This window comes from Neolamprologus brichardi, chromosome 10, assembly GCF_056152115.1.
Source record: "Neolamprologus brichardi isolate AB-2024 chromosome 10, ASM5615211v1, whole genome shotgun sequence".
In the NCBI taxonomy this organism is placed as follows: domain Eukaryota; kingdom Metazoa; phylum Chordata; class Actinopteri; order Cichliformes; family Cichlidae; genus Neolamprologus; species Neolamprologus brichardi.
In genome coordinates this window covers 19,339,524-19,461,419 of record NC_142113.1, presented here as the reverse complement: position 1 = coordinate 19,461,419, position 121,896 = coordinate 19,339,524, and the positions used below count along the sequence as shown (strand labels likewise).

Here is a 121,896-nt window from a genome sequence, read left to right as displayed (position 1 = left end):
GTTCATAAGGTGACACCATCACAGTCTTTACAAGAGAGCCGATGCTCGATTTTACCACAAGGATAGAAACACAAATCAAAGGAAATGTTTATGTCTGCTGGGTCTGTAACCTGTAAACTTACATGCTAACAGTTACAACCTTTTTCTTTTTTTTCAGCTTTTTTTCTATCAAGTAGGGGGGGGGAGAAGCAGTTTGTAGTCTTCGGTGAATGCCTTCCTGTTTCTAATGCACACAAATAACACTAAGCAATGACAAAACTTGCATTTATTTTTAAAGAGGTTCAGAGAAGGAAATGCAATCTTCCATGTCCAGATAATGGTTGTAACAAAACTGAAGACTACTTTGAATTCATACCTATACATGAACTCTCATACTAATTATTCATGTTAATGCTAGCATGGAATACAGGAAAACTATATAGACTAGTAAATCCTCTGATAAAATCAAAATGCAATGCCTCCTGTGAGAGAAATGCTCCCCGATCAGTCCACACTACAACCAAAGAGAAATATCATTTAAGAAATGCAGGAAAACTATAATTACTTTCGTCAACGTTTTGTCCATTTGTGTGATTTACATAAATGTAATGATTCTATTATACTGATCTGTTACACATTCAAATAAACATTCGGGGACACTCACCCATACAAGTTATCAACATCATTCATATAAGAGTTAGCTGTGGGTTATTGCTTTGACAGGTTAATAGTAAGGATCATTAAATTTCAAACCAGAGGTGAAAACTGGAGAAAATGATTATTATAGTAAGAGCACAGGCCTTGTACAAAGTGGACCAACCAAAGGGTAATGAAAGCAAGTGGATTCTCCTTTTGCACTTATTAACATGTGTGATATAGATGTCAATAACTGATGTACAATGACTAATTTGTTATTGTGCCATTACGTTATTACTATTATTATATAGCTAATTAGTTATTGTACTATTTGTATTATTATGAGTTAACCCATAGTCATTCAAAAGAGAAATCCCTAATACCTGTAAGCATGTGTTCACTCTTTAATTGTTTGCACACAAAAATTCTTGAAATTTTTGGACAAACTTAGTGTACGCTTATGTCTTGAAGTAATAACAAACTGCATCTTTACTATGTTGTGCAGTTCTTGCCAAAGTGGATTTTAATATTAAATGAATTTGCCTTAAAACTGCCTCAACATAACTGATTCTCTCACATAAATATAGAAGTTGTTATTACCGCATACCTAGAATATCTGTAAAGAACTTTATAGAAGCATGGGCTCACCTAAATTAAACAAAAGAATACTGGAAAAAACGTTGCAGATGAGTCTCAATTTCTGCTGTGATATTTGGACAGTAGGTTCAGAATTTGTCATACACGACATGAAAGAATGGATCCATCCTGACTTCTATCTATTGTTCAGGCTTCTGCTGCAGGTTTGGTGTGGTGTGGGGGATGTTTTCTTGTCAGACTTTAGGTCCCTTACTACCAGCTGTGCATCACTCAATCGCCACAGCCTACCTGAGGATTGCTGCTGACCATGTCCATCTCTTTCTGATCAGTGCACTGTTCTTCTATCGCTGTTTTTAAGTATTTCAGGCTAGTTTATTGTACTTGACAATCAGTTCATTGTACTTAAACTGCCTCACTTCAGTAGAGGACCTTTAGGATGTGGTGGAACTGGAGATTCGCAACATGGATGTGCTGCCAATAGCAGCAACTGTATGATGCTATCTAGCAAGGTGGACCTAATAAAAAGTCTTGTAAGAGTATATCTCAAATGTCCATAGCCCTTTGTCTTCTTCATGTGATAATTTCCTTGCAATGTTTTTCTTCTTTTCTAAGTACCAAACTAATTCATGACTTTTTATTTTCCAACCCACTAATTCAGAATGTTCAAATACTCATTTTAAACTACTTACTTGTACCCAATTCCATTATGGCTTGGCCAATAAAGGAATTTAAAATTTGAATTTGAGTGGCAGTGCTACAAAGAGACGAGACTAAAAGGAGAGAAATCAGAAAAGGAGAAAATGAATTGCAAAGGAAGCTTTTGTAATAATGTTTATGCAGCGTGTTGGATTGCTAAAAGGAAATTGAATTGGGGGAGATAAAGAAGCAGTGCAGACATAAGTGAAAGAACGAGAGGGTGACTGATACAAGGAGGATTTTAATATGATAACCTATAACTGTTTCACAAACACACACTCCTCTGTCATGCCAATAAAGCACATCCTACAGAGAGAGAGGGAGAGAGGGAGAGAGAGAGATGTTCTGGGTTTCATCAGTCACATCTCGCTGTGGGAGGGGGATTGAAGCGGCTGCCTCGGAGCTCTCCGGTAACAGAGACAGTAGACGGCACTGACTCACGCTGACGATCCACGGACAGCACATTTTAGACTCTACCTGACCTGCAGTTGAAGATCCGACAGGAGGGCGATTATGAAGGCATAAGATAACTTTCCTCTGATTTTTTTGGGGGGGGAGGCTGTTTCACCATCTTTCCCGTAAATTCGGACATCAAATAAAGTCAGAATGTACATCAGTGATTTATAAACACCAGATGGCGGTGAGCTGAAAAATCACTAAAACACATCTGAGTGTGTTGGGACGGGACACGGTGTTATTCTTCTCCCCTCCTTGTCTTTTATTACACAGAACTTGTTTTCCACTGGTGGCGGACCTTCTAGGCTATTTTTGTCCTTAATTTTGTCAGACATTATCCGACCCCCTTCTTCTCCCTCCTCCACTACCGGCTCGTCCTCCTCCTCCCGTTCCTCCTCCAACCGTCTTCACTTGGTTTAAAAAAACAAAAAGAAAAGAAAAAGAAAGCCACCAAGGAGACACGACTACACTCTACCCGCCAGCGTTCAAAGGGAATCAAAACAATCTAATCAACATCAGCACAGGACTGGACCCTGACAAGGATGCTACTCCAGCACAGAGGCTACTAGACGGTCCAAACAGCCTTTGCCAACATGTTCAGGCCAGGTAAGGAAAGAGGGCTCCACTTGTTTTTGTTGCTGACGAGGATGTGGAGCGCGCGCAGTCGGTGTGTGCGAGCGATACATTTTTTGTTTGTTCTTTTGAGAAATTAATTTAGTTAAATTTGGGGCAAATTGAGTCACAGACGAGGCTCTCGGTGTTTCTCAAACTTCCCAGTCGTCTCTTATCCGCCGTGGTGGCCGCGACTGGGAAGCAGATTAAATATTTATTCACTTCATGTAAAAATTATTCTTAAAATAGCGAACCGCTGCCGCACTGCAGTTTGTAGAACCTGTCTGCACGAGGGTGGCTGGTGCTGTTGCTACGCGCGAGCGAGAAACGGGTAGAGAGCACGTGAGAGTGAAATTGAAAAAAGTTTACAATTTGACTGGTTTTCTACAAAAGTTTCCCCCGTTTTTTGTGTTAATCCGCGTGACAGAAGGAGGCGCTCAGTCCGTGTATTTCTACTCGTCGCTGAAGGGAGGGAGACGGTGGGTCTCCCCACGGGTTCCGCGGGCCCAGAGAGACTAAAAACAGGTGTAAAAGTGTCTCCCAGAGAATAGCTGTGCGCTGTTTACTCTGACACTCACACGCTTCCGTGTTACGGTGAGAAAAGGTATTAAGTTTTACCACGATGACCTTGCCTGCTCATGTGTCGATAAAGAAGAGCTCCATTTCCCTCCCGCCACCTCTTTCTCCGTGCGTGCACGCGCATTGACAATTAAAAATCACGACTGACAAATCCAGTGAAAAAAAAAGCAATTTCACAAATTCATATCCGGTATTAAACAACATACCAACCTTTCTGAAATTATTAAATAGTACTGTGATGCAAAGTGTACGGAAAGTACACGCACACTTACACACACACATTTTAAAAAAGAGTATTTGTGGTGTGGAGTGGTGACTCATCTGCCAATTGCCCCCCCAAACATGTATGCATGTTGGGCTCCGGTGAAAGACAGCTTGTCTGAGAACTGTTTGGAAATGAGTGCAGTCCGCGGCTGACTGAACCCCGAGAACATAATGGAAAAACATTCTTTAATAGAGACACTGGATGTCTGTCATTTGTCATTTCCATGCAGCTCAATGCAGAGCGGGGAAACAACACACATACATCCATGCACATCATAATCTATTAGCTCACTTGGTTGGCCTGAGTCAGGGCACAAGCTGGGCGATCTCCTCATTAAGGGTGAGACCTAATGGGCTTGACAGAGGGCTGATTAGTGCTGTCACTGTGTGTGTGTGTGTGTGTGAGAGAGACAGAGCACAAGAGAGAGGGAGAAAAGAGTTTGCTGGCTAGAGGGAGACAAGCTTTAATTTTAATCTTCCTGTAATTTCAGATGGATAGCATCCACCCACCCACCTACCCGCACACACAGCAAAAAACACACAGTGGTGATGGCTGATGCGCTGCTTTGTATCTCCTCCTACAAATATGTGACTGTCAGTCGCAATAATAAAATCCAGAGTAATTGTGCAGTCTGCCTGAGATACAGTTATCTTTGTCTGTCACCTTTACCCACAGTATCTCTCTGCAGTGGGATAAAACAAGAGCGAGAGAGTGAGGAGAAAGAGGATAAGTGTTTTTGTGTAATGAAAACTCCCTCTCTCTTTCTCTCCGTGTCTGTCTCTCATTCTTTCTCTCTGCTTGGCCAACCAGCTCCTGCTGCCAGCCTCAAACTGAGAGCGGCCTGGCAGGCTGATTGGCTACTAGCTTGCTGGTTTGGGTGGCTGCCGAAGCTTTGTTTCCCAGCGTGTTTGAAGCTGGATTTGTCTCCCTTACTTGACTTTGCCTCTGTTACCCAACTTGTCAATTTCCCTATTTATCTACATTTTCTTTCCTGCAGTAAGATGTATACAGGCACTGAACAAACCAAACCAAAACAAACCTTAAAATTAGTCACAAAAAGAATAATGGCCACTTAACAAAAAAGAGAAAAAAAGGCTTTGCTATGTTCTGCAAAAGTGCGGACCGGTTTTTATTGTCAGCTATTTAATGGATGCTCATGGCTTCTGAATAAAACAAACAATCAGGGAATTATTCATATATCAGATCACTGTAATAAAATAAAACCCCACAAACTGAAAGACCCTTTTCTCACACGCAGCTAGGAAATATGTTAAATTCTTACATTTTAGTGGGTACATTAGTTAACAGTTGGTATTTTAACTAAAACCTAAAATGATTGGTCAATTATCAGCTACAGATAATATTTTTTATCAGCTGATTCATCACATTTTGAAATTTAAACTATTTCAGAACCGGTGCTAATGTTGCTAACCAGTGCAGACTTGTTTGGATAACCATTTAGCAAATTCGAAGACATATTCTTTTTTGTTTTCCCTCTGAGAAAAATTGGATTAAAGCACATCGGATTAACCCTCTCAGGTTTAAGACATCATAGGCGGTAGACCTAACTCTGTATTTTCTGGAGAAAGGCAAATTCATTACTCTGGGAACTCTCGGGTTAGAGTTAGGGCTAGGATACTTGTAGATGATGACTTAGACCCCAAAGGGTTAAGTGTTTGTCCACCTAATAAGCAATTATACCCATAAAGCACAGGTAAGCCCATTCAATGTTTAGCACAGCTAAGCACAAGTAAGTACTTTAGGAAGCAATTTGTATCTCAAGTCCTGAATATCAGGGGGGCAGCCATATAATTTGGCACTAAAATGTTCACCAATTTGAAAACATTCTGTTGAAGAAAGAAACTTTCATGCTGTTTTCTTGAAAAACAAAACAAAAAAACAACCTGCCAAAATTTACAGTCAGTGAGCTGTAGAAGGAAATTCCTGCTGGTGGCTTAACTGGAGTGAGAAATACATATAAATGTTTAGTAGGTGTAGAGTATAGTTTGCCAAACAGTGCAGTGCTGTTTCAAGAATTTAGAAAAATTGTTGTTAGCCCATCAGAAGCTATTATTTTCTGTTAAATGAAACCTCTTTGCTGCACCTTGGTGCTAGCTATGCCATTATATCAGAAATCTTACAGCCCAAATCAATATTAGTAGAATTACACAACTCTCAAAACTGATTTGACATGACAATAAAATAAAAAATCCTTCATTAAAAATTAATTTGAAGTCACTGACCTGGTGTGGGCAGAAGATTTATTTAAAAGGCAGGATTAAACTTTGTTTAAGGGACACAGACTGAAATGGCCTCACGTTAAATACATTATGATGGCTTAGACATTTAAATAATGTTAGCCACTTCTAACGTTTGGTAATGCTAGCTTCCTCAAACAAAATGATACCGTGTAATTCAGGATAACATAAGAAGGAATTGGAAGGATTTCCCTATTGGTGTTGTTTGGGTAACCACTTAGCAAATCCTAAGACATATTATTTTCTTTATCCTTTGAGAAAAAATGGATTAAGCACATCTGATTAACTCTATGAGGGTTAAGACATCACTGGCAGTAGCCCTAACTCTGTATTTCTGGAGAAAGGCAAAATGATATCATTTGCATTATTTGCATTTTGGCTTTTGTGAATCAGTATAATCCATTGGTCATTTCCCTTAAATCCAAAGTACTTCCACATGCTTACTGACCTTCTTAGCAACGAGCTGCTGCAGCTGCACTAGCTGCACTAGCTGCCGTGTCAATCATGTAGTATTTACTGTCTTTGTGGGCAGTCTTCTTTTTCTAAATATGTGAGCATGGACAAAAACATGCCCACGTTGCCTACAGTACAAAAAACCAAACAAACAATACTGTTGTGTTCCTACTTGGTACCACGAAAAGATGAGAGGCTTGCATAAGTAACTATTAAAAGTACTTTCTTGGAAGTACCCAGTGATGTACAGACAACTATCAGTCATAGACAGAAAAAAAACTACAAACGTTCCCCAACAAATTTTCATGAGCATCTTCTTTTTATGATTTCTGTGCTGATTTATTCCCATTTTTTCCAAGTGCACATCAAACATAATGATATGATCGGCAAAGCTAAGTCTTCATCTGTGTGTAACATTACTCTGCGTGAGATTTAAATGAGTAATGGTTCAGAGGAGTAAACATGTCGATGCGCTCCTTTCACCTGACACAATATCTTTGCCTCACGTGCCTTCCTCAGTGGCCTTCTTCCTACGCAACTCTTGAAGACTAAAAGTTGCTGCCTGGATTGGATGGACAAGTTCAATCTATATGGAAGAGAGCGCGGTCGTGCAGCTCCTACTCGAGCTGTGACCTCCAGCCTTTAAAAACACGACACCGCGTCTTCCTTGCTTCTCATCACTTGCAATACGATTTCATCCTCTCACTTTTCGTCATCATTCCTGCCGTTGGATACACCCTGTGATCCAGAAAGAAAAAAATTTGCAGTATTTGAAATACTGAAATGTTCTGTGTTACTACATTCAGCCATGATAATCTATAACGAACGTCAGCTCTGTACTGAATTTCACTGATCAATACCAATATATGATGTTAAAATTGCAAGTCACTGTTCATACAGGCTATAGCCTCAGCCTCGCTCCAGGCTCTCTCTGGGCCCCAGTGTGAATAAAGCCCTCATCTGATTAACAGACTTTTTAGCAGCGTTATGAAATTTAAGTCGTTCCTGATTAAACCTCCGGTTTTTATTTGCATACTATACTACGGATTGCTGACCGTCATTTGTCACCTCCGAGCCTGCTTTCTCTTCGGATAAAGCACAGTATCATGAAGTACATCTGATGGCATTGTGACAAAAGACTAATGCCACATCCTTACTTTCCCTGTGAGATGACAGTTGCACTGGCACGCATACATTTTGCCTGCAGGCCACTGTCAAGTCTACAGTCACACAATTAGAAGCTGCTGTTGCCCGTTTGCTTTGTTATGCATGCGTGTGTGTGTGTGTTTTGTAGATGAGTGCTGTGGTAGATGATAATAACATATGGATTGGTGACAAAATGTTTATTCGGGTCGTGAAGCACCAAATGGTGGAGTAATTGAGAGCTGAGATTGATCCAAATTTGCTCTTGCTGCACCGACATCCTGAGGCAGCAGACAGATTTTACAGATTAGGACAATATAGGGAACATTGTGCTTTGTGCGGATTTTGTGGATATATTATATTAGAGAACTAAATCATCTTGGGATTTGATTACAGGAATGGAAGTCATATCATAATCAATTACATCCCTAATGCAAGCCACAGTGGAGAGCAGGATGAAACGCATCGCCACACACACCGCCACGCAGCGAGTGTCCATGTGATGGCTGTGCATATCAATGACCTTTGCACATCTTTGCACCGCTCCTCCTGCCTGATCTCAAGGTCACTCACGGACTCCTTTCTTTCTTCTGCTTTATCCTGAGCTCAGTGTGGTCCGCCTGCTGAATTCTATTTTATCATTATGTCTCGCCACAATTTTCTGGAACGTGCACGGCATTTACAATCGACGTGCCGCGTAGAAATGCGTAGAAATAATTACACGGGCTGGTGTTTTACAGCTCCGAGCTTCTAAAGTGGCAAACTCTCACAAACACAATGCAAAAAAAAAAAAAAAACAACCCACAAAAAACCTTTAATGAGCAGAAATTGTTTTGATGCTAAATAAACAAACACAGAGTGCTACAAATTATGCAGTACAGAGCATGAAATGGCATTTCACAATGGCCCTGTGGTGTTTTATTCCAACTTTCTTGCCAAGTAAAGCTTTATTACACATTTATTTTTATACCAAACATACCCCTTTTTGCATCTTCTGTATTTTTGACTGGGGTAAAGTGCAAGTTAAGACAGCTATAAGAAAGGAGCCATTTTTCTGCCTTAAAAAAACCCATAAGGCTGCCAAGCAGAATGAACAAAGCTGAAGTGGTTTATTCCTCAGTTCCCTCGAATTAGATTCATACTACTTCTTTAATTGGCAGTGCAGTGAAGTGGCTGCTGATTGTTGGTAAATACGGTGCACTAATTTGCTTATGGATCTCCACGGTTTACCTTGAGGGCTGGCGGCACACACAGCAGGAAGGTCCTGTGTGAATTAAGTGTCCAATCAAAGAAGACATTACTCCCTATCAGGAGTCCTGTGAAGGCCTCTGATTGCAGGTTCACTTAGCAACAGCTGGGGCTAGCTGTGCATTTACTGCATGTACTCTCTCTCTCTGTGAATATGTTTGTGTGTGAATGAGCATGCACATGGATGTGCCTGCATATCTGAGTGTGAGAACGTTTTCGGATGAAAGTGATGCAAATGCCAGTGATCACATAGTCAGAGGATGGTGCTCATACAGATTTTTAAGTGTGTTCGGGCCTCAGGAATCATTATTGTAAATGTCAGAGCTGATGCATGAGAGGGGAGTTATACTGTGCTGATGCGGCAGGGAGAACAGACACCACGTGAAAAGGAGTGGTTATCAGGAAAAAGAATTTACATGGGATACACACAGAGCGAACCAGTGGCAGGTAAAGGTAGTGGAGCTGATATGAGCTTACTGCGCGGATGTGTGCTACGGGTGTCACCCGCTTTGACAAAGTAACTTTGGTATTTTCTCGTCTTCAGAGGGAGAGACAGTTGGATGAAGCAGCCCTCTCCTTTTCTTACTGAAAGCGAATGAGACGTAGACATTTTGGAAACATTTGTGAGACATTTCTTTCTGAGACTGACATGAAAGGAAGGATGTACATCTCATGTCTGTGCATTAAGTACAGTGAAGGAGAACCTTGGCTTAGCAGTAAAGCTGGAAGCAGGGAGAAACATGAAGCTTGGCTCTGTTCAGAGATAAAGAAAAAAGTACACCAACCAAAATCTCTAAAGCTTACTAAATAACAGGTTGCATCTTGTTTGTTTATCTTGTGCACCAACAGAAATGTAAAAAAAAAAAAAGGGGGACTGTATGGGGAGTTGTGTGTGTGTGTCTGAGGTATTTCTTAACAAACAGCAGCTCATCCACCTGGCTTTAATGCAGGTTGTCAGATTTATGAGGACTGTTTTTGGCCCTATACAGGCGCAGTTATACAAAGTGTTCCAACTTATTCAGGAAGCAAGGCCAACAAACAGATCCATCATTTAACTCCCGCTAAAAAGTTGTTGTTTTTCTACATCTCATCAAGCATTTGTTATGCATTTGCAAACATACACTTGAACACATACAACTCTGAAAATTTAAGCCAACATAGAAGTGTCTTAACCCCAATCCTATCGACATTTTGAAATATATAGACTACCAACTGGGGACCCCAAGAATAATTTACTGTGAGAAGCATCCTAACCCAACCCAAACAAAAAACAATATCATTGTTATTATTTTTGCAAAGTTATAATTATTTGCACATTTTGTGAGATTCTATACTTTTCTTTGATACAACCTACAACTTTTAAGTTAAGCTAAAAGTTTACTGTATTTACCATACCTTTGCTCTGGTGTCACTTATTTTTCAGTAGTTTTAAACAAACACTATTTGTGTTAATTTTTTATGATGAATCCATTTTGACCCCAATATGAAAAACTCAAATAGACATAAATTCCTAGTATCATGAGATGTACTCTTTCCAGCTCTGCCCTGGGGCCTCCTCACGTCCTCCTCCTAGGACATGCCCAAAAGACCTCACCTAGGAGATGCCCAGGAGGCATCCTGGTCAGATTCCTGAAGCACCTCAGTGGCTTTCCTTTCTATGCAGAGGACTACTCTACTCTGAATCCCTCCCAAATGACCAAACTTTTCTATCTCACTACCTCTAAGGTAGAGTCCAGACAACCTTTAGAAGAAGCTAATTTCAGCTTGTATCCACAATGTCATTTTTTCAGTCATTACCCAGAGATCGTGACCTATGAACTGACAGATTGAGGGCCAGCTCTCTTGTCTGCAGAAGCAGTGTCTCTATCAATCTCCTGCTCCAATTGAAAAGAGGCCACTCCACTCTTTTTCAGCCGAGAACCATGGCCTCAGACTTAGAGGTGCTGATCCTTATCCCTCGATTAGCTCTCCCCTTAACCCTTGATAAAACTAATGGAATCACATCATCTACAAAAAGCAGATATGAGATCCTGAAACCATAAAACCGTCCACACCTGGGCTGCACCTAGAATTTCTGCCCATAAATGTTATTAAAAGAATGAGTATGAGTGGACCAGAAGCAGCTAAAGATAACTAAAGCTAAACAGACACAATAGGCAGCTATAGCACCCAAATTCTTTCATGCTGTGCTCAGGTCCTGTGACATCAGTGGGAGCTTTGCTCATTCCCAGGAGGGTCATTGCTGCTCAGATCAGGGCTTGTGACACTGCAGCATCATCATCTCTCTCAGGTACATCAGATCCAGCGACCTCTACAACGATGTCACACCTTCCAGTCTGGGAAGGTACCCATCAAGCTGATGAAGGCAGGGATGGCAACAGTTTTTCTTCTTTATGGCAAATATTAAGTGACCCAATCGTTGAATTTATTATTTTGTTCCTTTTACTGTGGTCCCCTGAGACTGCAAAAGTGTGACATCATTAGGAACAAATTGATAGACAAAGTAAAAAAAAATGGATTGCAGTATCTTTGCTGTTTCCAGGACTGCAGTCTTCTCGACAAAGATCTCGGATCTCGTTCCTGGGATCTGAACTTGAATAACATCCCACTCTTAATCCAAATGATGTCGGCCAACCTTTGCAGCTATAACAGCTCTGCTCTAATTCATCCCAAAGGTGCTCTATCAGGTTGAGTTCAGGACTCTATGAACGTCAGTGAAGTTCTTCCATGCCAAACTCACTCATCCATGTCTTTTTGGACCTTTTACTTTAATATTTCTCATAGTTGTATAGAAATCTATGAGAAATTTGAACCTATGATGCTTTACTGTTACCCACCTATGTCTTGACTAGTTTGAGGACTTTTTGAATGTGTAATGATGGTCATTACATAAATTGTGGGTTAGAGGAAAACAGACCATGAAGCAAGGTGTGTTTGGGAAATTGTTATGATTGACAAGTTGTACCACATGAGCACGCAATGTCCCTCAACCTCTTAGTCAGATCCATCCCTTAATCGTGATATCTGGTTTCAAAACAAAATAAACAAAACAATGGGCGATGTTTCGGTGACTGCATCTGTTTTTTACATATAGTTTATGGAAGCAGGAAGACAAATAGAAAACTTTAGAGGTAAAGCTTCCAGGCTTATCAAAAGTTAAGAAACAAACAATTCTTTAAGCTGAAGCCATAAACTTTCTCACAGTTTCCAACTAAGTGACTTCCTGCATTCGTTCACTGTTGCTGATGAATTAGTCAAAAAGTGCAAAATATGACAGCTGCATTATCAATACGAGTACACCACATAGTGTATTTCTGAACACACTGACATAAAATAAAAAATTTAAATCCTTTGTGTCTAACTCCCAGGCTGTATCTCCTCCATCCCTCCTCTCTCCCCTCAAATCTCCTCGCCTCCCATGTCTTCTCCTCTGTAGCTGGTTCACTCTGTACCTGTTGAATAATTGATAGCTGTTTTGGTTTCTGATAAGGCGTTTGGGGTCCACAGCTCTCAGCAGTATGGGCTTGCTGCTTTCCTCACGGTAGATCACACAGCTCAGTCCATCCTTTTACTCCCTCTCTCTTCCTCTTCTTCACTGCCTCCCTCTTTTTCCCCCCTCCTTGTCTTCTCTTATTCCCCGTCGCAGTTATTCTGATAACATGCTGGCGTGCATGTCGTAGCCAACAGCTCAAGTTCCAGGTTTTATTTTTGATAAGGCCTTGATATTCATCTTCTTCTGATTACAAAGGAGCATGTGAACATAAATAAATGTAATACTCGGGATATTACCATGGAAACAGAAGTAGTAGATCCAAAAAAATAAGTATAGGAAGGATAAGCTATTTAAAATATGCTTGCATGAAGCAGCTCACAGTGCAGCAGCCCTGCCATCATATGCTGGTTGTTGCATGGGATCCAAGGTACACCCTACTGTTTACAGAGGGTAGTCAAATTAACAGAAACACTCTTTGGAAAAGTTTCAACTTAGGTGGCTGATTCATCAAAGCAAGCACGGAAATGTGCGTAAAGCAGGCTTCATGCCCAGTGACAGAATTTAAGGACGTCTCCTATACTGTCAATCCCTCTTAGTTTCAAGATGACACTATAATTAGTAGTGTCCTGAGACTGTCCTTGTGAGTAAACAGTAGGTTTAGTTGTGTATTCATTTCCCTCAGGTCGTGTTCTCTGTTCATTTGAATGGGGCTGTGCAGTGGGGGTGCAAACGCAGAGGGCTCTGGCAAGAAAACGTTGCTCAGCATTTGCCAGAATACAAAACAATCCCACAAGGCCCAGCATAGGCCACCATTGCATCCACACAGGGAAGCATTGTGGTGTTGTCACACAGTCTGGTCACATGGCAAAGAAAAAGATAAGTGCCGAAATGCATTGTTGCTTTTGACAGTGAGAACATGTCACGGCTTCAGCACATATGTCTTTGATTCTCCTCCGTGGGGATGTGTCACCAAGGCGGTGATTCTGTATTTTAACCTAATCCACTGTCTTTATGTAAACCTCACCAAGAAGTTTTTTCTTTCTTTTATTTTTGGTGACATAACCTATGCAAACAGTCAGTGCAAACACAGCTCCACTTTTAACGTTATACCAGAGAAAGTGTAAAAACATCCTGGTCCAGGGTACAAAGTAGAGTATCTTGAGTGAATGATAGTAACTTGTGATGTTACCTCAGCCTTCTACCTCCTAATATGGAGTTTGCTGCTCAGCCAGTATGGAAAAACTGTAATTGATGTCCTTGAGCACAATGAAAAGACAACTTCTCGGTATTTCACAAACTGCTCTCAATTTTAAAGACAAGAGAAAACCTTGTAAAACGGGTCAAGGTCAAGGATGGTCAGCAAAGGATGTTTTCTTTTTTCAGTTTTCATGCAGAACATTTTTATTGTTAAGTCCTGGCAGACAAAAGGTGTTCTTTTTTTTAATAAGGTTAGTAAGCACAACCATAATTCAAACATAAGGTGCACTGTCGAATTTTGAGAAAATTAAAGGATTTTAAGTGTGCCTTATAGTGTGGAAAATACGTTTTACAGAAGAAAAGAATATATCGAGATATATGTCGTTACAACACGTGCTTCAAATTATACCGCGATATGGATTTTAGGCCCAGCCCTAATGCAAATAGATAAATACTCACTTGTAGCATGTTTTTAAACAATTAAAACTCCACTAGATTTACAGGAACCTGTTGACCAGCCACAACCCATATGACAAGATTGCCACAGGCTAAAGCACCAATATAGGGCTAAATTTTGCTGGCAGAGGCAGTTTTTACATCAGGAGCTGCTCAGTACATCTCATTTCTCAGACATAGTTTTGATTTGCAGACAGTGACATCAAGATAACAAACACTGGGAGCAGTGGAAATTTACGGTTGTTCTTAATTGTGCCATTGCTTAGTTCTTTTTGTGTTCAGCTGTGATACTCAGCCTGTGTCATACATTAAAAATTGTCATGTTTTGATTTCAAATTTAACAGTCTAATTTTTTTTTTTATGGTTAACATATGCTGCACATTGGACCTCATTCTGTATAATGTCGCTTCATGCTGAAGCAAAATCTTTTCCTTAATTTACTTCATAGTTGTTTTTCATACATTATTTATGTTGTTTTGTCTATACACCTAAAAACAAATCTCAGAGTGCATGCATATCCCAAAACATATTTAGCGCATTAATATGCATATACTGAAATTCTCTTGCGATTTTTCTTTCTTTTTACTTTTCCCCTTCTAAGCTCTCTGCTCTGGTCTGTCATCCCTGCTGATACAAGAGTGCAGAAAATGTTAAGTGGCTGTATTGGCTGTTACCCAGAATGTGAGGAATTGCAGAAGATGGGTTAAAGAGGGAGAAAAGTTAATCAAACCCAGGACAACAAGTCAATTCCTCTTGATTTACCACATCAATCTGTCCCACACACACACAGGCACGCACACAAACATGTGTGTGGCGGTAATTGCTCAGACGCTCGCCGACTTATAAGCTCTGTTTTACATCTTCTGCTTCTCTCTTTCTACTGCAGCATAGAAAGAGAGCAGCGGCAGCAGTAGCAAGTCTTACATAACTACATCACTGCATTAACGAGCCCATCTGCCTCTGACTGGTGCTTAGACTTACTGTTAGGGGGCTGTTTAAATGACACATTATGAATATATGTGAACAGACACCAGCGTGACCGCCTTAGCTGTCCTTTTAAGCAGACTGACCAGGTGAAAACAGGCTAAAGATGTCCAGCTTCCTCGACTGATTTTTTTTTTAATGAGCACAGTTTATTCCCGAAATGTTTTAACGGTTAGGGATGTAGGTTTCTGTAGTGCCCGACTGCCAGTTTAATGCAAATTTGAAATTATGATAGGAGGCAAAACCCAATCAGTGGTTGAATAGTCAAAAATAGCAACACATTTTACTAAATACCGAATGTTTTTGTTTTGTTTGTTTGTTTTAATTGCAGAAACCCGTGTCCTAGATTTGAACTCCATAGCAAAGTCCTCTACTCTCATCATACATATGCATACAAAGTCATTTACCAAGACACCCCCAGTGGTTTGTTGTGATCCATATGAGTAATGCTCAGTCCAAGTCTTGAATAAATTAGCCTTTAGGACAACAAGTAGTGAAAAGTCAAACGTGACTTCAGACGAGAAAGCCAGGAGCACACAAAGACACACATTTAATGGGTGAAATTAGACAAAATATTTTGTGGGAGTCTGTGTTTGACATGTACTTCAGAGTGACGGGAGGAAGTAAAGATGGAGTGATGTGAGAGAACAGGAGATGAGGGACGTGTGAGAAAGTGTTGTTTGTCGGCTGCCACAGCTTGTTTGTGTCTTCAGTCTGAGTCTCATTATAAAACTGAAGCATGGTGTTTGTACGTGTGTGTGTGTGTCACACTTAGTCTTACATAACAATCAGTTGCTCAGCTGGGGACACTGTACAGATAAATCCCAGGATGCCTTTTTATTGGACTGAGTGAGGAGGCCGTCTGGAACACAGCTAAAAAAAAAGTAATCAGTAGTCAACTTTTACAGAGCTGGAAAAGTCATAAATGTGCACTCACACTAATATTCAAGTAAATCGGCATCACTGCAGACATCGCTGCACGAACCTGCAGTCATTTTCATGACATTGCATTCATATTTTAGGCATCATTGGTGCTATTTTTCCAGAATGAGAATGTCAGATAGGCTTTTATACATTTTTTGTCTAGCAAGTTTTTTTCTTGACATATTGAATTCAGGTGTGAAATTTTCTTTTAGTAGGTGTATATTTATCATTTTTAATTAAATATATCTACTAAAGCACTACATGTCATTTGGACATTTTTAGCGCTCCCAACAAATCTGGATTCTATTTGTGGCCCTTTTTTTGGACTCCCAGGCCTTGGACTGCAGCTTGTTGTGTTTGCAGGACAAAATGACACAAATGCAGCACTCACAAGGAGGGCTTGAAGAACACAAAACTAGCCTTTAATAAGGTTGAGTGGAAAGGTTCGAATGCCAAACAGGCATGAAATGGCACAATCTAAAAGCAAAGTGTGTGGGGGTAACACAACAATGCTCAAACCAATCGAGATGACGATACAAGGGAAAGTACAACAAATGACAACAGATGATCAAAATAAAACTGGAGACAAGCAAGACCAGGATAAAGACTCAACAGCAAGATACAAGAAGTCAGAGAGGCTAGACTGAACCAAATATAAGCAACTGTAAACACTGAAGGCTAAACAGAGTGACTTATTATAAAAGTAAGGAAAACCTGGACTATAGCTAAGCTAAAGACTTTAAATGATGAACCTTAAGACCCATAACTGGACAGAGATATTAATAAACGTGAATTCAAAGTCCAAGAATGATAAACTCAGAGTCCATTTCCAATTCCTTGTTCTGCTTTGCAGTGGCACTGGAGTGGAGCATAGCAGCACATAAAGCAGCTCTACACCTGCTGCAGGATCTGGATAGAGCTGCTCTCCAGCTTGTAGTGGATCCAGAGCAGAACAAGGAGTATTATTGCCAGCTGCCGTCCAGAGGACTTTGAATCTGTTTGAGACATAAGCCTCACTGGAGAAGCAGCAAAATGATGGATGGCATTCTCTAAAATAGCATTCTCCTGGATGAATTAAAAAAAAATGTTACAATGAGTCACCAAATCAGAGTCACACTGGTTTGATTAAAGTAGAAGAAATATGTTAGGAACTAATATTTCAGGGGATTCAATTCAAAATGCCAAGCTGAACCTGCTGCTGTCGGCTTTATTTCCAGCAAATTAGAAATGATTTGTACATGATGGGCTCAAGGTAGTGGCTGTAATAATCCATAGTGAATATTTTTTTTATGTAGCGAGCTTTGATTTTATGTCAGTCATCATTCAAATGGTGGATTGTGGCTGAAAATGAAAGATCTAATTTATGATATGTTAACAGTGGTACAGTACATTTGCTTTTTAAATTATAGGGAGATCATTACAGGTTCATATCATCCTGCGAATGGACCTGAGTCTTTGCACAGAGCTGCATTACATGCTGAGAGAGAGAGAGACAACATTTAATGTAGTGAGCTTTAAATAAAAGTGCCTGTTGTTGATAGAGCTGGTTCATGGGAGTGCTGCTGTCCTGTGTAAGTGATGCTTATGGGAGACTTATCCCTGCAGCATCTGTGTTCATGAGTATCAGCACAGTTAGCGTTGAGGGTTAGGGTCTGTTAGGGGGTGATTATCACAAAACATACACCAACGTTAGTTTGGCCCACAGGCCCACATAATATTACAGTGGTTAGAGGAAGAATGGGTGAAGACATCGAGAGTACACAATTTGAACTGCCTCCCCTTTAACCAACACTGCATTAATCTTCTTAAGCTGTCAACATGACCTAAAACTCATGATACACAAACACGCTGAGGAGAGGGGGAAGAAAAATCCTGCCAAATAGACAACAGATTGTGACTAATAGTGAGTTTAGCACAGCTCACCAAGTTCATAACTGAGTTGTAGCACCATCATCTTGGCACAAGTTTGCTTTCAGAAAGGTGCTTGCCTCAGTTGTTTCTGCTCACTCATGAGTGATTCAAGCTCTTCACCTGGAAAGCGTGACCTCTCGGTGCATCGGGGCAGCCAAGAGAACGTCACCTTTTGAGACATTTTTTTTTTCGTCCAGATGTGCAATTTACCAGATGGCTCCACTGCCTAAAAAGTTAATGTCAGCGCGCCCCCGCATGACACCAGGCATCCGTGTGGTTATCATGCAGGTGCGAGCTAATGAAAGGTACGCATGCCAGAGCAGTGTGAAGCAAATGCTGTAACACTGAAAGGAAGTGTGAATGAATAAGGAAGGGAAAATGACACAGAGGATGAAAAGGGTAGCCAGCAACAGAAGCATTTATTCTCGTGATCTTCACAGGAAAGAATTTTTACACCTTGGCTTGCAACCGTTATTTAGCCATATAATGACCCGGGAGATAATCGCAGCACAGCAGATGCCTACATAATAATACAGTGAGTCCCAGAAAGTCTGTATGACCCGTGTTGTTGTTATGATTACTACAGTGCTACTGCCCCAATAAGAATTTGGCAACTACACTGCAGCACAGCTGTCATGAAGATGGGCTGCCTGCCCAACTACACCAGCTGTGCCAGCCCAACCATCACTTAATCACCCTGGGAGGGAAGCAGGAAAGTAGGGACAGAGGGGGAGGGAGGAGAGGAGGAAGCGGTGAAGGTTAGAATGTTGCAGTCAAAAACAAATTGCCAAAGGGAAACTGCAAAAGCTCAAAGGGATAAAGAAGAAGACAAGTTTTGGGTGTTTTTTGTAACGGGGGATAGAGAGGACCGAGCAGGGCTTGCAGATGTAAAAATCAAGCAATTCAAGGAAGGGGGAATGGGTGGCTGAGGAAGACAAAAATTTATGAGACACAAGAGGATGTGGTACCAGAAGTAAACCGAGGCGAAGGCTAGATAGATGAAGATGGGGCGGAAGGTGAGTCTTGTGAAAAGAGTGATGGCAGCAAGAGTGAAGAGGAAAGGTGAGAGAGTGATTTGTAAAAGGAAATAAAGAACTGAGGTGAAGGAAAATGGCCTACACTGTAGAATGACAAAAAGCACGAAGGGCGAAGTGTGAAAGAGATAAACTGGGGAGGAGGGGAAGATGATGTCAAACATATTTTAGGTCGATTTCTCAGCTGACTAGATCAATACAGCTGCAATCAGTCTTGTAATAGCAAGAGCAGTATGCAACCACATTCCACTGTATTTAGCAGACAGAAACTTCTGAGAGGCTCAAGCACTCGCATCGGTACAAACACCAAGGCTGGACTGCAGTGAAATCTCTGTTTGAACAAATCCCAGTAAATATTAAACTGCAACCTTTAATCTGAAGCAAACATAAGTCTCTCTGTCTCTGCTACCTACTGACCCATGTAAGCTATGTGAAAAAATAATTAATCGCATGGAAATGTTTTGGTTTTTTCCATTATCATAGGTGGTATGTTTAAACACCACCGCAAAGAAAAAACACTTTTTATTATTGAAATTGAAACAGTTTGTGTTTCTCTCTTTAGCAAAGTTAACTAGGGCCTATTAGCCCTAATGTTTCAATTTACATTTACTGAACTTTCACTCAAATAACTGACACTTCGTTAAGCCTCAGTTACACAGGCCTAGATGCCAGTCGATGACTTCCAGGGAAAAATGTAGAGCCGATAGTTTACATGGAAGGTGCCGGATCATCTGTGCGTTTTGAAATGTTTTTGTTACAGCAGTAAGACACGTTTGCTTTGAAGTTTCTGTTTCCAGTTCGCATAAAACTTTTTCTAATGCTCAGACATTAAATGGCAAGTATTTGCAGACCAGTATTTTTCTTCTGTGCAGACTACTGGTAGCTGCAACCTCCTCGCTGTCACCAATTTTCTTGCAACTATTTGCCAGTCAGTTGTGGATAGATAGAGGTTTTTTGGTTGACTACATAGCTAAAACTAAAACTGAATTCTTGTTGGTGTTTTGCAGATTTTCATCAGTCCCCACTGAATATCAACTCCTTGCAGTTTTTCATAGAGAATTCCTGGAGTTTAACAATGTATATCATTTTTTATGCATGAACATGTCAGTGGCTTTACCCAACCATAGCTCCTCCATTTCTTCTTTTTGAGTCATTGCTTTATGGATATGATAGTGTTCTTATGACCAATTATCCTGTTGAAAGGTTCACTTCTGGTTCAACTTTAGCCTTCTCACAGATGGCCTCACATCATCTTCAAGCACTCTTCGATCTGAAGTATATCATAGCGGAATGAGTGACTGCAATCTGACCAATTCTTGAGATGGTGAAGCGATACCAAACCATAACATTTCCACCACAGTGTTTGTCTGAGACAGTCTGTGCTTTACCTTGACACTGCCTGATTATGAATCTGTGCTAATAACTAATTCAGGAATATTAAAGTTAAACATAAGCATGTCTTGATGTATGCTCAATCATCCAGGTAAGTAAATCCCAAAAGGTTGATTCTGTTTATCTGGACGTAGCGTTTCCCACTGAAGCATGAATGATAAAGTTAGGTATTAACATAAGCATGTTTTTTTTGGCAAGATAAGCATGTCTCATCAGTTCAAGGGAGCCTTTTGCCTAACCTAATCAGTCAACAGGCACTGGTCTGATAACACAACTTTGTGTTGAACACAATGGTATAAGGGTCTTCCAAAAAAAAAGAAGAAAGGGAACAAAGACGGTCCTTTCTGCAAAACACATACAACCAAGCTATATTAGATTAGTCTGTTCAGGATAGAGACTGATACTAATTTTTGCTGATTTAAAAATCCAATATTAATTTGCTATATATAGTTACTTATTTACTTGTTTATGCTAAGCCCGACTTTGCTCAGATCTGCTGGTTGTTGTTTGTGGAGTCCAAACCGGAGAAGTGTGACATCTGGTGGAGAAACTATGCAACACTAACACTCATAACATGTTTGAAGGGTGTTTCTCCCTTCTCTTCTTTACTATTTGATCTTTATATATCATCATTTGTCATTTATCATGTATAAGCAGATAGTTTACAAATAGTTAATATCAGCTGATAATATCGACAAATTGGTAAATCAGTCAGGCTTTAGTCCAGGGCAAGTTATTCCAAATGGTCTGGTCTGATAATTGGAAAACTGTAGTTTTAATTTTATGGTCCCTTTGGACAGCAAAAGCTCAGCCATCATTTAAAATCTGCTTTAGCTTGTAGATAATTGTTCTTACAGTGAAATTATTCAAGTAATTTTTTTCCATGTGACTGAGCTCGCTATCCTTTTTCTCATTGGCTTTTACTATAACAAATAATAAGGAAATGTCAGTTACATGTGTCATTTGTTTGACATTACACTTTTTGTCAACCAGCGGTATTTCAGAAAGGATCAAATGATTTTATTTGTCCAGATATGTCAGAAAACAATTTTCATGGGATGTACTTTTTTTTTCATATGACTGTATCTAACAATCTATCATATTCCTCTTATGCCTTCCTCCCTCTCTCCTCGCTCTGTGAATATGTGTGACTAACACCATGTCAGGCAACGACTCTCAGAGCAAATCATTCATCCCCAGGGCAGATTTGTGCTGCACTGCTCAAGATTTAGGGCAACCGAGATGAGTACGTTTGTCTATATTGTAAAAAGACAGGTTATCCTTTATGTTCACATTGCGTGACTATGAATCTTTGCTAAAGGGGGATCACTGATGCATGAATATTAAAGTTACATATTAACATAAACATGCTTTATTGGCAAGATAAGCATGTCTCATCAGTTAAATGAAGTCTTATGGCTAAGCTAATCAGTCAGCAGGCATTGATCTGACAACATTCAGTCCTGCAAAACTCTTTGTTTGTATTGAACACAGCCAGTGACTCTTGCATTCATTGACTCAGAACTCACAAGATTTAATAGATATGGGCAACTCCAAGGAATTAATGTAGTGCTGCAAAATTTAGTTTTATTTATTTACTCGCTGCATGAAATACAACAAATAATATTGCTGTCTTTGCTTATAATGGGAATGAAAATAAGTACAAAGCAATTTTTTGTATTGGAAAACAAAAGACTAATCTGTTTTTAGTCACTATTATGAAACGCAGGAGTGGGGAAAAAAAGCAGAGAACAGAACAAATGAACAGTGAAATAACACGAAGCATGAAAAATGTAATGAAAGTTAATAACAGATTTCTGTAGTCAATCACAGGTGTAAAATATATCAAACCTTTATGAATATGACTTTAATGCAGAGTGCCAGTGTCCCTGCCTACCTCTCAGAATGTGTTTTGGTCTGCATTTCCCTCTGCCTACCCCTACCTGCCCCGTCTCTTCCCATCTGTCTCCTCTGCTAGTGTGGGGGACCTTACAGGCTCGTCTCAGCAACAGATCGAGACAGCTACATCATCTCCAAATGTCATTTCACAGGCATTTCCCTTGACACGTTTATGGAAGAGGTTTTTCATGTAGTCACATGTGCATGTGTGCGTCTGGTTGTACACCGTGTGGGAGTTGAGTCTGCTTCCAGAGATGTCACATTTTTGTCTGGATCAGCTGGGGTATTAACCAATTAAGTCTCGTGTGTATGTCATCAGCGTGCCTAATAGATTACATGTGTTTTCATGCCGAGAAGGGAAGTGGGATGTGGGGTAAATAAAGTATTGTGTTGTTTAAATGGTGGAGTCAGAGATGGATGGACTTAATTCCTCCTTAATCATCCTGAGATGTCACCAGAAAAGAGGGTAATAACATGTAATCCACTCTTTCAATCCCCTCCTACTACTACTGCTTGTTTGGAGGCTTGTTTGGTGTTTTAATAATATAAAGGGCACCTCAGGAAAGGTAGATAAATTGGATTAAATGTGCACTATGGATACTAAAATACACAATGTGCGCACAAACTCTGTGTTTGGTTCGTTATATTTTCCCACTTAGGCTTGTTTGTACATCCAAAACACCATCTACAGACGGGTTTCTCTTTCCGACTTCAATTTCTGCGCGTTAACCCAGAAGCCCCCTGTGGTCCAGAGGCGATGGAGCACGGACTCACCTTAAAGAGTTGGCATGGTAATACCTCCTGGAATCGGAGTCAGTCAGCCAGGCCAGAGTAGAGTTAAGCCCTTGCTCTATACTCACTTCAAAGGGGATGGCCCATCCACAGCAGCCTCAGAGAGAGAGAGAGGGGATAGAGGGGGGGGGGGGGGGGGGGAGGTAGAAAGGAGGGAGGCTGTCATATATTCCCTTTATCACGGGGAATTTTACGGTTCAGACTTGTGATTCTGAGGGGAATTTTATGGGCTGACCAAAGATGGGCAGCTTCAATTCAAAAGCAGAGCTGTCTCATCTGTTCCACAGGAGTGTGTGTAGCATCTGTGTGTGTGTGCGCGCGCAGTTGTGTTTTTTGAGTTTGTGCCAGACTCACCTTTCTTTACTTTAAAGGCATATTTTATCATCCTGACAGCTTATTGTTTATCAATCCCGCTTTGTTACGAGCTGATTCATGCACTGCTGTTGCCTTCCACTCAGACCTGCATTTTTAATTGAATGCTTCTCCAGGAGGGCAGGGAAAAAATGATCAATTAATCAATTCATTCTGGGGGACAAAGTCGTGTTTCGGGTTGTTTCTCTTTTCGTGGATATATGCTGTGTCACTTTAATAGGCGCAGCCTTTGGCAAAGGTATTGCTTTCACGATGAATTTGTGAGCTTTGTGTTGAATCAGACTGTGTGCTCAGGAGACTGACACAGATATCATATCAGCATGACACAGATGTCATTATGTGACCAAAAAACACACTGCATTAATAACAAAAAGTGTTCTCTAGAGATTATTCAAACATTGTTTTAATTACTAGATGGCCTCACAACACGATAAGCTCCTTATCTGATCTGTGTGCATCGGTTTATTTCCAAATGAGCCACTGATATCCGCGTTATGTGTGTGTCCACAGATATCGGCTCCTAAAAGCAGACCCAAATGGACTGGGTGCACACAGAGCACCTAATGCAGCGGAATCTCTTGAGAAACACAATTATTTTTAAATGCTTTGGCAATCCTGAAAACCTATTTTCTCTTTCAGCTTCATGCAATGAGTAAGTTCTTATCTCATGGGCAGATTTCTCTATTTGTGTTTTTGTCCTCATGTCTCTAATTTGTTTACTGACTGTAGGGCACAGTTTAACAGTGTTACGTATTTCTGAACACCCATCAGATTGTGGTTAGATTTTAGTTTGCTCATGTTGCCAGCCGCTGTCAGTCAAATCTGATCAAACTCCAGACTCGCAACCCTGATGGAGCTTAAGCGCTTAATAAATAATAACCATTTGTTTTAATTGAAGTTTAGCTTTGATTCTTGCTCATTTAGTCGTGTATTTAATGTTGTACAGAAATGCCCTCTGATAAGATTTGAAGATGTATTGTTTTTTCTCGTTTCCAGGAAAGAAACATGGCAGCAGATTGATTTTAATATCTTAACGAAAAATATGCAAAACACTTTTTTTTTGTGTACATAAAAAAAGATTAAAAAAAAAATCTTTAACACCACTTCCAGAAATTCTGCATAAATGTTCATGCAGACTCAATGCGAAGAGACAAGGAGATGAGTGGCTGGGAGAAGGGACTGCCCGATAGACAGTTAGTCACACGGGGACACAATGTGCTCGCTGAAATGTTTGCAGTCATAAACACAGCATTGTTTTGAGTCCTTATAGTGCTGTTATGTCTTTCCCCTCATGATAAACAATATTTCACTAGCTGGGACCACATCCTCATTTAGATTTGATTTCTAGGAGGTAATGGCAGATGGAGTAAGCATAAACTGAGGTTGTGATTTTGGGAAGGTCCTCAGAGGGGACTGGCGGCAGCTCTGGGCCAGGCAGATCCCTATGTACTAATGAGAGGTGAATGAATTGAAAAGTGGGTTGGGGGAGCAGCTTGTATTGCAGGAGGTATATATAGACAGAGAACTGGAAGGGGAGTGCATGAGGTGTGGCTCCACTCCTGAAATTCAGTACTACAATTCAAAGTGTAGGCTAGCATTAGCTCGGCTCTGAATGTATCCCATTAAGAATTCTGGTTGGTTTGTCTTTAAAATTGTGTCTGCTTCACATATGAGACTGAGAGATTGTCTATTTATGCCATATTTGGGAAAAAATCTTTTGTTACATCAGTTGAAATGATGATTAATATAAACAAATAATAATAATAACATCATTCAAATACCCACCATATAGACAGCTATGTGGTGCATGTGATATGAAAGATGCTCTTATACTTGTCCTGCAAGTGGCCCTGATGGATAATAATTTGTTCAGGGACCTTCTTTCCACCACAGTTTCAAAAGCACCCAGTCTGAAGCTGCCAATCACATTGTTGGCCTTCCTGATCAGTTCATCCAGTCTCTTGGTGTCACCAGCTGCACAACACAACAATGTACAATGTACAATCACCCCTGAGTGATGGAAAATCTCCATCGTTTTTCTGCACACATTGAAGGATCTCAGCTTCTTTAGGAGATATAGCCTGCTCATCCCATCTTGTACACAACCTTGTGTTGATCTCCCAGTTCAGTCTGTTTTTGATGTGTTTGCTCAGGTCCTTGAACTCATCCACCACATCAACATCCAGTCCCAGGATAAACATCCTCTTCTTACTGAAAAACACAATACTATGTAAACTGATTTATAATATAATGAATTTAAACTTGTTCGATAAAAGCAAAAGATTTGCAGACAACTACATTATATTCCTCTAATATTTCATAAATGCAAATTCACGTGTCTCTGTTTTTTTTTTTACCACATGTGATTGACATTTGATTGGTACGTAAAATTGTGGTGATCAGACCACCAAACAACATCCACTTCACGCATGCAGACTAATGTTAGCAGTCGGTAATTTGTTAGTATGTGTGTATCAATTTTATATATGTAAATTATGTTTTTCCGCAGGTTATGTCTCATTGCGTGTTGCGTGGTGAGCCCATCATTGAGGGCCTCTGCACAATCAAAGCCCATTGTTCCCACACGCTAGGGCGGCACAGTAGTTTGTGTTGCTGTCTCACAGCAAGAAGAGTTGCTTGTTGTTTGAGCAGTATGCAGAGGTACTGAAGTGGAAGAGTGTCTTTTCACTTTTTATACCAAATTTAAAAAAGAAGAAATAAAAGAAGTCTTTTCAATGAATTGAAAGAAAGCTTTTCACTTTTCACTCATTCATGCAAAAGGCAAAGTCATCTTAAAAGTCTTTGCAACATCTTTTTCAATTTTGTCCTGTGTAAAGGCTAATAAGCTTAATTACTGTCAGACAACACTTCACAGCTATTTAGTGCAGTTTGTGCTCTTCATATGGACTGCAAACTTTCATGCTACTAAAGCCGCTCAATTGTGATTGTTAAGTAGTGTCAGACTACAACCAGAAAGCTGCCTGTTTACAAAGATTATCCTGTAAATAAGCTATTATATATCTTAATTTCATGAAGTTTGCAAAAAACATTGTGAAAGTTGTGTAGTGAGAGTAGTGAGCAGATGGAAGAGAGTCTGGAGAGGTGGAGGTATGCTTTGGAGAGAAGGTCAGTAGAAGCAACACGTGTGTGAATGAGAGGGAAGCAGGGGCAAATGTAGTGCAGACAGGGTGGAGTGGGTGCAGACGAGTGTAAGGAGTGACAGAGGGAAAGCAACAAGAGTGAAAGGGAAGATTTACAAGGCGGTAGTGAGACCTGAATGGCTGGAAATGGTAGCAGTCACAAAAACACAGACAAAAAACAGGAATATATGAGAGAAAAAGCTCAGTTTCAGTGGACTGGAGATAGATGCAGAGGAAGAATCGTGGTTATACTGGACAAAGATAGAGCTCCAAGGGAGGAGGAAGAGAGGACGACTACAGAGAGGATTCATGGATGTAGTGAAGGAGGATATGTAGAGGGCTGGTGTGACAGAGAAAGATGAGATAGAGTGAGATGGAGGCAGATGATCCGCTCTGGCAACCCCTAAAGAAAGCAGCTGAAAAGAGAAAAGAAGACTGTCAGTTGTCTGCTAGTCTTCATAAAATACTCTGATGGAAAACCAATTTTTAAATTGTTTATAGGCTATATAAAGCATTCCATTCCTTAATTACACTAAATATCTGTAGGATTTCATTTTATAGCGGTTTTTTAACTTCCTCTCTATGCTAGCGTAGCAGTTACATTTACATTATGCAAATGTATGACACGCTTAGCATCATAAAACTGAGAAGATATGAGGCAGTGCAATTGCACAGTTAGAACTGAATGACAGGGGCTGAAGAGGATTTCTAATGAGCTTATAGGTTCTGACATAACTGACTGTCCTGATGGTCATTCGATCACCAGAGAGTTAAAAGGCAAAATAGATCACAGTGAACGGAGCGAAAACAGGTCACGTCACTCCAATGTTTGACAACCCACATGTGCTTATGACAGCAAAGTGCCATTGAGGAGTCCAGTCAACCATAGTGCTAATTGCTAAGTGCGAGGACTTAGTAAATATAAAATGTGCTGAAGTATTCTCAGGAAAGAGCAGTTCACTGTGCTACTTTCTATTATAGAACAGGCAGAACCCAAAAAAGTACAGCGTTATTTTTAGTCTCCCAAACTGTCTGAGAGTCTGCGTCAGCTTCTCTCTCTCTCTCTCTCTCTCTCTCTCTCTCTCTCTCTCACACACACACACGCACACACAACAGAACCATGGCTATACTTAATGAAGTTCATTCCACTAAGTATGTTCATTGACTGTGTCACCATGGTATCTGGAATAAACCAATCAATTCTCGTTCATCTGAAAGGAAGCTGGAGAGGCTCTAAGCCTGTCTATGGCATTATGCATTATGGACAGACCAATTAAGAGTCGGAGACAGAGCCCCGGATGGGAACGAGACACTGAAGCAAAAGACTGAAATATGGGCAAGCGTCTGCACAGAGACTACGCATAAAGTCAGACTGATGGCACTGAACAAAGTAGAAATGGAAAAAGAATGATTTGAATAGATGAAAAAGAAGGCAACCTATCAAGCAAACTGAAAGAGATCGATGCAAATGAACAACTTTCAAGTCAAGAGCGTATTGAAGCAGAGAGTGGGTTTTTGCAGTGATATAAGCTTGGTCCAATAACCATAACTCTTCCAGTAGGTGGGAGGTGGTGGAGTGAAGGGGGATGCTGCTGTTTTAGAATCTATAAGCACAGCTGTCGCCGACAGCTAAAGCAGAACGATTACAGCTTAACTCCATAACATCTGCTGCTCCCTGGCCAGGGAAAGCTGGTCGCCAGAAAATACCTTAGAGAGAGGAATTAAAAACAAGGGTAGGTGCAGGGCAGGGGTTCTTTACGCTGTGTCACCGTGTCCATCCTATCTGTGTCACCTAAACTTGTGATCTGTGTCGTCCCACTTTCCTAAGGCTTTAAATCTCAACAGGGACTTCTTTGCTGGTATTCCCAGAGAGTGGTGGAGATGAGGGAGTAGGAGAGAGAGTAAAATACAGACAGATGGAAAGGAGATTTTGAACCTAAGCCAATAAGGGGCCTGCAACACCACCCTAAAAATGCATGTGAATGTCTGACTGTGAAAATGAAGGTTTGGCCTCATTAGGAGCTTGTTTGGGTAGGACTGGGCGATGCTACTGTGAAAGGGAGGATCAAGAGAGAGCTAAAAGGAAGCTTGAAGTTGGGGGAAGGGGGGGATTGAAGTCAGATTGAAGGCTAGTTTCTAAAAAAGACTGCAAGAGAAGGACATCAAAGAAATACAAAGTTAATGGGCTCACTTATATGTGCACGGCCATTCACGTAGCCTTGGCTGTACAAAATCTTTTAAGCAGGTGGAAAAGCAAAAGGGATTCAGAGGAAATTATTTTGTTGATAATGATGTTTTCCCAGGATAAATGCATATTAAAAGAAAAGATTAATTATTTCAGTCATTGCACATTTGTTATTAAATGCCACAATTAGAAAAGAAAAACAACGTTTGCGAAATCCAAGTAATTAAATATCAAAATGCAGAAATACTTGGCATACTGAAGATTTCATATTTCAGAGAAACCAAGGACTTTCTGTTAAACTGTGTATATCAGTACCAGAAGGAAGGAACAGTGGGCGAACAGGTTTCTACAGCAGTTCGTTTTAGAACTGGTTCAGAGACAGTTCATGATCCTCTTCCATTTGTCTCATGCCTTTGAACTTACACACAAGAACACTTAGGTAGGCTTTCATATACCCACTCACCACAAGGTTATGCGATTGGCTGTAAGTACTTTCCAGAGGGTCAAAGGTAAAGTGTTGCAGAATGTCGACTATATCATTAAATATCTAACATCACTACTGCACATGCTCTGAAATGGACACTTCTGTTTATAATTATACCCACCTTACAACTTTATGTATGTTTTGAAAGCAGTAGTTAGTGATTAGTAGTGATTTTAAAAAGGGCATTAAAAATATTTTCAGCCAATATTTCTTTCTTTTTTCTTTTTTTTTTTAGCACATATATGATTATATATGCTGATTGTATTGTGTTCATGTCACATTTAAGCTATTATCCATTGTGCACATAATGCTTGTACTTTTAAGTGCAGCGATATTTGAGTCTAGTAGTGTCTGTCACTGAGGCTAAGTGGAGGGTGAATTAAAAAACGCTGCAAGAAAGAGTGAAAAGAGGAATTTGGAGCAGAATTGATGAGGTGTAAAAAGAAAATGGGGCTGCGGTAGCTTTGATGTTTTTCGCACAGCATCCCTGACAGCCATGCTGCTATGGGACTCAGAAATGTTCCCTTTATTTAAGCTATAAATGTCTATGAAAGTAGAGACTCTACCTAGTTAACATGGAAGGAACCAGAAAATAACCATGTAAAAGTGAGCAGAATTCAGTGTGGAGCTTAGTTTTTTGTCTATTTAAAAAAAAAATATTGTTCATTTTGAGAGTATCACATCTGCTTTATTAAATCTGTGTACACCTTAGAGTGTTTAGAGTACGGTTGCACTAGCATTGCATTATATTTGTTTAATCAATTTTAACCAGTGGCTCAACAAACATTTCCCTTTCCACAACAGTAAGAAGTAACATGTCAAACAAGTCATGCTGCACTCAAAGCTGTTATGGAACGGCTGTGTACAGGCAGGAAAAGGACCCAAAGTGCAGACTCCGGAGACAGATGTGAACTCAAAACAGCTTTAATGCTGAACTCAAAAGGTAACAAAACTGAGACTCCAAAAAACAAACTCAGGCAAACAGACAGAACACACAGCATAGTAAACGGTAGATTGCAACACGGACAAACTGAAACACAGGGCTTAAATACACAGAGGGAGCAATCAGGGAATGGGTAACAGGAGGGAAACACAGCTGGGGCAAATCAGGCCTAACAAGACAAAGGAAGCACAACCAGACACATTTACATGAGACACGGACTTTCAAAGTAAAACAGGAAACATAACACAGACTGAACTTGAACATGGACACAGACTCACAGGCAGGCACTACAACAGAGGGAACAGAGACGTGGGACCAGGGCAGACACAGAGACATAAACCATAAGATAGAACTCTAACAAAGAAACCAAAGAATAGAAATAATAAATAATATAATAAACTCAAAACCCGGGTCAACGACCCAGGCATCCTAACAAAAGCAGGGAGAACAGAGTGAAGTGAGGAGATTTTATATCTATTTAACAACATGCTGCTGTGTAAACAGATTAAAAGGTAATAACACAGTGGCACTAAAATAAATGCCACCAGAAAACTTAAAAATGTCACGCGTGTGGTTATTATACAGCTGATCTAGAAACTTTAAATAACTTGGCAGCTTGATAGTTTAAACTATATTGCAAAGCTTGATTATAATACAGTTTAAACACCTGGCAAATGGCTTTTAAGGAATTCTCTAACCATGTTTAGCATATCTTAATCTTAAATTTATGACATTTTTCTGATATGATAATGAGCCAGAAAACTTATATTTGGTATGACCACATTTATTCTTCAAAACAGCCTGAACTTTCTTTAACCGGTCTCCAGGAATAGTTCTCCAGGCTTCTTGAAAGAGATTCAAAGCTCTCCTTTGGATGTTGGCTGCTGTTTGTTCTGTTCTCTTGTGAAGATGATCCCACGCTACTTCAATAATTTGAGGTCCAGGCTCTGGGGAGGCCAATCCATGACTTACTGTGTTCCTTTGTGTTTTTCTATCCATGTAAGCTTTAATGCATTGGTAGTGTGTTTGGGACCATTGTCGTGCTGTTTCCAATCAGATGCATGGCGGATTAAAATCTAATGGTACTTTTCTGGGTTCATAATTCGATACATCTTGACAGGACAAACAATGCTTTGGAAAATACTGAAGGGACTGAAAATAAAATGAGGGAGAAAGCAGCCAGTGTCCAGAAACAGTGAGAGCTCTTCACAGAGCCTGGAGAACTATTTCCCAAGACCATTTAAGCAATAGTTACAAGAAAGTCAGGCTCGTTGGAGACAATATATAATTAAATGAGGGGTGGCTAAAACCTTTGCACAGTACTGAAGCTGTACCTTCATTATACTGTATATATAACAGATAGTATACATGAATAGGTGGGAAAAGCTGAATAGCCCTTTGTTGTGATCAAAAAGGAAGAACAAAAACCCACAAATGTGTGCATTGTCATTATCAGTATAACCTTAGTTTTTAGTTACATGATTAAATTTGTAAAAAATTAAATTTGGTCAAATACATTGTTTCACAATGCTAAAGGGCAGCTGACTGCTTTATTTAATTACTAATTATCATATTGTTTTTGTGCTGGTACTAGATGACCACGATTCTTGCGTGCCTGTGAGCTTAAAGGCATCGTGGATATTTTAACCAGTAATGAATGTACTCATTTTTACATGAAAGATATTTTAATGAATCATTTCGCAGGCCCTGTGCACACACATGCACATGGCGTGATGAACATTACTGCCAACAGTTTCACATGCTCCAGTAATGAACAGGTGGTGGTAACGTCACAGCAGCACAGTGATAGATGCAGGTAAGAAGAAGGCAAGAGGGATTTTTCGAATAGTGAATTTTTAAATTTGTCTAAGTGTACATTCATAGTTGAATTTCCAGGAACTTATGTATATATATGACAATGTAGATTCATGCCTAAATATGAAATTATAGAAGACAGATTGCACATTTTAGCCATCCTGGCCACCCTTTGGTTAGATAACGAATTTCTTTGAGTGATAACAAAATAATTGGAGCTCCACAAAAACCCTGCTGATGGTGCATTTACCCTAAAATCCTGTCCTGCCATTGAGATGACAGCCAGTATTTTGGGGAATATAAACTTGCCAATTGCCTTCTTTCTGCCCAGCTTATGCAGTTGGAGATAATTTGGGAAAATAGGAAATTTTAATAATCAGCCTTTTGTTCACAACATTTCTTGGAAAAAGACTGGTGGTTGCTGTGCCGCTGAAAGGCGTACTTCATTGGCTGACAGCATATTCTTTATAGTGCTTGAATGTGTATTTGTGTGGATGCGGGAGCATGTTTTCTTGTACACAGATGCTTAACAGAGCTCAGCTTTCTGCAGCTGACTGAATCCTCCTTATGTAACCCCGTTTCATATTTCATAGTCTTCTATTTCAGCTCTGTGCGCTTGACATTAGATGCTTCGGAGATAGAGGATGAAGAAATGCCAGAGCTGTGACAGACATGTTGAGCGGGAAGAAGGGGGAGGAAGGGGGAGGAAGAAGCAGTCGGCAGACATGGGAGTGGGCTGAAGTGACTAAATGCAATACTCAGGCGTACACACAAACCTGGGTCAAACCGCATTTACAGAAACTTTTCATAGTTTGCTGTGACTTTCTGAGATGCCAAATTTAGGGTTTTTTTCCACTCAGAGGGAAGCATTTGAAAGCCATTTCACTATGACTGACTACTCACCTGATCTGACCCGACATTTTAAACCCCAAACAGTTGGTGAGGTTAAAGTGAATGCTGGTATTACCATGCAGAAGGCTGATTTGTCCCAGGTCTTCAGGCATTTTAAGTGCCAAAGTTTTCTATATGATGTGACATCTTGCCTGTAATCCTATAAAGACACAAGCAAGAAGAGGCGTAACATTCAAACCCTCAGTGAATATTGTTCAGCTGTCATATTCGTCAGAATGTGATCCCATTTGTGAGGATCAACACCCCAGGAACATAATCTCACAATAATCTCTCTCTGTTTATAAACACAAGTATCCCAGCGTTCATAAATAGTTTTTTTTTTTTTTTGTAATACAACAGAAGGGCCTTACATTTTATTTCACATGTTAGTGTCCATTCCCTAATCACAATAGCACTTCTCAAATACTGTAATATTGGCTATTTAATGCCTTTTGTGTGAGATGCTTTCTCATCATCTTTTAAGGTCTATCGCCTGGAGCTTCACATTAAATCGTTTTCCCATATGCCTTAGACAACAGCCAGCACACACACATACACACAAAATCAGACACAATCTAATCCTCCTTTATTGTCCCAATCCACATCTCCTTTCGGAGGGGCCGCAGGAGGAAGGCATTTATGCAAAGCAGGCTCAGCGCACCAACGTGGAGACACGGAGACAAATGCATTAAAGTCTGTGCTTGCAAACTTTTTCTCCCCCATTGTGTTTCAGATAGTAAGGTGTCAATTATTAAAGCAGTTTTACATGTATGTATGCAAATTCCAAATGTAACCCCTAACGCCTAGTGGTAGTGTATCATATGTAATGCTGTAATAGTTAATGTAATATGTAATAGTTCTGGGTGCTTCTTCAACATTAGTGTTATCTCTTAAAAATGTTCAAAATAATGTTTTAAGCAATAAATAGCAAAAAACAAAAAACAAAAGCAAAAACAGATGTAGCAAATATGATACAGACCAAAACTCATGCAACATGCAAATTAATGTAGAATTATTTTTGTGAAAATTGTCAGGTTTAATAAACATTCAATTTTCAAAAATTTGGATTTTTCTGGCAATTATTTCAGGGCTTTACAGGGCTAAGTGCCTTTCCCATCATAAAATTATTTGCTTACCTACTCTACCTCTCTCCCTATTTTGTCACACGCACTGGGCTCCACAATCAGAAAACCTCAAGCATGCAAGTGCGTCAGCAGTGACAAATGATGAGAGGTAGCAGCAGTAAAAAACAACTGTCTAAACTAAAAAATGATAAGACAGCTGTGGCAGCACATCACAGCACTGCAGCACACTCAAGTAGCCTGCAGAGACGCTCAAAAATGTGTGGGATCAGCGTGGACATAGAATATGCATGCACACAGGTGTGTTTTGGGGCTTGATAGGAGACAAATGTTCATGGTTGAAATTTATTGCAACAGGCAGAAATGGTTTGGAACACAAAACACTTTTCAAGGGTTGGAAACAAGGCAATTAATGAGGAAATGACAGTGTGCAATCAGATACAATCAAATGTAATTTTAGCATCAGAAATTCTTTTTACAATTTTCTCACTATTAAAATTTCCCTCCAAAGATGAATAACAAATCTGAAAGTACAAAAGAGCAGGGAAATCTCTAAATTCAGAGCTGTAGAGCCATAATAATTATTGAGGTCGTTTCTGTCACTCTGCTTCTGTTCATCAAGTGTTTGCATGTTTTTTTTTTTTAACTCTGTGACTGCCAGTTAGTTAATTATAACCTAACACTGTCCCTGAAAGGTGTTGGGCAGCTTGAGATCAAAATGTTCCATGACATCTGTTAAAAACAATGTTTCATCAAGGGTACGTTTTGCCTGGTTTTTGGGAAGTCCAAGGTCTGAATCCCGGATAAGCCCCCAAGTAATGAATTGAACAAATGAGAAAGCTGCCACACAAATGACAGATGCTTATTAAACTATAAATAACAACTGATTAAGAAATGTACCTTTACATTCATTGGTGGTGAAAGGGCGAGAGGATGAGAATGGTTGAGAGAATAAGAAAATACCAGCCATATGCAACAATCACAGAGACAGAAGGTTTTTTGCATCTCCCTAATTTGTGCCTCCTAGTCTCTAGTGTCCTCTGTGCTCCTGTCTGTGAAAATCACTCTCAGTACATCATTTTGAAGGATGTTTCAATTCCTAAAACAAATCTGGAGCACAGCGCAGGGAGGAGACAAGAGGCTCGAAGATGGAGCTATAATAATGGATACACAGGTGTATGCTTTACATAGGTATTTTTACCTTTAGTGCATACAAGAGGCGTGATACATAACTGGAATATATAAATCATGGCAAAAATATAGCCCTAAATATAAAAGCGTCATGAACATTGTTACATCTGACACCATCAAATACAGCCATAGTTGGGCCCTAAAGAAAAGTACTTATAATGCAGTTGAGCCAAATGTCATCTTTAACTTCAGTTATGTTAAAATGAGACTCCAAGGTAAGAATGTCCCATGTTGTTACCTCAGCTCTTGTCTTTTTCTCGATCTCTGCTTGCATCATTTTGGAACGGACTGATGGGTGATTTAGACTTCTGTGGTGAATCTTTATAGAGCCTACACGAGTGACTGACTCCATTATCAGCATTCATGCTTTTCAATGTTTTTTTATGTGTTATTTACCTTATAGCTGTATCTCTGTGTTTGACATGTGGTGCCAGCCATGATAGAAAAAAATAAAATAAAATGCTGGGACTTTATCTCTCCTGGGTCCCTTCTCTTTGTTGTGGTCAGTTTAGATTTTCTTTTTAAATTTTGAAAGCAAACATATTTCTGCCTCACATTTTTCCACTGCTTTGTAAATTCCCTCACATTAATTGCAGTCAGTTTTGTCAGTCTCCCTCCAGGTATTTGCTAAAATCTATGAATCCTTATATTGAGGATTTGATTGGTATTTTCTTATTGATAAATTCACAGGAATGCACAAATGTTGCGAGCTGCGTTATTGTGACATGTAGTTACATTTCCAGGAAGTTGTGCATTGGGTTAAATTGTAGGGTTTCAGAGGGCAAATTTTGCCCACTGGCTTTTTGTCTTTATTCATCTGTTCGATTTATGTCGCTGACAGACCTCTCCTTTTCTCAAATCTGTGAGAGTTCACCCACTGACCAGGATACACTGGCTGCAGTGAATGTGAGGAATGTGTGAAATACAGTTGTGCCCTTAACCACATGAGTCACATATCTACTACCAGCACCTCTGAAAAGAAAGAGCAAAGAAATTGAAAATTCAACCTTGAAGTCATTGGCCAAGTCCCTCAATTCAGCTTCTGCTGTCTGTCACGCATCTGTGCCCTCAGTAAACAGTGACCCATTTCCAAAATGGTTGACTACATCAACCACCACTTACTTAGAGATTGAGTTCCTCTTTGAACACGGGTTAAACACACAAGACAACAGAACCTTGCTTTTTTTTTACCATGTTCACTGGCTCTCCTGGGATTTAAATCGCTTGGAGAAAAAGTCAGATATACAACAACAATAATAACATTAGTAATATTAGAATACTTTGTGTGCTGGGGAGGAAAAATGACAGCTGCTGCACAAACAATAGTGCAGCAGCTGTGTTTGGCAGTGGCCGCCTGAAGTGTGGGAGGTGTTAAGTAGCTGATTAAACTTTTTTCACACTTAAGAAAGCTAGAAAACTAAACATTTAGAGCTAATAAATATCTTACTTTCCTACAATGGCTCCAAAAAGACTTAACTGAGGTGACCGACAACCTCAAATTCAGCTGTACAAAGCTGTCCATTGAAATGCTGCTGTTTACCTCTGCCATCCATCTACCTGGATCCCTGATCCTTTTGGGTTGGGGTTCTGTTACAGAGCAAGAGGAGGACCCTGTAGAATCCGTCTATTATGGGGCTGCTAAAAATGTAAGACACATACTAATTGGATATTTCACTTTGACTGTGTCTGAAAAATAGTTCAAATAAAGGAACAAAGAGTTAACATTAAGAATATGGATGGATGAGCCTTCGGGTTACAAAAGCGCATATTGCAAAGAGTGGAAAAACCTCTTTGATGATGATAATCAAGATGATACATCTTTCAGCATTCAAGGGTTATGCACAAGGCTAAACCCATCTTGGGTCTCAGACTACTTCAAAATGACCTTTACATCACACAAGGAGAGTTTCATCTGTTGGGAAAATTGAAAGCCAATGAAGCATGAAGTCTAAAGTAGACAATGTAAAATAGTCAACTGTAGATCAGTGGTGCTCAATACATGACACCCTTGGTGTAAACCAAAGGGGATAATTACCACAAGTTGTTTGCAACACAAACGAAAGTAGTATTGACTCAGCGCGAAAGTGCAGCTGCTATACAGCACTCGTTTCGTGCATTCAGATCATCAGCTTCCTATTCAGCTCATGCTCAGCCTTGTCTAGCATTTGGGTGCAAATGTTTCCAGACGCTGGACTTGCAAAGTTTTATTCATGTTGCGGAACAAAAACAGCTTCCCTTTCATGTTTTGGTCTGTCATCTTATTTTAGAGGACAGCGACTCAGCTATACAAAGTTGTCAAGCGTGATGTCATATCATTTGAAAAAGGCTTAAGCAAAGTGACACCGTCTGAAAAGATGGTTTTGCAGCACCTCAGTGTTAAAAGAACGAAAGGTTGTGTGCTGGATTCAGAGCTTGTAAATTTGCAGTAAAGTTTACCTTCAAAATGTTCCTATAACAAGAAGTTTTTAAAGTTTTTTTTTCTTTTCTCAACACACAGAAGTCCTGAAGACTCAGACATGTTAGAGCTGATCAGGTGTGGTAGCCAAGAATAGATGCTGGACGATACAATATCGAAATATTCTCAGGCTGTTGCAGCAATTAATCTGCATTTAGTCAAATCTGGACAAAGGATTCACATGACACAATAATGCATATATTTCAAACTGTTTATATGCATATATTTATATCAATAACAGGCTCCATCATTGATTAGCAATAATACAGCTAATTAGTGCTAATCCGAATGGAACATTCCCTGCAGCCATTGCATTACAATTACAAACACTCACCTAGTTATTGTGTCTGGTCACTGCAGTAAGTTCTGACCTTAACTGTTTATCAAAAATTTCCTTCAAGACAAAAGGAATTTCATGCATTTTATCTGAGCAGACACTTTTTTAAATATTGCAGGATGTAATGGATGAATAAGATGCCCACTGCAAATAGCTGTTAGATGAGTAGTTGCAGGTGCACAACTCCAACTCCTCAGCATGGAAACAAACTCTATAGTAACAAAACAACAGGGCATTCTGTTTGGCTGCACTGTAATTAGATATCATAGCAGGTCTTTTTTTTATATTTGTGACAAAACCTGCATTTGTTTTATTATTAATTTGTGGGTGATAGCTTAAAGGCTGTCTTTTCTATAGGCTGTATATGAAAGATGATTGTAGCCACAACAATATCATCCGTTGGTTGGCAAAGTTCTTTATGGATTTGATAAGTGGGTAATCTTACTGAGAAACTATTGTCTGTTCATGTGGTAGCAACTTGTCAATCATTAGGAAGACCTTAACCTTTTTGACTCTTAATGGCCTTCATAATTTACAAAACAAACTTCCTGTTGTATTCATTGGTGCTTGAAGGTAGAAAAAGTGATAAAAATTACCAAAACAAATTACTGATGATTAAGGGTCAGATTCTCTAAGTATTACATATGAATGTAATCCCCAAATAGTGGTGACAGGTGTGGTTAGTTTTTTCAAGTGATTTACAAAAGTTGTACTGTTTTTTGAACAAAGAGTCTCTTCATTTCAGTATAACATGTCCAATCTTCCAAGAGACAAACTAGAGATGATATTTGGCTACTTTAACTAACAGGATAGGTACAGTTTGTTAATTGTAATAAAAAAAAGTGTATAACTGTAGGTCATACTTGGTAAAATGTAGGCCTAAGATGGCAGTCTGGCATAGAGATGTGTTATAATGGAAAGAAGCTCCAGTAAATGATAGGCTTCAATGAAAGGACTGTAAGCTGTGTGACAATATTTAGGCATTATGTTCTCGTATGAGGACAGGTTACATCCCTGAAAGCAATAAAACAAGCCCAATATGTCTGACTGTATATTTTTATACTGCAACTGGCAGCTTTAACAGTATCACCACAATTCTTCTATTGTTTTGAGAAAAAAAATGTAAAAAGATTAGCAGATTTTTGGGGGAAATCATATGTGTGTGTGTGTGTGTGTGTGTGTGTGTGTGTGTGTGCAAGGTACTAACTTTGTGGGAAAACAGTTTTGTGTTAGAGCAAAGCTAATGAGATCACAGTGAAAACCACTTGCGCTATCCATGGTGCTGAAATTGCAACAATATTTCATCTTATTTAATTTTATTTAAGGAAAAATTTGTTTTTAAAATGTATTAATGTAAATGATTACAACAACAAAAACAAGCAGCAACTTCAAATTATCAAACCAATTCAAATCAAACATGCCATCGAAGGATAGTTTCCAAAGTCAGCGTCGTCATCCCTCTGTTCTCTCTGTTCTTTGGAGAGATTCGTTCAAATCATTTCGCTTTGAACCCAATTGCACAAGCTGTGAAATTCCTGCCACAGAACAAGAAGCCTTAAAAACTACCCGATGCCAAAATTTGAAGACTTGCAACAAGTTTTGCTCCTAGTACCACTTGACTCTTTTTGGTTTGAGTTTTGAGAATATCTCTTGAGTGCAGTGGGAAAATTAGTGAGTTAGGTGGCTTGCTAACCTACATATTCATATTGCATCTTGTTCTAGCATTTCAAATAAATTGACACTAAATTTTTCCATTTGCCAAATAACTTAAACAATGGAGAAATTATTTTAGTACCTGATCTGAATTTTCTGTGATGCCTCCTCTGCACACCAACAGCCATATCAAGTGCAATAAATATTGGCTTAATAAAATAAAGCACATTCGGCAAACGTTAATGAATGAGTTTGCCCACTTCATTTAAATATTCTCATCCCTATATTTGGGGACTTGAGAAAGGAACTAAGTGAGCTAAAGGTACATTTACCACTGACTTGCCTATGCATTATTTCAAAGTTGCCATTCAGATGTCTTATTTTAAAAGGTTCCCTTGTATGTAATAAATATATACAGTATGATCTGCTTCAAAGAAACCAACAAAACATACTCATCGACTCAAAACTACCTTAACTACTAATGATTAAAAGCAGCAAGTCATACCTAAATATATGATTCAGAAACATTTTCACAGTTGGAAAATGTTTTGGGTCTTAAATCTCTTTATCTTTAATGCCTTTAATGCCTTTATGTCTAGTCTAGTCGATTTTTCATGCATTTTTAAAGTAAGCCGAGACTGATAAGAGACTAGTTGAAGTTGTAAATTACCATTTTTACTCAATGTTGGCTTCGGGTTTTTTTCTTGTCCATCTTATAGGATGAAACATAAATTATAACACACTTAACAGACTACTAACATAACAGACTAAGAGACTGGGTAAATTCTACATGTAATGAGGTCAAGTTACCACCACTACTGTCAACAAATCAAAGAACACTGAAAGTAAACTTGAAGACACAGTTTATTATCAGGTCACACTACCAGATTTTTTTTTACTGTTAAATTGAAATTCAGTCTGTGCATGCCACTGCACAGTAGGACTTAAATTAGAACTCAAGATGTAAGGCAGATCAGATGGATGAGGGAAACACTTTAAGACCGTTCAAAGAAGCAGAGACAGTGAGAGCCACTTGGCAACTTTTTCCACTAGCTGTTTTTGCACATTGCTTTTTCTTTCAGATTTCCTTCAAAGTTCTCTGTCAATGCATGGTTGAAAAATTGAACAGCCGAGGAGCATGCAGGTCTACATTCACAGCAAGGGAGAGAAAAAAAGACTTGCAAAGCAAAGGATGTCAAAGGCCCCTCATCTATCTCATCAGCATCCTACAATACTTTGGAAAAGGCCACCGCTGCTTATGCACATGAGTGGCATGGCAGCAGGCAGACCTTTTTCACACCCCTTCTGAGGCAGAGCCACAGTTCGGTACTTTATTGCAGTGCAGCTAAAACAGTTCTGGATTTGAAAATTGATATCCAGTGTTAGCTGTTAGTGAAAGGAACTGGAACGCTTAGAGTGGAAACCAATTCTAAATCTTGAAGTTAGGCCACATTGACACAACAGTGCAATAAAATTGCTTTGTTTGCATAAAAAAGCTACAGAGAGAGCATCATGCAACAAACTGGAAAACCAGCAGAGTTTAAAGCAGATGAACACGGGGTGCTTCTCTTCCACTGCCACCATCACTGAAAAGTTGATTGAGAGGTCCTCTGATGTGTGTGGCTGTCAGATGCATGAGCTCCCTTGATCCTGTGGTCATGGTGCAGCATGCCAAACAGTTGGAGAACACCCTATGGATTCTACTTAACCCTAAAGTATTGACTTGGTTCCCAGCATGGAAAAACCCTGCTGAATACAAACCCTCTGTGGCAGAAATTATTACAAACTACAAAACAGTGTTCTGTTATGTTTGCAGCTTTCCCCACTGTGGTGGATGATTGAACAGTGAAAAAGCGGTGTGTATGTCTTAATGGCCTTTTGAAATCGTACATAGTGTTTAATTTTAAAAGCAGAGATTCTTGGCTACTTGCATGGACAACATGTAGATATGTTCTGTGATATGATTAAAAAGAAAGGATTTGTTATTTCTCACCTGATATATCTATATTCATTTTTATTTCTATACATTATTAAGCTGCCGTTACTTCAGTTTCAGTTGGTCTTCGTTTTTTTGATAAATCTGGTGCAAAATAACATCCACAAGCCATACAATAAAAACGTGATCCCTTAAATTTGTGGCTTGAAAAGTCTTAAACGTCTTCATTTGGGTTGTACGTGCTTATTTCACATTGTGTTTTGGCACAACGTGAACCGCATGCACTAAAATAATCCAGAATTCATTATGCATATTCGACTTATGAAAGCAGAACCACCATTACTCATCAACATGGCAGCAGAATGTTGCTTATGAATCACATGTGTTTTGTAACTTGCTCTTTTTGTTGAGCCAGTCATTAACATACATCGTGACCACTTTTTTTTCCCCAACAAATGTGAGGCAACATGTTCTTTTTCCAAATATCCTGGTGTCATACATTCCCACAGGCCTCTTCATACATTCAGTTCAGGGATAAGTGTGGTCTAACTCTGCTGTGCTTTTCTTGCCCTCTGTGTTTTTAGGTGAGGGTGAATTTTTAAAGCCTCTTTCCTTTCAACCCCCCTGCATAATTATATAATGTATATTTGTAACACATTGCAATTTATTCTCAAAATTCCTTCTCCATCCCAAAATGTGTTTAGTTCATTGTTACTTCAGTGGCTTGGTTGACCTTCACTGTGCAGAGTGATGTATGTGAGTAAATTTGATAGCGGAAGGCTGTTTTTACATTCACCTTCTGAGGGGGAATGTGTCTCCAGGCTCACCTTAAATCTCAATTTAACTTGTGCATACAAGCAGGTTTTTGACAACACAACTCTCTGGAAACCAATCTTAATCCAATATGCAATTTACACGAGCGTGATGTGGAAACTTGAAGCTCCCAGTGCTCAAACACAACACATGAAATCAACAGAATTTGCATATTCATAGATTATGGATTTCTCAACAAGGGAGTAGAAGCAGAGGTAATTTGAAGCATTAACATGGCAATTATTTGTGGAAAAAAAGAAAACAAACATAAGGCATGAATTATTATAGTTTAGAGCAAAATGTCAATGCTAAAACGTATACGGGCAGTCTTATATGAGGCCTCTTGCCATCAAGCAAGGCAGAGAACTGCTTGGGGCTCCTAGGCCACTGGGAGGCTCCCAATGGCTGATGAATTTTAAACTACAGCAGAAGCAATATACCAGTGTGGGAAGTTTGAAGTGACAGTATAGAAAAAAACTCCCTGAAGGGGCCCCACATGACTCACTCTCCGTTCAACTGATGTTCACGTGTGCTTATATCAACCGAAAGCCACCTGATGAAAATGAAGAGGAGTGGTCCTACTGGATGTTGAGAAAAGTGAAGCAAGACAATAGCAGAGAAGAATAGTTGAATAATTAAATGCTGCTAGTCTAGCCTTGATTTTGGTGGACACTAGATTATTGTACAATCCATCTGCACCACATTAAAATAATTTAAATTAGCTAGCAAAGCAGCCTCATATGTTCAGCTCTACTAGGATTACTGAACAAGTGCACATAGTCGGGAATCAGCCGGGACAACAGCGGTTGACTTGTTAGTACAACTTGCCAGCTGAAATTTAGTAGTTACAGTTTTAAAACTTCATAACCTGTTAAACTTATCCTGAGCTTAATTATCAAAATGGACCCCAACATTTTGCCTGTAGTTTTATAACACTGTTCTTGTTGGTGTCAACATGATCCTGCAGTGCATGTTTGCTTACTAATAAAATGCTTATTGGTTTTTTTGTACATTTAAACATATGCAGTTGCTTTGCTTGTCTGATTATAATCAGGGGTGCACATAAGTGGTCTGCAGGTGCACATGCGCTGTCAAAATAAAAGACGCGCACCAGATAAGAAGTTGTCTGCTAAAGTGGGATTTTCACAGCATATTCTGCACCACATCTCTGTGCGTTCATCATTTGTTTGAAGCCCGCTGCAACCACTTTTCCGAGAATATGCGCTTCTTTTGCGGTTCGGACTCCTTCTGACATTTCTTTGGAGGTGGAGGAACACCAAAGTAATTGCTTAAAAGAGCTTGCTTCTTCGACATCTTTAAGAGTCCTAAACAAATGTCTGTCCTCCTCCAGAAAATCTTATGTACGCAAACGCGCATTGCAACTTTTTATCTGCTGTGCGTTTTTTATTTCGACAGCGCATGCGCACCTGCGGACCACTTATGTGCATCCCTGAGTATAATGTAAAGTAACTGTCCTCCCTGTGATATGTGAAGTAAATTACAGAGAAAATGTACTGTATGCAACATCTTTGTTTTTCTTCCATTGTAAAAACTGTCATACATTTAGTCCTCAGGGCATTCTGGTGGCTCACTTAGCTCAGCAGCTATGATGTAATAGTCATGTCCGTATCTCATGTCTGGTCTGTGACATTTGTTTTATGTCAAGAGTCATCCCATTTGGTTCTCTTGCTCTACTGTAGAGGATCATGAAAGAAAAAAAAGGAAAAAAGTCAAAAATTCTTTTTGTGTGGTCAATAAATATGTTGTTTCTTTACATACTTCGCTGCAACGTCAGTGTTAATACTCACAACTTCCTAAACTTCAAACCTGTGCTTCCAACAAGATACTACAGTCTATTTTGTTTCCCTCTCTGTCCTGTCATGCTCCTCAAGGACACTGCATTTAGCATTGCCAATGCTGCTGTAAGCGCTGACCTTTTTAAGTCTATTTCCATCCACTGAATCTGTATGTTCAGTGGTTAGTGTGCACGCCCCGTGGAGCAGAAACTGTTTTCCCCAATAAAGCAGAGAAATGACACAGCAGTCACCTCATGCTTATGTCTGCTGTTCACTTTATAATCTGTTGTTGTAAACAGTTGGACACTTCACATGATGCATGATCACTTTGGTGCGCTCTAAATTTTTCCACAAAGTGCCTAGTCACATCTGTAAAACATTTCTGAATATATAATAAACTGAAAGAGAGCGCAATAAGTAGAATAACCCGGTGCATTTATTTAATCGATATACTTGTACATTTAGTAGATTTGATTTCAGACTCATCCTTTGATTTTCAAGAAATTTTTTAGACATTCAGACATTTATGATCCTAAGAGGAGGAATTCTATTCATGATTTTTTCACCCTGAGGTGGACATTTATAGTACAGAGCGACATATCTCCATATTTACTGAAGATAATTTGTAACACTTTTTAACACCCTTTCACTGAGAATTGAAAGCGAGAGTTCTAACTTTATTTATCCACTGGCATTTCTTCTCACATGAGGTTTTTTAATGCATTTAGCTAAAACATGATATAACTATAACCTGCGTGCAGGCATGTCATTTAGGCAACATTTAGCTCAGAGTATTAAGGATAGGTGCAGCGCTGCTCTTTATTACTACCTATTACCAAAATCTGAAATTATAACAGTACTTTTTTTGTTTGTTTATTTGTTTTTAGTTCCAGAGATACTGTAGGCGGTATGGGGTTGTCAAAAACTTAAAAACATTAGGATACTAATTGACACTTTTATGCTAAAAGAAATTACTCTATTAGATACTAATTGGCTGCAATATTAATACCAACAGTGCCATTTTAATAATGAAACTCAGCACTGCTGCAAACTGGCAGACACACAGTCCCTCCTTCACTAGCAGCTGAACACACCAACGGTAGCAGCTGAACACATCAATGGTAGCAGCTGAACACATCAACAGTAGCAGTTGAACACATCAACGCTAGCAGCTGAACACATGAGCGGTAGCAGCTGAACACATGAGCAGTAGCAGCTGAACACATCAATGGTAGCAGCTGAACACATCAATGGTAGCAGCTGAACACATCAACAGTAGCAGTTGAACACATCAACGCTAGCAGCTGAACACATGAGCAGTAGCAGCTGAACACATGAGCGGTAGCAGCTGAACACATCAATGGTATCAGCTGAACACATCAATGGTAGCAGCTGAACACATCAACAGTAGCAGTTGAACACATCAACGCTAGCAGCTGAACACATGAGCGGTAGCAGCTGAACACATCAATGGTAGCAGCTGAACACATCAATGGTAGCAGCTGAACACATCAACAGTAGCAGTTGAACACATAAACGCTAGCAGCTGAACACATGAGCGGTAGCAGCTGAACACATCAATGGTAGCAGCTGAACACATCAACAGTAGCACAAGAAACTTTGTGAAACATTTTAAAGACTTACACTCTGGCGATTATAAAGCATTTTGTCAGTAAAGCTCCTATTGCAACAACACCCAAGTATTAAACAATTATCACAAATGTTAACATGGCCAGATTAAAGCTGAGAAAAGTCCACCAGAAACTAGTCAGAAACAGTAGCAGCCTACCTTACCAAGTGATCAGAAGCCTAAGACAAAAAGAGGGCTATAGCTGAATACATTTGGATGAGCCACAACTGTAAATCTAAAAGAAAAATATGTATTTTAGTTTTTAACTCCCCCTCATGATATCTAAAATGGTATTGAGTATCGAATAGTTACCTGGGTATTGGTTTCAAGTATCATGGCAGCCCTGATAAAGACATCCATAATTAGGTCCACTTCGAGTTTTGCTAAACTTGATTAGTTTTTCCCACTGACCGCCTTTCTCAATCTGTCTCAGATCTGTCTTCCTTGTTCTAACGGTGTGTGTTCAGCAGTCACATACACAGTTTTAACCTTTCCCGCTTTTGTTTCTGTGACAGTCACTGTGTTTACATGAACACAGTACCTCATTGACCCCTCCTTGTTCCCTCTTTGTTTTTCATCGTTCTCTCCTATCATATCTTTTCTCTCTGCTTTTATCCTATTATATCTGTCACTATGGCCCCTAAGCTCTTAGCACTCAGGTAGACTCATTATATCACAAGGCCAGCTGGTAATTAGTGGTATTTTAACAAGCTTGTGAATTGCTCCCAGTCCCACCCCTCTTCACCTCTCTTTTTCTCTCACAGTCTCACACCTATCTCCCCTTCAGCTATTGTCTTTCTCTTGTCCCAGCCTCTCTGCCTTCCTACTGTCCCAATTTCGTGTTACAAGTGAAATCAGATCTCAGATATATATCACAGATGGAGTAGCTGTAGTGGCTGAGCCTCAGTGCCCCGTGTCCTCTTCTGATTGTTCAATTATCAAGCTACTTTTGTGCATCTGCAATTAAAAACAGTGGAGGGAATTTTCATCGCAACCACGCTATCACATTGCGTCGCTTTCTTGTTTGTCTCATCAGAGCCACTCAGCACTGTTTATTTGATGCCCTGACACTTTTCTTTTTCAATCTTATTCTAAGCACCCTGCAACGCTCTGGTATTTGGCTTCATCATGTCTTCCTTGACTAATTTCCCCCCACACCTCCCTGTGGCTCCTCTATCATTCTGCTTGCTATGCGCCTCACACAGACCTGTCTAATTACAGTGGAATGGGGAAAAAAGAAGAAGAGATGGAACAAGAAAGAACAAGACACAGCCCTCTCTTCACCCCTCCAAGCCGCCCTTCCCTTGTTCTCTCAGAGAGCTTCCTTTATACTCTTGTTACCTCTCATCTTTAACACACACACACCTAAACACACATATGACACCTAAATGAGTGATGCTCTCATCACCTCTCTTCCTTTCTTTTTTTTTCCATGCGCAGTTACTCAAATCTGCTGATGACAACAGCTCACATTATCGGCTCCTTCGCCCATCTGGACAATGTGTGCACAGTGCACAACTCAAAGTGGGCTTGTATTAGACTGTGTGTGTGTGTGTGTGTGTGTGTGTGTGTGTGTGTGTGTGTGTGTGTGCGTGTATGTGTGTGTATGTGCGTGTATATGTGTCTGTGTGTGAGTGAGAGAGAGAGAGTCTGGCACACTGATCACCTTACTTTTTTATACTTGCAGCAAACTTGTAAAATAAAGCAAAATCATCTAAAACATTTATAGAGATAAATGTTCTCTTCTTCTCCCACACACACAAATATACACTTCTTTTGAAGTGTCCTGGAGCAGTACACCATATCTCTATCAGCTCCAGGGATCCTCTGCTGTTCTGAGATCTCCACTTTGACCTTCCTTTGCAGAGGAGAACTACTGGGCTTCCCTGCAGGAATGAAGAAAACTCACACACTTAAATCTAAACACCAACCAAGTTACTCCAGAGCTTTTTGTGTTTGATGACACGTCCAGATGTGTGTCCAACCTGCCCTTATTACCTTTTGAGCTTAACAGACTGGCCCCGAACAGCTCGATTAGCTTGGCCTTTGTTTCACATGGCAGACCCCAATTAATTTAGGCTGCTTGGCCAGGGCTGGTTGCCATGCCAATTGGTGATCAAATCACACCGTGGCTTTTATAACCTCTGTTCTTCTCATTCCCGCCGATACGCTACATTTAGTCCAATGGACGGCTGTTATTGTTTTTCTCAGCCTCCATTTGCCACGAAGAGGTAACATGTTCTTGCAGTAACGCTGCTCATTTATTTTAACCAGGCAGGATGAATACTGTAAGTGAAACCAGCCACCTGCTAGGAAGGAAGAGGCAAGATGGAAACAAATCATTTTTCCCCCTTAAACCATTGCTGTAATCACTGATGAACATATGGTGCATTTAAAAAAAAGTGTGTTCTTTAATTTACAAGAAGAAAAAAATATTGGACAGAAGTTTAAGTGTTTAACAAAACAACAGAAATTGCAACATTTCAATTCAGTTTCATTTATATAGCACATAATCACACAACAGTGATGTCAAGGTGCTTTATACTGCAAGGTACAGATCCTATTTATTTCAAAGAAAATAGTATTTTCAAGTAAACACTTCAGAAAAAAACAATACAGCTGATCAAACCTAAAATATCAAGGTCAAAATCTTAAGTTGAGAAAAATGAACAAATATGAATTTTCACAAGGCTTGGGAGTAGCAACATTGTGTACCATGGCTTAGGGTTAGGGAGCACTACACTGCTTGAAATCATTAGAAGCATGGAAACTTGCACTTGCAGGTATATAATTAATGCTAAAATTAGCTATTGCAGGACTCGTGTTATGCTGCATTAGTTCTAGTGAGGTGTTTTTTATAAAAAGGCAACTGATTGAATTCTGGCGACATATAGTTTAAACATCTGTTTGGGCATTTTAGAAAGAGGACCTAGCTACTTGTCATAGATGTGAGAAGAATTTGTGCAAATTTGTGTCGGATCTTTGTCTTCATTACATCTGAATGACAAAATGTTGTTTTGTTGTCAAACAAAAAATATTGGTACACTTCTACAAACCTGGCAACACCTCAGTGACATTTAACCTTCTTTGTGCTTACCTAATAAGCAAATAAGAATATAATAAACCCCTATTTTTTAACTCAACCTTCCACAGATTTTTAAAAAAGCTGAATACTTTTCTCCTTAGATACATCCATTACTCATGTGCACATCATGTTATGTGCGTGACAGATATTTGAATTTATATGTAGATAGTTATGTTGCCGTCACATTGTTTGTCCAGCTCTGTCTCCACACTTTCACTCTACAGCACATGAAAGCGTTTTTTTGCATTTTACATTTTATTAGATTCAACAACTGAGAAAGATTAGACAGGAAATCAAGAATAGTGGGGGAATGACACAGAAAAATGCTCTACGAGAGACTTGCACATAGGTCAGCTCACCCCTACAGTGGCACCCATTGTATTTCATGGCTGAGCAGGTGTTGGTTAGGCTAAAGGTCAAGTTGAGTCCTAACTGTAAGCTGTTGATTAACTTTAGATAAAAAAAAATGTTACAAATTTAAAAAAAAATGATACAACTACTGGGCGGGGAGGGATGATGGGCAGGAGGTCGGGCACCGTAAACACACTAGTGTGGGATAACTCGACAGTGAGACGATGTACGGGCTTCAAATAGGTGTATCGACTAAAAATCTCAGAAGAGTTTGAATCTAGGTGACCTCAATCTGAAGGTCAAGGTCAAGTTTTCTGAAAATCTTGTGAATGTGATAACTTGAGAACAAGGCGATTCCAAATGATACGACAGGTCTGTCTACTAGGAGTTTGAAGGGTAGTACTGGAAGTTGCTGACATTTTTCAATACAACAATGTATTTAAATCTATATGTACACACAAAAAGTCAGTGACTATACACTCCAGTAACAAGTATACCCACTATTGGTCAGGGACCAATTTTATATCCGTAATGCTTTTAAAGCATTTTATTTATTCTTTGTGAATGTCTATGGTTGTACTATCATTACTGGTTGTGGGAGGCACTGGTACCAATATGTGCGCACATGTGTTTGTGTGTGTATTTGTGTGTATATCTGTGCATGTTGTTCTTTGTGTTTTTCGCATTTTGCCAGGATGGCAGAAGCGCTGAAGATGAAGGTTAGGGTTGAGCTAATGGTTGTTAAAGGCCCCTGTGTTTATCTTGTCCTTGTCAACATGAAATATAACCTCTCCCCCCTCTCCCTGTCCCCCTCCCTCTCTCTCTGTCTGTAGCAGTAGCCGTGTGTTATTGCTGTGGGTCTCGGTCGTCCGCTCACCTCTGAAAGCCGGATTCGTGTGTAGCCACCGCAGCGGATCATTGGGAAATTTAATTACCCGTCTGAAAGCTCTTTCAATCAGACAGATTACCCGTTCTGTGTGTGTGCCTCTGTGTTTATGAGAGCGCGGAGCAGAGTGTGTATGTGTGTTTTACGGCGTACACGGTCAATGCGTATGTATGTGTTAGCACAGGCTGCCCACTGAGCACCATTCCGAGGAGCCAAGAGAGGCAGAAAGTGAAGAGAAGCAGTTTTTTTAAAAAACATGATTTTTCTCACACAGCTGAGAGTAAGATTAATGGAGAGTGTATTTGATCAATTTCCATCACACGGAGACAGATTTCTCACAAAGAAAATCAAACGAAAACCGAACCTTTGATATTCCAACCCCAGTTTTATTTAATAATAGCGCACAATACTAAGCAGCTCACAAAAGCAACAGATTCCATACCTCAGGCAAATAAAATGCGTGGATGTCTTTGAAATGCATAGCTAGATTCAAAATCAAGCAAAAATCAATTTAATGTTGAGGTCGTAGCATTCAGTTTTTTATGTGAGCAATTTGCTACTTCTTGGTGGCTTCCTTTATGCTTTTTGTCAAAGAAGTGTCGTGTGGATAGACTGTATGATGTGTTTTTGTTTTTCTGCCCCACTGATAGGAAAAAAATCCTGTAAACCATCGAAAGACAAGTGCAGGAAAATTGTGCAAGCAGTGCAGCCAAGACCGAAGATGAGGGATTTAGTGTTTTGTTGGAACTGGCAACAAGTAGTGGGCCATTTAGTAATGATGACTGAATGATAACTGCTACCAAGAATTTGTGATGAAATCCATATATAGTGCAAGACATAAGGGCTAAAAAAAAGCTGCAGACATTGCTGCTGAGATCTGCAGTTTGTAGAATCTCGCTGATGCAACTTGACTGATGCCAGACAAAGGTTTCAGTATGCAGATAGACGTGCAAGTATTGATTTATGGCTTCTTGATAGTGGAAATCAGGCTTGTCCTTCAGTGAATGAGATTTACAAAACTAGATATTCAGATAAATGAGTATTTTATTATATTTACTTATAGCTATGCTTTTGTGTTGATACATGTTTGAACTCTGTATAGTTGTGACTCTGCAGAGAACTTTATGCTTCCAGCTGCAAATCCCACTATCGACTGGTTTGCCAAGCCTCATTTTGAGACTTCAAAGTCAGCACTTTGGCCAAAACCATATTTTTGGGCTTTTTTTCAGAGCTTGAAGAGACCATATTTGGTCAAGATTGTGAAATCAGATAACAGTTACAAATCTTGGCTAGAAAGGTGTCCATTGCACAGATACATATAGCTGTTAATTAGTGTTGCATAACATACAAATACAATAGCAGCATTCTATCAAACTGGAGAACAGACCTCTTGGATGATTTGTTAGTAGGACTGACACACGGTGACCATGTTATTTGTCACACAGGACCATTAAAACTACCGCATTTGGACATCTCCCTCAACCACATAAGCCACTGTTGGTTTAGTGGCTCTTCCTAAGTAGGAAGAGAAGCATTATCAGCAGTGTCACTTTTATTGTGTTGGTCTAAACAAAGGGACTAGGTAGAAAACTTTTAATTAGACTTCCATTAACCTTGGTGGACTAATAAACCTTGAGTGGACGAAACTGTTGATTAAATTTGCGATCTGGAAATAATGCACCGCTTAAAAAGACTTAATCTTCACAGCTTTGCCGAATTCTCTATATAAACATCTTGTGAGTATTCATGGTTTTTTTTCTCCCGGCATTTTTATTTGAAGTTGGCTCCATCCCAGTGTTCTGGAATTTGTCCAGACGCTGACAATAATCCAAGTGAAGACACGGCCAGATATTTCCAGTGATGCGGTTCAGATGTGGTTTCCTGACTTAGTGAAATTTCTTGACTTGAAGTGATTCACAGCTCGGTTTAGCTGATTCTTTCTGCTCAACTTCACTTTCATCTCCATTAGTTTTTAGTGAAAGAGCTTGAATGAGCTTTCTCTGGGGCGCTTTTTCTTTTCTTCACGGTACACGCTTGTTTTGTGACGACCTGGCAGTTGCGGGAGTTTTCGCTGCGAAGTCCAAGTTACTCAGTCCAACCTGGAATACATTAAGCTCCTGAGAACAGATAGAAAAGACAAGCTGCATAACAATATGGAAGCATCTCTATGTCATTGCAGGCTAGATTACTAGCAGATGAAATTCAGGAATATCAAATCTCTTGCGTGTGCCTGACTGATATACTGTTTGCACATTAGGTTGCTCTTTGATCTGCACTGTTTCTGTGTGTGCCCAAGGCAACAGAAGGATGCAGAGCAGCAGGCAATGTTGCAACAAGATTTTAAACAAGATTCTTCACGACTTCTCATTTGATGAAATACCATCATCTTATGACAGAAGGAGAACCAAAAATAGAGGCGAACAATAAGCCTGAGCAGACTGCTATACTGTGAGAAAGTTGGGAAATGTGACTGACATGGTAGGTCCAGGACTAAAATAGAAGAGACATGAAAATAAAGTGAAACAGGTTTGGAATCTATCCTTTTTAGATGTAAGAGCTGCTTAGATCTTAGAACCTGCTGTTCAAAATTTTTCCATATTAATTGTCTCACCATAAAAAAAGAATGGATTCCTCCACTATCTGTTTGACACATTGCTTCTAAGGCACAAGCATTGTCATGGTAGCGCTGTGTGGCAGGCAGAGGTAGGGCCCAAACGCAGGACTGGGAAGCAAAGGGGTAACTAAAGGGGGCAGCTTTATTTGCTGTAACTATTAGACTCAAAAGAAATACAAAAGCACGACTCGGAAAATGAGAAACTGGAAACTAGGAACTTAGAACAAGGAAAAAATGATGGAAACTGAATTGAACACTTGGAAATGCACAGCAACAAGGACAAGGGACTATCAAAATAAGACAGGAAACTAACACAGACTGAGACTAAACACATAAACTTGAAAGACCAAAGCGAACACAACCTAACTTAAGAAAAGGTAATATTTGGGTACAAAACCCAGGATCATGACAAGCATTGGAGTGGAAAATACAGATTCATCTGGAGAGGGCTTGAACAGGATGTTTATTTTATGTCAAAAGGCCCAAAATACAGGTTAAAGGAAAGAAAACACAAAGTTGTGCTCAGTATTTTCAATTTTTTCATTATTAACAAAACATATTTTAAAGATTCTAGTAACAAGCGCTCAATTAAAAGGAGGCCATTATAAGCAGAAGCCTCTCAAAGTTAATGAGGTTCATCGTTAATAATTTGATGCCAAATTTAGCCTTGCCTCATATACCCCTCTGGAGAGCTCCAAAACTCTCCTGGAGGTACACTTACCCCAGTTTGGGAATAGTGGTACTTGATACAATATGCTCTTCAGTGTAAAAAAAAAAGAAAAAAGAAAAAAAGAAAAAAAAAAAGCTCAATACATCCAGAGGCTTCATTTCAGATTCATATACATTTTTTTTTTTGCTTCCCAACATCTTAATTTAAAAAAAGAAGAAAATAGTGATTCATGCAGCTTCCCATTGCATTGCAAAATTTTCCAATTTTCTGACTTTATTCTCTCAAAATATCAAAAGTTCTCCCGTCAAATAGCTGCCTGCTGAGCTCCTGCTGCTGCACTTTTAATTCCCAGAAGGTCCTCTGGAAGAGGCATAGAATAGTAGCTATAGGCTCATATTGCATGCTTATGTGCTGCTACAATATAGCCAAAACAGCTTTCTGCAGGATGGGAGAATTAAAGGGGAGGCTACTCATTTATGAAAATTACTCATTCACTTTCACAGACAAGATATTCTCAGTGAGGGGAATTGAACCAAAAGGCCACCCCACAAACCAGACAGAATCAGTTTCTGCAGTAATCAGAGTGGTGCAGATACAAGTGTGCTCCACTCTGTGGATTGAAACAAAATTAATAAATAGAAGAAAAAATACAGAGATGATGAATTGAAAGAAACACAGCCAAATTGAAAAAAAGTATCTAGCAAGATTTCTTTCTAAAAGAATTGGACTGGCAAAGGTGGTGGAGATGATGTGTTAATGTGTAGATGGCTGTGAATCAAAGTTTCTACAATAAATAAGTTTAGTGGTCCATGATCATGACTGTTGAGCATGAGAAAATTGCTGACTTGATTAATTATATAATATTATTAAGAAATTAAAATTTGGATAAGATGATAAACATGCGCAGGAGATGATGGGCATATTTAAAAGTGATGGAGTTTTGAGATAATTATTACTAACAGACCTCAAACAGTTTAAAATGTGTTAGCTATTAATTTTGGTAATTAAAAGCACAATATTACACAGTGTGGTGACATGAATGCCTATGCCCTAAATGAAAACATGACATAGAATTAATGTGCCATTAAAGAAAAATTCAACTGATGTGCTAATTACAGGATGTGTGAAAGCTTTGCGTATTGATTTGGAAATGTGGCGATGATACAAATAGCAGCAAAACAACTCCACATGATAATAGCTTAAAGTGGCAGGGTCATCATTTGCTTTTAATAATGTTAGAAACTTCTGTGTACTAGTTTGATTATTTGCTTTCTTGTAAGGATTGCTGAAAAACTTTTGTTGAAGAAACTCACTGGCAGATCATCAAGCAATGGATCACGTCACAGTTACAAACACTTGAACAAAAAAGGTAGAAATAAATGGTTTTATAGGGAAATACAAAGCTGGACAAGGTGAATAAACTGTTGTGGAACTTCAACAACATTAGTCTGCACTTGCCCAAGGTCCTCAGTGGATAGACGCCGTTAGATCTGCAACTATTTTATTTGAGAGAAATGAAATATAGTTTATAGAATATAGATATATAGAGAGCAATAGTATTTGAATCATATTTATAATTATTGGAAGATACACCAAAAGTTATTCATAAACAGATGGTTTTATGAACGTTTTCCCTCATTTGTTCTGGGTATTCTCACACTCTGATTTAGCAATAAGCTCGGGCATTTCTGAACCCTTACGTCCGTTTCATCTTGCTAGTGCAATGATTGGGCTTTCTTAACTTCGGCCATCGTTGTGTGGTACAGCTGAAAATCTCTTTATTAAGTAATTGTTCAGTTTACAAAGTAGGCGAGAGCACGCTGTGTCACCTCGCCCCAAAACAAACCCAGATAACGAACGAAGTAAATAGCATCACGAATCCTATTGTGCGACATGTGAGCGCTTTTCTTCAGCATTTCTCGGGCTTTTGCGATGCCAGTGTTTTGTTATTGTGCCAGGATTTGTTTGCGCTTCATAATATGTGATCATGGTCCTGAGTAAATGAAATGATTCGGTGCACTTCCAGATGAAATGAAAATATTTCATGAGGAATGAGCCTGTGATCTGACTGTGTGACAGTAAAGTGACATTAGCAGAATAAAGCCTCAGTATGTGCATTTGAAGCGAGGGCTGTAGGAGAGAAGAGACAGAGCAGGGAATTGTTAAGAAAGGGATATTATAGAATTATTATTGTTCAGAACATGCGCTGTTGCATAATGCAAGAGTCAGTGCTTTGATTCTTCTAACTGCCTTCATACCTTAACTTCCAGCTGTACTGCTGCTGTCTCTCAGCTTAAACCGGAATGCAAATGTTCTTCTGGGAATTAAGTGCTTTTTCCTGCATAAAAAAAACATGCTTATTCTGGTCCAAGACTGCCTTCATTTTGTGCTTGTACATGAATTAATTTCCCCCCTACAACCTGTCTCCAGCCTGAGCGCAGCCATTCTTCAACTTTTACTGTGACATGTTTGCGTTGTTTTCCACGATTATTTCCATATTCATATCAGCCATTTTATTTTCACATTTCTACAATTATGAAAATACAGAAGCATTTTCCCTTGTCAATATTCATGCCATTGTCATCTGCCTCCAGCACTGCAGTAGGCTCTTTAAGTATCCGAAGCGGACACTTGTATCCCCCAACAGGATGTGTATATTTGTGTTTGTGTGCAGTTTTTATGGGTGCGTAGTGTAATTAGGCACATGCTCCACTGCACTATTCCATATGCATCACATGTCGTGCAGAGCCAGTGTGAATATATATCCAGATTGGTTTGTGCTGTACATTTCTATGATGTACGTTCAGGAGAGATTATTGTTCAGGAAGTTTGATGCCTGGTGTAAATGAGTCACATCACTGCCGCTCCATGTCTGTCGCTGTTAGCATCTTCACCTCAGCCTTTGCATGAATGAGTTGTGCTATAAAGTCGTGGCTCAGAAAACATTTGTTTTTCTCTGCTTTTCTTTTGGTATGTTGAAGTTTCAGGTTTCAGATTTCGTTATTTTGGGAATTCAAGTTGGGAATCACACTTCTAATGTTTTTTAGATGTTGCTTAGGCACATTTCCCTCAGGTTTTCCTCTATCATCTCGATGATTATGATGTGGTTTTGAGTGAAATGCTTTGCAGCGAATGCCGAGTCAACTTTTGGAAAAGCTTGTTGCAGGCCTTTAAGTTCCTCACTGGATAAACTGTAATAATTTCAGCAGGTTCTCGATTTTCTAGTTGGCAAAATGTCAGCAATGTTAGCAGCACAACATGACATATGAACCATTTTTGAAAGCGTCTGTAAAACAGTAGCATATAAACAAAAGAAGTAAGACTGTAACAATGTTACTGTACACCTGAAATGAGAAAATTTCATTGAAAGTCTTGTTTATTTTTGTAACAATGCCAAAAACAAAAATGTAGCCAGTAGTATACTATGTGGCTTTCCTTATATGCCTAGAATACTGCGGTGTGTTTAATATTTGTATTTGAGCCAATATTTTTCTTTTTAATCATCTTTAATGAACCCCATTTCTTATGATCACCAGATCGTTGCTAATTAAATGTCATAGCTTGACAAAAGAGGCGAGCCCATGCATGGATCGAGCGATCAATGCTAGTTTAGATTGGCTGCACGATGCATTTGGATGTTCTCTGATGCATTGACATAGATGTCCCTGGTGTGATCGTGGGAAAGGTGGAGAGGGTTTCAGCATCAGAACCCTTCACCCAGGTTACCCAGCCAGAGTTGATGAAGTCCTGGCTTGCATCCCAGCAGCAGTGAGTCACTGGCCTGTCCTCTTATCCAAAGCCACCTGTTTGTTTTCTCTGTGGTGAACGTCTGGTCTCCCCATTTGTTGCAGGTACTGTAACAGGAGGAAGGGCAGAATAAAATGCTCTAGTTTTCTTTAAGTAAAAATTACACCTAAAAACCTCAGTAAATTTCAAGAGAGAATTGCTAACTTCATGGATTTGGATTATACAGCTGGTAAAGTTTCATGGGTGCCAAATTTATTTATTGTCAGCAAAAGTAAGCTCTTGGCTTTTTAAAGTTTCTCAGAGTGGATACCAAGTTGTTTTAGAATATATAACCAATTTAACACGCTTTTTCTTCCAGGAAAAGAAAGAAAGAGACAGTGTGAGATTTCAGTGAAGTGCGCAGGCTAGGCTGGACATTACGTCATGACTTTGGATTTATATTAATGCTCCGTTAGGAGCTTCAAAGACCTGCCAGTGCTTAGATGGATGAATAATGCAGTTACTATTAATTCTTAGCATATGTAACATAAAAATGTCCGGCACGTGGACGCAGTTCATCTAGAGCAACCTGAACATGTGAGGCCTGTGGTGTGAAGATGAGCTTTAAGTTAAGGGGTGCCACTATAAAACACATGGTCCTTAAACCCCTACAGCGCAGCACAATTATCATCATCTCTTTTCATGTCACTGGATGTAAACTGAAACTTATAATTATGCTTGTACTGTATATGCATTTTGCAGCTCACTGCATCATGTGTAATTACTTGCATGCTCATTGCAGCACATTTTTTCTTAAGGCAATAAGAAGCACCAGCTCCCTCTAAGCCCTTGCGTGTACAAATGTTGATTTCTTGTGGAGACTATGCGAATATGCGATTACATATTTGCAACACAATACAGCGTGTATGAAGTTTATTTAATGCTCGCAAATGTGCTATGACACATGGAGATAAAATACTTTGCAAGATGTTTCATTTGCAATACTGTGCAAAAGTGTAGGTACATGCAGTTTTTAGATTTTTGTCCATCATTCAGTAGGCTACCGTTAGACGGGCACCTGATTACAACAACACCATAAAGAACTGTCCTCATCTTCATCACTTAGTTGTTTGCTGCACTTTTCATGACATCAGTTGTTAAGTAAGAAACATGTTACTAAATTTTACTGTTAGAGTGAATAAAATTCTACATGTCTCACCCTCTATATCACATTTATCTACATTTTTCTGGTTTTCCTTTTCTTTTGCTCCACCATTAGGTCATTACTCTGACCTCAGTTCCTCCCTCCTCCTTACAGCGATACCATTTTTCACTCTCAGCCTTCCCGTGTCTCGCTTCACCTCTCATTTTTTCCTGTACGACCATCCAATAACAAATGTCGCACTTCATTAGGTAATCGTTTGAGTGTGTGCAGAAACATCTCTGATTCTTCTAGGCAAGCCTTAGTTGTCACCTCTGCTACAGCTAAGAGATTCAATCCCATGAGGTTTCTAAGAACACATTTTTCACAGATGCACGATTCGGTTATGTTTTCAAAGACTTTCCAACTCTCTGAACGTCCAGAGATTTAGGGATAAACTGCTGATGTCCAATGTATGCTTTCAAGGAACACACTGGTAGCATTTTTAATCTCGGAACATGATGTGATTTAGCTGCTCTGTTCTGTGCTGTCATAATGGGAACTTTCCACGTTGGCAGGCAGGCCTCTTTATTATCTAATATTTTTATCACACTAGCTAATCTTACTCCACTAATGCCCACATGCATCATCTATTATATCCTACTGTATTTAAGGCTTATGGCTTTATCAAAGCCTTTTTTTCCTTTCCTTTCTAATGTTGGTTTACAAACACCAGTACTGAATTAGCCTTTGATTGCATGAAGTAGGTATTTAAATGCGTCTCTGTGCTGAGTACTCAGTTTGTACAGTTTAAAGTTCAGGTAACACACTGCACTCTCATGATGCGGCAAGGCTGTGAATCAAACTGCTCACAGTTAGATGAGCTAGATGTTATTAGATTAGAGGGGAGCAGATAAGATGTATTTTGGAGCAGTGTTTGAAAGTAGGAATAATTTTGTGAATGTCTGCATATGTAGCATTGAAGGAACACAAAATTAGCTACTTTCCTGATGGCTCTGTTTAGTTTTGTTTCACTTTGTGTTATAATCTGCACTTCTGAGGATTCCTCTCACCGCCTTGTCTATTTTTATCCTGCTCTAATTTCTGTCTCTACCTGGCTGAAGGTAGAATAACATCCAGTACTAAATCCTATTTTTCTTTATCCACGATAACCTCTCACCTTGGCTAAGCCTGAGGAAAAAACCCTCTGGGAAATGAAATGCGAAGCCAGTTATTTGACGTTTTTTTACAGATCTCTGCACACTAACATTCATAGGGTCCCGACGACACACTTACAAAGATGCACACGGTCTGATAAGCATTGACCTCTACACCTGAGTGACTGTGGAACTGACCATTTAACATAAAGATGATCCCATAACCCTGAAGTATCACAGCCAGTCTTTGGCACCACCGGTCAGTTGTACGTATTGATGTCGGCCTTTATCTGATGACTTTGATAATGGAAGGTCTGTGTGAAGAAGACTTAGTGGGAGAGACCTCATCCCTGAGGTGCTAGGAGGAATGGATGGTGTGTCACATTGTGCTGTGTTGGGCAGAAATACAACAGTTTCAGTAATGGAATGCCACTGACCTTTCCACTAATGCTTGACCCCCCTGTTCCTGTTCCAACATCCAACATGTGTACTTTTTAAATGAGTGCGGATTTCCACTGGTTACTGCAGCTGAATTTCTTTTGCTGTCAGTATCTCATATAACAGGACTGGTCAGAACATGCACAGGTTTTTTTTTTTTTTTATACACATCCAGGCTCTGTTCTGCTCCTGTGCACTAATGTTTTGTGTACCTACGTCTAAATCGTGTGTAGATTTGATGTCAGGCAGATAAGCATGCGAACTGCTGCTGGTTCATGTAGTGTTGGCTTCTGGCCCACAAAATTGTTGCCAGATAAGAACGAAGAACGGCCATCTCCTATCACAGCCTTCCCTCAGCACTCACAAAATGCTGAGCAGTATTCGATTTTTCACAACATTTGGTGCAGGGCAGTGATACTGGCTTTCCCCCCTATTTTAGGAGCAGTCCATGATTTTCACGCGTGGTTATTAATGAAACCCACTTGAAAGTTTAATTTTACACTTTAATTTAAACATTAGAGAAACAGGTGGACTCCAGGTTTTTGCTTCTGGAATTACTGAAAGTTTGTGTGACAGTATAGGAAATAGAAATAGAAATGTGAAATAAAAGTTGGGTTATCTAAAGTTGACAAAGTTTTGTAAGCAAAGTCAAACCATACCAGGTAATATTTCATCGCGCCATATCTATTTGCTACCTGACATTGGCCAAAGTGACAAAACAGCTGTAGTTGCAAATGCAGTGACAGTAAAATACATGGTGATTGAATAGGAGCTTTACCCTTCCAGCTAGATGTGAAAATATCTCTCATGTTGTTGTTAAGCAATAAAATATCTTCGAACTCAGGGACACCAATCAGCAACCCCCTGCCATCAAAAAAGCTCTAAACTGTCAGGACACAGACACAGGACCTCTGGGGCTCTCCTGTGTTGTCTGGCATTAGGACATTGGTTGTGGATCTTATGGGCCCTGTGGGTTGTGGTACGAGACTTAGTGTTATGCAAATGTCTTGAGTCACTATTAATTCCTTCATATTTTGCTTGCAAAACAGAAACTACTGTAGGTGTAGAGATTAATTGAAACATGTGCAAACATACATGGAAATACAGTATATAAGACAAAAACCGAGTTTATACAATTCTAATGAGCTTGAAAGTCAATATTTGGTATGATCACCTTCATTCCACGACACAGTATGAACTGTCTTAGGCAGCTTTGTTGTCATTTCTTTAATAACTCTTCAGGAATAGTTCTCCAGGCTTCTTAGAGGACATCAAATGCTCCTCTTTGGATGTTGGCTGCCTTTTGTTCTGTTCTCTGTCAAGATCTCGTACTTCCTATCCAGGTATGCTTTTACATGCATTGGCATTATGATTGGGAAGTGTCATGTTCCCAATCACACTATCCAATCATGTTCTTAATGCCAGTTAGATGATTTCTAGATAGTACTGGTGAATCAAAACCTTTTCTGCATTCCAAATTCCACCAGCTGTGACAAGGTCACCAACACCTCTGACTGAAATGCAGCCCTGCACCATGACAGAGCCTCCACTATGTTTACAGCTCTGGACATTCACTGCTGTACCTTTCTCCTGACCTTCTTTGTATATATTGATGACATTTTGAACTACCAAATTTGGATTCATCACTCCATAACAAGTGTTGTCTCTGACTTTCAGTCCGGTTCTTCTGTAATTTGGCATACCTCAACCTCTCTCTGTTTCCCTTCCTTAAGAATGGCTTCTTGATAGCCACCCTTCCACTGAAACCTTTTCTGATGAGGTTTCAGTGAAGAGTAGATCAATTCAAGGGCCAGCTGCATCTCTTAGGTCTTTGTTTTGCCAATCTATTCTATTTGTAAAATGCTATTTATTTTATGCCTGTCAAACTGTGGTGACTTTGGCATTTTCACAGATTCAGCTAAAGACATGGAAACATATTGGCTGCTAATAACAAAGTGCTTAAGATACAGTTTAAAACTGCAAAATTGATTCTTTGCTAAGTCATCTGTTATGTGAAGACACAGCATTGATTTATACCTTGAGTTATGTTCCTTTAGATGTTTGAATGATTCATAGGTCAGTGTTAAGTGGCTTAAGAAGCAAAAGATCATTCCTCATAAAAGTAGGAGGACTGGACTGAACATCAGTGTAAAAGCAGCCAATGTCCAAAGGAAAACTTTGACAGACCTTCAGAAGCCCGGAGAAGAGAAGAGAAAGTTACAAGAAAGTCTGGCTCAAAAGCAAATCCCAAAGAAATTAGAGCTGGCTCCAGACTTTTTCACAGTACTATAAATGTATCGCGCTTGCACTCAGTCACATTGCAGTGTGGGGAAACTGAAAGCTGGGCTACCTTTGGCTCTTTGTTGCAACCCTCAAATAGTTCCTGAGATGTTATGTGGAGTTGTTGCAGTTGTTTTGGTGTACCATTGTCTGTACGGGTCCTTGGCTACCAGGCTCCAATGTTTCCCAGCAGAATATCACACCGTAATGAGGAGGGAATGTTATTTGCTTTGCTGGTTTCAGTTATGTGGCTGAGGGGTGTATCTCACATGAACAGATATGCATCACCTCAGCTTCCACTGTCAGAAAAACACGTGACATTACAAAATCCTCGTCCACCATCCACCGCAACCTCATTCCTACTCATGTTGCTCCTTCATTTATTCAGTGTTTTGCTGGTAAAATCAAAATCTCTCACCTCTCAGTCACATATTGAAAGTGTCATGTATGGCAGACTGTGGCAGAGGTGTCAGCTGGATGTCGACACGTTTTTAAATGAACTTCATCACAGTTTTCAGAGCCGACAGCCTTGATTCTGAACTGATTATTAAGACGCATCTTTAATCAATCGAATATGTATTTCAAATAATCACAAATCCTCAAATTTGCTCCTTGATTAACTGTGAACCGTGCAGCACCAGGGTGGAAATCAGCATCACAGACTAAAGTCTTGATTTTCTGGTTTCCAGCTGTGGGAGAAAGATACTCATACAAATAACAACTCATGCTAATGTCCTACTTAAGAACAACATAAAAAAAAAAAAAAAAAAAAAAATTCCACCCTGACTGAATGAGTATTGGTAGCTTTGAAATGACATTTGTTTGATCATTATAGTTATTTTGTAGATTTAGATTTGTTGCAGAGCCTTTTTTGTTGTTATTGTTCTTACATCCACACTGAGGATGGCTTTGATTATTACCCTGTTATTGAACTGCCTTGATTTCTGCCTTGAGTAGCCAGCAACATGAACGATGCAGTATTAATAATCAATGCTGGGCAAGAACTGTGTCTGTGAGTCCTTTCTGAAGGTAACAGCATTTGCTGAAAGTTGATGAAAAAAATGCCTAAGAGTCAAATCTTTGCTTCTGCTTTAAAATTTCACCAGGCGCCTTTTTATTAAGCATCATCAGTGACTGAGGAATTCACAGAGGGACCAAAGGTTACACAGAGGTGCACTCTTATACGCCAAGGGTCGTTATGTTTGACACCAAAGCCTGAGTCTAGAGTCACTCTAAGATGACTCACAGAATGGATAATTAACCAGAATTTATTTTGATAATTGATTTGTGTTTTGGGACTGTTAGTCTGATACGAATTCCAAATTAAAAGACAAATAACAGCAACCAAACAAGCTTAGTGTTTGAAATGTTTGTAATTGATCCGTTTGATGAGTTACCATGTGGCAATGCGAAATTACTTCGGTGCCGCCTTGTGCAATTACGAGGCTCCTCGTGTGGTACCAATTCAAAATAATACATATAAAAATGACAGATCTGCAATTTCCTTCTTTCACTGCTCGTCACGCTTCACAATCCTTTTAAACACCACCTTGGTTTTATAACCGTCGAGGAAGGTACAAATCTAGTTTCAATAAAGGTAAACTCATCTTCAAAATCATCATTACAAAAAAGAAGGAAATTACAGTAATCTGTCAAGTGCTTTCATTTTTCATGTCTGATTTTCTTAAACACAATCACTGATAGTGCATACCTGATTTATCAGCCTGTCCCCCTCCCTCCTGGCTTCAGCAGCATGTCAAATACATAATCAATAGCCTCTCGTGGCTTTGTTCCCCTGCACGCTAGATAATGGTTAGAGATGCCAGTGTGCTGAACACACCTCATTAACCACTGGTTGCAGCAGTTTGGCTTTTTCCAGTGCAGCTCGAGCCCCTAGTCAACAGCAAGACTAATGCACCTGACAGTTACGGCAATGACACACATATTTCAGCCCTGCTGCCAATGCAAGGGTGAAGATATTCTGCTCCATGAGTCCTGCTTGGATTCATGAAAAACAGATGACCTTTGCTAATTTTGTACTGTGCGTGTATGTTGGTCTTTTATGCTTTTCTCTCATAATGTAGGGGTGGGGGGGGGGGGGGTGGGGGGGGAGGAGGGAGACAAGAAAACCACAAAAGGAGGAATGGACAGAGAGAGGAGTGATGGTTGTGTGAATAGTAAAGAAGGATGGAGAATCTCAGAGATAATCCAGAGACTGTTGTCAGCAGTTCTGCCTCAATGTGTGTGTGTCTGAGAGAGAGAGAGTGGGAGGGACAGAGAGAGAAAGATGTACATGTTTAATTTAAAGACATACATGTAAGTTATTTCTATTAGGGAGACACACATCACATCACGTGGGACACAGGGAGATTGTGAGCTCTGCTGAGGGGCTGGAAAACTGACATCCTGTTAAAAAAAAGAAGTCAATACATTTATTCATCAGGAAAAAAAGTGGACTATCTGATGTTCTCCACTTTGAAAGTGAATCGGAAAAGTTTCAGTTCACGGTGGTGCTAATGGTTTATTTACACATCATATTGCACACTCGCGTATCTGAAACTTCTGCCGCATGAGCAAGCAGCAAAATAAGTCAGACAGTAGAGTACAAACAATGCAATCAGCAAGAAAACAGCCAATTACAATACAGAGTTAGTGGCTGGGAACAACTAATAAAAAACTGGAGATTATAATTATTATCCGCAGTTATTAGGGTTGAAATATGGGTGCATTTCTTTTGGTTTTTCAAATGTCTCAGTGCTTTAATGAGAAGAGATTATTTTAACAGAAAATATGTAAGCATTTAGCCTCATGGCATCCTCTCTTTCCTTTGCCTCTCAACTTGCTTTTCTCTCTACCTCCTACCCTCGTTGGACCACCTCCCTTACTGGAGATTTTGATTGGCTGAGACGCTCAGAGTGCATCGTTATGCAGTTTCTGTGTCATACGGAGACAAAAGCTGTGGAGTCTGTTTCATGCAGTCGATGAGATGAACAATGGTGGACACACTTAAGTACATTCAGGAGTACAATGCATGCATGCAGGCTCATTTTCCTACTCATTCTGCCCACGCACTCCACTGTTATGATATCGAATCTAAATAACTGAAATGGAGTCACTCCATTCCCCAAACTAATTATGTGAAGCAGAGATGTGCATCAGGTCCATCATGTCATCATGGCAGTCATCTTGTTCATCTCATTTGATTTCCTGCAAGCAATAAAATGGTACATGTGATGCAATCCCTCAGCAAGGCAAATATCCAAGTGAAGACACTATTTAGTCTCTTGGATAATTTCACAATAATGGTGAGATACTTTTGGAATTCATTTACTAGGAAAGAAAATACACGGGGAGGCATGAAATTTCTTTGTGGAAGAATTATTTGAATTTTTTTGGCTGCAAAAAAAATAAAAAATCCCAGTTGGAATACAGTCAATCTGTGCTCCTCTTCCATTGTTATTGTTCATAATTTAACAGTGTCTGTAGCTGTGTTGAGTGCAGAATGGAGGGTTTGTATGGCCACACTCTGGTTATGATTTTCTCCTCTGAAAAAGCAGATTTATTATTGCTTAGAGTTGAGAGTGGTATCAAGATTCTCATTTAATTTATAAAAATAGACACCTCGCTAGCTTCTCCCCAGTGTACCAAAGTGAAGCCAAAATATCTTGGAAATGAGCATTGTCATCTTGAGCTGGTGATGTCATTTGAAACCAGAGTCTGTTCAGTAGTGACTGAAGGATCGAAACATTGCATTAATGTTTCACTCCTGATCACCACAGTGCAACCTCAGCCTCTTTTCATTCTTCGGGTGTCCAATACTGCTGTTCTGTCAAGGCAGCTGGAGTCTCAGCAATATGGTGCTGTGCAAAAGTCTTGAGTCACCCATCATTTCTATACATTTTGCTTGGAAAATGGGAAACATGCGCAAAGATACATGGATATAATAGCATCCAGTATATAAGCGACAGGGAGAGTTTGTATAATTCGAATGAGCTTGAAAGTCAATATTTGGCATGCATCACCTTAATCTTAAACACAGTCTGGACTCACTTGGGCAACCTTCTTGTAATTTTTTTAAGTAGTCTTCAGGAATAATTCTCTAGGCTCCTTGAAGGAGATTCAGACCTCTTCTTTGGATTTTTACTACCTTTTGTTCTGTTCTCTGTCAAGATGATCCCACACTGCTTCAGTAATTGGCCAATCCTTGATTGATTGTGTCCCATTTAATGTGCGTTTATTTTACATAAGCTGTGTGTTTGTGTTTATTGTAATGCTGTAAAATGAAGCCATTGTCAATCAGAGGCTTTCCAAATGGTATTGCATGGTGATCACAATCTGTCTGTGTCATGTATTGGCTGTGTGGCAGGAAGGATGTGGACCAAAATCCAAAAGTCAAAATGCAGCTGTAAAAGAACAAACCAATAACTGGGTGGGAAGGAGCAAAGGAATCCAAAAACTAGACATTTTCAGGGAAGCATAAAACAGGGGGACACACAACCATGAGGGATGACATCACAAAGGACAAGGCGAGACTCAGACAATATATACTCACAGAAGGGTAACTGGAGAAGTGGAGACAGCAGAAATTCAAAAACAGTGGGTCAAATGAGTCGAGACTATTACAGGCCATTTTTTCCTGTGTTTAGGTAGATTAGTAAACTGAAGGTCTGCTTCTTCTGTTTTCCACTTGTCCATTTTCTTCAATTTTTTAATGACACATTGCTCAGCATGTTGAGATATACCAAGTTTTCAACATGGTGCAAAAATACTGTTTAATTTATGTTTGTCAAAATGACTGAAAATGAAGCCAAAGTGCTTTTTTAAAATAACTTTTACATGAAAGTCTGGCTCCTTGGAAGCAAAATGTAAAGATAAAATGAGTGGTGGCTCAAGACCTTTGCACAGTAGTATACACTCAAGGTGTTCTTTGGCATAAGTGCTGTGACACACTGCTGGCTTTCACTGGCAGATCATCACATCGATGAAGACCCATGACATTTCACTACACTGTGTAAGCATCATTTTTCACTATGGAGGGTTAATATTCTGGAGAGGAACTTAAACTACAATCATTTCCTAAATCTAACCAAACCACAAGTGAAAATAAACATATAAATTGAGTGAAAACTCAACAAAACCTAAATAAAAACACAATGTTTCCAAACAGCACATCCATAACTGTCTCCTAGATAAGAATTTTGTGATTTCTGCCACCACTATACTTCCTACCTTCTTCTGTGGACTTGCCCTTTAAAGTGTAACTATTAGCTCTCTATGTTCAGCATTGCTGTAGCTGATGTCAAGGCACAAACTCAAAAGGACACCTTGTAATTATCTCTGTAACACCTGCAGCTTCTGACAGAATGGTAACATTTGACAAGCTGGGATAAGAAGCTGTTTGCAGACTCCGGCTGCAGTGACATTACCTGCACAAGATGGCGGTGGCCATTTCCAAGACATGTTTGTATGCAGTCTGGAACTCAGCAAGAAATCCAATCAAATTATTTAAGAAACTATTAACTCTTCTTTACCGGGTGATTAGATTTTTAATTAGCTCATAAACTCCTTTACTTTCCTTGTTATATGTCCCTTAATGTTATTTTTTTACTTTTTTTTTTTTTTTTTACATTTGCTGCTTTTTAAACACCCTCAGGTGATTGCATGGTGCTGGCAGGGAAATGCAGTGCCTTTTTAAGGTTTTACAATATTTGATGCTGGTTTAGCACCATTTAACCAAAAGTTACAGATGCAGCATGCTGGAAAATGAGCAGGAGCCTAGGCAAACAGAATTCAGTTGTATAAGATCAGGAGCACACATCCCAAAACATAATACAATGTGACCTTGATATGTCAAATGAAATGATGAGATGCATGTGCCTCATTTCAGCTGACTCGTGGCTTACACATGTTAAGCGCAAAGAGTGTGTACGGTGGGTCAGCAGCTTGGAAACAGAATATATGAAGTGTGAAATGATAAATTATTTCTAACCCCTGATAAGTTGCTGTATTGAATTTTTCTCCTTATCTATCAACAGAGTGCCGCGAGGCTTAGCAGAGCATGTTTCACTCCACTGTATATCAGATATCACTAACAAAGCTCCTAAGAGCTGTTCTGTTACTGTACGTCACATTAACTCTTTACATTAAACACTTCCAGTACAGCCACCCCACAGAGCAAATCCACACATTATTTTAGCATCGCTAAATAAAAAAGGGGAAGATTTTAGTTGTACATCAGCGAGAGGCAGGAACGGATGGAAAGAGGGGGCACAGATGGGTTCGTGAGGAGGAAAGCAAAAAACAATTTGGATTTTCAAGACAGATGAGGCAGTGGCAAAGAGGTGGAGGGAAGGGAGGGAAAGAGAGCAGGGCTACGTAAGGAAAACATGAATATTTAATCAAACTTGTGAAATCCTGGAACAGCGAGACAGAGAGCGAGAGAGGTAAGGTGGAGAGAGTGTGGAGAAAAAAAAAGTCTCACTTAAGCTTATGTATAGCGTGATTTATAGCCTCGACTTCTAGATTATACATTAAGTGGGGACTTTTGCAACAATTAAATGAAACAAAAAAGCTGATGCACAAACCAGTTTTATCCAAACAAGCCTGAAACAAACTAACAGCAGAGATGGTCAGAGTTTGGTTTCTCAAGGTAAACGATGCTAAGGCTGAGGAAAGATTCTGGGGAGGGTTACATGAGTTCAGAAAAGGGCAATTTCTCCTCACTATAACATTTCATCCAGGGGATCTGTGTGGTGGACTTTCCTGCTTTTATAAATAGACTAAGAGAGTGACCTCCCACACTGTGCTGTAAAAGCGAGGGAGAAAGCAGAGCTCCTTAAAGGGTTTCATAAAAATGTCTTTTATTTGTGTTATTTGCCTAATTAAGGTCCACCTGTTTCATTTACGCTTAGCATGTGTCTGTCTTTTTTGCAGCTCTCCTCCACTAGTTTCCCCGAAATGTGTTTGTATGCATGTGTGTGTGCACTTGTTTAAACATCTTTGGTGCATCACTGTACTTTTGGGGACAAAATGCTTGTCCTCACAAATTTGATGGTTAGCGTAAGGGGCTAGGAAAAGCATTGTGTCAATTCGATATCCTCACTAAGACATGTGAACAAGTGTGTGTGTGTGTGTGTGTGTGTGTGTCCATCTCCTGCTCAGCTGCGTGCCTGTGTCATTGTGACACATGCACTCCAGAGCAGAGAAGCAGCTTGAAGATGTGTTCTTAAAATTGAGGACAACTTGTCCCATTGATGAAAGGGCAATAAATGTTGTTGAGCAACTGTTGACCTAAGATGTCAGGAACCAAAATCTATAGCCCAGACCAAAATATAGAAAATCCCTGTTACTGGCAAGTAGCCCTTCTGTGGCATCATATGATCATTTACTGTGTTTTCTTTAGCTGTGGGAATATAATTGTTCCTCTTTTTTATATATACAAATATTCTCTCTGAGTGAAAACGAACTGAAAAGTGGAGGTGTTGCTTTGTACCAGTTTGAGCCCTAGTCAGACATATAGTGGTTCTGAATGTCATATATGACACTATTAACTAGATTTATTATGATCCTATGAAAATGTTAAAATATGAAGAAAAAACCCTTAAACAGACAACTGCGTCTGACATTTCTCTATCCACATTTTGGTTTTCAAATTATTATTTAGTGGCTAAAACCTCCACCTCCTTGAATACGGATAGAATAACAGAAGATAGAGGGTAGAATAAAGATTGTTTATCAGAGCTGTTTCACTGAAAAAAGCCTGAAGCTGCATGATTTTAGAAATAGCTGGTACAACCCAAATCGGCATACTTCCCCTGTCTTTCCCTCCCTCTCTCTCAGTATATCTTCTTCTTCTTGTTTTTCCACCACACCAACTTTCACAGTCACTCTATTCTAACAAGTTTTTCCTTCCCCCAGTCGCTCTCTCTCTTCACCTCCTTTCCCATCTTCCCATCCCCGTTCTCTATTAAAAATGGTTGCGTCTTCTCACCTCTGCTCAGTCATACAGGTTTATTTTAGTCCTTTGCCTGTTAGCACAGCAGCATAAGATGGTTGTCACTGCTTTGCAGACAGCCCCTCACTATTTCCCTCCCTTCTCTTTGTACTCGCTCACATTATTTCTCCATTTTGATCACTTTTTCACCCCCTCCCCCTGGTTGGCCAGTTCAGCCGTAGCCGGTGCTGGTGTGTTTCCTTTGTTTATCTTCCTTCTCCGCCTGGTTCTCCTTCCTCAGCTACTTAGCAGGTATGTTTTCAGCTGAGGAAGCATACGTTGTGGCATTAGCCTCTGTGCCGGGGTTCATCAGTGCTTGAGTGCAAGGACTCAGCCTGAGAGGTTGCACGGGGGTTACTGCCACTGTGGAACTATAATTACCTCAGCTGTCAGTCAAACAGGAGTGTGTCCACACATCCACACATGCACACACTCTTGTGAACTCACTGCTTCTTCGGATCGTCTGCATTACGTAAAAAATTACTTCTGTTGCTACTTTTGCCCGAAACACCCCCATGTGTGATTTTACGCGCCAAGAAAAGCTGCAAATCTGTAAATGAATGTTAATATTAGCATTCTTGTTTGTCTGTGTGCATTTGTCTGCACAGTATCTCTGGGGGGCAGTTTTGTCTGAGCTGACTTGTACAAGGGAATCTTTTTACATTCACGTCCTGCACGTGACGATGTCGCTTGACGAAAACCGCCAGATGTCAGAAAAATGCTGCACTAATTAAGGGTTTGGATGACATTTTTGAAGAAATTTTTCCACGAGGTTGTACAAGCACAGCAGTGGGCGCCAAATCTATATAAAAATATCTGTAGGCCAAAGATTTGGTATTAACTTAATGGAGTACATGATTTTACACAGACAGACATCTTTGGGGTAAATGGGAAAACATGCATTGAAGTAAAAACCCGACAGTCCCATTTATAAACAGATTGTGAAAATATCCCATCAGTCATCAGAAACATCCATCACACTAAGTGCTGAATTGTTAAAATGTCATTTCCGTGTTGTTTGCCATATAAATAAAAACGCGCAATTTTCATTGTCACTGCACACGAGTGCAAAGCAAAACAATAAGCAATTAGTTTTCTCATCCAGCAACACTCTCCAGCTGTGACAAGTGCCTCAATTTTTTTGTTTTTTGCTACCCCCCCCCCCCCCCCCAAAAAAAAAACAACCCCCCAAAACAAAACAAAACAAAAAAAGTATGCATTGAATGTATTAAGCCTAAATGTGCCTCATGTGTCAAATGGGTATTATACTTGCGGGTCTCAGCTTATCCATTCGCGGTGCAATAATTATAAATAAATAATAATAAAAACAAAGTCAGATTTGTTTTTAAAATCAGGTTTTGGCCTTGTAAACCTGGAAGGATGCCAATTAGCGCTGAGCACTGAGCTCGGTACAGTGGAGACAACAACAAATTTGTTTGGAGCAGGGTTAATGTTGCTCGCATACAGCCGCTCGTATGCTGACTGTGGAGTCAGGGAGAGCCGTGTTAAATATTTCAGCTCATGTCCTCGCAGGCGTTTGTCTTACTGAGAAAGCGAGAGACTATTGATGTGGTTAACGGCTAAAAGATGGATGAGGATAGATCAAACTAAACCAAAATAGCAATAAAAATGAGGCAACAACCGTTTCTAATCTCTGTTTTTCACAGTGTCGTGTGAAATGGAAAGGCTCAACTGTTTTGGACTCAAAACAGAGGGCATGGAAAAAATGAGCAGGTCCCAGGGAGCTGAGTGCTGTGGGTCCCAGCTGACTACTGCACAAGAGTCAATGCAGGAATCACCTCGGCAGTTGTTTGTTTTCAACTCTCCTTTTTTCCGTGTTTTCTTCTTATCGTTGCTGTTATCTAATCCTTTTGTCGCGTAATGCTGCTTGCTCTCCCTTTCACCTGCAACAAACATGCTTATTCAATTCTAGGATTTAAATCCAATAACAAGCACAAATCTGATCTACGAAGAAAGAGGCTTTTCCACCTCTGCCTACCTCTTTCCTGTCTCTGTTTCAACAACAAAGTGGATTCAGCCTGAAATACCATCACATAAAGCAGAGAGAAGCTATAGATGCCCGGGCTATTATTTCCACCTCACTCCATGTCGTAATACGCTCAGTGCTCTGTTTTGATATGTATAATAAACTTACCAGAGGAAAACCACGGGAGGTCTTAGCAACACAGGGAGTGGCGCAGTAGGGAAGGGAGCTTAGGAGCTTATGGACAAGCAACACAGCTGCTGTAGACAAAACATCACGGAGCCTCGCGACTCTGCTAACTGCATGCTGCCAAGGATAGAAAACCATGCCGCGCCGCTTTCTCATAACAGGTGCAAATATGTATTAGTGACAGTGTGACTGAAGGAAGAAATAAAGAAACTGAAGATGAACATTGCTGACACACTTGACTCTTTCTCTCTTATTGTGCCTATTCACTGATGAATGTCAAGAAACTGTCCCACCTGGGGCAAAACACATGCAATATTGCTAAAAGTATTCACATATGAACTTGAGTGCCATTCCATTCTTCATGCCGGGTTTAAAATAATGTCAGCCCATTCCATTGCAGCTATAACGGCTTTAACTGTTCTGGGAAGACTTTTTGCAAGGGTTAGGAATGTGTTTATGGGAATTTTTGACCATTCTTCCAGTAGCACATTTGTGAGGTCAAACGCTGATGCTGGAAAAGAAGGCCTGGCTCACAGTGTCCACTGTAATTCATCCCAAAGATGTTCTATGGGGTTAAGGTCAGGACTCTGTGCAGGCCAGTCAAGTTCTTCCACACCAAATGTGCACATCCATGTCTTTATGTACCTTGCTTTGTGCACTGGTGTGCAGTAATCTTATGCTGGTATGCTGAAGTATTAAGAGTTCCTTTCACTTTCACTCCTTTCACTGGGCCAAGCCCAACTCCTCAAACGCAACCTCAGACCATAATTCCCCCTACAACAAACTTTACACTTAGCAAACCCAGACGTCTCCACTGCTCTAGAGTCCAGTGGTGTGCTTTACATTCAAGGCGTTTCATTGTGTTGGGTGATGTAAGGCCTGGGTGCAGCTGTTCAGCTATGGAAACACATTCTGTGAAGCTCTATAAACACTGTTCGTGAGCTAATCTGAAGGCCACATGAAGTTTCAAAGTCTGTAGCGACTGGGTCTGCAGAAAGTTGGTGACCTCTGCTCACTATTCGCCTCAGCATCCACTGACTGAATCCACTCTATGATTTTACACAGCCTAACACTTCGTGGCCGAGTTGCTGTTCCCAGTCACTTGCACTTTGTTATTATACCACTAACAGTTGACTGTGGAATATTTAGTAGTGAGGAAATTTCATGACTGCAGAAGTGTCATCCTACCAAGGTACCACGCTAGAGTTCACTGAGCTCCTGAGAGCGACCCATTCTTTCACAAATCGTTGTAGACGCAGTCTGCATGCATAGGGGCTTGAATTTGTACACCTGTGACCATGGAAGAGACTGGAACACCTGAATTCACCGATTTTAAACGGCTGTGAATTCTCTTGGCAATATGGTGTAAGTGCACATGCAAAATTGCCATTAGGAGTCATGGAATGGGGGCACTGGCCAAATTTCTTTTTAATGACATGCATATAGGGTCAGAATTATACCTTGATAGGTGGATGCTTGCTATCTGCAATCTCCAAATAGAATTCTGTCCTTTTTCTCTACATTAAGGAAACACATTAACCTTGAGGCAGATCATGAAGAAAGCTGTGAAGTTGTTGCAAAAAGAAAGACTCTGAAGCAAAAACAGGAAGCAGTATGAACAAATTCAAACAAATCCAAGATTTGTGTGTGCAACGTTTATGAGCACACAGATTTATGTGTACACACTGTTTGTCTATGAGAGTCACGTCTGTTCCTGCGGTAATATTAAACATACCAAGAGTGGAGGCAAATACAATAATATGATTTTGATGTGCAAATTACATAGCAGAAAGAGCAAAAGATCAAGAAACTGGCGGCAAATGTTTGAATTATGAGTGTCTGTCCCTATTTACACAGTTCCCCATTTTATATCCTTGTTAAAAGAGTATACAGTTTTTTTTTATACCAGTGATTTTTCCTCCTTTCTCACCCCGCCCTTCCTTTCCTCTCTCTCTGTTTTACATTGCCTGTCCTCTAATCGGACTTTTCTGAGAAGCAGAGAGAAGAGAGAACGTCTCCAGGAGATTTGAGAAGCCCATAAAGTAAAGCGGCTCTCTTCCAAAGGCAGCTAAGAGGCTCAAGGGAGGATGGCAGTCACCGTCTTCTTCCAGAACATGTGCCTCAAAGCAGTGACATGGTGTCACAGTGAGAGAAGAGCACAGAGAAAGAGGAGAAAAGATAAAAAAAAAAAAAAAGCAAAGGGAGGGAGAATACAGTAAAAAGTGAATATAAGAAATATAAGAGAAAGACAGAGAGAGAGAGGCAGAGAGGGGGAACTTGGTCAACTTGTCATCCATTATAGATTGCCTATTATTCATTCAGGCCCATCCCGCCTTGTGCTGTTCTCCCTCTTTCATCTTTAGTCGGTTACTCAATCTTTCTGTGTGACTGTATCTGTCTCTAGGCAGAAAACTCACTGTGCAGTATTTTGGGAGCTCCATAAGAGCAGCTCCACCATGTAGAGTTAAAGTTTAGTGTGTTTCCTACAATACTCACATTGACAGTGCATTAGACAACAAAACACAAGAACAGAAGAAACAACATAACAACTGGGCATGGAAAAAAGCTCCCATTATAAATTTAGCTAAACATGTCTTTTCATTATTTGTAATTTAAGTGTACATGTTGGATGAGGAGAAACATGGAGGTGGTACACAAAAGCAAAAAATAATTAAAAAAATTTGATTTTGGGAGCAGTAGAGTTATGTCATGGTCATATCATCTGCACACTAGAACAACTTAAATGTAATATTTTTAGAGCAGACCCTTAGCGTGACATGGAATTTTTGGGGAATCTTCATATCTTGGCTTGACTTAACGTAGCTAACGTAAATGAAATAATAAGTGGGTTCTGATGACTGACTGACTACACTTGGGGGCTCCAAGCACACAGTATGTGCGCCGCATCAGTACAGACACAAACAAACAAATAAAAAATGAGGATCTTCAGTTTAGAAATAGACTTTGTGTTTTAAGTGTAATCTTTACTCTATACAGAAAATATACATTAGGCATCTTATTATTCATTTCATTGTACTTTGAAGATGCTCATTACACCTTCTGCTGCTGTGTAGAAACCAGAAAAACGGCTGCAGGAGGTCAGAACATAGAGCTGGTAATAATGTTAAAAACTTAAACAACTGCTGAGAGAAAGAAAGCGCAACAGATTTATTCTCTTTCTTCTCCTTTGTGTGCTCAAAGTGTAAATGTCACATTTACTCACATCTGCGTTTCTGGTGTGAAAATCACTGAGTGTTGTCTTCCTGTTCATTTTCACATATGCGCTCATGCACCCTACATTTGCATTGCTATTTATATAAATATAAACCAACACTGATATGTTTTTTTATTCCTCCAAAACATATTTCCAAATCTTTTAGAAGTATTGTTAAGATTTGTTAGGTTTTTATAAATGGATTAAAAGAAAAATCACAGTTTGAAGTTTGAAGATGTACCATTTACAGGAGGATTTTTCCTATTGTCCTAAAGGCAATAAATGTACAATCCCACATACTGTAATGACACAGATCTATAAAGTTATTTAAAAGATTGAAGAGAGGCTTATTGTGAGCCTGTTTATATACAAATACACAGTAAAAGTTAAAGCAGCATTTGTTATCAGCTCATGTTGCAACAATTAACAGCACATGAAAGTGCAGATATAGACAGTTGTATTCACAATAGCAGAAACAAACTTGCTAGTATTAGTACCAGTAGCTTTTAGACAGTAGATATGAAGTTTCTGTATATAGTATAGGATAGCTAGTGGAATATAACATACATCATTATGAGATGAGAGTGTAAAAATCTACGGTTACCAGTGTGTCCAAATGTAAACATCCTGCAGTAAGTTAGTTTGTACAGTGCAGACATACCATGCTGTCTCTTGATCCGGGGGATGAGGCCTGAAGGTGCGGCCTGGGGAAAGGAGCCATTGCAGTTTCTGGCAGTGGTGGTTTGGATGCTCTGAAAGCATATCTACCCTTTAGCAAAGAGTGATACTCACGAATGTGGTGATAAAGATCTGAAAAAGAGAAGAAAACAAACAAAAAACATACACACAATTTTGGATTTCTTTATTTCCATAGGAAATAACGCAGGGGTGTTGGGTCGGTCAGGGAAAAAATAGCAACAACAAAAGAAAAAATTCTTTGTTTGAGATCAGAAGGCGTTGGCTGAACTATTAACTCAAAACTGACCCTGAATTTTCACAACTGGTTAATTCCCCGACTGAGTATTTAACCTTATGAGAAACATTACCATCCTACAGACGAATAACTTTATATACAAGAACACATGGCCTCACGTATAAAGACATATGCAGCGTGGGTTTAATGGAGTACATAGTACTTAGGTGTAAAATAACACTACATTGGCCAAAAATGTAAATGAAGTCTGCATCTCACCTACCTACATTGCACTACATTTGTTTTCTAAACCTTTTATGTTAATGCAGTCAAAGCGGTGTGAGATTAAAAGCTTCTTTTCCAATATACAAAAAGTAAACACGGGTATGTCCAGGAATGAGCTTCAAAGACGCCAACTGTTAGCATGACTGTTTGAGACAGATATTTAATATTTAGCCGCTGTACCTTAAAATGAGAAGAGAAATTCCAATACAACCTGAGCAAAGCTTAAATACATTGATGATTACTGGCTTTTGCTACCTTTTATATCTGTAATTGAAATGATCGGTCTTACTATAATTATTATTGGGACCCTGAGTTGGATAAGCAGAAGAAATGGATGGATAATTAGAATTATAATTATAATTATAAACAGATTAGTATAACAACAAAACAGACCAAGTGCAAAAACTAGACACAGACACAAATAGATCCTGACATAAATATAATTTGAACCAGTGTGAAAAAGATTAATTAAGTGTCAATTTAAAAGTTTGCATAAGGAGAACCAGAGCACAGTATACTCTTAGAGGAAAAATCTCTACTATTGTTACAGTTTTTGCAGTAATTACACCAATTAAGCACTTGTAAACCACTACTTGATAAAACTGGCATCTCACAGCTATCCAGTTCCTTATGTACACGTATGTTGTCACTGAAGAGAAGCCAATCTTGTCAGCTAACTGTGCATGACTCATTGCTCTGTTGTGTCAGTTTGAACATATGCACCACAATTCCCCCAAATCCTCTCATTCAGGATTCCTATTCTGTCAGGTCGCCTTCATAGTAGCAGTCTCATTAGGGTCAGATTTACACCTGAGCCGAGAGGTGACGACAGTTAATTACACAGAAGGACAGAAAACACAACTGGATTTGAGGCCTGCTGACACGTGTAGCCCACGCAGACACAAGCCTGCATATACTGAGTCGCAACACACACATGCATAAAGACACACCTTGGCCATATATGCTCAAAGTATTTCCCACCGCCCTCTTCTCACCTCTTTGTCACTCTTGCAGTCATTATGCCGTGACCGAGATGCGACTGAAGGCCAACAAATTGTTTAACCCCAGGAGGCTGAGGAAGAAACAAGAGAAAACACTCTCTCTGTCCTAAACGTGCTGTCACGCTTTATCGCAGGGGAAGAGTTGTTTTTAAATTCAGAAATGTCATCCAGGTTGCTTTTTACCAATGTAAAAGGTTTGGTTGTGGCACTTCAGACTAACAGTTTCAGATTTGTTCAAAGTCATAGAGCAGCAGGTCTGGTTCATTAACATAATTTCTGTAATTCTGTACTGCTGGCCATAATTTTACTGATTAAATGTAATAGGTCAAAGAAAGAAAGAATACCAAGAATCTATGATTTCCAGAAGAATGTGCATGCTATTAGCTATTTGCTGTATTTATATTGTGAAGGTATAGCTTCTGTAGTATTATACCTCACTGGAACAAGTTAAACATATTATTTACAGCAATCCTTTGTCTAACATGACATATATTTGAGAACCTTCATATCTTGGATTGACTTAATACTTAACACTTCGCTCAGCTTAAGATACAGTATGTGTGCTATGTCATTGTAATAGATCATAGAAACAAAGAAAGAAAGGTAGAATAATACACATCGGTTATTTGCGTCACTTCCCATCAAATTCTTTCTTGGGCTCAAGTAAAGCATTGAGTTTGAAAGTATAAATATTCAACGTCAACCTACCCGCTGCAGCGGCTCTTCAGAATATTCAAGGGTTATTTTTTTATATAGTGCATTACTGTAGAATTATGGTGCTAATTAGCTCCAACCTACAATACAAGAACAATGCATGTCTTTTGTGTGGATGATTAGCTTGTCGTCTAGTGCAAGTCTGCCATACACGAATCACAAGCTGGCTGACTTTTTGCCATTATGGAAAAGTATTTTTAACTATGAAGACGTTACTTCCCTGCTAGGAAGTACCTTTGCAAGATTATGTTTTTGAAACTACTCTTTATCAGAAAGTGTGCATTACTATAACATTAAACAGGCATTTCTCTGTATCTACCTGTCTATACATACCTCAGGGTTATCAAGAATTGGTCAGTATTCCTTTTTTTTCCTATTCAAGTGGTAGTTCAGTAATTACAACTAATAATACCCAAACTTTAAACTGAACCTGAACCATATGATTAACTTAACCCAGTAAAATTACATGTTTTACTTGTTTTTTGATTGTACGTGACGCAAAAAACAAGCCTGTTTATCCTTATCCGGGTCGGGGGGGCAGGGTCCACACTGGATCGGTCTATGGCAGGTCTATCGCAGAGACAGACAACAATTCATATTCATTTGGGCAGAATAATAATAATAATAATAATAATAATCTATAACCTAACCTAACAGCCCCACAGGGAGAGCATGCAAACTCCACATTTGCTGCTCAGTTTTGACCATAATAATCACATTTTTATAGTGTAGTAAGTAAAAGACAAATTATGGTATTTTGATTAGTTAAGCTTGTGACAGCTGTCATTTCAGACAATTAAAACTTATTGACTCATATATTTTGTTTATTTTTTTCTCTACTTTATGCTTGTGTTTATTTGTGGATTGTGTTGCAGTCCCTACTGAGAATGACTTGTTAATTGCTGTTGAGCTTCGTGAGAACAATCCTAAGGCCATATGGGATGAAATGTAAATACCGGCTGAACACAGCAGGAAGTGTATGTGCACGTGTGAGTCGTATGTGCGTGTGCACACTCAAGTGTGTTCATATGCAAAGGCAGAGAGTAATCGCTGTATATGTTTTGTAAAAAGGAACAGATAATATGCTACACTACAGGTGACAAATCCCTGTGCAGAGAATGCACTGACCAGAGTTTAAACATGAGAACAAAATGGCTTCAAAATCCAATTTTCCAAACCTGCTTTACATTCAGGAGGGAATAATTTCAATCCAACATAACTTGGATGCAGGCTTCCCTTTTCTCTCTTTCCACCCATCTCCCAGCACATGCCTCATATCGTACATTTATGAAACAGGCAGAGGTCACATGGAATATTGAAAATACGGTGACTCTGCATGTGCGTATTTATGCAGATTTATTCCGGTCTCATCTGAGATCTGGATGTTTCTGCACATGTGTGTGATACTGTAAGTCTATGCATGCTAATAAATGCATTCTGGGAATTTGTGTGTGTGTGTGTGTGTGTGTGCTCCCCCCATTCACAGCTCTGCAAGTGCTCATTTAGGGTTTTTCGAAACGTTTGTTTTTTAAATCTACTTCACTTCAAAGGGGCACATGGAGAGCTGGGGGCCTTCTAGCATATGGGCTCTAATTGAAGGAAAGACAGAAAGAGAGATAAAGAGAGAGAGAAATTCAGGAGTGCGAGAGTTCGGGTGTGTGGGGGTTGAGGGTGTGTGCTGGCATATAGTTTTCCTCAGTGTGAGACATTTTACCACCAGAACTCTGCAGCTGAGAACGATTGTTGTGTGTTTGTCTTCAGGGCTGCCATAAGCTGGCAGTACAAAGTGGCATTTATAAAAACGCACATGCACACAAAAACACACACACACACACACACATATATTACTGGCATTGCCCAACAGCCCTAAGCTGGAGTAAAAACAAGGGAAAAGCCAGGACCAGCTCTCTCTAGGATCAAAAGAATTCAGAGTCAAACTGCGTGGGTCAACTCTAATTCAGACACAGGGAGGAGGAAGAGAAGGAATAGAAACTGAGCGAAGTGACGGGGTCATGGGAAGGTGGTACAAAGCCGGTGAGAAATTGAGGATTATGTAGCCAAGGTGAAGGATTGGATTGAGCGAACGGTGAGTAAGTTGGGAAGGAGGACTGAGCTGGAGACATGCATTCATAATTCATCTCCAGCTGGCGTGTGCATTTGTGTTTGTGTGTGAGTTTCTGGCACAGTATGTACAATGTGTGTGTGAGTGGGATGGATGCTTAAGACTATGCAAGTAGTGCGCGTTTGCTTTTTTAGCTTGTACGTATGCGTGCACGTGCCGCAGCAATTGCACTCATTCATCTCAACCATAATCTGGCTGTGTTGACACACACCCTTGACTGCATGTTTTTGTGTTTCTGCATTTTAAAAAAAAACTTGTTTAGTGTGTGCTCACATGTGTGTGCATTTGGAGGTGTTTGTGTACAATGAGTGTGGCCTTCAGGAAGAAAAATCAGAACATTTATGAAGTCGTGATGAGTGGTTTGGCCCTCGTGCTGAAAAAGATCAGGGACACACTGCACTGTGGGTGTGCTTCTCTTTCCTTTTCTCGCCTCAGGTGAAGAAGAGTGGAGTCGTACGGCCTGAAATAATATGTTTCAGTTTAATTCACAGTCCTGAATTGCAAAGGTGTGTTTTGTTGAAGAACCCTTGTCTTTGTGTGTGTGTATGTGTGTGCGTGTCTGTGAGAGTGGGAGAGTATGTAAAAAGATATTCAATTGAAATTTCTGCCCTGATGTCAGCGTCTCAGACAGCACATGCTTTCAGTATGTTAAATAAATTAAATGTGGAGTATAGTCAAACACTGGTGTGCCTCGACACACACCAGGGTTTGAATAAGGCTACGTCCACACGTACACGGGTATTTTTGAAAACGGAGATTTTCCGTTTTCGTTTTAAAAAATAATCCCGTCCACACTTAAACGCAGAAATGAAGGAAGACGCTGCTAGGAACATGCCAAAGCAACAGGTAGCGATATATTCCTAACTATGTAGAAATGTTGGCCAATCAGAAGTCTAGAAGCCTCGGTGGGAAATAGTAAACAAGGATTGGGCATAGAAGCAGAACCGAGTCGTATGTGTGGAGGGACAGTAACTGTGTGTGTATATGTAAGCATTTAAACACTGCAGAGAGTACAATTAACAGTAACAGTATTGTAGAAATTCATTTTACCGAAACAATAATGTGGCGCACAGTGTGACGTCAAAAAAGGCACACACGTTTGATGCTGCGTTTTCTCCGTTTTTCAAAAATATCCACCCTGGCCGGAGTTTTTAAAAATCTCCGTTTTCAGTGACCAAAAACGCTGTTTACGTGTGAACGAAAGGTGTAAATGCATAGAAAAATCTGCGTTTTCAAAAATACCCGGGTACGTGTGGACGTAGCCTAAGACAACATATTTTCTCCTATCAGCCACAATATTGGTGGTGTATATCCCACCATTGTAGCTCTGACCTGTGAAGGTATGGACACAATTCCTCTGACCGTGTCCTGTGTTTTCCACCATGACTTTGGGAGCAGATCCTTTGATGCCTTGTTTTGGTATATGTGGAATTGGAGACTGGAGGTCTGGGTTCTGTCCTCATGTGCAGTTTCTGGAGTGTGGCGGATCAAGTTATCGTACTAGAGGAGACCATACTATTGCCATAAGGAGGGGTATGATTGTTCTACAACAACATATAGGTAGGTAATATGCATCAACGTAGGAAATCGTAGGTCTGAAGGTTTCCCATTAGAAGATTGTATTGCAATATGATTCTTATTCACATCACCTGTCAGTGGCACTCCATCAGGACAAGCAAGGCAGGCAGTGCTTACTTTGACAATTCCAAAACAGAAATAATTTAAAATGTATCAAAACAAAGCCATCTCTCTGCTTTTATCTCAGAAAGCTCTTTGCCTGTCAATTAATATGTGTATCCACCCTTTACATAAGCCAGCTTATGGTTGCTGAAAGCTTTTTTCAATCTCATAGCAAGGGTGCTTCTGCCTCCGCATTGTAGCAACGTAGCAGATGAGTTTCCTCTTGATAACCAACTTGGCCAGCATGTGATGTAGAGAAGATGGAGCATGAAAAAGGTGTTAATAATTACTTTAGTACATTAACAAGATGTAGGTCTGTGTTTCTGTGCTAATGATCGCATGATTATATATAGAATATCATGCTGAGCATTGAATGGAAATAAAGTGTCTAAAATGAGCTTAGTCTTAAAGACATGCAGTAGTAATAATATTTCTATTTAACACTGATAGAGGATGTTTTTCTGAAAAATAATCATTTTTACTCTTTATACTTTATGCACAGTTTTCCAGTAATAGTTTTATGTGTTCTGGTGTGTTTTCATGGTGCTGTATTGCTTCTTTTCCTAAAGGAATGGTTTGAAAAAATTCCTCCACACCTTGTCATTTTCAGCTAATCATAAATCATTTTGGTGATAATGTAGAAATGTGTTTAAAGTAGAAGCAATGTTTGTATAATTCTACAGCCAGAATTGTAGTGCAGAAAGGTGCTGCAGACAGCACAAATGGTATGTTTTACTCTCATCCAAATTATCCTGTTAAATTGGTAAATTGTAGAGCGAGATGTTTTTCTTTGTGTGTATATTACATTCCTCTCTGCTTGCCTTTGTCTAAAAGTCACCACACGCCACTGGTTTTAATGTTGTGGCTGATCCATCTCTAAATCCTCTGCTGCCACCCAATACAGTGGAGGTGAATCAAATTTAGTTTTGTGATGTTCAGAGAGCTTAAAATTACATCTGAAAAACAGTCACATGCTTTTTTTTTCCAAAAACAGTGTCCCGGTTATCCTGGATAATCCGTACACCTCTCTGTGAACCCTTTTTAAATGTTTTTACCAAAATAAACAGTGGCAATAAACTAAGAGTCACTGCAATCAATGAAAGGGGAATAAAAATGGTAGAGTAACAGTAAACAAAAAGAAAACTAAGTCAGAAAAAGTGCAAAGAGTGAAAAGAAAACTGAAGGTAAATGAAAAGAATTATATTGAGCACTGGCATTTAAATGTGAAAAATGGAAAAACCCAGTGATTATATACCGTATGGACAAGATTATTAGGCCATACCGCTTAATCTGAGAATTCACATTTTCAGTCTCGCTGCTGCAGGGTTTAAAAAATCGAGCACCTAGCGATGCAGTCTGCCTTTACATACGTGAAAGAACAGGTCATTCGAAAGAGCACAGGCAATTCAGTTCAATTTTATTTAGCAACAAATCACAATAACAGTTGCCATGAAACTTTCTTTCTTCCCTCCTTTATACTCCACAATCAGCTCTAAATGGTATTATTATAAACCTGAAATGTTTAGAAACCTCAGCAACCGCATAAACTTACAGAGTGGTTCACCAGGAGTTTCACGGCATAGGTTTCCATGGTTAAGCATCATCTATAGATGTGATATGTAGGAGTATCTTTGTCCATATAGTGTATGTGAGATGACTGTGAGAATATTTAGTCTTAAAATTCTCAAGCATAATAATGGATTGCATTTATATAGCACTTTTCAAGGCACCCAAAGCGCTTTACAATTCAACTATTGATTCACTCTCACATTCACACACTGGTGGAGGCAAGCTACAGTTGTAGCCACAGCTGCCCTGGGGCAGACTGACAGAGGCGAGGCTGCCATATCGCGCTATCGGCCCCTCTGGCCAACACCAGTAGGGTAAAGTGTCTTGGCCAAGGACACAACGGGGATCGAACCGGCAACCTTATGGTTACAGATGAGCTTCCCAACCCCCTGAGCCACGGTCGCCCCTGCGTAACTGAATTATGCAAACTGAAGCCCCAACATACTGTTTCTGGTGTGAACTGTATTTAGCCAGAGCTTTCTGCTGCACTTTCGTCCAATTAAGACAAGGAGAATAAAGCAAACAAAATAAAAACAAATAAGAATAATGTAATTCATTTTTTGGAGGAACAGGTTTTTATTTTTTTAGTCATACAATAACAATCCAAGTTTAGACCATTTTCTTTTGGAAAAGTTTAAACCTACTCATCCTGCTAATCACAGCTTGGAATGTCAGATTGTACAATGCACAAAAAAAACCCAAATTTGGAGATTTACTGGAAAGAATATGTGGAGAATATAAGTTCCACACAGTGTTTGTGTCTACAATCTTAACAAGGTCAAACAGACAAACAAAGAATTTTTTTTTTAAATCAGTACATACAAGAAGTATGAAAAACTGATTATAAGTTATTGTGATTTTTTAGCATGTTCTTTCTTTCAGTATATGAATAACCTGAAAAGTCAAACAAAAAGTCATGTTTAACCACATCAGAAATGATATTTTCCCCTGTCAGTCATCAAAACCACCTGCACAGTGCTGTGTCTGTACACACTGAGCTGTAATAAGACCTCAGAGCATAGACACAGAACCAGGTCTAAGCATTTTCAGTGCACTGAATCTCAGTTCCTGTGTTTTTTATAATACTGTAGGTTTGAATCCTTCATTACAATGCCACTGAAGAGGAACGCTCATAGCTCATAACATTGCTAATAGTCATACTCCTTCTCATACTTACCACATGGTGAAGTGGTATATTGACACTGATGCACAGCCAGCATAAAGCTAAGCAACAAAGAAAAACTGTTGCATTGCAGGAATTTCAAAGGTTTCTGTTAATACTTGGTATGTTTAGAGACATTTTTGATGTTGTGACTGAGTCATCACTGGAATACAGCTCCTCTGAATCCTGCATACTTACCCTCACCCTGAATGAATGGGTTTCAGGCTTTTTAAAGCCATCTTTACAGATGGTGAGTATTTTATACTCTAGGTAGATTTCCAGTGCATCACATTTTTAAAAAAAAAAAGCCCCTAAAATGGGAAACACGATCAGGATCACCAGATAGCTGTTATAAGCAGAGCACAGCCCTTATACTAATAACAGAAGGGATCATTATAAGAAAGCGCTGAAGACGAGCATGATGAGACATTTCTAGATTATTCTAACCTTCACAGCAGCCAAACTCTGTGACTAATGGCAGAGTTTAACCGGCAACCTTCAGATTAGCTACATCCAATGACTGATTAGGGAAGTTTAACTGACATCCTCTTCTCGCTTCATCCATCTCCCTTTAGCTGATGGAGAAAATCTGTGACACCTCTCCCTGTTTCCCCCTCATACATCCTTCCTTTCCCTTCCACTTCCCGTCCCATATTTCCTGACTGATGTCTCCTCTATGCCATTTCTCTGTCATTCCACCTGAATGCATTTTTCCACAAGCACCATGGTGTGAAAAATGTCAACATGAAAAGCAGGCCGAAGGGAAAATGTAGCCCTTTGCAACTCTAATATCATGCTAATAGTGTTGTGAGAGCAGTTATATTGTGATCAGTTGAAAACTATTAGAAACAGTGTGACATTCGGGGTTTACATTGAGATGGTTGATCCATCAGTTTCAGTCCAGCGCAGTAATACAGTATATGTAGCTGTGCTTTCAAGTCATTAATCATTTTGTTGCTCTAGGTCTCACTTGTCAGCTCCTGCATAAGCCATTTGGAACAAAACTGTTTACATCAATGCGACTTAAAGTCGTGCTCCACGGGGAGCTTATTTGATGAGAGGCTTGATGCCGATTTCCCCCTCTTGTTTCGTCCAATCAGGCTGAAAAATGGTCAGCGCCTGCCTGTGATTGGCTCTGTCAACAGCAAATGTGCAATAGCAGCGTGCTAGCGCATAAAACAGCCCGTCGACAGATGATCCCTCAGACATGTCACTGCACTAAAATCGCACACTTCACTTGTCATTCTGGATATTTGGATTTGTAACCCTTCATCTCGCTCGCCTTCTGTCGCCTTCCTCTTTTTCTTCTGTCTTTTCTTGAGTCTGCACGTGGCTGATTTACAAGTGTAATCCCAGAGCTCGACAGAAATTTCTCTCCGGGAGCCTCAAAAACAAATACTTTGGAAATAAGGTGCAAGAGCACAGACACTCATTGCTAGAATGTATGCAATAATAAGTCCTGATGTACTTTTAACAGTCTTTGTAATAGAGACAGATGGGAAACTAAAGGAACAAGAGGGAGGAAAGCGGAGGAGGGTGACAAAGGGTGATTCATACCAGCAGTGTAGAGAGGGGAGCAGGGAATGATTTAGTCACAAGAGGAAGAGAGATTTTCCTTGTGCTGGGAGAATTGGACAAACAGCTATTAAGAGAAGAACCACCTCGCCCCCATGCTGCACTTTCTCATCCTCTTCTCTTTGGGCTGTTGGACAAGCTCATTTCTTGCCACTTTCCACTGAGGATATCTGCCAAAGAGACGTCCGGATCCAGTGATGGGGCGACACGGGGCAGGGGGGCACCAGCACCTTAACACACAATTCATGTGAAGTGTGCATCAATGGGCACACACACAGACACACAAAGATGTTAAAACTGTTCATGCACACCATCTCAGCAGACACAGATGCCTGGTGCCAGATCAGGGTCAGTCAGCTGTGAAATTCCTGTGATTGGTGTGTATTTGCTCCACTGTGGGTATACGTCGCTGTTTGTATGTGTCACTTTGCATCTGCATTTATGCCTGTAAGCCTGTGTGTTATCATTTGAAAGAGCGAAGTGTGTCAAATCTAAATTAAAACAGAACTATTTGCAAATTATTAAGACTTTAAATTGAATTGAAATAACAGGCAGCGTGCTAAAGGTTGATAATTTTGTTTTTTAAATAATTTTGAGTAGTAAGATGAGCTTTAGTGTGTTATGTCTGTGAAGGTTCTCAGTTATCCAGGTCATCGTAGTCTAAGAAGCTTGGAAAGAAAAGCATCTGGACTTCTTTAAGTTGCTTGAAGACGTTTCACCTCTCATCCGATAAGCTTCTTCAGTTCTAAGGGTCAAACCCAGTGGGAGTATCCCCTCAAATAGGGACAAAAGGACCCCCTCTACCTAATCACATGAGCCAAGGTGTGAAGACGGGTGTGGGTCCCAATCAGTCAGGGTTTCGGGTGAGCTCACTGTGAAAATGACAAGTGAAAATTCACAATGAGCTCACCCGAAACCCTGACTGATTGGGACCCACACCCGTCTTAACACCTTGGCTCATGTGATTAGGTAGATTTCCAAGCTTGATGGCACAAAGCATTCACAAGGTACTGGTGTCTAAACACAGATAGAAAAATCCGATCCAGCTAGATTTCACCATGTGCGCTTCACTGTAACTACCGTAACGCTCAACCACTTTGGGGTAGAGAGAAAATTAAAATGGTTTCTGAAAAATGATTATTTTCTAATTTTACAGCCAAAATTCCAAGATAAGTCCAGGCGGGCTGATACTTGGGTGATAAAGGATTAAAGAATACTGAAAAATGCAGTTGAACTGAAAGTGTGGCTATTGATATTACATTCAGTACTTTAAGATGGCCTTGTTGTTCCATTTTTAATCTATTTGTTGAGAAGCATTCATTGTGCTAACAAGTGCATGGCCTTCCTGTGTCCTTAATTAATTTGTTTTGGGTGCCTGGGGAGCAAGGGCCACACCTCCTCTTTGAAATCTGAACATACCCCCTGTTTCCCATTGACACACGTCACCCTGTCGCTCTGTGTTATCGTCGCGGTTTTGAGTGAGACAGGACAAGATGAAGAGCAGCAGCAGAAGCAGGGCCGTGAGCTCGCTCACATCTTACCGCTAATAGGCATGATTTAAATAGGGAAAGCTGTGACCTGCATCATCTGATTATGCATCTGAAGACTGTGGGTGTGTGCATATATGGGAGGGAGGGGTGAGCAAAGTTTTTCGGAGTATAATTAGAGTCTGATTAGTGTTGAGATAAGCTTAGCCTTTCAAATGACCCAATTACTGCATGCAAAGAGGGGTAGAGGTTATATTTGCGTTTGGTCTCTCTATGTCTGCCGTTGTCCATGCTCGCACCCTCACCGATCGGAGAAGAGCGCGTGTATTTTTAATGGGCCAGTATGTTGTGTGCTGAACAGATGTCACAACACCAGGCCAGTGGCCATGGGGGCCACAGCAGAGAATCAGACTGCCGAGACTGTCAGGCAGTGGAAAATAGACCTCATAGGACCAGCACTAATTATAAGATACCTAGATACCTTGAAAATAGCTTTCAAGCAGGCCTTTGTGAATTTGTTATACAAGCAAGGAGCCAGTGAACTTCTTTCATGCTAATGAACATCGATTTTTTATTTCAGCTTTAAACATTTTGCTTTCCTGCTGGACAAAGGCGCACAGCATTGCTGTTCTGATTAAAGAGTCTAGTTTTTAGTCTAATGTGATTACAAAATGGATATGCATGTTTTGGTGCATTAACAGTAGCTACACGTCATACAACACAATTCTGTAATCTTTCCCTTCCAGGCAATCTTGATGTGGAAAATTCTGTGTGAACACCAAAGGAGTAGTTTATCAACGTGAGCACTTTATGTGTCAAATACACTGGGAGTAATCACATATTCACAAGCAAGGACTCTTCTGAAAGGTGTCATTGGTGGTGTGTTCAAGGACACTTTATTATCAAAAACTTGAGAGTCACCTGAAGAAAAACTCCACATTTAATTATTATGTTTTCGCTGAACAGAATGGAGATGGCAGCCATGTCACTTTGGTTGTTAGTTGTTACACAGGACTCAGATTGATGGAGACGGACGGATAGAATGATGGCCCGGTTCAAACAAAAAGAAAAAAAAAGTCTGATTTATCGCTTGTAATGATTGATCAGTACAATAAGAGCGCTTAACTTGTCTGGCCTTCAAACAAAAACATTCTTTCGGTGGTTTTATTTGTCTTTTTTGTTTTCAAAAGTAAAACTTGCCTCAAACTGTGTTAGAAATGAAAAGTATTCTGATGTCTAAAATGTTTTAAGATCTGCAGCACTTTTCTTGTTACGTCATGTCCCAAAGGCACTTCTACCTTTCCTCATAAGATTCTCTTTAAACAGTTAGACAGCGCATCAAGGATCAAAACAAGGGTGCAGCTACTGCTGCATCTGTTTCAAGAAATCAATTGTTACTCCTACTCAGGCTCGGATAGCCAGTTATTTGCTTTTAAGTATTATTTGAATTTTTTTGTTTGGGGTCACAAGAGTGGGACTTTGAATGAACAAAACTTTCAAAACTACAAAAGAATAATTCCTAGGCCACAGGGAATCAGTGGTGCAGAGCCGGCAGTATTGACCTGATTTGTCTGCAATATGAAGATGGATGTTATGTACTATATTACATGAGAGGAAAGGATTATATAGTGCAGAGATATTTCAGCTGTGTCTTTGAGGCAATGACGCCATTTAAATCTCCTATTAACTCTGCCAGAGATTTATCACCGTTTGAATGAGCAACGCTAAATGATCTTCGGGATTATGCTAAGCTAAATCAACCACTAACAAGAGGGGAGCAGCATCTATATCGAGTGTCTGAGCTAGCCATCTTTCCTCCTGCACCCCTCCTCGCCCCCTGCATTTCTGCATTTTTGTAAACTGGACTTTTGTTCTGCGTGATCATTCCTGTTTCTTTTCTGTTTGTCAGTACAATCAACTCAGCCAAATGTCAAATTTCTTTAAAAGTGAAAACCAGGGCATTGGCCTTGTTTGCCCTGCCTTTGCCCTTATGTTTTAGTATGTGTTTCGCTCTCTGCTTTTCTTGTGCTATTTTCCTGTTCAAATCCAACTGTTGCTGCCTAATTGGAGTTCATTTTGCTTGTCTGTATGTGAACGTGGTTCACCTGTGCATTGCGCACATGTGGTTCATTGTGACTAAATTATTTTTTTGCAGTTTTTAGGCCAGTGACTATACAAGTGTGGCATGTATAATTTATTGGTAAGTGTTTATCTGACTCATCACGCAGAAGGTCATTGAATCGGGTGGCAATTCAGGAAGTCACAATTGTGCTCTGTGCTGAGCAGACAGACATTTACACTCCTACCTATATAATGGTTTACACTTCGAAGTAGATCCCTGTCATCCCCATCATCCTTTTTTTAGCTACAGTCTCACTTGCTATGCTCTCTTTCCCTCCCACACCACCACGCTGTGCCTCTCTCCTCCTGCCTCTGCTTTCATGTTATAAGAGCTCCACATTCCCTTTGAGCATGACATTGCCCATTCCTCCCCTCTCCGGATCCCTTCCTCTCCTTTTCCCTCCCGCTCTTACATTCCACATTCTGTTACCTTCTCCTTGTGTTTGCCAAAATGAGTGGCAGGTGTCTCTTCCAGATGCCAAGTTGTTGTTGGGAGGCAGTTTTGACGACGACCTGACAAGCAGCATGTGTGTTTTTTTTCCCTCCTTCTTCTTCTTTCTCTGTGTGTTGTACTATTACTGGTATGGAGGAATGAGAATGAGAGAGAAAAGGAAGACAGATCTTGTAATTGAACCCTGGCTGTGCTTGATGAAGCTTTCAGCAAATATCTAACCAGGGAAGCTAAGATGAGAATTTAGACAAACAACCAGCGGGAAATGGATGCAGACACAGAGAGTGAAAAGAATGAGAGAGAAAGAGTTTTGATTAAAAAGGCATCACTTGCCGAACCAGACAATTACTGGTGTAAAGTGAACACCACATTGTGTACGCTACACCAGAGGACAAAAGGACATCGTCACCTGTGTGTTAATGAGGCAGTCAAGCTGGAATTTGAACAGCAAACCACTGGAGACAAAACTTTACCACTTCAGAAAGGCACGAATTACAGTATGAAATTACCAAAAGTGTGTTGACACCCAACCCAGCTTTCTAAAACTGCAGGACCATGGCATTACGAAAAATAATAAAATAAAAAGAACAACAGGGTTAAAGCTACCGGACGGGACAGGGAGGAGAAAACAAAAATCAAAAATGTAGCTCCCTAAATGGTCCATCCCCAAAATGTTTTTCTTTTTTTTTGATGTTGTTGCCTTGATAGGCAATTTTCCTCTTTTGACAGCCACATCGGGCAAATGTTTATATAACTTCAATCATCTATCCAATATTCCTATCCCAGCTGTCATAGGGTGAGAGGCAGACTGTCTATAGGCCTGTCTATAGGACTGTCTATAGGACTGGGGCTTTAGCAATAATTTTCACTAGCTTCCAGCAGCCACCCATAATCAATGGGGGAATGCTCATTTTTTTCCCTCACAGCCAGTGGTTGCCAGATGGTTGCAGATCAGTCTCTAGGCCTGGTAACAAAGGCCTAGAGTCTAGGCCTTTGTTACCGGGGCTTTACTTTAACATCACATGATTAGTGGTCACCTGTCTGCAAATTCTCAGTAACTGATTAAAGCAGCCACTACCTGACTTTGTTTTTCATACATACTATTTAAACACAGGCTTAGTCATTGGAAGCTCTCACATACTGCACTGTCCTGGAAAAGAGAAATGTGGAGAACACTTTAGCATGAGCTGTCTTTTGAGGATCCCACTGTGAAAACTACAAATAATAAGTCTGAAATCTAAGTCTGTGGTTTGGTCCCTCTATAAGACATCCTTGGACTCCAATTATAACGGAGTCCCTACTGTGCATAGTTCAGCTGGGCTAAGTGTTTACCCACTGCTGGCTAACTATCAGTGTTGAAGCCGGCAGAATAGTGAGCAAACAAATTACAATAGTCAGTGGAGAATAGTTATGTCGGGGGCTTATAAATACAAAAAAGAAAAGCAATACATTTTGGTTAAAACAAATAAACAGGAATGCTAAATATGCAGACTTTGAACTTTCAACTTGATGATATGACACACAAAGAGATTAATTTGTAAATTAGTTTTTATCCATTTGGTGTAGAGATACGTAAACCTGAACACAGCTTTCCATCCCAACCTTAACACCATCCAGCACCTTCTGGATGAAATGGGAACATGACAGGGACCCAGATCTGATCACCCAACAACAGCATCCATCCTCACTAATACAAATCCCTGCAGCCAGGCTCTAAATTCTTATCAAAGGCTTTCTCAGAAGAGTGGAGGCTATTATGGCAGCAGATTATTTTTCAGTATCATGGGGCATTTTAAGCCTTTATTAGAGACAGTGGAGAGACCAGCCAGAGAAACATGCAAGAAAAGTCTTTGGATGGACACAGCAGAACCTGTGGTTTATCGTAAGTGGTGAGCTGAACAGTTACTCATCACTCAAGTTAATTTGTACATGTGATGTCCTGGTGTCAAAGCTACTGTAATTTGTGCATCTAATGACTGTGTCGTTCATTTTACTGCCTTACTTGCAAGATGCTTCCTGGTTCAACATACTGTAAATCTCAATAGAAGACATTTTTCTTTGACAAACATCTATTTGGGGCAACAAAAACTCCCCCAAAGCTCTCTTTACATTGTTTTTTGCACTTCCAGTGGAAGGTAAGTGATTAGGGGTCAAGGGCAAGCAAACATGTGCTGTTGTCCAACTACTGCTCAATATAGCTCTAAAAATGTCTTAAGGCAGCAGGTATCAAATCAAATAAGCTTTAAAATATTTAATCAAGAAAGATTCAAGCCAGGTATGAATCACTTTAATGAAAGTACCCATAATTCATTTTCTTATTTAACTGCAGCACATGGGGGAAATGCATCATAAACAGTTACCAGTGAAAAAGACTTTTTTTACTTTGAAGCTCCATACTGGGAGTTTTTAGGGGTTTCAGATTTGGCCCAATTCCAGTTTGATACCTCGGCTACTTGCTGATTTGCAATCATGTTTATGTATTTCAGCACTAGTACTGTGAAGCTAAAGGCAGTGGCGAGTCCAAAGAACTGCTGACTTCAAATTATGATGTTTTGAAACATGCTTGGAAACAAGGTCCTGTTGTTGATGCAGGATTGGAGATTTTCCCTCAAAGGTGCTGAGAACAGTAGCGTACATTTTGAGAAATGTCAACAGCTTATGCATCATTAAAAATGCCTATGTGGCTCAATCCTTGACTCACAGGCCCTTTTTTCTCTGTTTCTATCTTACTCTTAAAAGCTGTCTAACATCATAAGTGAACAGAGAAAATTTTGTGTTTTACAAGGCAAATGATGAATAAATAAAGCGTCTGGATGGATGGATGCTGGTGGGAGTTATACTGCCCCCGGTGTCAAAGCCATATGGCAGTCAGCAATCTTTTTATCTAATATCATCAGCTTCATCTCTCAATCTGTAAACTTTGAACACCCACAGTTAATCTGCAAGCAAAGATGAGCATAAATCAGCAGACATTGCCCTCAAATGGGAAACACATGCACACACTATATTGAACAATGAAAAGCAGAAAGATGGAAGATATAATTGGAAAGACTGAAGGGGGTAAAGGGTAAAGAGAAGGGTGTCAGATATAAAGAAATGATGAAAATACCAAAAGGAAAAAAAGAAATGAAAGACTGCAGGGGTAAACAAAAGGCAACGAGGGAGGAAAAGCAATTGGAAATGCAAACTTAAACGCTAACAGCATTATCACAAGTGTGTGTCAAGGAGTCTTGAACCAAAGACAATTTGGATGAAAAAATACACATAATGGGACCAGTGGGAACACACTACTGGTGAGTTTACCAATGCAAATTTAAAGTATACTAACAGCTGAGAAATCATAAATGTGATTTGGAATGCAACTGAGGTTGGAGACGTTCCCAGTAGAATGTTGAGTGTACTTTACCAAGATATGAAGACCTTCAGTTATGCAATGAGGAGCTGAATGTCACTGCCACGTCAGCTTTAACAACAAATTCATCAGCTGAAAGCATCTCGAGGCAAAAGATTAAGATGAGCTTCTATTCAAGCAAAGACAATAGAGTTCAGTCAAGTCCCGTCAAGCGATGCTGTTCAGTAAGAACTACAAAGAGACAAGGACGCAAACGCAGAAAGACGTACATGCACAGTATTTATTTCCCATGCTCACACACACAAAGTAACAAACAGCAGCTTTATGCCTAATTAACAGAAACAGCAGGTGGGGCAGAGCAGCACATGAAGATAAGCTGGGGAGGAAGGCATGTGTAAATGTTCGGTAGAAAGAAGGCAGAAAACCATGAAGAAAACGGGCAACACAGATGGACCGATAAAGCAAAGGAGTAGAGAAAAGTTAAGATAAAATCCTTTCTATACCCCGCAACACTGAATATCCACTATATGTGTTACCGTTTATAGCAATAACAAATGACCAGTCAAGCCTATACACAGACTGGGGGGAAGAAAATGTGTGGAACAGATAAAAAAAAGAAAAGGAAAAGAGGACAGGGAAAAACGAGACAGACAAGGACAACTAGGGAAGCTGGGGGCTGCACATGTGAAGGGAACTCTAACATTAATATCTAATAACAACAGTTTTTATATTTATTATTCCACCCTAGAGTGGGTCTGTCAGTACAATGTATATATTCAAATTTAGATACATTAGTACAGCTCACAAACCAAGCTATGATCTTATTTGTTGGTGCTGCAAAAAGCACCACAACACAGTAACAAACAGCAACGGCTAGTTTACGATGGCTTACTTATTTGCTGTATAACAACACATTTTAAAATGAGTTGCTTCTTTTACTGCATTACTATTATACCTTACCTCAGTGGCAAAGAATCCTTTCATATCTGCTTAATCTCACTTTAGCACATTTCCACTGCCAGTGTTTTGCAGTCATTGGCAGTTGCACATATTTGATCTGAAAAAATACCATGTAAGTTGGATATTGATTTAAGTTTGGGAACAATGCTATATGGCTATATAGTGATCACAGAAGAAGAGAAGTTTTGCTTGTGCTGTGATTCATTAGTTGTATAGATACTTGACTGACAGTGACTGACAAGAAAAACTGCTAGTAAGTTAGTTATGATTCTCAATATGAAAATTTATCAAACATAAACATAAAACTGTTTAAAAAAAAAGTCTACCTGATGTTGCACGAGGCCAGAGACCATCTCAAACTGAAACAAATTGAAACATTTCCCTTTTATTCTGCAGTGAGAAAATCCAAACTCTTGGATTGCACTGAATGGCCGCGCTGCGCTTTAAGGCAACTTGTGTCGGGGCCACCGCTGTGATAAAGATCTCTACTGCTGTTTTGTTGCTCTTTGTCAGATTCTTTTTCTCCGTGTGTCTTCCTCTGCTCTGCGCTCTCCTCTCGTGTGTTGAACGTGGTCAGTCACGATGCAGAGCAGCAAAACAGCAATAAAAATTCTCACACTGAGCTGGAAATAAATAAACAATAAAATAACATAAATATACATAAAATAACATGAATGAAATACTCTAAAAATGTTTTCCTTTCATTCTTACTTTCCTTCCTTCTTGGAGAGAGCCAACAGTCACATGCACGAACCAGCACATACAGGTGGACTCACTACCTGGGGTTGGGGTGGGGGGTGCTACTTTAATTTTTGCTAAAGGTTGCCACGCATCTAATGACTTAGAAAACATGTTTAACTTTTCAAACCACGCATCATAATTTTCTTTCAATTCTTAATAAATTATGTATTTTTATCTCCAGATAAATAGTAAAAACATGGACAAATCCACAAATAATTAAGTAGTTCTTGCTTAACCATCCATATTTATTAATATTCATTATATCATACAATATTAAAGTACACAGCATTGATTTGTTGTTGTTATGAGAGAAGACAGAAGATGGGCTGCTGTGATAACGGAGGCTGTGCGCCTCTGTTTTATTTATTTTTTTGACAAAAAGGTCAGACTTGTCCAACAGAGCAGACAGCGCTCTCAATATATCCTTCAGAAGAAATGTTACATACTTCTGCAAGAAAAAGTTTGTGAAGCCTTGGAGTTTCAGGTTTTTATAAAAGTGAACTAATGTGATCTGATCTTTATCTGAAAAACAAGCTGATTAAACTTAAAGGAAACAAGCTGCTGTGCTTTCCATGCCTTTTTTTGTGAACACACTAAGCAATCGATCACAGTTAAGGCAGGAAAAAAATAAATGAACCACTGTGTTCCTGGGGAGATGAGATTGGATGTGTGGGTTGTAGAGATTTCCTTCCCTATAAAGAAAGGCATAAAAAGTCTTGACCGGCATAGTCTGCACTTTCTTACTGGTTGGTGGGAAACGCAATAAAGACATTAAAAGTGTGCGTGTCTGTATACAATTGGTTTAGCCAGATTGTGTGAAATATCTGATTACTTTTATAAGTAATCAATCCAGAAATCCAGGATTTTGTCATGTGCAATCTCAAATGTGCTTAACATAAAAGATTAAAACACAAAAACCCAAATATCTGCTATAAGTAAGACTAAATGATTTTTGCAAGAAACATCGAAATAATTACAATGTTAGACCGCAAGTACCCTGTAATTACATGTAATTTCATGTAACAAGTACACTACAAGTACCCTGTACTTGGATGCAATTTGCGGGCAACAAGTCAGGTTTTTGCAGGAAACAATGAAACAAGTACACTGTAATTATACTTTCTGGGGTGTGTGTAGTGTTATGGAGTGACTAAGGTGCAAGTACCCTGTACTTACGTGCAATTTGCAGGCAGCACGTGTGGTTTATGCAAGAAACAATTAATCAAGTATACTGTACACCCTTAAGTACACTAAAGTACATACCTTGTACTTAAGTGCAATTTGCAGGAAAGTACAGGGTACATAAGATGTAAGATGGGGAAATATTGTTTATTTTTCTAGAAATTTACCATGAAATATCCCCTTAAAATTACTTAATTTAATTTTATGTTAGTATTTCATTGTTTCCTGTACAAAGCAGGGTTGGGCGATTGGATGGATATATCGACTATCCCCTATTGGCGATCGTTTTTACAAGGCCGATTTATTTATTTATTTGCCCATGAGTAAGTTTGTTAATAATGATGGAGCTAATAGAAGCAGGCAATCGAAAAAAATAATTTTTTACATATCACCCAACCCTAGTACAAAACTTGTTACATGAAATTACATGTAATTACAGGGCACTTGCGGTCTAACAGTGAAATTATTTTATTGTTTCCTGCAAAAAACTGACTAGTTGCCCGCAGAATGCATGTAAGGGTGCTTGCCTCTCAGTCGCAGGTCATGTTATAAAGTGTTACCAAAAACAGGGCAAAAAAAACTTCACAAATAGATAAAATACAGCCATAAAGTAGCCACATTAGCCATGTGTTAGCATTAACATACTGTAGCATCGCGGTTGGACTATAGAGTTGTGGCAGATTGGAACCCAGACACTAGTCCATGCCTGTGCAAAAAAGCAAGGGAGCAATATCTGAACTGAGTAGAGAGTCCAGTGTGGAGAATTTATCCGAACAAATAACGAGTGAAACCCGGAGCAGAGCAGCAGAATGATATGAGTTTCAGACCATAAGACAAGAGCTGAAGATGTAAAGAGCTGCAGACTGAGCTGGAAAGGTATGAATGGTAAATGACAGAGAGAGGCTGCAAGATAACCTTTAACTTTTCTATTTTTACAGAATTGTATTCAAATGTGTTTCTTATTTAGTTGTTGCCAGCTGTGAGGTCAGTTTTAAAATGCAGGTAGTGGCTGGTTCAATCTTTTAGATTGTGTTGTTTGTCGTAGTCTTTGTTTATTAGCATATTTGTAGGTTCCACGTAATTTACCTTTAAGATATGAACTGAAATGATCTAAATAATTTGTAAAATTAATAAAACCTCTAAACTTAATCCTAAATACTTTTGTTAACTATAATGTATATTAATGAAAATGAGTTAAAAATCAACAGGGTAGCTTGTAGCACATAGCCGCCCCTCCCTGAGCCTGGTTCTGCTGGAGGTTTCTTCCTGTTAAAAGGAATATTTTCCTTTCCACTGTCGCCAAAGCTTTTTGGGGGTTTTCTCTGTTTTCTTTGTTTTAATATAGGGTCTTTACCTTAAAACATAAAGGGCTTTGAGGCAACTACTGTTTGCATCTGACGACCTCAGAGCATTCACTGGGTTACAGACAGTGAGCAAGTAAGAGATGTAATTAGGAAGTAATAATACAGAATCGTGCAGTGTGTGGATAAAACTATGCTATCCTGTGCTTACATTTTAGAACATGTTGTTCTTTACAGAGCAGTGATGTCCTGGTCAGGATGACATCTGTCCATCACATCTGTCCATATCACTCACACATGCCAGTTAATAGCTATTAGATCACTGAGTACTGATCCTGAAACTCTTTTCAAAATAAGACAGTAAAAATTGGCACGAATCAATGTGTGACACTCTAGATGGCTTTTACTTTGAAAAGACAGGAATTCCTATTTCCCTGTCATTGGTTTGTATTTAGGGGGTTTAGGTGGAAGCATGACTTGTGTGGTTTAAATATAGGATATATTCAGTCATTCAGTCATATTCAGGTATATAAAGAAAGCTGTACAAACAAAATCTTAGCGAGTTTCTGGTTGTATATTAACACATCAGGGGTGGCTGTAGCTTCAGTCGGTGGTTGGTGATTCATTCCCTGGTTGCATCCCAAATATTCCTGGGCAAGATACTAACCCTAAATTGCCTTTTGATGCATCCATTGGAGAGTGAATGTGTGTGACTGATAGAAAGCACCTAAGTATAAAAATAAATGGGATAAGTGAATGGGTGAATGTGGCATACTGCATAAATTGCATAAATTGTAGAGTAAAAAGGTGCTTTATAAGAAACAGGACAGGACCTCATTAATCTCTAAATCCTGGTTATGGGCCTGCTAACACAAAAACATGTTTCTATTTTGGAGTGATTGTCTTTGTGTTATTTTCTTTCTATTCCATTCTTAATTTGTTCCCCCTCTATATTGTTAAATATTGTTCATTGGTTTTTTTATTGTTTTTATTGTCACATATACAAAAACTTAACAAGATGCACGAGACAAGGAAACACAAACAGGCCTAAATTTGGAAAAAGAAGAGATGAGGCAGAAACACAGGAAAGATGATTATTACAACTTGTACAACTAATACTAGAGATAATATACAAGTTATGAACCGAAATGCAATAAATCACAAAACAAAGAGAGCACAGTATTGCAAACCATCAGTTAGAAAGACATGAAGTAAAAACAGATTTCAAAAACTCAGAACTGCAAGAAATTAAACTCACTATAGCAGGTACACCGTCACCTCGACGTTGATGTGTTGTCTTTGCGTCGCATACAAATGACGTCACCGAACTTTTGGCCACGTTGTTATAACGACCACATGCAAATTAGATGATACTCAATTGTAATGGAAAAAAAAAACACACCCGAGTAGATTCTGGTTGGCTGATGGCTGCTCCTCCCTGAGCCCTTTCCTGTCTGAGGTTTCTTCTTGTTTAAAAAAGTGTGTTTACTTCCCATTGTCACCATATACCTGCTATTAAGGGGTCATGTGACTGTTGGAGTTTCTTTCTAATATTATAGGAACCATTCATTTAACTATTTAATCTATTTATTATTAATTTTCTTTCTTTCTTTCTTTCTTTCTTTCTTTCTTTCTTTCTTTCTTTCTTTCTTTCTTTCTTTCTTTCTTTCTTTCTTTATTGGTTTAATTTCAATACCCCTCTTAGCTCTCCCTTCTAATCATACAATCTGAGACTTAAGCTGGTGCAAAAACACAAGTTATGCACACACACACATTTCATTTCAAATAAAAGGAATCTTACTTGCTTGTGTCATCTTTGTCTGTATTGTATATGACTTGTCTAAATCAAATTTAAATGAATAATAATTATAATATTGTAGGGTCTTCAATCTGAAGTGCCTCAAACAGACTGTGGTTCTAAAGTTATGCTATATAAATAAAATTGACATTGAAAGGCAGACATATACACCGACACACCAAAAGTTACACACAGGTCAGCACCCGATGTTCGTGTTGTATCGTTCTCTTCATTTAGCAGTTATTCCCAAGATCTGCACCCTCATCTCTTCCTGCTTGACTTCATTTTTGTCTCCCCAGCCCTACAAACACATCAAACACTAGAATGATCCAGAGCGGGGAAAAAAGTCAAATAAATGTGAGTGAGATGAAGGGAATCTGAAAACAAAAAGTAATATCCACTTCACAGCCACACTGCAGATGATTCCCCTATTCATCCTCCACCTCTTCCCTCTCCCAATATCCTCCTTTCTTGGTTTCCTTTATTGTGGGAACGTATTACAGGTGTGGTGTGTGTTCACTTGTAAGCAGCAGCAACATCGATTTTCTGTCGCCTTTAGAGGATAACCAAAGGATATAACACTGCATGATGGGATGCTGTGTCTGTGTGTGTGTCCCATATTGTCAAGATTAGTGGAAGGAAGAGAAAAATATATATGTATTTACCTCACTGACAGCAATACTAGCGCACGATAAAAAACACCACACACTCTCCCCTCTTAACAAAATGCTTGCACACCTGAGCAGTATTTTTCCATGTTTTGCACATTGTATACAGAGCCTTTCTGAGGCTTCGGTAGAAAATGATCCTATGACTTTAAAATTGGGGGTTTGAACTAGTTTATTGTGTTTATTGTGAAGGTAGCAGTGGGTGTAGAAAAGGTTTGAGAGCAAACGGTTGAAAAATATGTAGGAAGAATGAGCTCACACAACCATACACAAGTATGTGTGTGTGTGTGTGCGCGAGAGAGAGATTTGTGTCAGCGTTGTAATTCGTCTGCACTGAACCATGCCTATTGTTGTCCTTGTAAACTGAGAGCAATGAGTGTTTCATTCAAGATGCGTCTGATAACAGAATCTCTGCCGTATGAATTCAATTAATAAAGCTTCTCTCTCTCTTTCTCTCTTTCCATCCTTCTCTTTTTTTCATCCCCATCCTCCTCTCCTCCTCCCCTCTCAGGTTACGGTGGGGTGGAGCTACTGTTGGTGTTGTGGGGCCTGGATCTCTCTTCACCCTGCCCTCGCCACTGTATCTGCTACACTTCACCAAGCACTGTCTCCTGCCAGGCCCACAACTTCCATGCTGTGCCTGAGGGCATCCCCGCTCAGAGCGAGCGCGTTTTCTTGCAAAACAACAAGATCCAGCGGCTACTTCGAGGGCATTTCTCGCCCACTACCACTATGCTGTGGCTTTACTCCAACAACATCTCCTATATACAACCATCCACCTTCCATGGCTTTGACCGCCTAGAGGAGCTTGATCTTGGGGACAACCGGCACCTGAAGGCCATTGCCTCGGACACCTTCCTGGGCCTTGGTCGGCTACATGCCCTTCATCTATACCACTGTGGCCTGATCACCCTCCCTCCTGGGATCTTTTCAGGCTTACATAATCTCCAGTATCTCTATCTACAGGTACACGGATAACAGCTGCCTTTTATCTCTATTGTGTACTGCATCTGCCACCACAATCGCATTATGGTTTAATCTGTCAATCAAGTTGGTTCAGCACTTACGCCCCATGAATTGGTCCCTGATCAAATAACTGAGTGTAATGAAAATACCACAAGCTTTCCCGAAACAACAATACACCTATAGTACAACTTCTGTGGCTAACCCCTGCAAGAGAACTATGTAATCCGAATCCATGCCTGAATATATGATTTCATTAATTACATAGTAGGTTTATGAAGAGAGAAGGATGATCTATTTATGTCACGATGGAAAAATTGTTAAGATTGGCAGTGAATGACAGTGGTGCATTTACTGCAAAGTATCTTTGAGCAAGATGCTGAACCCTCAGTGGCCCGCGATGCAGAGTGTGAGTATGTGAACAGTAAAGGTTAAAAGTGGTTTGGGATAGAAAAAGAGGAGTTCAGTGTCGTGTGGATAATTAAATGAAGCTTGTAGTAAGAAAGTTCTTTGAGTGCTTGAATTGAGTACAAAAGCGCTATGTAAGTGCCAGCCCATTTATCAAATATCTTTGGGTCTGTTAAGTGCAAATGTCAGATGTCTAGTAGTTTTGACTTGCTTGCTAGATGTTGTCAGTGAGCTATAGCAGTCTAACAGGTTTAGACATGAAAAAGACTGGTTTTTACCTATTTGTGTTCAAATAAAGAGTCTGTTTAGATTTTTACACTGCTCTGGAGAAAACTTATATACTATAATACTATGCTATAATTCATAACTTTATATGAAGGGGTTAGAAAATTCTGTTTTCAAATCATATTTTCGAAAGGACAGTTTATCGGCACTAAAAGTGTTCCTACAACACGCTTTACTTTCACAAAGGGAATAAATTCATGATAAAAGCCTCATCAGATCATGAGCTTCATTCTCAATGTTGACAGAGAGAAAATTGTTGTTACTATGGGCAATTTTTTTGAAGCTGAAATTACACAGCTGACTGTGTGACAGCTGACTGTGCGTGTGAGTGTTTTTCTCCTTAATGGATATGTTTTATTTGATTTATGTTTTTGTTATATTGAGAGTTAACAGCTCATAGCCTTTTTTCTTACTTTCTTACAGTACTTACTGTTTGTAGATTTTAAGTGCTGTAACTGTTGCAATTTGAATTATGGCTAATTGGGTATTTACTCAGTTATTATTTTAATAAATGAAAATGTTTTTCTTTTCTTTTTTCACTGAACTGAAAATTTAAGGAACCATGAGTGAGTTAAAACTGTCCAAAGGTTCATTATGAGTAAATGTTTTTTTCATTGTTTCAACCCTACTTAGTAGCTGAGGCAACAGCTACAGACTGACATGTTTGGAAGCATTTTTACGTTACGTGTTTGTTTGTTTGCTTTCAAAGAAACCCCAAAGGGAAAAAAATAGAGAGAAATCAGTTGGTAGAATGAGAGTAGATTACTCCTTATTATTTATTTGATATAGTAATCACCAAACTTAGTCAAAAACTCAAAACATAGTTTTTAATTCAAAGGGTCCACTTTTGAGCCCCTTAATCCACTTTATTTAGCCAGTGCAAATTAGACATCCGGCCAACCACCCAGTTCAGTTAGTTTATGCATGTGTTCTCTATAACACATACACACTCACACACACACACACACACACACACACACACACACACACACACACACAACAAACACACATGTATAGTTTATTTAATGATTAAAATTAACATATTATCTGTATAAAACAAACAGAAAAATGCAAATGCAATGGATTACTCATACTCAAGTAATAAAAACTATGCTTGATGTCTTGCAACCCATTTTAAGCTTCTCTTTTTATCTTTCCTTTTTATTCCCACATCCTGGCAGGATAACCAGTTAGAATTCCTAGAGGATGATTTGTTCATCGACCTTCTGAACCTCAGTCATCTCTTCCTACATGGCAATCGTCTATGGAGTCTTCGCCAGAACACTTTTCGAGGTCTAGGAGTCTTAGACCGGCTCCTTCTCCACCAGAATCGAATCCAGTGGGTTGATCGTCAGGCCTTCCATGACCTTCGGCGTCTCACTACTTTGTACCTGTTTAATAACTCCCTCACTGAGCTGTCTGGTGCCACCCTGACTCTTCTGCCGGCCCTGGAGTACCTGCGACTCAACGACAACCCCTGGGAGTGTGACTGCAAGGCCCTGTCACTTTGGGATTGGCTGCGGAGGTTCAGAGGCTCCACCTCCTCTCTGATGTGTGTTTCGCCGCCTGAGCTGGCGGGGAGGGACCTGAAAACGCTCAAGAAAGAGGAGCTGCCCAGTTGCATATCAGGCGAGAGTCATGCGCATGGCGCCCCAGGTAGAGAGATTGAGCACGGGGAGTCTTTAAACCACCTGAATCGTCACAGAAACCATCACAACCACCATCAGCGGCCATACTTGCCCCACGGGGACCAGTACAGCTTGCCTTCACCCTCACCCCTACCACGGCCACCTAAAGGAGGCCGCCGAAACTGCACTCGCCGTGGCCGCAAGGCAAAAGGGGGGCTCAATGAGGTGCAGGTACTTCAGGAGGGGGGTGAAAAAGACTACACTCCAGATGGTGATAAATATGACCTGTCTGCCACAACAAGGAGGAAGAACAAGTGCATCCCCAGAACTTCCGTTGGCCCACCAATTGGGGTCCAGAGAGCTAATAACAAAGCAGGGTCACATCATGCAGGTTTAGTTTCGTGTTTGTCATCAGCTCTGCTGCTGTCACTCTACTTTGTGATCCTACGTTGAGACAGGAAACGGACACTGTTGTGCTGGTGATGCAACCATATGATTCATTCTCCTGAACCACCTTGTTCTGGCTCTTTAAATGAGGCATGTGCACATAAATGTGAGTGTAAATGACTGTGTACAAAGGACATCACTGAAAATCCCTGTGGTATTAATGCAGGGGTCATTCTGAGTCATAATCAATACATGTTAGTCAGGGAAAACTATTTTGCCCATTTGCTTTGATGATGTCACCAAGGGAAGCAACAGGAAAACTTTTGTGTCTCTGGCATCAACTGCTTCACTGAATTTATGTACAGCCACATAAAATAACAAGCCAATAATTCAACAACAGGAACACACAGTAAGTATCAAAACAGTTCATGGCTCGGTCTCTGCGTTTAGCCCCTGTGACACGATAGCGCTCTCAACCGCAACCTCCATCTGTCAGTCAAGCCGAGAGGAAGACATACTCATTTGTAGCTGTCACCGTACTCACTCAGCAGCACCTTAAGATCAAGAAAGAAAATACCGCTTACCCAAGTGGCAGGAAAATGAGTCATTGTGAAACGTTTTAGCAGTAATAGCTATAACCATTATATACCTGCAAATAAAGTGGTTTTCTTTCACGTATCAGGACAAGTTTAATGTAAATCTGTATGCTTAACTTTTAACTTTTTAGTCTAAATTCTGAAAGTACCACAGAAATTGTCACTCAACTATTCGCCATTCAGGTCTTCAAACTGTTGAAAACTATAATCTGTCCGTGCCCTCACATCGAAACTTCAAAAAGCCATTCAGAACTAACCAATCGTTTGAGGAGCCAGCTGGTCACAGTCAGTGTAAATGAATGGGAACGAGTGACTGAAATAAATTATGATTTTTTGTATTAATGTTTGTATGTATATGTGTGTGTGTGTGTGTGTCCTCTAAAAAAAGAAATTAAAAAACGCTAAAGCCATGCGGGTAGAATGAAGTTAGAAAGCAAGAGTGCCTATTGAGAGCCAGTTTCCAATATGGGCAAAACTTTGGAATTTCATTCAGCCTTTGACCTCTGTGGCTACAAAACAGAGGCTCAGCTCATGCAGGTCAAGGAAAAGCTGAGGCCTGAGCCAGACTCACAATTCCAAGAAACAGATATGCACTTTCCTCTTTCATACCACAGAGGCTATAAATACATCTTCTAAAGAGAGATGATCCAATCCAAATATTCTTCGGAAGCTTTCAATCAGATGATGATCACCACAAGTCACGAAATCTTCTGCAAAGATCCAATCGTTCATCAAAAGGAGAGCAGAGAATTAGCTCAAAATCTGTGATGATCACCGGACGACTGACAAACTCCTGGTTTACTTTCTTTGTTTAGTGTGCTCCGAAACAGACGGACTCATCGATGTGCAAGCCCTGACTGGAGACTTGGATTTTAATGCTGCTACGTTTGAGGAGAGAGAATCCCATTGGCCTTTTGTTGGCTCGGGACTCCTCTTCAAGAAATTAAAAAAAGCACAGAAAGAACTGTGTGACATGGCGCCCTTTGAGAGGTTCAAGCACACACCTCTAACCCTCCCAAAATAGCTCAATCTATCACCTTCACAGCCTTCCTGTCCCACTATAAACTCCCCATGAGTCCAGGGTTTTTCGAATCACAAACAGAGCACCACAGATAATGCCGAGACTTTGACTCAGTCATTCAGCCAAAGTGCTCAATGACAAAACCTGTACAGATACTCATGGGCCACCCGGGTACCTTGGCAAGCCAGTAATGCTAAAGATTTCTTTGTTTCTTTTACAATTACAAAGTTATGAATCTTATTTTGAAAAAGAAAAATACCCTTTTATGCAAAAGATGAACTATAAGCTTTAAAAAAAACAAGCTAAATAATTGACACGCTAACAAAAAGCACAAAGAATAATGAGTTTAGTTTTGCTGGCATCCTAAAAATACCTGGTTTTGATGGGAATTCATGAGCAGGGCCCGCATTTGTACCCTGCTTGGGTGTGTTTCCCGCTGAGCCCCGCCTTTTCATGTCTCTCTATCTAGATGTCGGGAAGCCTGTCACTTGAGTCATTCTCCTGACATGTAGGATTTAGAAATCCCTACTGGTGAACTTGTTTGTGCTGCTGTTAACCCAGAGGTGATGTAAATTGTGTCTGTTTATTCCTGTGAGGATGACTTTTATATATATATTAAAAAAAAGAGAAAAAAAAGTGGATAAACTGATTCTCTGATGTGTCTCGGTAGTTCCCTCAAAAAAAAAGAGAGAGACTAAAAACAGGGAGCTTGAGGCTGGAACTTTTATTATTATTTTTTAAATATGATTTTTATCATTATATCATTTTCCCTTTCAGTCTTTTTTTTCTTTCCTGTTTTGTTTTCGCTGACTCACTGAAGATAAACGGTACACTGCACTGCTCCACCCCCAACCCCTCCCCTTACCGCTCCTCCTGCTTTCCTATTCATCCCCTTTTTTCCCTCCCCTCCCCTCCCCTTCTCCTCACCCCTCCAGAACTTGCATCCTTTCTCTCTCCTTGTCTGTCTGTCTATTCTCTTTTCCTTCTCCTCCTTCTCTGCTCTTTTCCTTGCTACTCCCAACACACACACACACACACACACACACACACACACACACACACACACACACACACACACACACACACACACACACAGCTCTATCTCTAAACTCTTTTCCTTTACTCTCTTCCTTTGTGCAACCCAAATGTTTTGTATGTGGTTATCAAACAATGCCAGACTCAAAAGCTGTTTATAAATAACATTAAACAGAAAGTGTCCTCAAATGGCTGAGGTGGTCTTGTGTTTGTTTGCCTCCCTTTTGTCAGCGCATATGCGCATCTGTCTGTGTGTGGCTAATAGACATACGTCTAAAATGAGCCCTGGGGCTGAATGATAAGCGAGTGAAAGGAGAGGAAAATGGTTAAAAAGTTTTTTTTTAAAAAGAAAAAAGAAAGCTAATGAATAAGTATGCACATCATCTACTGCTCGGAGAGAAACACTCACATTTAGCCAGGATATATTTTGGCCTCCTTCGTGTCCTAGTTTCACTCACTACGCTGCAGCCTCATATTAAATATGTATCAGAGTGAGTGTAAGCACATGCGCGCGCACAAACTGTCAAATACACTCACCTGTCGAGCTCTATTAGCTGCGAGGGTGCCAGTGAGTTGTCTTGCGTCGGGTCAAGGCAAGGTCAGCTAGAGCGTTGGCATGTGCTGTGCCTGCTTTAAATGTGTTCATGCTCATGCGTGTGTCCACATGTGAATTGCTGTATTGATGCAGGCGTGTGTGTTTGTGCTCTAAATATGCATGCTCACCGCTGTACCTTGTATGCACACTGGCTCAGATCTAGCCTGACAGCCGGCTAGGGCAGAGAGAGGTGTGCCTCTGAGAGACAATATCACTGCTCCGTTTGTAAAACAAAGCTGACAATTGGGAGAGAGAGAGAGTGATTAGACACAAGGATTTAAGGCAGAAGGGTGGATGTCCATGAAGTAGTTATCAGCGCCAGACAGACCAGCGGCCAGGGGACAGGAAGTCAGCATAACACAGGTGGCTCCAGCATCAGCGGCTGCTGGTGTACAGTCGGTCGCTGCGTGAGTCCCAAATGAAGCCTGGGTTGCAGCTTACATGTGTTCATTCATGTAGAGGTACTACTCAAAACCACTAGAAGCCAGTATTTAAATTAAGCAGAAAGGTTCTGCATCAGTGAGTTCGGGGAGATTTATGAAATATGAATCTGTTTCTAAAATTGAAGTCACATGGTTCAAAGGGTATTAATTATAAAGGTAGTTGAAGTAAAAGGTTTATGAGCACAATAAAGAATGGCCAGTGAAACTGCAGGAGGTGAGACGTATGGAAGATGCGAAGGAAAGAAGACTGAATACTAATTTCAGATGATGAAAAAAGATATTAGACTAAGATAAGGTGAGAAAATATAAAGTGCGTTTTTTCTAATGACGTAAATTTTAAAAAGTTAGCCTCATCACAACTCACACCTGATTACGTCAAAGCCTATTGAATTAAGAAATCCCTCAACACATCGTCCAAACGATCTAAAATAACTCAGGAACAGCTGAGAAACAACATCATTAGTCTAGAAAGGGTTACAAAGCCATTTCTAAGGCCTTGAGTGAACCCAGCCTGGTGAACCACAGTGAGAGTAATTATCCACAAATGGAGAAAACTTGGGACAGTGGTGAACCTTCCCAGGAGAGGCCAAAACTATTCCAGAAGAGCATCAGTTGAGGTCAGAGTTGATAATTCAACAGTAAGAGAATGGGAGAGGGGCATTTTCACATTAGATAAAGAATTTCTTGATGATTGGTACTCGGATTACACCAGGAAGTCTACCTCTGAATACCTCAAAAAATAAATTCACCTGAGATGTTTTGGCTTGACCTTAAACAGGCCATTCATACGTGAAAATCCTCCACTGTGGCTGAATTAAAACAATTCTGCAAAGAACAGTGAGCCAAAATTCCTCCTCAGTGATGTGAAAGACTCCTCCAGTCAATGCAAATGCTGGTATTGTAGTTCTTACTGCCAGTTATTAGATTTAGGAAGGAAATCACTTTTCCACACAGGTCCAGGCAGGTTCAGATTACGTCTTTTTCTCCATTGAATGACTGAAATGATTGAATGAATTAAAAACGGCGTTTTGTATTTATTCAGCTTATCTTTGACTAATATTAAAATTTGTTTGATGATCTGAAATACGTCATTGTGACATATATGCAAAATAATTTCTCAGCACTACATAACAAACAAGAACATGATGAATTAATAAAAATGACAAAGTTGGCAAATGTCAAAGTTAGGAATCTCTGAACAAACAGGAAAATTTGGGTAGAAATTAGAGATTTTAATAAGTACATATGGAAAAATAAAACAAGAAAGGTAAAAGTGAGGAAGAGAAGTGTGATAAATAATAGGAAGGAAAGTGTAGGAAGAGTTTGGAGAAGAGAGAGAAGAAAAAAAGCAATCAACAGACATAACAGATGCTGTTAAAGTCAATCAGAGGAATGAAAGGAGGAAATTAAAGAAGAGAAGGATGCATGGGGGAAAAAGAGAAAACGTTCAGAGACAGATGTATGCAAGCTTCATGATCAAACAGTAGAACAGCTCATCCACTAGTTCAGTCCCTAAGCTGAGGATCTAAAATAGCCGCATGTGAATATTTATATATATTCCATCGGCAAAGAGGCCAGGCAAAATTGATTTCTCTGTGTGAATCCCCAAAGAGTTGAGACTCAGCAAAAGAAAAGCAGCAAAGAGCAAGGGAGAGTAAAGCGAAAGAAATAAAGCTATTCTAGAAAGAACAGAGGCAGATTTTTGTGAAATGAGTCGAAAACGAAGAAATGAGAGACACCTTCGGCTAAACGCAAGTGTACAACTGCACCGCACTGATACAAATGTTCGTCTCGCATACAATCTATACCAGTAAGACTGCAAGAATATAATTCACACTATCTTACTTGATTTTCATTCCCATCACCATCCGAGTGCATTGCATCTCTCGCGCACCAGCTCACATGCCTTACAGTTGCTGGCTGTAAGCACCATTTAACACCAGCCATCTTTCCATGGCCATAACCATCAAGCTACATTACTCTCATTATCGGCAAATATATGGTTCTAATTAGAGAGAAGGTCAAAGTATTGAACCGTGACTGAGCTAGTGGAAACTGTGAGCTTGTACATTTCTAGATGTGAAACTTTTTCAAAAGTTTCAAGTTTGAAGTTAACACTTGCATGACACTTACTTGCTGATGGCCAGTGTAATCCTCCTGTACTGGATTGCTTCTTTATGAAGTGCGTCTACATATTATTGCCACTTGAAAAGCCTTAATGTCATAAAAAGGCAATAAAAGTTCATGTGCATATGAAAAATCAGCAAGACTCACACACAGTTTGAGGCGTTTTCAGCCTTTTAGCAGCAGAGACTTACACAAGGAAACGTGAGAAATGACATTTGAAAATGCAGCTGAAGTTTTCATTACCTCTTGTAAATGTGTTATAAATCAAACATATGTCAGAGTGATTTCCTAAATTTTAGAGTCTTGCTGCAGTTTTATTAAATGTTTCATCATCCTGGATTTATGTTATAAATAAGTAAAATCTGTATCTGTGCCATAACGTGGCAGCATATGCACTCGCAGAAACAATATTAATGTTATCTCCATTTTTAATGCACTGTTCTTTTTTTTACCAAGCAATCTGGAAACTGAGGTCAAAATTAATTGAAACACATCGGAAAGGAAGTGACAGTAGGCAGGCGTTTTTGTCACCATGCTAGTTCCCATCTGAGAAATTAATTTCACTGACAAAGCATGGCTGCACAAGAGTATAGCTTAGAAATTATTTGTGGGTATGAATAATAAATGCTGTGGAGAGCAAAACAATCCAAGAGTTGGGCAAAATGTGTTTTGGATACCTTAACTAGAGCCTGTAGCTACAGCCCGGTGAGACCCACTTCAGCACATTGTATGTATGTAGGTATCCTAATATGCTGTCACTTAAAGTTCGCCACAATTGGTATCTCAGTGTGCAACAGTGTGAAAGAATATCTGAGAACTTGTAATATGTAACATAATACAAGTTCTCAGATATTCTTACATTTTTGAGTGCTTTTTAAGCGAAGCTTATGCATTCCTTGGTGTTTAGCCTGCTGGTCAAACTTAAATCTGTCATCATCACTCTGGCCCAATCAGCTTTCTTGCTCGCCTTCAGCCTCTGTCTCACCTGCTTTAAATTGCACTGCTCTTCTGTCATTTTGCCTTTCAGACTTTCATTTATGTGAAACACCTCCACCTCATCTCCACTTCCTTCTGTGCCACCACTATTTTTCCTACATTATAGGCTCCAATCAGAGTCTAATCGTAAAAATAGTTTAATGTTTAGTTCTTTTCAATGATCTCTCATTATTAAAAGGTTATTTTTGTTAAGGAGAGGCTGTGTTGTGTTGGCAGACAAAGAATAAACTTAAAAGCAGCTTTATAGTTGAACACTCATTGAATACAAAACAAAACAAGACCTAATATTTCACAACAAGAATCTTCCAGGAAAAAAAAAACACACTATGAAGAAGGCAGAACAAAGACAGAGACCAAAAGGAGACAGACAATAAATACAAACCCATGATAATAAGCAGATTTGAAACAGGTGGGAATGCAGCCATGAAACACAAGAGACTAAAGACTACCAAAGTAAAACAGGAAGTGAGATAAGACAGACTAACAGCATACAAATTTTCACATAAGTAAAAACCAGAAGAAAAGGCCGAGTGAACAGAACAGGAACACAAGAGGAGATCAACCTAAGGATGTCAGAGACAAAGAAAAAATAATGAACAAGAAATAGGAGTTAAAACTAACCAATACACACAACAGAAGTATAAAACAAAAATAACCAAAGATTCAAAATCAGAAAAACTCCAAAGATCCCAAAACTCAAAACGACCATGAAAGCTCGACTAATTATTTAAATATTTCAGTGTGGACCAAAGCAGTTGGCTGAGTGACAAAGTGATAGACTGACATTGCCATCCTCCAGCAATGCCACTACTCTAAGTAAACATGTGGCTGAATGTCAGTCTTTCTCAATGTCCTAATGTCAAAGTCCTGTGTTGTTTGGATCATTAAATGCTAGTTTGTCAGGTGCTTTCTATTTGATTCTGTTTGCTAATAGTGTACACTTTTTCATCCTCATCTGTGTTCTTTAGCATTTTGAACCTTTTGCTATTAGTTACAGTTTTGTTTGTATTAAAGCTAAAATGTTCCCTCGGGGTCTCCTGTGTTAAGTTTATTCCTGTGTCTGTGCTTCTGCGTTTAGTTATTAACTGTCGTTTCCTGTTTTGTTTTGGTAGTTATTTGTCTCCTGTGTTTTGCGTTTAATTTTACTTCCCCTCCCAGCTCATTGTCTTTGATTACATTACCTGTGTCTCCTTACTTTCCTCTGTCCAATTCCCTGATTACCCTTTGGTGTATAAATAGTGCTGTCTTCCCCTCAGTCTTAATTTGGGTCTGTTACCCTTACTTATGTGTTCCCTGCCTGGATACGGTTTTGTGCTGTCATTTGGGTTTTTGTGTTGGCTTTTCCACTGGTTGAATTAAAGGTGTATTTTCAGTTCGTCCAGTTTGCCTCAGGAGCCTGCATTTGGATCCCTTAGCTGGCAGTTTATGGCACTTAAATTGTTTGGGTAAATATTTGTGTTCAACATATGTAAACAGGGTCAGCCAGAGCATAGGGACTGGATGGGAGCCAACTTGAATGCAATGGAGAGGTGGGTGTCCACGAAACAGAAATTATTACACAGTGGGAAACCGGGCAATTTAGATGTAAAATGTAGAGACACTCATAATTAACAGATTTATGCAGTTGGCATATTTACAGGCTACACAACAAATTCCAGGATGAACAAAATGTACATTAAACCTTGTTAAAAACCAGTGTGTATAATTGTGCACATACAGCATACTGAGAAATGTGGACACATTTACAAAAGTGTACGTAATACATCGCTAAGACAATATAGTAAGCAATGCAGGAGAAATGTTTTTATCAAGGTGCACAAGCTGTGTAGTGCACCCACAATGCATTAGGACAGCTAGAGTTGGCCACTGTGACTGCATAATTTTCTCAAAGTTTTTGTTTTGCAATTTTCAGATTACATCATTCTTAAAAGACAACTGCATAGGTTTAATGGCCTGTTGTTAGTTCCACAGAGATGTGATTGGTACTTCTGTCCATCCTCTCCAGAATCACTGGGTTGGCTCGGTGTTCTTCACTTCTTAACCTCTATTGCTCCAGATGTTGTGTGGCTATTAAAGACATTTAGTTATTGCAAATGTGGGAAGTTGACTCTTTATTACTGTTTCATTTTTGCACTGATCATCACCTGCACACATGTATATATTAATCTGCTTAGCACTTTTAATTCTTATTTTTATGTTTATTTAAGTTTTGTCTTACAGTATGTTTTGCACTAAGTACTGCAGCAATTTCCTATGTTGTAAACCTGCTCAACATTTGGCAATAAAACCCTTTCTGATTCTGGTTCTGATTCTAATCTATATGGCTCGATTTTACTTATAGTTGCAAATGTATGTCAGGGCCCATAGCCCTAACATGCGCTCATCTCCTACCCATGGAAAGTACTTTTCAATGTGAAGCCATGTCACTTTCTTAGTTTTTCCTGGAAGTTAGGGAAAATTCTTCAACTCTACTTTTTCCAACAAAAAAAAAAGTTAGGAACATCACCAAGACCTCTGTTACTAATGTGGCCCTATGTATTATTTCTGAGGGCTCTGCTGTACTGGGTGGTTTGAAACCACTTCTGGTGGAGACAGCATGTCACTTTTAGTCCTCTACCTGTCATCTAGATGCTGTCCCAAATTAATTCCTATGCCACAAGTCCTTCTAAATGATTAATTATTTGCCTTTCTTTGGCAGTGAGCCATTCTCTTTTTAGTCCCAGACACTTGGGATTACCCCCTACATTGATAAAAGCTTGTCTTGGGTTTTGATCTCATCACAGTGTCCTGGCTTCTGAATTCACATCCCTTTCAAACCACCACACTTGGCTTTTGCAGTTTGGGGACATTTTACCATCGAGAGTATTTCTTATATTCTCTCGGTAAGCCGGAAGGTGAAAGGCTCGACTATCTCAACTGCTTGTGGTTACCAGAATTCTTTTAAGAGTTGTTACTTATCAATTTATGAACCTGCAAATCTAACCATTCGTGTGAACTATGCGACTCATTCTGGGTGAGTCTGAACTAAGAATTTGAGTTTTCACAATCATTTTTTTTTTCAAGGTCACCCATGTATTGAGCTAAATACTCGCAGTTAGTTTACTTACTTTGAAAGATTCTATTTTAGACATACTTTCTTACTTTTGATCAGTAAAAGACCTTTTCTTTTTAAGCTGTGGCATTTCAAATGTACAATACACATGAAGATCTACAGAGCTGAGACTTTGCAAGACTTTATCTTTTTCAGTAACCTCACAGTCTCAGCAGCGATGATAAACTTCCTCCAAAATTAGATACAGAGCCCAACACAAGCTATATACATGTGTCTATCCACCAACACGGAAACTCCAAGCAGTGCAGGGAACTGATGTTTAGTGAACTGATACAGATAAGGCATAACCCAGCAAGTCACCTGAAATAAAGCATCAGTCTAAGCCACCTTTGATGCACATAAATGTATCCTTCACTTCATATGAGAACACTATCACTGTCACTCTGATAATTTGATCAGACAGGGATAACAACCAGATGCCTGGATATACTGTAATGTTAGGCATAGAATCATACATAATGCTCACAATGAGCATTAAGATCTAATTATGACACAGTAAACAGCAAAGACAGAGAAAAACATTTTGTTCAAATCATTTACATGAATAGAAAAAACACATAGTATTCCCATATAGTTTGGGAGCATCTGTGTCATCTCCAACACCAGTTCCCTTTTCTAGCCTTTAAAGTTTATCAATCATTTTTCATTTCAGCAAAGGGGTGAGTGATCTCTCTGTAACTCAATAGTCACTTTGTGCAACCTCAGTTTTGAGAGACTGCAGAGAGAGACAATCTGCAGATTTGCACCATGTGCACGCCACCGTTACTGACACGCCTGCAAGAACGGCACTTCCGCTTGTATTTTGGGTTAAAAGGTGTTGCTTTGACTTTGTGGAATAAACGGAAAAGGTGTTTATTTCAATTCCTATCAAACAAGCTAATTCACTGACAGTGAACTTCTCAAAACTCAAAGCTGAGACTTTACTGCGGCACCACAGATCAATACAGGGCCACATGGCACAGTGACAGGGGTCAGCAACACCAATAAATGAGGCGGATAAAGACAAATAAAAATGAAAGTTCTGCTTTATATGTCTAAATAGGGGGATTTATTTTGACAGGCATGAACCAATAATCACCTAAACTGGCCGCAGACACTGTCTCTGACCCTAAGAGATACAGATTTTGATTTTAAAGCTGTTCACACATTCACCTAACAAATCTCTTTGGCGAGGCAATCCTTCTCAATGCATAGCAATCTACCAAATCAGACTACCCGCTAGTAGTTTGATTTGATAGGGGTTGCCACAGCTACCTAGTTTGGTAACCCCTTGTGAATGAGGGAGCAGCCAAAAGTAGTTTATTTTTGGATTAGTGAAGACTTCCTAGATCCAGACTTAAAAGCAGAGGTGATAGAGCCTTTTTAGTGGTGGCTCCTAATCTTTGGAATAACCTACATTTTCACAAAAGAGATGCAGATTATCTAAATCATTTTAAAACACTGTTAAACACCTATTCATTTTCACTTGCTTTTAGTTTTAGTTGAGCAGGGTACCCTGCCCTTTGTTATTCAAACATAGTGTTATTCATTTTTCTTTCATTAGATGATTTATAATGTATGTTTATTGTTGATTTAGTGATTGCTATGTATAGTCTATCTTTTGTGTAACATATCACTTTGGTCATCTTAGGTTGTTTAAGATTTGCTATAGAAATACATTTTGACTTGACTTGACTTACACTGGCAAATGTAATTCTGGAGGTGATTCTGAACAACCTCAAACGCAATTTGTGGCTTTTCTGTAACAGTAGTTTTTGTAACTTAAAGGCCAGCATGCAGTTTTGTTAAATAAACTGACAAATATTCTCTGTGCTCTGCTTCCAGCCAAAGCACTTTACAATTGACCCTTCACTCACCTCTACTCACACAAAACACCCCTTGGAGGTAAGCTACCACACAATACACTAACTAGTCATCAAGAGCTATTAGATTTCAGTGTGTTGGTCATGAATATCTGGGGCAAGGAATCCATCTGCCAAACCTTCGATTAGTCCATGATGAATGTATAGAGCTGTACAATGCAATTTTGGGCCACGAAACACAGTTTCAAAAGCAGAGGATTCTTGTCACTGTACAGTGAATGAATTATTACATGCCTAGTGCCTGATAACAGCAGTGCAGAACAGTGGACCCGCAGACTGAGAAAAGTTAACATGACCAAGATGAGGTATAGCACTTACAACGACATGATTGCATTGCTAGTGGGATAGCTCCCATGCTATATAGAGCAGAGTTTGGCACCAACAACAGAGAAAGACTAAATAGTAGACAGTGTCCATTTTCTGGTCTATGTTTTCTCATTTCAAAATCCACCTGCTGCAAAAAAAAAATACTCCAATACCACTAGAACAGAAACAACCATAGTGACAGTTTCTGTGTAAAAAGAAAAAAAAAGAAATCCTGGCAAAAAGTTAACTGGTTAAAAAAAAATTTCACATCCCAAAAATCGAACTCTCGAAATTATGCAGAGCAGCAGAGCTGTCACTGCATTTATTTATTAATATGATCATCATGGACCTCAGTTTATCATCACTGTCATTAGGTTGACAAATACAATATGTTGTATTATATGCTTTCAATAAAATGCCATAAAATTAATAATGTGATTAACATTAAAAACACATGGTTAACGGGTTTGTTAATGTTTTTCGAGTTTTCTGTTTCTCTCCTCACTTTGCATCAGTAGAACCACTGACATTATTATATTTCCAAGTTGACATAGTAAACCTGATCACAAGCAGTTTCTTGGCTATTTACTTAGACAAATGTTTTGAAAAGTATTATCATTGATTTGGAGTTGTGTTTTTGACCATCTGGTGGGCGTAACCTAAGCCCTGTACTCACTCTCCTTTACTTCTATTTTTGGTCTCTACATCTGCCAAGTGCTCCATGTGTTCAGTGGTTAGTTACTCTGCTGTGTGTTGTTCATCAGGTAAAAGTGGGGATTTTTAAGCTAAAATATTTGATGGCTATAAAAATAGTTCAGTGAGAGCCAAGAGAGTGACTCAAAACAATAAAAGGACAGATAGACAGCTAAACAATGAAGTGAGACTCGTTATCAAGCCCCATATTTCATTCCTTTAACACTATCACATTTGACACTTTTATTTGTTATAGTATTATTACAAATGTACTATAGCTGGCTTAAGTGAAAGCAGGAGCACCATTAAGTAAAGAAATGGACATTAGGAATTATGTAACATTTTACCCAAGTAATTGTGCAAGAGAGCTATTAGTATTAAAAGTGTCAGTACATTAAAATGAATTCAAACATTACTGCATATTGCTCTGTAATGCAGGGAAATATATTTTCAAGATTTTATTGATTTAAATGCCATTAGGAAGTCTGCCTATAGGTCTGGTTCTATATTATTTCACCTATTGCCAATCCATCCAAATGTTCATCAACACATAAAAAACAATGACATTTTATAGTTGGTGGTGATGGAGCAGGTTTTAACAGCTGTACATGTTGCTGGTGATTATAGTTTTTCTTTTCAGTTTTTAAAATAATAATAATAAACTATAGTTGAGACATAAAGATAGTGGAGCAAAAAGAACAGTATAGGCTCTGAACTAGGTTTTTTTTAACAACAACAACAAAAAAAAGTCTTCATTTTGTGCTCTGAAACCTAAACGCATGAAAAAGCCTTATGTTCAATGATGAGTCCAGAATCTGCCTGTAGCAGCTGGATCGTGTGTTGAAAACGTGGAGCACACTGATTGCTGCATCAGTAGGGTAACAACTTTTGGTGGAGGCAGTATGATGAAGTGGGCCGGCATCTCCCTTACTGGAAAAACAAGGCTTGTCATCACTGAAAGCAATCTCAATGGAGAGAGACATCAAGATGAGATTTTGCAATCCCTGTCTGCAGACCTGACCTGAATCCCATTGAACACTTGTGGGATGAGCTCGGGCGTGCTGTTTATGCCAGTGTGACCGACACAACCACATTGATTGACTTGTGACATATCCTGGTTAATGAATGGGATGCCATCTCACAGTAGTGTGTGACCAAACTGGCGACCAGCATGATGAAGAGGTGCAAGGGTATTGTAGTTATATATGGTTCTTCCACATGCTACCAAGGCCCCTGTTTGTTAAATTATTAAACTGTTAAATTGCCAATATGTCTTGTTTCCTCAGACTCTAATCACCCAATCCAATAAACAACACCAAACAAGTGTCAATAACAGAATAAGCTGTTTGGGACTGACAGAGAAGATTTGAAGTTTTCCATGGGTATAACCTATACGCTCAAGTCTGTTGCTCGACCCACGATTGATTTTCCTTTAAAATGTGATATAGAATTATTGCCAAGGAGCACAGCTGAAACAGAGAAATAATCAACCAAGCAGATTTTTTCTTAGAAGCATGAGTGTAGGTAGAAACAGCAGCTTTGATCCTACAGGTGTCTGTTCGTCACTGTTTTGTTAGCTGTTTATGATCAAGCTCTGACTGCTTGGCTGGAGTCGGCATAGTGATGGCATGCCAACAAAAGTGATCATCTGCCAAAAAGTGATTTCTACTATTTGCCCCAAAAAATATTTAAACTGTTCGAATGCCTTGCTGACCTATAACCTTGCAAATACATCTCTCATGTATGCTATAAAGCCATTTTGTACCCAAAAATGTCAGCACACACTGGGATCTTCATTAGCTTTGTGTTAGCATGCTATCTGTGCAGATGGTTGCAAAGAGTTGACATTGTGTTAGGGCATGTGTTGTCCCCTGACCCCCAACCGGTCGTGGCAGATGGATGCCGCCCCTGGCTACCTGAGCCTGGTTCTGTCTGAGACGTCTTCCTGTTAAAAGGGAGTTTGTCCTTCCCACTGTCGCCAAGTGCTCAAAAGGGGGTTGTTTTGATTGTTGGGGTTTTCTTTCTATTATTTTACAGTAGGATCTTTACTGTAAAATATAAAGTGCCTTGAGGTGACTGTTGTTGTGAGTTGGTGCTATAGAAATGACTGAATTAAACTGCACTGTTAACAGTATAATGCAGTTGTTACTTTCCTAGATAAGATTTGCACTTTATCGTCACACGTCTTTCATTTAAAAAAATTATACATAATGTCCTTTTCGGGATGAAAACTATATGTTTAATTTTAAATTCTTTCTTTCTACCCATTAGCAACTGAAGAACGTTTGTAACCCAAAGAATTGACTTTAGTACTGTGACAATCCATCTTGTGTCATATTATAAAGCAAAGCAAAATGTAATAGCATAACAAATTACTTTCTGCAGGGACCGATTTAATAACACAATGCATCTTTAAGTTACGAGTAATGTGTAACACACTGACAAATCCAATAATATTAATTTCTGCACGTCCAGTACAAGTTCTACTACAAGTTACAGATAAAGCCATGTAAGCCATCGGCTACTGGTTTTGAGGAAGTATTGCAGATTCATTAAAGTGCTTATCAGGTAAAAGGGAAAATAAAAACTTCTTAAAACCAAGTTCACCTAAATCAGACTTCATTCACACAGCAGCTTCACAGCAAGGAGAACAGCAGAGAGTGGAGTAACTGTAGAAGCCCAGTTGTCGTGCACTAAGTGGCCAACGTGACCACATCCTCCTCCAAAAAATAAGATTATGAACATTAGTCAGCTGACCCCAGGCAGACACCAGTTTCTCCTTAATCACGATGGCAAGTGTCGAACTGCTTCCATAACAATATTACAGAGAAAATGACTACATTATAGTGGAACAAACACAGTGACAACAAAGATTTTTAGTCCAGCTAATACAGGATCTGATCTTTGGCACATCTGTTACTGTAACAGTAGTGAGCAGTGCGTATTTCAAAGTGCATTAGGCTAATGCACAATAGGTCCAATCAAGTTCTCAGAGCACACAATACTGAGACTGTCCTTCTTAAGGTCAAAAATGACTTTCGCCTAGCCGTGGACACCAGATGATGCTCAGCTGTAATCCTCTTAGCCTGGAGTGCAGGTTTTAACTCTGTGCTGCTTCATTTTGATCAGTTGCCTCAGAAACTGTCTCTGACAATGCTTACACAGCTTCTCTCAGCAACGTATTGTGTTATGGAAATCAATGATTGAGGCATTTTATTTTCATTGTGACATAAATTTTGTAGTTTGTAATGTATGGCTGACCACTGGCAAGACTTTTATATAATTATCTTTTGATGAGTAAAGTCAGAGCAGTTTAGATAGAGGTAATCTGCTTCTACAACTACAGCCCTCTCTAACATGAGTGACATTTTTAATATCAGTGCCTGCGCAGATTCAGGATCTGAGTGAGTATTCATGATGAAAGAATTCACTGGCACGAGCGTGAGGCTTTGGTTGGGCATTATGCTGTTGAGAGGGATAAATTGGGGCAGTCCTCCGGAGTAGTAGTTGGTATTCTCAGGAATGCTTTCAATTAAAGGCTTCTCTGTTTTCCTTATTAATTAAAGCCCAAGTATTTGGAAAATTAAAACCGCACAGAGAGAGAGAGCAAGGAAGAAAGAACAATGACTTAAGTGTAGGTGGCTTGTGCCTTGAGCTGTGTGTGTGTGTGTGTGTCTGTCAGTGTGTATGCACACATTTTTGTTCACATTATGGCTGGCAAAACTGTCAGGATGAGGAAGAAAACAGGCCACATGGGGGAAAAAATTAAAGGGGAAACACAAGAGCTTCTTGCCATTCTTGTCCTTATCTTCTTCTCCTTTTCATAACCTCATTGTGTTTATCTGACTTCTGCTGCTGATTCCCTGATGCATCATGGTTTAATGTGCTTTTATGAGTCTGCCTAAGCCTTGCGCGTGTGTGTGTGTGTGTGTGTGTGTGTGTGTGTGTGTGTGTGTGTCGGTCTGTCTGTCTGTGCATAGCAGGTGGCTGGTTACAACAAAGAATGCTGTGTATTTGGGTATCATCGATTCTGAGTCACAAGAATAGTCACTATATCCTTAGAGAGCGGGGCTGATGCAGCGCTAATGTAAATCTTTGAGGCAGGAATTCAACTGACAACATGTTGCCATGGTATTTATTGACAAATCTTTCGCAGGGAGGGTCTCCGCAGTATTTATCATCATTACAGATACGAATTTTGTCCAGTGGGCAGCTTGTAGGCCAGAAGAAAAAGCGTCAGAGACTACTGGATGTAAGAAATCAGAGAGATCATGACCGGCTCCAGCATTTACTCTATATGGATTACATCTGTAAAGAAAAACAACTTTTCATGTGTTGCAGAGCAAAGCTGATTTGGCACACAACACAGATAGGTCCACAGGTTTTTGGAAAGTGAGCTTTTGTATATATTTAATCTCTCCACCACAATTTTAAATTCAGCTGTGACTGAAATGCAGATTCTTAGCTTTATCTCAAGAGGATTAAAAAGTGTTATTACATAAAGTATTTATGATTTACATTTGTTTTAAATTTTCATAAATCTAAATATAAAGAATGTTTTTAACAATTTAATGAAAATATTTTGCATTTAATAACTACCTGAAGTGTGAAACACATGGACGACTCTTCCAGGCCTTCAGTGGTTGCTTGTTTGTCGGTCTCCCTACCTACAATTTGTCTTCAGTAAGTCAAGAGCATGCTCTGTTGGGTTGAGATCAGATAACTAATTTGGCTGATATTGAAAAATATCCATTTCTTTGCTTTGAGAACTGTTGCAGTTTGCTTTGGGTCATTATTACGGTGGCCCTGAGAGGCCAAACAGACTGCAACTTCAGAAAACACTTGCAAAAAGAAAAACACTTGCAAAAAGAAAAATGCTGCAAAAAGAAAAATGCTGCAAAA

At 39.6% G+C, this 121,896-nt stretch overlaps 1 protein-coding gene across 1 annotated transcript; it reads left to right on the top strand.

Moving 5' to 3' along the window:
• Positions 1-2,292: 2,292 nt before the first annotated feature.
• rtn4rl1a (reticulon 4 receptor-like 1a) lies at positions 2,293-107,041 on the top strand. The gene is made up of 3 exons (XM_006808668.2): positions 2,293-2,970; positions 101,049-101,503; positions 103,375-107,041. The coding sequence occupies exons 1-3, from the start codon at positions 2,958-2,960 to the stop codon at positions 104,272-104,274; spliced, it is 1,368 nt and encodes a 455-aa protein (XP_006808731.1). The 5' UTR covers positions 2,293-2,957; the 3' UTR covers positions 104,275-107,041.
• Positions 107,042-121,896: the final 14,855 nt, after the last annotated feature.

Coding starts and splice junctions, on each gene's coding strand:
- rtn4rl1a (XM_006808668.2), top strand. Junction 101,504..103,374: donor TCCAGTATCTCTATCTACAG/GTACACGGATAA, acceptor ACATCCTGGCAG/GATAACCAGTTAGAATTCCT.